The following is a 144,179-nucleotide window of genomic DNA, read 5'->3' on the forward strand; positions in this document are numbered from 1 at the left end:
AATATTGATTTCGACGAGTGCACTAGAACGAGCGCCGAGTAATGTCACTGTCGCCGCCGCCGCAAAAGTCAGATCCGACCCTCCCCGAGCCGCCCCACCGACTCGACCCCGAGCGGGCGGCATTTGTAGGGGGAGCGTGCTAGGGGGTTATATTATTATTATTATGATTTTTTTTTTCAATTTCCCAGGACGCCAGTGTGAGGTGGGCTCTGTTGCGGGTTGGCGTACGTGAACAACGTTATTATAATATATTATACTAGATATAAACCTAATTACGATTTTTCACTGTATCCTCCCCAGGGGTGTATTTAGGGCGGGTTGTAAACTAGGGGGGGGGGTGCTAAATCCCTATGAAAATTACAAACAAAATTCTTACTTATAGTTATAACCTATATTTGTTTTATATAAGTTATTATATTATAGATATATTTTTGGTTTTTTAATTACAATATTAACAAAAAATATATAAGATATCTTATCTATTTCAGTGCGGCCAGCTAAGATTTCTTTGCATGCCAAGCCGTGGAATAGTAGTACGTGCGCAGCTCGGAACGCAAATGTGTCTTGATAAGAACATACCTATATATTTAGCCATGGTTTTAGGTAAATGATAATTTTTATTCTATTTTATTGTTTTTAATTGAAATATTATCGTATTGGCTACAACTGGAGTTATTACGATAATAGTTAAAATTTGCAGCATATAAATACATTTTTTGGTATAACTAAAATTGGTTGGGGCGCTATTCTAGCAACTTGGGGGGCTTAGCCCCTATATCCCCCCCTTAAATACGCTCCATATCCTCTCTCTACACCATTCTCAATAATATAATATATAATATATATACCCTGCGCTTATTATCCATATTGCACGAGTGTAGTACCACAACAAGCGATATTTGTGTATTATATATTTATTGTTTTATATGTTATAGATGCGCCGCCGTGTATTGCTCCGACCGTCAGGGTTATTACGTAGGTATGTGGGTTAGGGTCACCGCGTTATATATTGTATTTCTGGTACGCGCCTATGAAACATAAGCTTGCGGAAGGCAGCGAAACAGCATCCGACCCGTTTGTTCTGTTTTAACTTTTAATATATCACACATGTGTATAATATATCATACACATCCTCAATCGATATTCTCACGCGAATTATATTTTTATAATTCAATATTGCGATGTATTTCATCAATCTTTTTGATTGTAGTGCTCGAATTTATATGGCCAGTTGTATAGTAATTGTTGACTTTTGTCTTTCCCAAAAATATTTTCTTTATCCGGTCAGTCGTGTTGCGTTTAAAATTTTAGAATTTTTATAAGCAACAAAATTTCAAGTGTACATGACTTGAGATTTAAAAACTAAAATATGCCGATTGTTCGAGATGCCCTTTTCTGTCGTTCACCATAATTTATTTACATTTTTATTTAAATTACTGTTTTTTTTTCCCCGCTGCCGTTACACGTCGTACTCACAACCCACAGGTGGCCAGTCCGTCTACAAAATGTGTGTCGCTCGGAGATAAGTCGATATAAGAACATATTATGAAACCATTCGTGATATAAATAACTGATAAACTATTTCTGATACTATTACTAGGTGTAAGAGTGAAATCGGTTATCAGTATAATATTGGGGATACTTTTCACTCGCGGTTGTTTGATTGCAGCCATTACACACGACGATATTGTTTTTTAATTTACCCTACACCGGCGACAGAGCCCGCAGACACACGACCTTGGACCAATTGTGTACACGAATCGTCTCGTACCACGAGAGTATAATATATGCATTACATAAAACAATATATATATGTATATATCGAACGATGAATCGTCCCTTAATCAGCTCCTCGTGAAATATTTCATAGCTCGACAACCTGTAAATATTTAAACGTATATATTTAATAACTTTGGTAGCCTGCAGCAGCAACACTGTCAGTGGTGTTAGCAGTAGTAGTAATCGTTGTAGTAGTAGTAGTAGTAGTAGTAGTGGTAGTAGTAGTAGTAATCGTAGTAGTAGTAATATTTGCGGTGGAGGTGGTGGAGGCGGTTGTAGTATTTTATAGTATAATAATGCGTGTAGTGGTTGGACACGCGCGCCAAAATCGATATACGCCCAAGCCTACATAACGTCGTCGTAATGATATATATAAAAACAAAATACATGCACAATAATATTACAGCAGCGTTGCGCCGTGATGATCGTCGGCACGCGCGCGCGCGCTCCCGGTCGGCCTTTCGCCACGATTTCACTTTCAGGACGACGATCGCGCATAGGCGCAGATAACGCGATTATTCGCCGCCAAAAACCCACTCCCTTACTACCACCACTGTCGCTCAACCCCCCACCCCTCCCCCCCACACACACACACGCACGCGAATCCTCGACGTAGCTCTCTGGGGTGGTGGTGGAGAGAGGAAGCCAGTTTGGACCAATCGATAAATATCTACCGATTGTAAAACAACTCGTTTGGACCAAATTATAATCGCCCCTACATTGGAGACGACTACAAATAGCGTTGAGCAAAGTAAATTTTGTGTGCACACATTTGCACACATAGCCCTCCACTGTTTTCAGCATAGGCGAATAATGTCGGTATGAACCTATAATATGAGCAGCCTCCCCCACACAAAAATAAATTACGATAAGCTAACGGTATAGTGCAGAACTCTTATAGAAAAATCAAGAAGTCCAGAGATCAGGAAAATTGTTAAACAGAAAACATAATATATGGGTACCATTTTTTTTTTTTTAAACCATTCTGACACCAGCTATAATAATATTATTATGTGTGTGGAAAATGAGGAGGAAAATTCTTCGCAATACGTTATCATTGCAGTCAACACCCACGTACAGAATACAGACGGTGTCACGACATTTTTTGAATTGCAGGTCATGTCTTTAGATGCAGTACAATATAGGGCCAAACTGGATCTCTCTTACTGTTGCTGCGCTGCCATCGAGGTACATTTTGTACCTACATAAAAATATCTTCGTTGTCCTGACGAGGGATAATCTCTGCGGGACCCCGTGAACGTGCGTCTACGAAGGTTCGATATCGGTAATATTATTATCACCAGTGATCGCCATCATCGACGCATAGTCTTAGAACAATCGAATCATTTCTTTTTTTTTTATACGTTTTCAAAAATTCTCCGAGTTCTAAGTAACTCGTATATTATAGTCAGTCGTAGTTGGGTATGCAATTATTATACAAATAATATTCCATCAGTGGCGTGCGGTAGTGATCGAGCGATATCAAGAAGAGAGATATACTCCATATTATATTTAATTTTAAGTTCGACTGGCTAGCAGTTGCGGTTGACATTACTTGATTGTCGCAGCTTTTACTTAGTGGCGTTAGTGCCTACGCATTTTTGTGTGATGACTTTAAATTACCTATAACGTTTTTTTTTTTACACTACCTCTGTATATATTTTCATCAACACTTTAAAAACAAATATTCAACAGTTTGAAACGCCTATAAAGCATAAGTATTGATACCCATAGTTTAAAATCAGACTGAATATTTTAAAAGTTCATTGTGAATTGAAAACAATAATTTTAATAAATATTTTGATATGTTTCAATCTTATACGATTATAGAAATAGTATATTTCGGTGAAAAATAATAAAATTAATTTGAGGATAAATCATTGTTTTCGCCTATATAGGTCATTGCGTTTTAGTATCCAATGATGTCAAAATTTGAACTTAAATGCTTATAAAAAAAAAACTGTTAAAACTGTTATGTCATGTTATTTAAATGTTTTGTTTGGACTATAGGAACTATCTACGAAGAATCTTATATTTAATTTCCAAAATTTTTTATATTATTTTAATTAAAAAACATGTCATAAATAGATTACACATAAAAAGTCAAACATTTTTTTGTGAATTGTATCGAGTAAAAAAATGATTGGTACAAATATTTAGTTAAATTATTCATAATAAACACTAAAATGGTAAAAAATAGCATTTAAAATCAATAAATTAGGTATTCTAAATGTTATTAATAGTAATTTTTTAATAAAATAGGTAGTATTTATAGTCAATGGCTATATCTATATTTTTTAATTTTTTTATATTTTTACCAAGAAGAAGCCAGTTGACATTTTCTCATTTTTCCCATTCAAAAAATAGAAAATAACACTACTGGCTTTCTCTGGGCTCCGACTCAATTAGTATTTGTAATTTTTGTAACAAAGAATAGTGATCAGTTATAGTTTATGCAATTCTTTAGTATTTTTATTTCTCGCCGGCTAGTCGTGTATTCAATGGCGTGCTCAACTTTTTGTAAATATGAATTTTTGATTATCCTTAGATAACGTTATATAATAGTAAATATACCCTCAATGCTTTATCATACATTATTTCACATAATAAAAATGCTGAATGGGGGGAGGGTATATTATGACACCCCCTCTGAGCACGCCTCCGTGTGTTCATACCGTGTGATGTATTATTATTATACATTTTAGTACACAGCTAAAGCGTGTGTGGGTGTGTGTAAGTCGTAATATATAAGTATATAAAATGTAAACATGCGGTGAAAATAATGCGGTCGAAATGGTTGTTTATTTTTACAAAGAATACTATAAATGCCTGCCGTTGTACCATAACCAATGTACAATATACATGACAGTATTATATAACATAATTTAAATATACTTTTTATATTATTCCATCTACTTTAAACGCAGCCCACATCGTGTGAGTTTTGGATTTTTTACCTTTTCTTTTACTATTATTATTCATATGTATACAAATACGTTATTTCTGATTCGTTTCTCTGACCGTGGTGTTCCACTACGTGATGTCCCCCCTCCTAACCTTAAATTATACTACAACAAATACAACTATTACATAACTCTACTGTCGATATTCTCGAAGTGTTGCAAAGTATTACTACCTATGATAAATCTAAAAAAAACTTTAGTTGATGGTAGCAGTGTACCGCCAATCGATTGAAATGGAATTACATAATAGAGTAATTCAACGACAAGACACAAATGGAAACCAGCGTGCCGTTTATTACCTTTATGGCTATATTTAAGTAATACATGGAAACTATTATATTACACTAGTGTGAAGTTTACTTATCAAAAGCCTGTTGTAGTGCAAACCGATATGAAAAACATAGAGCAACTAAGTACTGGAAACTGAACAGTGTTCGTTTATCAATAACTATTATACTCGTGGGTTGTAAGTAAATCGGTGAATTAAATAATATAATATTACTGTTAATATCGATTTTATTATTGAAAATTAACAATTAATAGTAATCATGAATACTAATGTGCACCATGTTTTCCTACGTCAAGATATTATTTTATACACCAACAATCTACATGTATGATGTATAAAAACCTAAGCCTGATTTTATAATTATACGTCCTACGTGAATTTCTTTCAAGCTTTTTATCGTTACGATCAACACAATTCACGTCAGAATATGATTGTGAAATCAAAACATCACTCGTTCCACTCAGGATCTAAAATGCTAAAATTATTTTATGCTTTAATAACATATTATATAAATATTGTGATTTGCATATGAAATTGTCATGCATATATGGTGTAAATGAATTTATCAAAAAACAACAAAAAACATAACAATAACCACAGCTCAGATGGTTTTTATTATGTGCATATTTTCCCCTTTATTATAGCTCTTCAAATATTTTTCCTCAGAAAATTAACTTTACTAAAAATAATATTCATAATGACGCGTAGTTCTACCGACAAGAAAAAAATGCTTTTTACTGAATTTTGAGTGCGAATTCAGTGCTATTAATAAACCTGTACAGTTCCATTGAAGAAATAATAATTTAATAAAGTTAAATGATTATTGATCAATATGATTAAAACTCGAATTAATTTTAATAACATTTCTGTAGGTACCTATAAGTTTTATTATTTTTCATTTACTTTAAAGTTTACAACTATTAAACTTTTATTTACCAATCTGTCGAACCGCATTTACTTATAATATTGAGAGACGTTTTAAATATTAAAAATTAAGTTAGTACATTTAAACACTAATAATTACTGAGTATAAAAATGAATTTCGTTGAACGATTTAAGGCAATTCGTATGGTTCGTATTATGTTGTAAATGTTTGTCTACAATATAATATAATAATGTGCTAATCTTAATAGGATTATTCACTGCACTATTATTCAACACTATACAATGCGATATGTGATGAATTTCGCATCGAATTGTTTTCTCCGTGCAGCGTAATAAGACTAATACGTCTATCAATCTCCATCTGAGAATATGAACATTAATATGTAAATACTTGCGCTTACTTCAGTTATACGACCTCTATTATTAATTCAACCGAAAATTAAAGACTCATTATATTGTTATGCCGGCATACACCACAATACTGTCTATATACTTTACGGTTGTGTACACAGATTCGTACTCAAAGAAGAGCAATCATGCTGTCAGTGATGACTGATGAGTGATGACATTATATGGATGGTTCTATATTCTCCAAAGATAAGCTTCGGTAGCGTTGGCGTAATTGTATTCATAGTAATATTGTCTATCCGTGGCAACCCACACCGTATTCTTTTGCGGGTAAATACCGAACATATTGAATTATAAGATATAATATTATTATTATTATTATAATATGTTATACATTGCCTTTTATCAGAGTATCAGCGTTGTCCTGCATAAACGTTCGCTGTTTATTGAACAACAACAATAACAATATTATTACAGTATGACGTATCGTTGTAATAATTAATATAACACAAATAATAATGTATAATAATTCACATTTTTGTCTCGGATTTCAAACGGCATCGCGTTTAAACTTTGCGAGACAGGGAAATATATAAACGTGTTGCAGTAACTAAGATTATCAGAAACAAGGTGAACAGCAGTGGATGTATATAAATAACGCCGAGCTATAGTTTGTTTGAAAATGTAACAGACACGCGGTGGTATACATTTCCGGGAAGATCGTAAGGTCACGTGTTAATAATTTATAAACACACAAACATTAATATATATAAGACGATTATAATTTAACAGTGAACATTCATTATTTCAATAATTAATAGGTAGGTACGTAGGTATTAACTTTTGGAAATTTTCCGTTGTTGGAAGACGTATTCGTTGTTATAAAATATCGTCCCGTAGATACTAGTATATAGCATGAAGTAGACCCGTTTAATCAAACATTTTGAAATTATTTAAAATATTTATACGTGGTAAATATGAAATTTCATACTATATTTTATGTTTTAAGATATCGACATTTGTTTCACAATAAATCTGTGTATACATTAGGCATAGTATAAACATAACTTCATAAAATCCAAAACATCAATACGATCTTTGAAGTAAATTAGTTTTATATGAAGTAAAATAATAATAACATAATATAGATTAATAAATTGCAAAAGTTTTAATGATAAAAATCCAATCCAATCGTTGTTTAATTAAAACTCCATACCCACATCGCGTTCACAAACAGAGTTAATTTCTTTGAAGTTGCAATGTAATGCAATGACGAGTTAATTAAACATTTTTAGTGAAATACAAAGTTCCTATTGCAAAACGTAAACGCATATTATCAGAATAAATTGACTTTTTAAGATAATTGTCGCTGTGTCGGTAATATTATTTTAGACTTTTTTTACGATATTTTAATTCAAGTAAGTTATGAGTATATTTAAAATATTACAGTCCAATCATTTTCAGAACTGGCATAAAAATTAAAATATTGTAATATCGTTTAAACCAAAAACTATTCTTTAACATTAACTTATAATTTGATCATAGGTCAATTTATATTTAGTTAAACAATATTTAACCATATTATATTAAAATAATTATTTATGTCTAAAAAAATTGTATTTAAAATAAATAATTATTACGTTATATGAATATTATATATTTTATTTCGGAAATAATAATTATAATAATAAAACAATGCTAATAGCTCGAAGTTTTATCGTATAAAAGATAGTAATTTTAAAAGGCAACATTTTGGACTACTGAAACGTGGTTTGGTGTCGAGTGATTATGTTTGGATTACTATTTAGCATTTAGTCAGACAACTTTAGCATTTGTATCGATTTAAACAGGTCGTTATGTACTTCAGAACTTATGTGTCAGTGTGTCTTTTGTCGGGTGCCATTAAAAGACAATATGATATTACACGATTTAATTATCAAACCGCTTCTGTTTTCAACTAGCAATAATCGCACCTCCGATGAACCTCATTGTTTACGATATTGCCACTGCGCAAAGCTAAACCACTCAGGTTACCAATATACCCACAACTCACCCAACCTTAAACATAAAAATACTCCAAAATTAAATAAATATAATTATTCCTATTATTATAGCACTTTTTGTATAGATGTATAGTTTCTATGATAACGACTGAATAGAAAAAATGCATCGTTATTCGTTAAACATTAAAGATGAAATAAAAAAAGCGGATAAGTAAGTGGATGTCGCTCTGTAGTACAGCAGGTTACAAGTGGGCTACTGTAATGTATAGTATTAAATTTGAATTCAATGATGTAATATCATTGTATACGAAAAACGATTTCTGGTTTATCAGTCTAGGATATGTTATACTGTATTAATTATATTGTTATAATTAAAAAAAAAAAAAGTCGTCCACAATTATTTAATATTATAAGATCGTGAAATCGTACGTTTTTTCTCCTTTAACCGCTTTTATTTCGAGTACCGTTTCGAAAATTGAAAAATGACATCTTTAAATTATCAGTTCAAGAACATTACCTTTCAGAAAAGATACTACACTTGATACTTTTGAGCAAGTTTAGACGGAGAAAAAGTGTTTACAGAATAAAAAAGAAAAAGAAATAAACATAATTTAAAACCAATACATTCCTCGCTCCACTCATAATCTAAAAGAAAAACAAAGTAGATAATGTAATAAAAAATGTTAGGTTTTAGAATAGAATATTAACCAAACTTTTGGCGTTAAAAATATGAGCTCATTGTTTATCATAATGTTATATTTAATTACTGCTGCTGAACGATGTCAGTTTAAACATTGGAAATATATTTTGACATATGATATGTAATATGTACATATAGTGCAGAATATTTGCACATATACCTACATACCTATATATTAGTTATGAATTTATGACATAAATAATTATAGCCACGTGATATAATATATTATATTAATACTATATCACTATATCTTATCTATAGGTTTAAATTGAGGTAGGAGCTTTGTTTTTTTTTGTAAAAACTTCTGAACTCCCCCCCCCCCTCAAAAAAACTATTTTCTAACTTAACCTCATAAGTATAATAAATTATGTTAATAAACGTTGATTGGTATTTTTAGCCAAACAAAATTTATAATTTTGTATTTTTATGTCTTCATCGATGATTACAATTTACAAGTGCATAATATTGTTTTACTATTAAATAGAGTAAAATACATTTAGTTCATTGGTATCAGACGTACGTATTGGCAAATATTATAATCTTGTGGTTTCTTGTTGTAAATCAAGAGATTTAAATGTATAGCGTGACACAGAGAGCGGTTGCTACTAAATATTACATAATAAAATAATATTAATACATAAATACTTACCATATACCTATATATAGGTTCACGCAGTTGAAAATTAGCTAATCCCACTCCAAGTGAATTGTCGACGGTCAAAGGTCGTTTCACAGTTTTGACGTCGTTACCCGATGATCACTGAATAAATTATATATTTTATATTTATAGCGGGGAGAGTGTTATATTTTCCTGCCAGTTAGGCTAATGATTGTGAGTAGCAATTGGTATAGAGCCCCATGGGAAATTGTCGAGCAGTTGTCAAATTAACTCCATATTATGAATATACGACTTAAAGTATCTGAAAACCACAAACCACGTAATTCTATATATGGCCATTTTCAGCGTTATAATAACAGATTTATAAAAAATATTATATTTTTAATTTTTCTGAACATTTGTACATACTTGGGACTGTCCTAGGTACTACAGATACTTGGGCATAAAATAAACATAAATGATTATTAATTTAAAATATCAGACTTTTTTGCATCTGCAACTAATTAATTACAATACATTGTTTATATAGTATTAAACGATTTGAGATTAATTTAAATCGGTACAATATTATTGTATTATATTAAATTCGTTATGGATATCATATTACAGGAGGTACTGACGATTTCCGTTAATGTTCCAATTTTAATATACATATACTTTCAATTTAAATCGAAAACGGAAATGTTGTCATTCGTCCGCAGATATAAATATATATTTTTAATAATGTATAACATAATATGAAGTTCACTGCAGCCTCAAAGTGCTAAAGTGGTCATGAATATTTTTATTCATTATTTTTTTCCCCCAAAATAAAACTTTAACTATAACTAATAAATTAAAGATTTTCATTGAAGCCATACAAAAAAACTAACCGTTATATTCTTATTTTTCCAGGAAGAAAACCGAAAACTGATAAGCAGTGAAATGTTCGAATTAGGTCGTCGGCGCAGTAGCCACGAACTGCAACTGCATTAATTACTATACATACAATATTATGTGATTTAAGTCTATATCGTAATGTCAAGTTTTGTCATGAAAGTTTGGCATGATGTGCTGTCGGTAAAATATAAAATGGTTAGAGTTAACATGTTCGTTTACGGTATACTTATTAGTTATAATTTCTGTACTTATAAGGTGTTTTGGACTCGGGCGACGTTGTTGTGTCATTATGCGTATAAAAGTTGAAAATAAAATATAATATAAAATCATAATCCTAAAAAAAACTAAAGATAGGTATGCATTTTATCCGTAAAAAATTTAACTGTCGATAAACTCGAGAGAGTGAATCCACACGAACATAAACAAATTTCGCGAACGAGTATCGTCTTCGCGTGATCGTGTCGTGGTAATATTTTATATAGGCTCCTACCTATATAGGTACCTATAGGTATATAAGTGTAGAGAAAAATAAAAAGTTTTTAATATATTATACGAACCTTTTAAATTTACTTTGGGTTTTATAAACCATTAAAATCCATACATAAAATATGAGTAGGATGGTTTTAGCGAATGTATTTGTTCACCTAGTTTTAAATAATTCATAATATCATTACTATATTTAGTAACGATAATATTATAAAGGTATAATACGTCGGTGATGGTATCTGCTGTATCAAATGCACAAATAATAGTAATGATAATAACTTTATATTAATAATTTTTCAACAACACAATTACAACTGCAGATTTGCAAATAATAATTCAAAGGCGATAATTGGGTGTGTCGGACACAATACAAATGACGCGTAAATTTCACGTAGAATCGCTACATGTTTGTCGGGGTTTTATTTTTAGGGTGATCATATTGTAATATGACATTACAGAAGGTACTTATTTACAGTACTACGAATTTGTCAAAAAATTGTATTGTATACGTACACACAATATACTATTGATAGTATAATATAACACTATAGTATATTAAAATAATACTGTTGGTGTACATAATATTTTATTTAAAAATCGTTTCATTATATTACAATAATAATATGTTATATTGTTCGGAGGACTCAAGAGTAATAGCAAGAGCCTTATCAATATTATTATCATCAATATGGGTACAAGTCTTATAACAAATACAAACGAGTATTTCGGTGACAATAATACCTCATCACTACCTACACAATATAATTGGCATAACATGTGATATTGTACCTACATGCGATTTACTGTAATATTACTGTTTACTACCTACCGCGATCTTCTATTTTTCTCTTTAAGTTATACATTATGCATCATTAGTTCCATTCGAAAGTTATTAAAAATTTAAAATACAACATCGTGTTTCGCTTAGGTTAGCTTTGGGTTATAGGTACTTGCTGTAGCGGGGTAGGTACGTCTCCTTATTATATACTTAAGCTCGTGCTATATATATATTACATACAATTTATATACATATACATATATATTTATACCTATAGAAGTATACAGCGAATCGATTTTTGCGGTAGCCGGGCCTGTAGGGTAGGTTATTAAATATTATTACACGCTGTAAAATATGATATAATATTAAATATTTCAGTTTCTCGAAATCGTATCGAATAAAAAAAAAAAGTGACTTACAGGATTCTCGCTTTTATATCGTTTATTATTAATGATAAACTTCCAGTCCAATATTGTCAATCACATTAGTACAAGTCAGTCGGAGGAGGTGAACATGTTTTCGGTCGAATGTGGGTGAGAGTGCGGATTGCGATGACTACAATAATCCACCGTGACCTGCTATAAAATGTATTAGTTTGTTATTTAATAATACATTTTTCTATGATTAAAAAACTCTATGTTATAATATGATACTCGGTGATTGGAAACTTTTTTGACGTCTAGGGATGCGTTAAAAAATTAAAAAAGGTTCACGGACCACGTCGGATAAAATGTAAATATTTCAGACTTATTTTTTTAAATGACAAAATTAAAATAATAACAATTAAGCCAAAATTTTAAAGACAAATAAGACCTAAACGATAAAATCAGTATTTATATTTTATAGAATTAACTTACGATTTATCTGTTATTATATTATTAGGAAGGTAGATACTAATACATGTACCGTGATGATTATCATTAAAAGTATCTGTAATTATACATTTCTTAACTACAACGTAGCATCAGATCGATATTTCGCTGCGGTCCAAATTACCGCGGGATTTAGTATTATCGTAAGTACTATAATATGAACAATTCATTTCTCATATACCTACAGAGTGATCCAACAAACCAGCTCACTACCATATTTCCGCTATAATGAATTCATTTAAATTTTGACCTTTTGGAATTTTTAAGTATCACATAGGTAGATTTCGTATATCGATTAAAAACAGTCCTGCGGTGATACAATTTTCTTTCCTTTTTTTTCAAAAGAGACCAAAAATTTCTACTTAAAATTCAAACTAGTATATTTTAAAGATAATAGTCCTTGAATAATGGGTTTTTTGAAGAATATAAAATATATGTATGATATTGGACGTAGAATTTATTAATTCATTATACTTAGTCACAAATTATAAAATGTAGTTAAAAGAATATATTACATTGATATATTTTTCAAATCATTATAGGTAACCAATAAATATTTAAAGCTCTTTATCACGAACCACGTAATTATATCCTTAGTTCTCCGAGATAAATAACTCAAATACAACTCGATCGAATTTCGATTTAGATACGTCAACATTTTCAAAAAAAACCTTTTCATTAATAACTTATAAATAAAATGGGCGATTGACATTTGAAAATAATAAAATAATGTTGACACTCTTTAAGTGATATAAGTTAAAAACTCTAAGTATTTGAAAATATAATTTAAAAATTTTAAAAATTAGAATTTTAATTAATTTTAATATCGGAAGAAAAAATGGGAGTGTAGGTACACACACGTTAACCGTTTATCCGTTTCCGTCGATTCCGGAATAGGTAGTTAAGATTAGCTCTGTACTATGCATTCGTGCGCATTATGGAGTGGAAATTTTACTGATTTTTTACCATTATTATAAATCAGTTTTAACTACGGTGGCGATTCACCAAAAAAAAAAAAAAAAATGATCGGAAGCTCAATATTACAGCCGTGTTTAGAGGTACCGGCTCATACTGTTTGTACCTACACCGCCAATCTAATATATTATGGAATCTATGTCTTAAATATGATTTACAAATGTATTATTTAAATTAATGAAGTCTGAATAGTTGTTAATTATTTGCAACGCAATTACGCCGTGGGCTAGAGATCGTCGTATACACACGCCCATAAATTGTCTTTGAAAACCGTTCGAACAAAATAGGACCATAAAGGCCACAGCTGGACTACGCGGTCATAGTTGAGAAACCAAAATGATATGGATACACGATACGGAATTCAACACAATACTTATCCTGTCGTAGCGTTTTTATTTATTTTATCATCAAGAAGTTTAAAATAAATTATCTTTTTCCGTTGGTCGTTTATGAACCCATAAAATACTGTACCTACCTACCGTAAATTATATTAATAGATTCTTTAATACCTGGGTGATGTTGTTCGGCTCGCATAAATTTAGCTTGAGCTTACAAAAATCGAATATTTTTTATTTATTCAAATAGTTGCCATTAGTTACACATTGTGTTACTTCCTATTATAATTTTAGTAGACTTACCTAACACTTACGGCAAATAGGTAGGTTATTATAACTACTAGGTATACGTGTATAAAACCGGTATTATCATTTATCACTATAATAAAATACTAAATAGGAAAGGTATATAATATAATAATTTTAATAATGTTATTTCATGTACTTAAATATTAAAATATTACTAAATTTCAATTCATTTTATGCTATAAGTCAATACTATAATATTTTAAATAGGTTTGTAATGTAAATAGCTTATTTTGTGCAGTAAATAATAATATACGTATAATAGCGAAATGTTTTAATTCCCGATAGTCTATATCGTATTTTGTAAATTACAACAAAATAACTAAATCCAGTATTTTTATTTAAATGGAGCAGCAGCTGCTCATACTTTTCTTTTTCGTTGTTGAAAAGATTAACCATAACCACACAGATACATTTTGAGCTTTTGTCTGCTGGTTTTTTATATCCAAATAACTCTAGAGTTCACTGTCGAGGCAGTTGTCAAGTGGTAAATGACAAAGAATTATTGTGAAATTCGTTATATTTATCAATGACAAAATAATATATCGGATAGAAAATATTCCAATAGCATAAAAGCACGAGTATCAAGTCTCGAGCCTGTCGCTTTTATATTTTCAATAACAGTTTATAATATATGATATTCATCTATCGAATATTATAATATGGATTTCTTCAAATTATTTTTCGTATGTAGTTTTATTTACGATAAATGAAATTATAGCATGGACTGGAAAAAATGCCTAAAAAAATGCGAATTCCAACGAAAACTTTAAGTGAAATTTCTTTTATTCAAAAGAATTCAAAATGAGATTATACGACTGACTTTCATCTTTAAATTAGATCTCATGTTGTAGAATTTTGAGCCGAAGAACTGAATGTTTTCTATGTTGCCAACGGGACAATTGCAAAGGGCCTTTAAAAATAGAATTAATTTAGGTTTTTTTTTACATCAAATACACATCATAATATTATCAGATTTATCTTTTATGTGTCTGAAAAAAATAGTAAAGTAGAATTTGATATAAAAATAAAAAATACTCAATAATCTCAAATACAATTTGACTACAGGTGTTATTAATATTATAATAAATTTACTAAAATCTTAAATCTGTATTATTTATAGATATATAGAAGTAAAAATCATGGGAGTTTTTAATAATTGTTTATTGTTTTGTAAAACACCATTTCTCGTGCATGAAGTTGGCTTCCCGACATTGTCTGACGAACTCCATACCAATGTCAATATTTTATCAGCATTTCTGGTAATTTATTTTTCTTATAATTTGCACGATTTTGGGATCAATGGTTAAAATCAATATTCATATGAATGATTAGATAAATAATAAATTAGTAGTTAACTTACTATGGTTAATAGGTAATTTTTAAAGTGATGAGATAATGTATATTAAACGTGCCCTTTTATACTGATGGTTGATTGAACTTTTATGGATTACGTATTATATTATGTGTTATATTGTTGTGACCATGAAATGAATACTCAACTCAAACCTCGTCAAACGTTGACATACAAATCTGAGATTAGTGTCCTCGTAAAACGTTGAAGTAGTGTCCTTTTTTTAACCACCTCATTTTAGCTATATTATAATTATAATAATTAATAACCCAACAGTGTATTGTTAAAATGTTATAAACTATTAATATTTAAATCGTTAATATTGTTTTAGGTGAATGTAATAAATTAGCATTAAAAAACAATTATTTACATAAAAGTAAAATATTAAAATCTATAACGATTATTATGATACTAAAATTATAAATCTATTAGGTACAGTTAAATATAAAAATAAACGATTAGTATTAACCATGCTGAAATCAATTTGTTTTCCCAATATAATAACTAACTAACCTTCATTAATATTTAACCTAAAACTTAACCTTTTGTTCTGCAAAATGTCTTACAAAGCGAGAATAGTAGAACATAATTAATCTAATAAGTGCATCGGAGTGATAATCAAGTAGGCGATTTCTTCAGCGACTTGAAATATTCACCAAACGTTTATATTAGAATTTAATATATATGGTAACATTTTCGAAATGATTTGTGTTTATCGTGCTACTTATAGTAATTAAAAAAAGTATGTTGATATACGTAGTTACTAGTTTTAGTTTCCTTGTTAAAATCTTGGAAGTTAAATATAAGTTAATTCATAAGTTGTTATAATCTATACACATATCAAAAATACTAGGCACAATTATTATGAATTATTTTGGTAACTTAAAACATCCCACCGACCACCAACTATTACTTATATATCATTTTATATATACGATAAAATTGTCAACCTATTTAGATCTATTTTATGCTATTTCATAGTCATTTATAATAATTTTTGTATATTTTATAATTATTGTTATTTTTATTTACACACATAAAAAAAGTTTTTGACGTCATTAGTAAGTTATTGAATAAAGAAAATAAATAATTTAAATAAGAAACATTATACAGAAAATAATAAAATGTATAATGAAGAATAATTAGATTATTTTGTTTTAAGTATTATTATAGATTTCTATAAATGGATTTCTAATCAATAGAACAATCATTCTCCACCTTTCTGTTATGTAATCAATCAATTTCACTTAGCGCAAGAGTTTATAAGTTTAGTATGTATGTCTATCAAATTATCAATGAACCTGTTATTTTTACATTATAACACTTTAATCAATATGAGACAATAACAAAAAACAAAAAATAAAATAGTTGAGGGGTTTTACGTTACTCGTTAAAGATATTGTGATGGATTTTTGTATTTTGTTTAATCCGGTATTAAAATGTGTCAACAATTTATCTTGAAATTAATACTTAGAATTCAATTTAAAAAAAAAATAAATCATTTAATTTGAAGAAAAAAAATGTTCCATTCAACTTAAAAATACCATAAGAAAATGTAACAAGAAAACTACAACTATCAAATTAGATGAATATTTTTCAGGTGATTTAATAATTATAGTTTGGATGACGCTAATATAAAATGTGGTTAACACAGTTCAGTTTTTAGTTTATAAAAAAATTAAAATTGTATAGGTACCTAACAACAAAACTGAATGAAAACATTATTGGTCAACACGAAATTGAGTAGAATACTGTTATTTTTTTAATAACGAAAAAAAAACACGAAATTATTAAATTAAAAATGTGAATACCATAAATATTAGTGTATACCGAAATAACAGTTAGAAATTGTTACTTAATACCTACCATGTTTGTGTTCTTGTGTGTATGGTAAAATATCTTTCAATTTAAACGTCGGGAATACTAACTAAATTCCATTTATTCAACCATATTACGATACGTTTCCATCTTTCTGACGTGACATAAGTCTTTTATACTGTATCAATTTAGCTATAGTGCTTTTAAAGCCACAATGCTAAAAGCGATTTCATGTGGAAATTTTTGGCATATATAAAATACGTGACTGTGTACAATAGTAAATATTACCTTAATATATTACAACTTGTACGTTTTTTCGATTTTATTCGAATATTACCAAACAAAACACAAAATAATCAATATGAATTGTGTTATTAATATTACAAATTATTTTCAACGTCATTAATTGTTTATTTAATTAATAATAAATGAGATTAAAATATACATTCTAATTGTGCTTGTAGAATATAATTATTCGTATTTTGAACATTATATTAATTTAATATTGAATATCATGAAATATTAAGCCATTAGATAATATTATTTTATAATGTTTATAGTAATTTTATCATCAAGCATAAAAATGTAAAATAAGGGTAGTGTAAATTGTTAAAACGGCGAATATAATATTTAAGTTTTCACAAAGCTAATACATTTTTAATAAATGTTCGCTTTTAAATAAATAATAATAAATTTAGGTATTTTGGTATGTTACTATTCCTATATCGAATGTAAGGTATAAGATAGCGTACGTCATAATATAATACATGCACCTCTATAATATAAATCTCACAGGTCGAAAGTGTTTGGTTTAACCCATAATGTGATTCAATTCAGTAAATTGGATTTATTTATAACAAATTATGTAATGAATGTCTATGGTGACTGTTGACATAGTTTCTGCAGTTTTCCAAAGTATTCCAGATGGCAGACTGTATAAGTACCTATAGTACGTTTGTGATTTTGTCGATTTCTTCTCGGTGTGTCATACTCAATTTAACACAATTTCCAGTTATTTATTTGTCATAAATAATACTATTATTACAAAAATTATCACAACTAGAAACCATCGAATCGTGTATACAATAAAAAGCACGTCATATTATATGGTGATCATTTTTATATCATTAAAAAGTAAAATTACATATTTTTACAAAAAACAAACTTCTAAATCACGTTGTTGTTGTTGTTGTTGTTGTTGTTGTTGTTGTTGTTGTTGTTGTTGTTGTTGTTACTATATCATTGTTACATTTCAAAATTAAAATACTTTGAAATAATAAACGATAATAATGCATCTGCAGCGTATAAGAAATTTATTTGTTTTTGTTACATATTTTGTTAAATTACATTTTTGTTTTTATAATTTAATGGTGAAACACTCTAGCACAGCTATCTGTCATGTTTTTATTTTTATTTTATAAATTAACTTGCGTGTATTTAAGTACAGCATACAATGGCTTTTAAAAATAAATCCGTCAAGTAGGTAACCGCTCTGATGTACAACAGATTTCGAGTATACCTTATAATTGAGTAGACATTGTAATGGATCTGCTAAATTTGAAATAAATGATAAATGTTTGATGTGAAAAATGAACGCAATGATGGCTTATAATAGTAGGTATGTTAATACTAAAATAATTAGCTTTTGGGTTATCAAAGTTACATAACAATTATTTCAATAATTATATTAAATTTTTAACAAATATTCTTATCTCTCCCGATTATTTTAAATAGTATCGAATTTTTGATATTGACCTAAAAATATCACCAACTCTTAGTTGACGACTAAGAACCCTCCTCGAAGTTAATGATCGCTGATCAGATACAATTTTGTCTCTACAAAGCGAGTGTCTTCTGATATAAAAACAACGAAATACACATCATTGTAAGTTCAATCAGTTATGTTTGGTAATATTTATATTTGAATAAGTTATAATATATTATGAAATTATTCAGTTTCTGAAATATACAAATTTTATTGTAAACAAGGAAAAAACAATTCATTGTTGCTTTATATATAATATTATTTAACGCACAAATTATTATTGTCTATCAATTTTCCAGTAACTATTGATAAGCCTTATACAAATTAAGTAGCTATTAGAATATAATCTACACATTATAATATTGTAAATAGGTAGGTATATTTAAATTCAAGTAAAGAAATAGAAGAATCAATTTGTAATAAATCAATGTAATATAATCATTAGGTAGGTACATACGTGATAAGTCATGACGCCAGATATATCGTAGAAAATTATCGTAAATCGGATATTTTTATTAGTCTTATTTGGTCGCTAAGCTATTATATTGATCGATATTTGCTGCGCTCTGACACATGAACTAATATTTCAAATTAGATATTTTCTTTAATTCTTTTTCAGTTAATCTCAGCTAATGTTTAAATCAATAGTAGGAATAATAGTTAGGTTAACTAAGTAGTTTAATATTGTTTTTTTCTTAGCATTGGAGTACATTTTCATGTTTAAATTTAATTGAAAGTTGGTATTCAGTTTCTCATAGGTACATATTATTAGTGATTAATTTTAGGTAGTTGTTGTAATAAAAAATAAAATAACTTACATAAGAATAAATATACAACACACATACGTTTAAATAATTCAATTTTAAATGTTGTACATTTTTATATTGATTGTAAGATATTTCTATTATACTATAGGTATACTATTGTTGGTAAGTTATGTTCGAAACTGTTAATAAAAGCATATTGCTTTAATCATAAAATTATTATATAATTATTTAATGTTTTCAATAAAATATTATTTTTAAATCAAACGTATTATATTTGTTAAAATATTTTCTTGTGAATTTCATATAAGGTGAAAAAAATAAAATATCACTTAAAAATGTAATAATTACAGAAAATGTATAATGCAGTAGCTCCTATCACTAATAGCAGCTGTGGCCCACTCATGAGCAAATTGTAAAGTATCACTTACTTTATAATACAATTATTTTTATTATTTGTCATGGCTGCAGGCGTCCAACACAATACCCAAAGCTTTTTTGGAAAACTTACACAGATTCGTTTTAAAGTAGGTATATGTATATAATACTTAAATGCGAGTGTTAACTTGTTAGTTAATTATTGTTTATGAAATACATAGATTTTTTGCTCCATTTAGAATTTAATTAACTCAAAATCTATACAATATTTAAATATGTTATAATTCTATCTTATTATTTAAATACACAAAATTAATTAATTTAATCATCACAAGTAAACATTTTAAGTGAAATAAATTAGTATATTTTATTCATTATGATGCTTTTATTTGACAATTTGTATTTTAATTTATTTACATTTTTAAACTCATGATTGATAATTATATAAATTTAATTAATACTAATTAGGTTCATATATACAATATTATTTTGCATAAAAATTGTATGTTACAATATAGGTATTTTGGATTTCGTTAGAAATGTTGTTGCTTATGGTCTATCATTAAATGGAAATTTTTTTTCAATAAAACACTTATATATATTTATACTTATTAGTTATTACTTACCCATAACTTTTTAAGTATGATAATATATTTTAATCGCCGATTTTTTTAGTTTATTTAAATAATAGTAATTAATGATATAAACCTATTTATGATGATATACATTTCATGTAGTTTCTCTTCATTTCTAATTTTTATAGTTAAAAAAAAAATAAATCATCACCTTCCAGTCTTTAGATTTAAAAAAAGAGAATGATGATAGGATCCACTAGTTAAAGTTTATTTTTACATTTACATACCTCGACAAAACTTTGAATAAGTGGGAATACAACATCTAAGCTCTTTGTTTGAATAAAATTCAAAATGAATTAAAAATAACAATATAATATTTTTATTTTTATTTGTAAGGAGAACCCGCGGCAACATAGGCCATTGGGTGTGAGGTGGTACGGTAGGGGTTATTTTTGTATGTTTGTTTGTAGGTTTTTAAGTGGGTAGGGTTGTAACACATGCTTGTGTATGTGCGGCAACTGGCAAGGATATGTTGCTAAAAATCCCGGATGGTCACCCATCCGGGAGCTAGCAACTGCGGCCGGTACGTACGCTCAGTGCGTTTCCGCAGATTGAGCGTACGACCGCCCCTCATCAAACTATACAACAATATAATATGTTAAGTGATAATGTTTAGAAACTAAGTGGTACATTTACGACATGTTTATATGCTAATGAACAATGTATTGAACGATTTTACTGTACACTGTTAGTTACTTAATTATATATATATATTATTAATAAGTAGGAAGCCTTGATATCGTGACTAATGCATTTTTAACTTATATGGTACTTAAATATTTTAAACTAGGTTGTATAATTTAATACTTTTCATAAATAATAATATATTTTGGTCTTTGGATGGCTTCTTCATCGGAGCCCAGTGTGTCGTGAAAGTGCTCAGGTATATTGTATTTTAGTCGGTCTCTTACATTCAGTGATGGTGTGTTTGAACAAGGTTGAATATCCACATGTAAGCCATGTTCTTGGTGGATCTTTTCTCATTAAATGACCATGTGTGTAGTGTGTATGAACTATTCTGAAGCGATTTAATGTAACTTCGTCTGTTATTTTATTTTATTAAATTTGTAATGGCGTAATATTGTTAATGTTTATTTTTTTATTACCATTTATTTAATATTTAGTTTATGTTTAATTCGTTATGCATTTTATTTATCAAATATTAGGTATTTGGTATTTATATTTTTTACTAGAAAATATTATATAATTATACATTTTAGATTTAGATAACTGAGAAAAGGTTCTATATCAGTTGCATAATATGTACTTATATGTGCATAGTACGTAGGTAGTAGGTACTAGCTGTTCATAATTTTTTTTCTCAAAACACTTTTTTGGACAGCAAAAAGCTAAAAAAAAAATACTTTTTATTGATAAAATATTAAAAACTACTAAATAAAGAAGTTATTTATAATTTCTATATATGAATATTATATTAATTATTGATGATATTAACTTTTATTATAATTGTGTCTGTCTATCTGTTCGTCTGTTTGTTAGGTAGAGAATTAAAAATTATTGGATAGTTTTCAATAAAATCTATTTTAAATCTCCTCGATACTATTGGAAGGTATTTTCAACTTATTTTGACGACCCCTATAGGTAGCTAAAGGATAAAATTATTTATTAGGTAATATAGTTTTTAGCTCATAAAAAAGGAGTTTTTTTTTTTTTAGAGTGCTACCATTGATTTCATACTACATAAATATTATAATAATTATTATTATTAATATGGAAATTATATTATTTTACATACATTTTTGTTTGTAGGTATACAAATATTATGTGGCTTAGGTATTACCGGTGGCATATATTTTAGAAAGATGATTAGCTCTGTAAGACTGTAAATAATAATTATTACTTCAAGTTGTTGTTGCACATAAAATAACTTAGATCGATTTAAATCAATCCTAGCTCTAGCTATATATATAGTTTTTTTTATAGCGATAATCGGCACGTACATTTAATATTGAATACAACACATATGCTACACTTTGAGTCACAAAAAAATTTCCATACCTACATTGTTCTTGTCGCTTTGGTTGAGTTGTTTATTATTCTTTGGTTGATTGATTTCGCTTTTGCAATCTCGATCTATTATGTCTGGCCGAGACAATATGTATATCATAATAATATAATATATCGTCATACTATATTATATTTCGAAAATTGTTGTAATATTCGATCATTTAATTGTACTCAAGCTTTGGCTAGGCGTTATACTGACGTGTCGGATTCGGCTGGTCTGTTAGTAGATAGATATAGGTACGGATAACCTATAACGCCATACACGCGAGGATGACGGAGAGAAACCCAAAAGTTATTGATCAATTTGCCGTGTAATAGTTGAATAATTCATTTGGTACACTATTGTTTTACGCAGCCAACGCAAACATTACAATTGCCGGATGTATATATAATATACGGAAAACAAAATTCCGTGACGCAAAAGCACCGGTAACCTATATGCTACATATATATAGGTACTGATGGCCAAGCGGGTGACACCGGACTGGAAAAGAGGGGTACACGCCTCACACGATATCGAACGATTTTGAACTTGACACGCGCATTATAATCCGCATGGTATACATGTCACACACACATGTATATGTTTATAGAAATTTATATATTTATATACCTACATATAATATTGTTTATTGTATACCTCCATATGCATACATATTTTATGTACAATATATTATAGCCTTATAGGTGTATCACATATAAACGTTTACTTTCCTATACACACACGACATGCGTGTATACATACTTTGAACTTAGTATTTAGAGTTTGATAAAAAATGACTTTAAGACCGTCTTTCGTCTCAAAATCGCAAATTTAGGTTGGTATGCAGAACTCGCATATCCCTACGACGTGCGTAATTTTATGATATACGTGAATGTTAGCGATGGTGTTTCAAGGTTTATAGCGGTTTTATGATAAATATATTCGCACGATTTCCTTGTGATTTTTCTTATTTTTTTATTTCTTACGATATTTAATAGGTACGAGTATATACCTAGATAGAAATATTATATTTTCGACGTTTTATCATTAGCAGTGTTGTCGTTATTTTTTAATTTTAATTTTTAGAAAATAATAATGGTTGCTCTATAGAATGAATATCGTCAAACTTAAAAAACAAAAAAACCATATTCCTTCAAATTTTCTGACTTCACGAGACACAACTGTCTGTAACGAAAAAATTCAATAAATACAGTTGAAGCAAGTACAAATATGTCTTTAGATTAAAGTATTTGACAAAATATTATATTTTATTTAAAATCAAACTCATCGGTTCAGTACGACTTAATTAACTACAGCAACTTACCTTTTCTCAAATTGTTAATGTTATATACTATATAGTATAAGAAAAGCACTGGTACAATAATAATGATGGTAATAATATATTTATTTTGATAAATGCGGGAAAAACAGCATTGAAAATTTAATATGAAGAAATATGTGATTAGGTTAATTTTAACAAAGAATATCGGACCAAATTATTTTGAGTGTAAAAATATAAAGTATAAACTCTAAATTAATAGACATATCTACGAATCTACCTACCATCCTTTTTAAAAATAGACCGTATTAGTTCAATAAAATAATAGTTTTCAGAACAAATTATATAAACTTAGGTAAAGAATATTACATATTTATATCCAATTACTCGTAGGTATACCTAATACATATCCATTCTCTGTTGTAGTTAAAGTGCACACAACAATTTATTATTTGATAAATTTCTTGTTTGATGTATAATACCAACATCTATATTATGTACATTTTCTCATATTCAGATTTAAGTGATGTTGCTAAATAATGAACATCGTAATATTACATTGAGATATATTATAATGAAAGAAATTCAGAAAATAGATGACGAGTTCAACATTATAATATTTATATAATACAAAAAAGATGATTTTTTTTTAACAGAAAAAAATAAAATGAGAACTAGAGTTTTTAAAATATTTTTTTCTTATATATTATAGTCACTATATAATTTTCAAGTACAAGATCAACATTTGGCTGCTGCCTGTGCTATGTCACTAAACTCATGGGAGGTTTAAATATATATGTTATAACCAATAAAATCTACTCAGTACTCGCTTGAATTTAAATTTTCATTTTTTGAAATGTGCATAAAAATATTTTGTTTTGGAATGTTGAACAAGAAATGTGCGCCATCATTGAACCAAGTAAAAATGTTACAAATAATAATGATTTTGAAAATCGTAGTCATATTGCCAATATTAACATGGGAATCATCTTCATATTTGATTGGAGCGTCATACCTAAATGCCGGCTGATCCACAGTTTATTTCTTAGTTAAATGTGGCTCTTAAAAATAACAAACTACCTTAAATTTTTTTTATTTAAAAAAATATATATACGATAATCATTAATAAATTAATAAAGTAATATTAAATAGGTAATACTAATTTATAAAATGTACCCAGATTCAAAAATGTTTCTATAAAAACAAATAGTTATACCTACATCGGTTAATATACACTTATATATAAGTATATTATGATGTACATTGTATACACAGCAATGGCGTCATTTCAATTTTTATTTCAGATCTAATAAAACATTTTAGAAAGAATGGAGTCCCAGGTTATTTTAATACATACAATCGAAATTCCGTAAAACTTAAAAAAAAACATCTTCCTTTCAATTTTTTAGATTTCATGACTGTCTGTAACGAAAAAATCCACAAACATAGTTGAACTAGGTACAAATAATATGTCTATTGAATAAAATATCATAATAATACATTTTATTTTAAGTCAAACTTATCAGTCTAGTATGACTTAATAGCCCTAACTATTTCTGATAGGGTACATGATCGTCATAGTGGCATCGGACGTACCAATCTTTTTTGAATGACTCAGAAACTCATGAGTACAAAAATTATAATTTCATACAAACTTTACCTTGCAATACACAAGTATAATTTAATCTAATATTTATTATCGTTAATTACAACTTACCTTTACTCAAATCATTAATGTTAAATGTATATATAGTATATATACCTTTATCAGTTATCAAACTAATTGTTAATTGTCAAACGTCAGCCAGTGGCCTTCGCTGCCGAGGCTTATTCTAATAAAAAATAATTATCAAACTTTATAATATATATATATTGACATATTGCAAATATACATAAATAAATATACATAAAAAAAGCTTTAAATAATAAATAAAGGTTTTTAACGAGGTGATCGAAATGAGATGAGTAGGTATCCCACTCAAAATTTATACGTTGTTTGTAATATTAAAAAAAAAATATATTTTACACAATACATTTTGAAATAGGTCACATTGAGTGAATAATATTTTACATTCATCAGCAAGTTTCAAAAAATTTAAATATCAAGTACTTCATTGACGTAATAAAAGCTCTTATAAAGTTATATTTGAGAGGACTCGACATATCGATTTTGTATTTCTGTCAGTCATACACACCATAATAAATGTACGTTATCTGTTGTAGTACCAGTACTACTGTAAAAGCTCTGTGATATCACCTAATATTCAATTTAATTTGCCTATAGTCAAAATACGTAGTGATATATTTGTCCTATTTATATTTATATTATATTAAATCTGAATGTAAACGATATATTTTGTAAGATAAACATCCAAAGTCAGTTTTTCGATTTTCTGTTTGTTAACTAAAAATATAATTTAAAAAAAAAAAAAAAAAAACATCACATAACTAATTATACTAATAATAATATGTCATTTAAACGTTTTAAGCAAGTCGATAAACTAATAATTTACTCCTGTAACACGTAATGTTTTTCTTAAAATATCACAATATGTAATATAGAAATCAATTGAATATAATATAATATGTATTGTTCTCTATTGGGCCGTTGGCCAAAATACGTTGCATAATAGCATGCGATTCGGAATACAGTCGGTCGGCACTCTGACTGGTCGATCGTCACGAATAAACGCTGCAACGGCGGGCACGTTGGACGTCGGGAGGCGTACATGAGCTACCATCATGACTGTACCGGCCGGATCTGTGTATTATGTAGAGCACGGGTCAGACTGGTCCACAGAGCACCGGTTGCAATAAGGTACACGATAGTACAAACTTGCTCAATCAAACTGTTGATGACCCGTGTATATTCTGCGATAAGGAATGCGCATCACATCATAATGGTCATTAGTCATTACACTAGTAATAACTACTGAGGCTCAAATGTGCCAGGGAGGCATTGTATGCGGATGACAAATGCCGGCACCACACGGCGTCGGTGCCGTGTTCTGTTCCCGACTAGGCTGGCGCCAGACCTAACCTTCCGTCGCAGAACACGAGACCGGCCGCTCTGTCACCCGGCCACCCGGCCACCCGGCCATACCTAACCTAACCGTACCATGTACGGGAACTTGTGCGTAGCGCGCCGGATCTGCACGCCGGACACTGCACCACGCGCAGCAGTTAATCGGACTGCTGTGGGCGTGGTTTCGAAGGTGGCAACAACCAATGCATCGGTCAGCGTCGTCACGTGACCGTACGCAATAACCAACCACAAACAATCATGGGTGGTTCATGTTAGTATACAGCGCCGCAGCAGGCCAGACCAAGATTATAAAAGGGAGTGCGGAGCACGAAATCATTCAGTATTCCTTCTTATCTTACCATAGCAAGACCCACCCAGGGCAGACTTGCGTGGTATAATTTCCCTCCTACCTCACCGTAGCAAGACCCACCCAGGGCAGACTTGCGTGGTATAATTTCCCTCCTACCTCACCGTAGCAAGACCCACCCAGGGCAGACTTGCGCGGTGTTGACTCTCCACTCAATATTCAAATTAAGAACGAAAAGAATACAGTCCACTCAACATCAAAATCAGAACAATGACCAACAGGCACTTTAGTAGGTAGTATATTATGTTATGGGAAAAAATATTATGCTTTTTAAAACGGATTTATATATACAGGGTGATTCTTTTAAGTGGGTACACTAATTATCTCGAAAAGTATTTACTTTTTTCAAAATATTTTTTTACATGGTTTCAAGTTGTTAAAAACCAACGTTTTAATTAAAAAATTATATTTTTAAATATTTTTTATCCTCATCATTTTTTAAGTTTCTTACTTTTTTGAATGACAACATGAGTTTTAATTTAATATTCCGAAGCTGTATATTTTTCTAAGTATTTTGATTAATAAAAATCGAATTAAGGACGAGTAGTTTATGAGTTGTATGTATTAAAGTTTAGACAAGCGTAGTAGTGGACAAACATTTTGCGGCGGGGTTACCCCGTACCACTCTACTCTGCCAATCTAAACTTTAAATACTTATTACTCACTACTAGCCCTAAATTCGATTTTTATGAATCAAAATACTTTAGAAAAATATTCTGCTTTGGAATATGAAATTAAAACTCTATTGTTGTCATTTGAAAGAGTAACAAACTTAAAAACTGATGTGGATAAAAAACATTTAAAAATATAATTTTTTAATAAAAACGTTGGTTTTTTAACAACTTGAAACCATGTGTAAAAATATTTTGAAAAAAGTAAATACTTTTCGAGATAATTAGTGTACCCACTTAAAAGAATCACGCTGTATATATATATATTATAAACATGTAGAAATAAAACAATAAAATCTATCAATAGCTACCTACCTACCTGTTAATACATTGGGTATAGCATTGGTAGTTAGTAATTTTTAGTCGACAAAAATTAACATATACACTTAGGAATCTTTTTGCCTAGTGGCATGAAAAATGTATTAATTTAATAGTGCGATAAAAATGAACGGACCCGTAATAGGCCTAATAAACTAATCATGTTTATAGGACCATTAGCTATAATTATCGATTCGTTAAATGTTTAGCGATTGTTCATGCACCGGATATTAGTATAAAAGTTAGCATCATACAAATTCTTACTGAATTGATCAACTTATATAATTTTTAATAAATCGTATAATTTTATTTTCATATCCATTCTGTGATAATAATATGGTACATATAGGATGCAATATTTATTTTATATTATTATTACCTATATAGAGTATAGACATCGAATTCAAAATCGATGCAACCAAAATTATAGGTATAAAACCACCAAAGACAGTTATGAGAAACTACTTCGTAGCCACCTTTAATATATGGTACTCTATTAATAAAATTACAGTCTTTGATTGAATTAATCATCTTCCAGTTGTTATTTCGTGTTGTACATTATATATGTAAGGTACATGGAAATATGACGTATAAAATTTAAAATGTATTAGTAATATTATAATATGTTACAGAATCAATGGTGTATTTGGGACGACCTATTTGTTAAGGTGAAGAGTATTTAATAATCTTTAAAGACTAAAGAGTAGGTAAAATGTGAAAAAATCAATTAAAAAGAGGCAGCTTCTAACTTATATATTCTTTTCTGTTTGTCTTTAAAAATGTATCAATGTTGACATCAAACTTAATTACTAATGTTAATATATAAAATAATATGTAAATATGATCTGAAATTAAAATAACTTCTACTAATAATATTAGTTTATTATTAGATGATACTAATTTGACCTCCTTGGCTTCTTTATAGGAATTTCGAGGTATGTTCTGAGTTTTTGACTTGTTTCAAACAAGAAAATATACGAGATATTTTTATTAGTACCTACCTTTATTCAGGCTCAGAATTTTGCGGTATTATATTGGTTGTATAAGATACATTTAATGTTTTTACCATATCCATCACACAAAATCCAAGGAATTTCAATAATATCAAAATTTTTTTATGAAATGTGAACTTTGATAATAGAAAATTATGTAAATGAAAGATAAAAAAAATAGGTAATAGATAGATATGATAGATCAATATACCTCTTAAATTTTCACACAAATACGTCACTGTATCGAACTATACATAGCTGTTAAAATATTAATATCAACGGTTTACTAAACTATCATTAGGTAACTAATTTTTAATTATTCATTAATTTATTCTAATTACGTTTTCAAAACATATTTGTGCATTGCTACATATACTATAGGTATTTTTGAGCCAAATAATATTTATATTTCTAATCAATTGTATACTCTTATTAATCTTAATTACAGTAGACAGGTATAAGTAATAATTACCAAATAAATAATAAATAATTAAATAGTAATTAACTTTTAAAGTACTCGTTTAGTTAAGGTTTAGTATAGCTTAAAATGTATGTTAAATTATTAAAGTAAATAAATCCAATCTATTCAATTTCAAGTAATTTTGTAGAATGGTTTCGTTTAATATACTATGTGTATAAAAAATATATTACACAGATGTTTTGACATTTTCAATTATAAGATGTATGATAAGTTAAAATGATGAATTCTAATGTAGTTTGTATCTTATCATATAACTTAACAGTAATAAATTAATTAATTAGACTGTGTTTTGTGGATTGTTAATAATTTTTAATACTTGCCTGATACAAAGCGAATATTGACGCAACTAGTTGGTATTAAAATTCAACTTTTACTAGTATTAGCAAAAATATTTCATAAATTACAATCCGAAATAACACTTTATAACTAAAAAGTTATAATACTACACATACTCCATATTATTATATTACATACACTATAAAATATTTTATACATTATAATTAAATTAATATGAACATTTTTGTTATCATCGTTGAATATACATAGGTACTTCTACGAGTGTTGAGCTTATGGGATTTTTATGGATTCCAAAACTTTAAATAATTTGCATTTATATAAATAACTAATGATAATGGCAATTATTAAAAATAAAATCTTAATACAATCGATGGGATTAGTGAAAAATAAATTTAGATATACGATTAAATAATTGTAAGTAGGTATATCATTATAAACTTAGGTAAAAAAAGGGCGTCTAAGAATTGGGAAACAATTAATGGTTAGGTAAAAAGAACAAAAGTAACTAGGCCACTAAAATTGTAGATACATTTATAAAAAAACCTCCGGTAACTGGTCCACTACTTAAGTATTTTTATGCACTCAATAATTAACACCTATTATAATTGTTGGGGAGCATATTATGAGTTTTATACGCGTATTACGAGGTATATTGCCAAGTGTTATAAAAGTGTGCTAATAAATTATCTGATATAAATCTATCTAATCAGAAAATTTCAGGTGTGGTGTTGTATGATGTGTAACTTATTATTAAAAAATAATGATTACTTTTGGCTTATTTTTTACTATATAACAATCAATATAATTTTCCGTGACTAATTAGATAGTATTTTAACTTAATTTAACTCTTTTGTGACTTTGATGAATGTTTAAATATTTGAAATATATTATTAAACTAAATTTAATTCATCCAAATTATTGTGTTATAAATATATTATTCAATCGCCAAGAACGTTCATATATTTCATATTTTTGTTATAGTCCGGTAATAAAAAAAAAATATAATATTCTGTGCATGAAACAGGTAAATAAAATGTGGCTTAATGGCCAACTGCCCAAATAAACATTTAGTATAACCTAACCTAGTATACATTTTTTCTTCAGCTTCATACAATTAATTGTTCTTAAAACAATTTAATTTTTTTTCTTTTTAACAGTGTTAAAGCATTACAGCTAGGTTATAGGTACTGACTACTGAAGAATGTTTAATATATAATATATATAATGCCCATTGTCCAATGAATATTGTTAAATATAATGTAATGTATTTATCTGTAATACCTATTGGGTATTTTGAATATATCTGATAATCATAAACAATATTATAATAGCTAGTAAACATATTGCAAATGCTTGTTTTATAATTATTATTTATTGTATTACCTGTTCAAATACATGCTTACATGTGTGAATAAAACAAGCCTATAGACCCAGTAATATACATGGTGAATAAAAGTTATACATTATAGATAATAATTATTTGACTTAACAATGGACACATTACTTTACAGATTTCGATTTTTGCGAAGTGTAATTTTTATAAAATTATGAAAAAAATGAAGTTTTTCGTCGCAGTAGAATAATGTGTAACAGGTTTATACGAGGTTAGCGATAATAGCTATCATTAATATGTGTGTAAAAAGTATTTAAAAATGATTTCAGTAAAGTTTAGTAGGCAAAATAAAGTTTCAAACAGAGTCACATACTCACATATAGAAATTAGTTGGCGACCCTTGCTATATCAGGATGCTGATCAGATGATGCATTATTATCGCAGCAACATGACCGAAATGTTGTATTATAGACAATGTCTGGAGTAGGCGCGGATCCAGCCCGAGATTACGGGGGAGGGGGCGAATATTTTACATACAAAATAAAATATCTAATAAAATATACCTAATATGTGGGCAAGCGCACATATTTGTGTTCAAAAATAACTTACTCGAAACAGTTATGGTTAATACAACTTTAATACTTTATAATCAATAATTATTATTTAGTATTTGAAATAAAACTATACTATGACTTTACAAGATTACAACTGTATATTATAAGAATAATATATAAATATAATATATTTATGTATACAATGATTGTCGTGGTCGCCGTCCAGACTCTGGGGTGGCTACACTGATGTAGCCCTAACCATAAAAGTTTAATATTCGCCATGTATGTAGGTACTAGCTAGTGTACTACTTACTTGTTGTTGTTGTAATGTAGCGCATGTGCTTTGAAAAATCAAGTTAATAATGTTTAAGTATTCATTAATTGTTAATGTCTTTAATTGTGAATTGTGTTCAACAAACAATCTATATGAAATGGTTGATTTTGTAACAATATTTTTCTATCCTAATATTTCCCACTGACAATCATATCCATAAGTACTATACCTACTTATCTCCTCTTCACTTTTAGGGAACATTACCAAAATATTATCAAATAAGCATTCCAGAAATGTCTTATATATTAAAAATAATAAAATGTTTTTCTGTTCAATCGTCATTTATTGTATTTGGCATAACCCTGACTAGGCTGATATATGGGCATAAATATAATATTATATATATTTTCGTAAAAAGTATTTCAAATTGAAATCGCGAAAGGATATTTATAAAAGAACACTGCAGTACACATATTACAGCGGAGAGTTGTACGTATTATTATAAAATAGAACGTGACTGAATAGAATCTTACTTTATACGCCGCTTTTAGGAAAAATCATGCATGCTGCACTATTTGGTGCACTTACGCGCTTAGCACTCTCTCATGCGTAGACAATATTATCATTTACCAGGCACGGGATGATGCAAGATTCGAATTAAACGAAATTCTAATCTTATAGGTAATAATATCTTTTATATTTGTTGTACCATATAAGTAGTAAAATTTGGTTTTTTAATTTTAAGCATATTTAAAAGTTTCAGTTATCAGGAGACGAATAAATATAATATCATTAAGAGGACGCTACACCCGCATATGTTGTCTCCGTCTTACAAGTGCGTAACATAGCAAATTTTATGCTCAGCAGATCACGTTTAGCTCTGTTAGTTTAAAATTTAGAGTAAATTATCGAGGGCATCTCGTAGACTTTTTATTATATTTTAATTTTAAAGCGAGTTATGTGTATTTTAAAATTGTAAATTGTTTGTATATCTTAAAATACTCATAACTCACTTTAAAATTAAAATATAATAAAAAGCCTACGAAATGCCCTTGATAATAATGTTGCCTTTAATTTTTGTAAGAGGTCAATTTACTCTAAATTTTAAACTAACTGAGCTTTACGTGATCTGCTGAGCATAAAATTTGCTATGTTACGCATTTGTAAGACGAAGACAACATAGCGGGTGTAGCGTCCTCTTAAAGCAAAAAATGGGGGTTTGCAGGTGTCAGGCATGGTGACCAACCTATACCGTATATACTTATTATGTTGATTTGAATTTATATTTATAATAAATATCCATTTGCAAATATGCCAATTGAAGGCGTAATGGAAAATATGTGCACGCAGATTAACAAGGAAAAATAATTATGAGGCTTCATAACCCGGGTTGCAGTCACCAACTGTCTCTCTCTCTCAAAAAAAAAAAAAATAAATAAATGAAAGTTCTCGTTGCAACCATGGTTTACCATGTTTACCTCGTTTACCTATGTGGATGAAATACACGCGCACAACAAAATACAACGATTATGACATTATTATTAATGTGATAATAATATGATATTGGTATAATATATACAACATAACGCGCGATGCGTTTGGCGGCGGCGGTGGACAAAGAATCAATCTTCGCGCGCGCAAAAGGTCACCGTCGCCGCCGCCAGCTCGATCGTCGCGGCATCGGCGAGAGGATCGTGCGCCGCCCGGCGAGCCGGATGCGACGCGAGTCGGGGCGTACGGAGGGTGAATCGAAGAGTGGGCCGACTACGGTTGTATAGACGAGGACGCCACCGCCGCCGAAAGAAGGGCACGAGGCTGCGTTTAGCAAAAGCACCTGTGGTGCCCCACGGCGCACGATCGAACCGGGCGGCGGCGGGCCTTTGCGGGAGGCGCTCCGAACGTATATAATATATTTTATTATATATAGTGTATAGTATATTACAACGTAACCGACGAGAGGGACAACAGTACGCACTACGGCGGCTCAGGGTCATGAGCTGACCCGGCCGCGCGCGCCACAGCCACCACCGCCGCCGTCGCCACACGCAACAGCGAATCGCGTCAGCCACCACCGTCGTCGCTGCTGCTGCTGCCGCCACCGCTGCCGCCGCCGGGTCGTCGTCACTTCGGCTGTCAACCCGACGACGATACCGCCGTGGTTGCCACCGTCGCCGCCGCCGCCGCCGCCGCCACCACCTAAGTCGACCACGTGTGCCAATTAGTCACACAGGTGAGTAGTGTAATAATAATATTTGTATTGTGTCATTATTAACTATGCTTAATAATTGCTATTGTCGTGAAGCGTGTTAATATATTATGATCATCATCACCTACGCGAGTGCTATGAGCATTTTTTGATTTTGTTGACATTTATTTCTAAATTCGCGCGGTCGGCGGTTAAGATAGTAATCGCAAGATTATGCACACGCTTACGTGACCGCGCACGACCTATTTATGACAATAATATTATGCTATGAATAAGTGAATCGTTTTCCGGTCGCGAAAATATTTCCGCCCGGAAGTATTATGACGCGCTTGCACATTTTAATATCAAATCATGTTATTGTTATACGGCGGTGGTCTGCTATTATATACGATTAAATTTACGATGTATTATTAAAACTTAATATTATTTTGCTGAGGACCAGTACGCATGTTTAACCTAGTATCGGGTTCCTGAAATATTGTAAACGATCATAGGCACAAATAGTGTTTGAGTTTTGGAGGAGGGAGGAGGAGGCTGAAGCTCTGGTTTATTTTGGACACTTTATTGACACCCCTAATGTGGAGTTGTATGACATAAGTTTTTTTTTTTTTTTTTTTTTGGAGGGAAGGGGGTCTACTAGTTCTCCCAGTCGCCCCTTATTTGCGCCTATGTAAACGATATTTATTTTGTAAACCGTTAAGTTATATCGTTATTATTGTTTAATATTATAATATCATGACGTATTAATAATATTATAATTATTACTGTAACATACGCGATTGTGGGTAGAATAATCATATACCATACTCAATTCGGTAGTACGAAATTCGTCGTTATTTTCGTCGGTGCTCGAGTACCTATACTTATTATAATATTGTTATTAATGTATTAAAAGAAGTGCACTACAGGTACCGGCTATGACATTATAACACCTGTATAATTATTATATTTTATTTTAAATTTTAATCTTTTGAAACCGTTGTCGACTGTGCAATTTATTTATTAGATTATTATAATACCTATACGATGAGCTTCTTCGGATATGTGTGCTGGGTCATATATACTATGTATAGTGCAGCGCGTGCTAATTTATTTTTCGTTCTTCCCACCCCGTCATTCTATAATCGCAAAACTGGTGACCGGGATGTATCTACCTATGTGCATACGTATAATATATAATACGAACAACGTGTATAGTATATACCAATATACCTATGCATTATTATATTCGTAAAAACACACACACACACACATCTGATGTATATTGTGTTAGCCACTCGTACGCGTATATAGGAATATTATGATATTATTGCATTTTTTGTATCGAAATGTCATTTTCTGATAATATGTATCAACGCGATTCGGGTCTCATCCGCCGCAGTCGAAACCAATAATAATAATAATAATAATAATATTCGCTCGTGCCACTTGTTTGCGATGTGCCGATGGCCCTGCATAAACGAGTCGGAATATTATGTACACGCGGGAAACGTATATTAGTTGTACATTGTGTACTGTATAATATAGCACCTGTATATAGGTATTGATTTTTTTTTTATTAAACTCCGCGTGTTGGCTTTCAAAAAATATCCTGCGCCCACACACATATATATATATAATCGACCCCTCTCTCTTTCGATTCAACCATGCCCCATCTCGGGACGTTCAAAGACTTAGATGTATATTTTTGTACGGGCGAGTGTTGAATAGAGATGACAGAAATTGTTTTCTGTTTCATTTTCTCAAAAAAAACAATATATTATGATATCAATATGCTAGAAAAATAGAATTTTTTCCTAAATTATTTTCATAACCATTAACATTTTGAATACAACAACCTACAAATCATCAAAGTGATTATTGCAATTGCAGTTTACAAAATAATATATATTTTTGATACTGATGTTAAGGGGAGGAGGGCAAATAAAATAAGTAATAGGTAAGTGGGTCAGATGCCAGAACAGAGGTCAAGGGTCCACTCTAATGGCTTTAAAAAAAAAAAAAATTATAAAGTTTAGAAGGTATACAGCGATAGTAGATATTTTATATTTATAATTTATAATTTTGTATTCATAATTTATAGACAATAGTATACTAATCGCCGATCTCATTTAACCGTTTACAAGCTAGGTCTACTCGTTGATAATAAAATTCAATATTCGGTTCACTGCTGAAGAATTAATAGATGAGTTGGAGAACATATATTAAGTTGCATATGCAATTATTTTAGCTTACAACTTTGAAATAAAATGTATTAAATATTTGAACGCTTATATATACGAGTAGGTATATATATATTATAACTAATTGCATTGGTAATTTATATAACTTTAAATTTAGGAGGCTCAAGATTTTTTTCCAATAACCTTTATTTATCCTCTCCACCAATACAAAAGCTACATATACGCCACTGTATTTATTACTGAAATAGGTAATTTATTAGATACGTAAGTAGGTAATAAAAAAAAATCAGTTTTTATTGTTTAAAACAATGAGAAACATATTAATATTTAAAGAGCTATAGTCTTATTGTCTTTTTATTGCAATATATTATTTTGAAATCATTGTAAAGGGGACCTAAATTTTTAAATTTTTTTCAAGATTCTCTCCAAAGCCAAAATGGTCACCGTCGTCTAATTATCTTTACATGCATCCAGCCAAATAAGATTGCCAAATAATTTTGGTGCCTAATGTAGAACGATCATACTTTACTTCAATATTAACAAAATTTTGTATAAAATTAACTATAATAATATGTATTTTATTTGTTATATTATAACATATATAATAGATACATATTATTATGATGTATCTCATTACTAATCTATCTATTGAATTACCTGCCACAGTAATAAAATAAATAAATTATTTATTATTATATCAAGATAACGAAAAAAAACATATACCGATAATTAGCTGCCCTAACGTATTGAGTATTTCTTAGTTTATATAACAGTATGCTGAAATTTTTTTTCAGCATATAATATCTAGTAGGTAAAAGTAAATACAATAATGATACTTTATCTGGTTATATATTGCATATACAATATACCTTTTTTTTTTCCTGTTCAAAAACCACGAACGGGTAGGAACTGTTCAGCACAATACTGCCACCCGTCCCTGTATCGTTTATTCACCAAATAAGACAATTAATCTATACAAAAATTTGGGGCCTCTAACCCCCCCCCCCTCCCCCCCAAAAAAAAGAACAAAATACAAAACAAAAAAATATATACGATATACCTATATAATATTATAATAAACAATCTACAAATGGTCAATCACATTGGTCTGATAAATCTAACTTCGTATATTAATATTCATTAACGATACAAATATCATAATGTTTTTCAGTAGTGATGTTGAGCCCGAAGATGCAAAGATGTGTCCGGGTGGTAGACAATCAGCTTCTAATGTTGTCGGACCGCGCCCGTACAGATAGCACACTCACCGGAAATCTTCACAAAAAAGCGTCAGACAGCGGGAGGTGGAAGAACCGATTTTTCGTTCTCTATCAGGTGTGTACAGTACTAATATTGCTTATATAGGCCAACATAATCTGGTTAAATAACATTAATTGTCTTTTTACAATTATATTTTTATAATATCCTAAATTCCTAACCAGCACAATGAATATGAATAAATGAATACCTCAATCATTAATGGTAGATATTTCAAATATTTATATTATTTCAATATTGCATACTAACGAATTTCACTCGTACCTATTGGCTATTTTAAAACTAAAAATTGACAAAAGTGGTATTTAAGCAAATGTCATTTTTAATTGTGAAAATCCCAAATAGGCACATTGTTCAAATTTAATTGAATAATATTGAATATAGAAATGTGATTCATGTATAGGTATAATGAATATTTTAATATAAAAAAACCTCAAACGCATTGAAACGAAATGCACGTGCGAATAGAAACAAGCTAGGTATATTGATTTTGATTTTAAACAGAAACGTTTTAGTATAGAAATTTTCAATAATATTAAAGTATAGTCGATTGAGCTTCAATAAACTCCCTTTTATAAAATGTATAAATTGCTCATAGCAAATCATTTTTATCACCGTCCATTGCAGATTGATCGTTCGAGTGGAACTTTTTTAAACTTATTCGCAAAATGTATTCAGTTATCTCTTTAAGTGTATACTAAATCATACCAATAGAACCAGGTCAGTTGAAGACCAAATAACTATGTTAATGTTAACGTTGGTTCTGTATAATCGATTAAAATTTACTCGAATACCTACACTGCAGTTTTGATATAAATATTTTTTTTTTCATTATATCCCAAGTGAAATAAGCGAGTTTATTCCATTACGTTCTCATTGCTCTGAAAGATAACGATCATAAATTAAACGAAAAAAAAAATTGATGTTAATTTACTCTGAATATCAGATTGAATCATTATATTATGATCTATGTACCTATTTTATGTATTGTTATATTTCTTTTTTGGCCCTAAGTCTTTTCAATGCTTATCGCAAGACGTGTATAGCAAAGAGATAATGTGATAATGTGCTTTAAAATTTAAACATTATGTATATACTACTACTTTCATAGTACTATAGTCGTCTTATTTTTCGAAAGAGAGAAAACAAAAGTTGACTATATTCCCAATAGAGTTTCAGCTGGAAATCAATCAACAAAAAAATAATCAGATGTAAACAGGGAAATGGTAGCCTGGTACCGAATATTTTAATATTTTGCGATGTGCGATGATTCGAATCAACGGGTGTATATTGTGATCATCTGCCCAAACAATGAATCACTTTGTCCCAAGTTTTCATATTTTAAATCGAAAAAAAAGACACTGATCATGACCAGACCTAACCAGATATTTTAACATCAGTGCCAAACAATTTTTATATTTAATTAGGTACCTAAAAAAATTACTAGGTAAGTCGTCTATAGCTTCATTCAAAAAATAACATTATTTTACTAGTTTTACTGCTATAAGTATAAAGGTTCAAATATTTGTAAATTTTATATTTAACAATAAATGATAAATGGAGTGTATACTGTAAAGTGTAAACTATAATAAATATGGTCAGTCAATAGTCATAAACATTTGGTATTACAAATTTGAAGCTACATATTTAATACATATTATATTACTGCATAATCGTGTTTATTTTCAAAGGTAATTTTAATCCGTGAGATTCAAGTTATTGTTAATAATTATTGTTTTATTTTTATTTTTATTTAATAATGTTTATAAATATAATATATTGATGATATATTGATATGGATTATTTTTTTATGCCAAAACTTATGATATATATTTATATATTATATTATGGTATATTTGGCCTAAGGAGTTATAGATTTCATGTATATTTTTCTAAGGTTCAATGTAGGTACTTTTAGAGTACCTATATTATATTTTCATCAGATAATGGGTTCATCCAAAAATTAAACCTTAGGGGTTGACCCATATACTATGTGAACATTATTCTGTATGGTATGCACGCTAGAACGTACAATAAGTTCACTTCCAGATTCTATTTGATTATTCTGTTGAATTCTATACCTATGGTTTAACCTATGATGGTTTAATTTTCTTGTTCAAGTTATAATTAATATTATTCGGAATAACTACTCAACTGTTAATTAACAGGTAATAGTATTCAGAACCTCACCTTAACCAAAAATGTAACAAATTATACCGAATCTAAGGAAATAAATAAATTGATTAAATTTAACAAGATGAAAAAAAAGTCACCATTTAGTTATAATTATAATAATCACTCATCATTCACTATTGGTGTTTCATATATAGTGTATAGAGAACTATATTTAACGACATTTTACATTTATTTTAAGTTAATTATATATTGTAAATTAAGTGCAATAGATTAAAATGCATAGCATATCAATAATATTAAATTCATATTATTAGTTAAAATTATTTCATTTTTATAGAATGAAATTTAATTATTAATGTCGTAATATTTTCATAGACATTATTTTTCAATGAATTTTAAAATTGAAATTACTCGTACCTATTTTGTAACTCTGCCAATACACTAAAAGGATCTCCTACATTGAAAGTCATACAGAAAAAGTAATTTAAACTTTAACTGTTGTCTGTAAACTGAAACATTTTTAGGCTGTCATTTTCCGGGTATTCTGAGAGAAAAAATACCCGTGGATATTATTATTTTTCATTTTCGTACAATTCCCCGAAGCAACTTTTTATGGTAGTTGAAAGTTACTAGTCTATCCTTTATAGGCAACAAAATGACACCGAATAATATCCATACTTAAAAAACATAGTGAATGCTTTTAACAGAGGAAAAATATTTTCATTGTAACACAAGTTATAAATATTTTATGTAACTTTATTAATTAATATATAACCACGAAATTTAGTTATACAAATTTATTCCTTATTGAAAAAATCGATAATTTTTTTTTTTTTAGCATACGATAAATAAAAAATTGTACAATTTCCTAACCCGTATCTAATGAAATCAATAAATCATTATGGAAGTGATGCTTGTGATAATTGTTCCAGTGATATTCATAATGAAAGCATTTTATTTTTAATATTCAGAAATCGATTTCAAAAAGAAACTTGATCATTATAATGTCATCAAAATCATTGTAATCCTTATATTTTGAAAATATTGTGTAGAATTATATTAAACATGACTTGGTATAATATAATATTTGTATAACCTACTTCTATTGGACATAACAACATAACTATAGCGTGATAATTTTATTTTAAAGTTTGTAATTGAGAATCTAAGTTTCATAGAAAATATTATGTAACTTAATATAATGTCATTAAATAATTAAAACTGTGAAATATTTTATTCAACAATTAAAATCTGTCGCTAACAAATTCCGAAGATAAGTTCAAACCCGTGACTGTCATATCTTTTGAAAAACACAAAGTAGAATAGAAGTTAACTGGAAAAAAATTGCACGGTGTTCTAATAAATCAACTAATAAACTAGAAGTCTGGATTTTTAAAGGAAAGGTTTAAAAGCTCTTTCTGAACCTCATATACCTTATCTTTTTTTATTATTTTTTCCCGGGCGTGCACAGTTTGATTTACGACACACATTTCACCCGTTGCGTGCCGAGCTTCTCGAAAACAACAAATTTAGTCAAGTTCATTTTGCTGGCCGGTTAAGCCGGATGAAAGCTAAATAGACCGGAAAGCGAAAAAAGATAAGTGAGTGAGAAACTAAAAAGGAACGACGCTTGTGATGTTACCCATACTAAGAATTAGCAACAGGTCAATGCTTAACTTTTTTATTTATCATCAAGCAACTCTGTCACAATATGTTCTTTATACTAATTACTTAATCTATTTTTTTGAATGTACTAAAGAGCTATTGATATTTACGATTTTGGGATACGAAAACGTTGATGTTAATATTATTATGTTAGTGTGTGCATGAGTGATACAAATAGATCATTCAATTTACAACTCACTAAAACATTTTGTAATTTTTATTTATCTGTCACTGTTAAATAAAAAAGAATGTATTACTGATAGTGCTTAACAGTTAATTCAAATTAATTTACTTTAGTTTTATACTTTATTAATACCAATACATACACACATTAAGTTTCCTATATTGATATAATCGATATTATGTACATTAATACTATCGTTATATGTTTTATGAAATGATAAACAACTTTCTTATTACATTATGTATTATTTATGAAATGTCTTATTGTAATCATTACCTATATCGGCTATACCACAATATTGTTACTGCTGCGGTTAATACAATGATTTTAATGATCTTAACTTTTTATGGAATATGTTTTCATAGAAACTTGTGACTATTAATGCCTAGTTAAATGAATATATTTTTTTTTAATCAATAGTTATAAGTCATGCGCGAGCTGAATAATATTATTTTTAGTATTATTATTTTTTTAACAGCATAATAATAATATGCTTAATTTTATTTATTCTGAAACTTTATAAATTACCTTAACTTAAACCTATTTATTTAAATAGTTATAAACACAATCTTCAATTTTCAGTAAAATAATAATAATGAAAGGTACTGAAACTGGAGGTATCACCGGTACTGGTGAACAATTTTTCTAATCGCCAAAATTTAGTGTGTCATAAATTTATCATTTACCAAGTTGTTAACAGTAAAAATATTTTAAAATTTAAAATTAACTTTATTTGAATTTCAACGAATTTCTTTAATTTTTAAGGTCAAGTCATTCATATGACTATATTATAATATGTATACCTATGTATAGTAGTATAGGTTGGTAGGTATATAGTTTTTAATTTTAAAGGTAGCGCAAAAATTGTTATCCAATTATCTTAGATTGAAATAGGCTTTACAGGAAAATCTTGGCAATACTTCAGGTGATATACATTTTTTAACGAGTTTAAAATGTTTATCACCAAATGTGATTTAATATTTTAATGTTAGGTTAAATAAGTGAAATCATGTTTTTTGATTATGGGATGTTCTTTAAAAAATTCATTAATTTAGTAATTCAAATTTGATATTAAACTTGATGTTTGTAATAATTAAGTCAAATTTAGTATTAGAGTCACGGATGATTGAAATAAATAATAATTTTGTACAAATTTGGTTACGAGAATATGTAAGTAAGTGTTATAGACAATTCATATAACTTTAAATACAATTAAAAGACTAAAAATAAATATCAAAATCGTCAAAATAGTTTAGTATTGATCAGCGCCTCTTGATAATCAGATTTAAATCCAGAGTCACTAGATAGAAATATATCATATTAAATTACCTTTAAATGGTAAAAAAACTGTATATTATGTCTGTATACCTAAAGTATATATATATAATAATTTATGCACCTACGCTACAATAGAATTTCATTAAAAGTAAATTAATATTTATTTATTTTTTTTCAAAATTGAATGATTGTTCAATGTAAATTGCTCAAATCTCTAAAACTCATAACTAGATCAATTATTATTAAATAGTGAATACACACGTGTTCATAAAATACATAGAGGTATTACAAGTATAAAATATGTTTCTAGAAAATTAAGATTTTAAATATAATTTAGATACCTTTTATAAAATGTATAAACAGTAGGTAGGATAATTAGTTTTATAAACCAGTTTAGGAAAGTTTCAAAAATTGCTTTACTTTTTAAAGTTGTTAATACACTTAATAACAAGCTTTTACTAGCGATTAAAGCAAGTTTTAATGGATGTCAAAATCTCTAAATAAACTATGGCTGTGCACCTACGCGATAGAAAAAAAAAATTTCAAATAAATAATAATGATTGTGAATATGATATCTAGTACTTAATTAAAATTTATAATTCCGAAAAGAAAAAAAATATGTATAAAAATATCTAAAATACATAGAAATCATTTTTAAATTTATTTTTTATGTGAGTTTGAAGTTTGAATGTTTTAGAAATTCATAAAAACCAAGGAACTTAGCAAAATTCATATTCAATTTATTCTTAAAAATTAAAAAAAAATGTAGCATAAAAATACATACATTATTAATGAGTGGTTAAAGTTTAAATTATAACGACTTTGGATATTCAAAATTTCAAAATTATAATAACGATTTATTTCCTAATAATTTTTATTATATTGCTAAATAAAAAAAAACTTTTTATCTTTGGAATATACAAATTATACAATTACTTGAACTACCATTTTACATTTTCTATTCATATTTAAATAGTTAAACTAATTTCAATATATTTAAGGAGCATTTGGAATTTTGAAAATATTTTTACAGTACAGATAAAAATATTTAGACTTGATAAAAAAAGGTGGAAAATTTAAAAAAAAATCCCACTCACGTCGTTGTTATTGCAATTTAAAAACACAAAACATACATACATACGTTCATAGGCTCGATTTTTTATAAGCGTTTGAAGTTCAAATTTTGAGAATATTGAATACCAAACGAAAATAACGATATTATTTGCTTTTTATACCGTACAGCGAATTCCTCGATTTTTTTTCTTTTGTATGCTTAATTCGTGTCTTGCTATGTGTATCCAATTTTTATTTTTTAAATTGCGAACAATATTATAGTTTGTTGTTTTAATATTTAAAAAAAGTCTTAATGCATACACTGCAGTAATAATGCAGTATATTCAGAATATCCGACATTTTATGATTTCTTCGTTAAAAAAAATATATGCATATATTTGTGTACACTGTACATTAAAAGGAAACTATAAGGGTGAACATTTTTAACATCGGGCCATGTAGTGTCGGGTTTCTATTGATCAACGAAAAAGTTTCAGAGTAATTTATTTATTTATTTAAATTGCTGCAATATTTCATTACTTTAATAATGAAGGAAATTCCCAAAAGTATTTTGCATAGTAATTTGACTCCAGTTGTCTTGTTAAGAAGATTAGACGAAAAAATATCTTTATATTTTACAGATCTACTTAATATTATATATTACTTAAAGTTATAATAAATAATTATGTTTTTTATTTTGTTTTTAACGTGACTTTTGAGTTAAGCGCTGAGCATCTAATTTGATTTAAGTATTCTCAACAACGCAATAAAATAAAATAGTAATAATATCGAACAATTTTTTTATATTTAAAATATTATGTTCCCAAGAATTAAGTTGTAGATACTATATGTATATTATTAGAGTAGAATAATAATATAGGTGTTCGTGTATTACCTCAAGTACTGCAGATTTTTTTGAGACATAATATTTTTATTTTTATTTTTTTTTGAAGTGTTACAGAACCAACATCATGGTTATTAGTTTACAATAAGATTAATGACATAATATTATATTGAATCGCATGTATACTGTATAGTATTATATAAGTTATGACGTGATTATTGTCAGTCTGCTGTTTAAATCCACTTTAATAAATTATTTTATTTTCGTAGGTCAAAACCAACAGCTAGTAAGTTTAAGAATAGTAGTTGGTATATACAGATATACTCTTTCAGATCGATATCGAATTCCGGGTTTTGTATTTTAAATGAAACCCAGTAAATAATTCAGTTTTTATATTTGACACTATTGAACATTTGAACAAGTAATTTCATAATAAATACAATTATTACTAAATGTTATTAACTAGAATGGTATAAATGTAGTTATATTAATTGCTACGGATAAATTATTTAGGTACCGAACGAAAAACCCAAATTCTTCGTATACATTTTAATTATAAAATATAAAATGTAAAAACAGTTATTAATATTTCTCTTAACATAATATTATGATGTGTGTATAGCTGCAATACTATTTTCAATACAATACATACACAGTTTAGATTTGGAATAAAGTTTTCATAAATATTTTGAATATAGAAAAGTTTTATAATTATTTTTAACAATTCTAAAGAAATAGAAAAATATATTTTTATATTAAATGAAACTAATTTCTTAGATAAATCTAATTTTTAACTTTCTTTAAGTTTGTATGTATATTCACAAATATTACTTGATTTCCATAAACTATTCATGTCATGTGTCAGTTTATTCATCCTTCAATTGACGTCAAACAATAACTATTATACAATGATTTTTACTTCGCAAAAAATACATTCTCTGTGTATCATTTACTTTTCATGCATTCCGCGGATGTAGTCAACATAATCTTCTAACCTATCACTTCCTTTCTTGTATATTTTTTTCTATATAGCATTTATGATTATACCTACTATGCAATAGGTACAACTATCGAGCTAATACTGAAAATGCATATATGTATATATAATATATATATATATATATATATATATATATATATATATATATATATATACACATATATATATACAGGGTGTCCCACAAGGATTTACCCATTGCGATATCTCATAAAATAGGTAATGGAGATATCGAAATTCTGATTTTGTTATAAGACTCACAAGGATAAGAACTACATTTATTTAATTTTTAAATTTATTTTAATGTTTTGGTAAAAACTTAAAAAAATATATATTTTATTTGATTATTTAAAAAAATTAAAGATAGATATTTTGTAGAGCTTATTTTTTTTTTGAAAATATTGACGTTTCAACATTTTATTTTCATTAATTTCCTGATTTTTAATATTTTTTCTAGTTTTGAAGAAATAAAATATGATTATTACTAGGCACACTAAAAGTGTTCGGCCGACGGTATGAGAAAGCGCGTGGCGGGGTGTATCACATGTTTTATAACACTATAATGTTTAATAATTCGCAATTTTTCTCGAAATTAAAAAAAAAAATTAAAAATCAGAAAATTAATGAAAATAAAATTTTGAAATTTCAATATTTTTAGAAAAATAAACTCTACGAAATAGCTATAGAGTAAATTTGTTTTAAAAAAATTAAACAAAAAAAAATATTTTTTAACTTTTTGACCAAAACATTGTAATTGTAGTTCTTATCCTTGTGAGTCTTATAACAAAACCAGAATTTTTGCGGAACACTCTACATATATATATATTTATGGCGTATTGGAATTTATTAAAATGATTAGTTCATATGACATCAAATGAAGATTTTCAGTTTCTAATGGCGCACAACTGCATACAAATATATTTTAATTTATAAAATTGTTATTTCTTTAAATTTGAAATAAGAATAGCCTAACTTAGGTTATATCTACATCTATGGATTTAGTATTTCGAAGTTGTACAGTTAATTTATTTTTTATACAATAAAATGTATAAAAAAGTAATAGCAATAAAACATGCATAATAACAATTATTTACTATTGTTTAGGTATAAGTGCCTAGTTAATAACAATAGTGATAATCAATTGCTGTAGATAACTATAGAAGTAAATTAATGGCCTATATTTTAAAGCTATGTTGACGACTGCTTCATAAGCGTCATTGGAGTAGTAGACGTATATAAAATGTGTTGATTGGGTTGAAGTGAATCTTTCATCGATTTTAGTAAAAAAATTTGAAAAACTAGTGTCCTTCATATATTATATGCTCTTGATATTTTTTGTTTAAGAATTATAAGTGTTTTTTAGTAATAATATTATTAGTAATGTACAATAATATGAACTACATAAGATATTTTGAAACTCTGGTGTATTATAAAACCATATCATACAATATTACTATTTTTTGGAGGTATATATGTATATAAGTATTTTTAAAGCATGAAATATATTTATTATTTTTTAAATTAAAAATTATTTTTATAAAACCCACTAATAACAATTTTTTGTATCGTTAGTTATTCTGGTTAGGATACTTAAATATTAATTTTAATGTAACTATGAGACTTAAAAAAAAAAACATTCACCGTATGTTCTAAAAGTTGTAGTACATTTCCATCGTCTCATCGTACTATATAATTTTTTAGTTCACTATTTTTAAAATTTATGATAGAAAAAATAATAGTGCCACTGACAACATAATCCCAAAAAGGTTTATATCAGTAGATTAAGTTCCATAAATTAATCGTATATAATGCATATAGAATACCAACTACAAAAATTCACAATACAATAATATAAAATAAGTTTTGATATGAGTATTTACTAGGAGATTATTTTAAAAGTAAACATTAATTTTATCAAAAAGTAAATAATCCATTTTTGGAAGTATTTTTCTTGAAAAACTTAAGTCATTAAAAAACAACACTGTTAAAGAAAAAAAAATTGTTTTACCTTTACAATTTTTAGAATTTTTAAATTCATTTTCCAAAGCAGAATAATTTTCTCAGAATTTTGTTGCACAAAAATTGAATATCAAACGAGTAGTTAATAAGTATAATTTATTCATATTTAAAGTTTTGAGTGACACAAAGCCACCTCCCAAAATGCGGGTTCGTCGTATTTCTAGGTTATTTAAACATAAAAAAAGAAAAAAATTAAGTGAAGATAAGAAATTTATATTCACTAAAATACATTTATAATGTATGAGTAATACATACTATAATTTTATTATAACAACAAATCAAACCAAAACAAAAATTAGGGAAAAATGAGAATTTTTCTGAATTCAAACATTTAATTTCAACAAAATCGATTTTCTTATTATATTTTTATTCAAAAAAAAAAATAGTTAAAGATACTTGAATAATTACCAAATGTTTATATTAGTTTTATATATATGCTTGGTATGATTTTCGAAAAATTTTAAATTTTTGCTGAGTGAAAAGCCTTGAAAATTTAATAAACGGTTTGAGGTTTCACATAAGTTTTTAAAAAAAGTTGTAAGTTAATCTACAATATTTTTTTATGAATGTTTGAAGTTAGAATTTTGACAAAATTCATCAAAATCACGTGCAAATTATTTTGTAGTTAAATATGATATTTTTAAATTGTTCAATATTTATAGCTGAATCTTAAAAACTTTATACAATTCTTCATAAATAGTTTATAGGTACTAAAGCTAAAATAATTTTATAATATACATAATATGAATACAATTTTTCTATAGAACTTTTATGTTTAAATTTCGATAATATTAGAAATTTGAACAAAAGATTTAGATTATTAAAGTTTTACTTATTTTGTTGTAATTCAAAAATATTTTTCGTGAAAATTTGAAACTTTTGCGTGTATTATCGTTATATATATTCTATATAAACAATACACAATACGAAAAAACTTTTTCAAAACATTTAAAATAATTTTATCCTATTTCCCTATTTATAACACGAACCTAATCTCGCTGTTCCATGGTAAGTTGGTATTGACTCAAAAGTTAATAATTGATGATATAAAATGTATAGGTGTTCTAAAACTGTTGTCGACAGCTTTTTTTTAATCATGAGTTATTATATATACCTTATATTGTACGTATCAATGTATCATACTCGATAATACTGTAGATGAGGAAATAAGATGATTAGTATAATAACTAAGTAATTACTAATTAGTTACATAACTATTAACTTATATTAACTTGAATGAGGTTTAGTGTATACTGTGTATATGATTATACTCCTGGCTGTCTCTTGATGTCCTGAACTACCCTAATCGGAAGTAAAGGTACTACCGGATACAGGATTGTTTATCATTTCCAGTTGATGTAAAATAAAATATGTTACAATATAATTTACGGATTTCAAATATTTTTCCATTGTTTTTCCGTTCATCAATCTTGATCAAAATATTAACTGTTAAATGTGCACTTATTATAAACTCCTAAATTGCATTAGAAATGAATTACCAATTACCAACAAATCAAAGAACAATATTATCATTGTAATGTCTTAACAATAAAATACTATTTAAACGGTCGTTACAGTCTTGCTATAGGTTTGACTTTTATAATACAAATATTTAATTTTCATTTTACATTTTCACTTAACACTGTGCTCACCTCTACGCGTAATCGAAATAATGGAAATCGATTAATCGTCCATTGGCTACTCAGTTATTATTGTATACTTCGACGCTAAATGTCGTTTTATACAGGCCAACGTTTTATTTTAATTCACTTAGTTGTTTATTTTAACTAACCTAAATTTTGATTTCGATGCGATAATTATATATTTTACAAAAATTAAAATAACTGTGATAAAAAATTAGTTTTTTATTTCATTAATAGAAAACTTATTTAATTGCTCTTCTTGGTTAAAATTTCTGAACAAAGGGTAATACCTAGAAATTTATCATATTCCGTTCATCTACAATAAAACTCTTATTTTACATTTGTCGTGTTTGTCCTTACAGCACTTAATAACGTAAACCCCGCTCTCTTCAAGTCCTATATAGATGCAGATTTTCTTAATATGATATTATCCTGTACTCTTTCAGCCTAAAATATTTAATTTATATCTAGCTATATAGTTATATATATATAAATGCTTGTCTTTCCGAGAAACTCATTACATTATAATATCATATAGCTACTGTCCATATTTACATGATATCATATTGATTCAAACTACGCTGCAGACAAATTTTCAAAATTATCATATACAACTCAAATAGATACGATATAGCTGGTAAACACAATGGTAACGGTATACCTAGCAGTGCTTTATATTGTTATAATATTGCAAATTATAATAAAATTAATGTATCGTACACACGCAAGCGAAGTGGACGTATTAAACGTACCTACCCTACAGTCGTATCGCTGTCGTAATCAGTGTTATAATTATTATCATCATTATTATTATATTTACCATTATTCACATAACATACCGCTGTGTATGAAGGGTATTTCAAGTGTAGGATTTACGTACGTGGTCGTTTGACATGATTAAAGGATGCGCTGACGTCTGCAAACCGGAGAATAGAGGAAACGGAGGATATACGACGTATTATAATACGTATGTATATGTAGGTACAAAATACAAAGAGAGTATTAATATATTATAATATGATGTGTCATTATTATTATGTGATTAGCCGCCCCGGCGGATAGTGAGGAAAAAGAAGCGACGGCAACCCTATATTTTCGGACGTTTAATTCACGAAAGTTTGCACGTCATCGTTTCCCGTCTTGCAGCAGTCGTATATAAAAAAACAACGTTGGGATGGATGACATAATATAGTTACTGTGAAATGATAAATGTACTATCATACGCCTTGATCTCCATAAGAGCCCTGTTAAGGAATATTTGATACGGGTGAGATGAGGCATAATATAAATTACCTTAACTAATCATAAAAAATTACTTAGAATTATGTAAGTTTTAAATTAAAAAATAAATAAAAATAGGTACATCATATTATCATTATTCTAGTTTTCTAGAAGTCACATCAAAATCGTTGATTTCTTTGCCTTCATTAAATTTATGTTCCGATGAATGAACAGTATAGTACTTATTCAAAATCATGATAGCCTTTTTTGACAGAACCTAACAAGTAACAATTATAATTTTTTTATTTTATTTATTAATTTTTTTGTGTCAATTCACCGAGTATTTTAACAATGTCATAAATTTACAATTTTGATTTTACATAGTATTTAAAAAATTATAATTTAAAATACAGTCATTCGGTCAAAGTATACAATATTAATTATCGGTGTATTTCAAACTAAAATGTATCTTCCCCGACAATTAACTTTTCGAATGAAATGAAAAGCCCAAATTCTTGAACATAATTTTACCATAAATACACGTTTTTTTTTTGAATTTGCATCACATAATATTCATAATAATTTAGATGTGAACGTTGTTATCGTCGAGTGGAAGGAATTAAGTCCTTTGAAATAGAAACCACATAAAGTTTTCCGTTTGACCTAAACAATTGTGTACTTTACGAATAGCACTGGTCGGTCCTTTAGTCAAGTATGCCAACCAATTCTGCTTACTCATGCTATACTAAAATATTATTTTCAGTATAGTAGTATAATATGGAAATAAAAATAAATGTTCTTATAATTTTGACATACGTATATTTTTGTTCGGACTTAAAAATGTCTAGTGGGGTGGTTATCACGGGGAGAGGGTGTTAAATCTGATTAACCCCATCACTCATCATAAATAAGCCACTACCCTTCCCTCCTGCCCCATATAATCCAATGTTTCATGTAATATCGAACGTTAATTTAACTATCATAATTCATATTTTAATAATATCATAATATATGTAATGGAAGCTATAAATGTTAACACAACATTTATTGCTAATGTATACATTTTAAATGCACTCGGCGACGGCACATGGTATTCAAAAACTACCACCCAATAATATTTTGACCCGGGTGATAAACACACAAATCTAATATGGGCCTCTGCCAATCCATTTTTGGCCGCAAATTAATATAACTCTATCAGACATTCAGGCCTAAGCCTAAGGCACTGTGTTGATCTGCTCGAGTCATGTCACTGAGCCACTGCATGTGGTCTTGACGTAGAAAATATTAGTATCATTATTCATTACTCGTGGTGGAGGGGTGTGTACCGTCATGAACATGTGAACATATTATAATAATATGTTAACATTATAAATTAAAATAAATAATAAGTACCTATGTATGTTATTTATTATAAAAATTACCACTGCACGATAAATTATTTGATATTATTATATTTAAAATGAAAAATTATAGGTAAGTATTTCTAAGTAATTATACGTTAACAGTGTAATGAATATCACGAAACAACGTTATAAACTTCATTACGCGACAATGGAGTGTTATTAAGTTTACATCATTTCGTAACCAACTATCGGATTACGGAAACGTTTTTAACTTTTGTTAAAATATAATCATTATATTCGTATAATAAATCCTATAAATTATACTCCGTACCTATTTTAAAGGTTTCTTTAGTGGTCCGATCAGCTGATCGAATGTAATTTCTGTATAAAATCTTCTGTGGCAGAATTATAATTACTATAGTTATACTACTCTTTAGCTGACACGCATACAACAATGATTAATTTAATAGTCCATTAAAATGTAATGAAAATTCTAAATCACGTTTTCGAGAATATGAGCTCGCACAATAATAATTTATAAATTGTTTAGCGTTTGTTTATGAACCTCTGACTCGACATATTGCTGCAGTCTTATTAATCTTATATTAGTATAATTCTGTTTGGCTAATCCCTGTAGTGATAAAAAATGCATGAAACCAATTTTGGTTTGTAATTATTATAAAATAATTTTTACAGTAACTATAAATTCATAACAATACAAAATATAAATTCTGATAATCTACACATAAGAACATTAACTCTGATATCGAAACAATGTTGATTTAGCGTGCGTTTCAACCTTTGTGGACATTTGAGCATTGTCAGAAGAGCAATAATTAATATTCATTGTGATCTATAACTCATACCTAACACTCGTTTTACGGGGTAGCGTCATTCAATATTCTTAACAACAATTTTTGTTCGTGCATTGATTTCAGCTTGTCGTTCGCATGACACATAATAAGTGCACTTTTAGCCATTCTCGAGTTTTCAACTAAACGTAGCGTCATGACGTCTTGTTCCGTGTATAGGTTTTCAATAAGTATATGTAACATATTATTATAATGTATTAATGTTGGTAAGTGCTAACGCGTTAACTGTTAGTTAGAATATATTTTTATTTTACTATACAACATGACGTTTATTGTATATATTATATATATATATATATTAAAATACACCACGACATGGTGAGCTGTGAGCACAGCTGTTTAGTTACATACGCCTAATTAAACGGTAGTTTCCGTGGTTTAATTGCAACGATATATTGTTTCATATATACCGTTTGAGCGTTACAGGTAGAACCGCTAAAAAGTATAATTAAATTAAATTAAACAACGCCCTGGATTATTTCTGTATCATTAACATAATATGTCGTGACGTAAATAACATAATAATTTATTTTAATTGCGAGCACCTCCGCACACCTATACATTTTGTTTTATAATAATATATAATGATATAAAATATTATTTAGTTACGTTTTGTAATTGTTATGGGACGTCATTCCGCGTGAGTCAATAATATTATATTACCTACGTATTCGTGGACACGCGTTGTCTGTAATCATAAACGTTTATTAGAAAAAAAAAACGAGATTTAATTACGAAGTTTATAACGCGGTGTCCGGTCATAATATTATTGGTAACAACTTACCCGGGTACGTAATGAATTGTCGAACTTTTCAATGACTAGAACGTTAGCGATGTGTGCCGACGGATCAAACTGTATACCTAATAACGTCGAAATCAAATCGGCTAGTGTGTCTAAAATCTAAAAGTTCAAAGCTCATTTATTTTTGAAAATCGACATCCAGCGACTACCAACTGATTAGAATCGTAGTTATAAATGTGTTATCACGAATTAATTGACACACGGAAGACATATTGTTTACCACGTCGATGCGAACGTAAATCTCTGCAGTAAACGACTAGTATAGTCATCTATTCTTAGTCCACCCGGACCCAAACACGACTAACGAAACACTTTCGTAACGTTTTCGATTTAGTAAGCTATTCTCATAGGAAAAAAAGTGCACTGCCTTTTAAATTCATATATATTATTTATATTTTAAACTCGACAGCAATACTATTATTTTCTACTTGATAATTTAAAATTCAAAACCACATACGTATAAGCGTACTTTTGATATAAATCTATACTATAATGGACCGGAAAATGACTTATTTGCAACAACTGTTATATTCACTTCCGAGATAATAATAAATATTAACAGGGCATAAAAAATATTAGATATTTAATCAAAATGCTTGTCTGTGAAAAAGTTCAGACGATTTATTATAAATGTTGCCTATGTTATATACAGTAATACACTATTATGGTATTGCGACTTATTGTGTCGGTTATAAATGAAGTTTATCTTATTTGTTTAATATAGGTAAAATTAGTGTCTACATAAAATAATTAATTACATTATTGCAAATTTTAATATTTTGGTACATAATAAACCAAGTTAAATTACAATCTTTCCACTAGTGTCGACACCTAGCAGCTTTGCTATATGAATTTAGATAAAGCTAATAGGTAATTATTATGATTTCATAATGCTTTCATAAAATAATATTGTTATTTCAAGACACGACCAGTAGCAAATTAAACTGCGGCCTACACAAGTCAATTTAGTATTCTATAACCAAATTTGTTTTTAATTTACGATGTCCATAATAGAAATATTTTGTTTTATATTTGCTGGTAATATGATAATAATTATTTTATGATTTATGAGCGGAAACTCGATTAAACCGATGGTTCATCGAGACTATGTTAATTTAATCGAACCGGAGATACTTTAGTGCATTTTAATAAGCGCCGAGTGGATGGGGTATCTGATTTTGATTAGCATAAAACTTTACGTAATTAAAATAGTTTTTTAATAGCTTAGACGTTGTACTCGTACATAATAAATAGATGTTCCGTGTACCTGTTTATTATTTATTATTATTATATATTATTTATTATTTACCTGTTTACAACAAAATCGATTTTTTTCACTAATTATTATTATTATTACTATAGTATTGAATAAAAATTGTTATTTTTATCATTGTTTTTTATTTCTGTCTGATTGTTGTATCAGAGTAATAGCTTAAAAACAGCTTTGTAAATCTAAAAAAAAATCAACAACTTACTATGCTGTCTTATGAACCAAAAACGAACTACCAATCAGACAATATAATATTTATATTACGAACGCTACTTGAAAAATTCGGTTATACGCTTGTATAAAAATTTTAATATTTATTTCAATTGGTACATAACATACCCATCTTTTTTATTACAAAAGTACCGGTGTTTTTAACCAGATGAGTCGTAATTATTCGCAAATTAATTACTGGCAATTAAAAAACGCATATTTTTAAATAATAAGGTAGGTAGATACCCATAACACATTATAGTAATTAGTATTATGTTAACACTTAATTAGAATATAATTGCTACTAAACAAATGAATTGATAAACGTATCGTTGGGTTTTCACTATACGTTTTGTTATTACGTTTAATTATTTGTTAAATATTTTTAGTAACGAATTTTTTTACAATTCGTTTCATGCTTGGAACTATAATTTAGATTTAAACATCTATACGCAAATATATTGATATTATTTTTATAGCTGAAAATGCAATAATTATGAAAATAAAAACTCATCTAAAGAACCTGTCATATACATCATACAAAGTTTTTTGGATGATGCATTATATTTTTCCATCAATGCGTTACAATATTTTTAAGCCATCAACTTTTTCTCTCTATATTTTTATTTGAACTTTTGTGTAAATATTTATGCATATGAAATTGAAGTAAAGAATACAAATTTAAAATTAACTTCTATCCTTTAATATTAAATTGAAACGTCTTTCGTTATTTATTAATATTATATTAATATACCTACCAAAAAATTTGAAAAAAAAATATTTTATGTATTTTTCTTTCTGAGAAAAACAATATTTCTATATTATATGAAAATGGAGTTAAAAAAAACATTTTTTGGAAGTTTAAATAACTAATAAATAATTTATATTCCAGAACCATTAAGTCGGAAGAGATAAATTTGTTATAAATAATATTATTATGTGTTCCTTGATTTTTCTTCTTAAGAGCTGTCTATAAAGAGTATTGAAAAAAACAAACTTATAATCCGCTCGATATAAATTATAACACGATTTATATCTTATATTCTTATGCAGTCGTTGAACGTATTGATTAGTAGGTAGTTTTATTTAAACTTTATAGGTATACAAAATAAATATTTTTAATTTTAGTTATTTCCATCGTGAATAAACAATTTACAAAAAAAAATCATTTTTAGCTACAAGCGTTAATTTTTCTTAAACTATAGGTAGACAAAACTTATACCTATTTTGATTCGTCACATTAATTATCACTCTTTTCTAAGTTTAGATGGTTAACTAATTAAATAATTTATAATCGCAATATAGCAGTACTGAATCCACTTTACTAAATTTTAATCAACACAATTCTAACATAACGTGGAACTTACTAACCTAGTACAAAATATATGAATAATGTGAACGGTTTCGAATTATTATTATCCAACACAGCACTGTAGCTATTTTGCCTATACGATTTGCCATGCAACACATCGAAATTGTAAAATGTAAAGGTACTTTTGTGGCTAATGTCAAGCATTAACACCATTTAACCATAAACTTGAAGCGGTCTGAAAAATGAAATGTTTATCATTGGTTTTCTTTATGAAAAATAAATATTATTTGTTTTTTTTTAACGCAACAACTAAAATTTAAAACAAACCGTTCATATAGTATGTGTTGCGATGTCCACAAGTAAGATAATAATAATATATTATGTCAAACGATTTGGACCTTTTTACGACATATTAAGGTCCTGTTAACTACCTTATATTGTTTTTACTATATCTTTGTCATAGTTATTACTTGTTTTATTTAATAATTGTTGAGCTATTATAGTTACATACTAGAAGCTATTAATAAAAAAAAAAAAAAAAAAAAAAGGTCCTGTTTGGTGCAAAAATTGAAACTATATTTTAACCCATCGTTTCGTCGATTGATTTACACCAACAAGTGCAGGCAAATATCGACAAGCCGAAGCTACAGGTTCGGCATGATGTGGCGGCTGCTGGTATTGCATATGACAGGTATTGGCCGGGCACGAATAATACAAAACAATGGTGTAGTGTTTATAAGTACCTACATGGTATTGAGTACAGTAATTGTGTGATTGGGCCATTTCACCAAATACACTTAGTATAATTACTTTAATGGTGACTCTCATAGAAACACCGCGCCGTATATATATATATATATATATATATATATTATAGCTGCAATACAATATAGCTGGTCTGACAAATTAACACTTATTATTTTATTTCATTTTATCGAAATATACATTCCTCGTTTCACAAAAAAAAATAAATATTTATGGGTACATAGATATTAATGACGTGTGCCTAGAGACTAATGGATAACGTAAACCATATAAGAGAACAATGGTTGGTTGTTAAGACATGATTATCAATAATAATTTATATCAACAATACATTTTATTAATTTTATAATTCGCGATTTTTTCTAAACCATCCCTTCTTTTCGATAACTTTATCATAAATAATAACAGCAAACGAACATTCTATAAGACTACAAGCAGAACGTGTTTCCTGCAGTATTATGTGTAGGAAGGGCCCACTCATAATTTTATTATCCATGGCATAAATGTTATTTGTTGGTGCAATGTAAGCATACTTGTTTTATTCTTTTATAGTTTTATATTATTTTTATTGAACTCCATATAGGTACTTGATTCAAATAATAAATAGATATAAGTATCTCTATAACTTACCCAATTTTGTTTTAGTCGTATACTGAACTCAATCTTTTTAAACTTAAAATAACTATTTTATTTTTGTATTTTCATTTTTTCCCCAATACTCCAGATTAGGTGATTAAGGGTATAACATTTTAGTATATAGTATTATAAAAAAGAAACACTTAAAACTTTTTGAGACAACAAATTACAAAACACAGTCTATCAATTCATGTTCTCTATTTTTATACTTTCATCGAACCTATAAATTTTTATAATGTGTAGATGATTATGCCATCGTCGTTATTATGTTGTCAATATCCAAATTTATGAGAATTGTTTTCTCGAAAAGACTTACGTCCAAGTAATTAAACATTTGCACATTCATTTGAGTCCAACTGTCTCATACGCATAATTAATTTTTTTTTAAATTATTCATCTTCGCTATATACTCGTACGTCGGTCTAACATAATGTTTTACGTTATTTATACAAATACTCGGATGGATACGAAAACCATTGTGCACTCTCATCAAGGATTAATCGTGATTACAGAAGCGTCGACCGTCGGCTGCAGTTATATTTTCTAATTAATTTAACTAATAATAGTGATAACCGACGATATTTCGTTCAAAAAAAAAAAAAGAAAAAGAAAAGAATCGATGTAAACTTTCACAACAAATATTGTTCTTCCGTTTTCGTGTCAATTATTTTTAAATTAATCTTATTTATATGAAAATCATCTATTTTAGGATGCGTAAAGAAATTGTAATATGAATATAGCTATAGATCACTATAGTTAATATCGTTAAGTGGTTATTTGCACGTTAATACCGTTATTGATTAACTACAAAATGTAAAAAAAATAACCATCAAACGGCGGTCACATGGGTAAATGTTTACTGTGCAATATAATTTAATCAACTATTTTTTTTCTACACTTTTGTATGTTACTGCAATATTACATTTTTGTGTCGAAAGAGTTCATTTCAAAAGTTCCATTTAGCCGCTACGATTATTATAACAAGTATTTCTTTTAGAATTTCCATGTTATTTCCATGCTTATTACGTTACGAAAAAATTCATAAAAATTATCAGGAAACGATTAAACGTCTGGATGAAGCAAGAAGAAGTGATAAAAAAAATTAAGCAATCACAGAATCGTTCGTCACGAGTTTAGGTTCGTTTATCAAATGTTGTGATGGTTTCTCATCATCATTGATTTTATATTAATTAATCGAACGCATTGCCATCACCTTAGATATGGCTATCTCAATAACATTACTCGTATCTATCTATCACCATTATTTTATGCTGTCTTGTAAAAATAATAGTTCTTAATGACAATAATATTTAATATTAAATAATTGTACAAACTAAGTATTACCCATTGCGATATCTCCCGAAATAATGGTGATATCGAAATTCTGGTTTTTTTAATAAGACTCACGACAAGGATAAGAACTACAATTATTTCATTTTTTAATTTATTTTAATGTGTTGGTAAAAACATTAGTAAATATTTTTATTTTTTTTTAATTATTTCAAAAAAAAATTAAAGATAGCTATTTTGTAGGGTTTATTTTTCTGAAAATATTGACGTTTCAAAATTTATTTTCATTAATTTCCTAATTTTTAAAATTTTTTCTAGTTTAAAAAAATAAATTATTATTTATTATAACTTACTAGGCACATTGAAATCGTTCAGCTGGCCGCGCGTATGAGCTAGCACGCGTGCGGCTCGGCGTTTTACATGTTTTGATAACACTACGAAGTGAAATAATTCACGATTTTTCTCGAAACCAAAAAATAAAACTAAAAATATATATTTTAACTTTTTTACCAAAACATTAAAATATGAGATAATTGTAGTAATCGTAGTCCCGTGAGTCTTATTACAGTCACAGAATTTTGATTTTTTCATAATTTCGGAAGGTATTGTAATGGGTAAATCCTCGCGGGACACTCTGTATAGGAAAGTACAATAGATACTTTAATAATATTATATTTCCTAATTCTTGATATTTGGATGATGTCTATAATATTATCACTATTTTTTTTCAGTTTAATTGTAAATCAGAAACTTATTTTAAAATCATATTAAATTGGTTATAATGCTGTTCACCAAATTTAATGAATATGTACAATTTTCATATTTTTTCTACATTTTAATAATTTCGAAAAACAATTTCAATCCAACATCCAACCATCTGTTAGTAATCCTCTGTTATTTTAAGTTTTTTTTTTATTATTTAAAAAATATAATTTAAGGGTCTTTTATATAAGAACAATAAGTTATGAAAAAATTATGCCACTCGATTCTATGATATTATATATCCTACATAATTAGCCATCCATTAGCATCGCAATAGGTTACAATTCCACAAACGTTTCCTAAGTGACAACCTAATACAATATACGTATATACATTTCGTTGTGAATAGAATGGACATTTTATGAGTATCGTTATTTTTAATATTCTATTGTTAGAGTTTTAACTTTTCGTGTTAGATCTATGATGTTCATAAATATTTTCATATTCAAACTCGAATATTGGTAATAAATAATAATATAATATTTACGGGGAAATTCCGTTAAATTCTTAAATTACAAAGTAACGTTTTTCAAACGACTCAATTTTGATTAATATTTTTTTGACATTCGAAACAACCTTATCATGCTTTCGTGGAAAACAAATTTCGTAGAATTTCAAACACCCTTACAGAAAACAAACTATTGTCTGAGCAAATTTAGTTATTATCATTTCATTATGCTCTTCATCCCTTATACCTATCGAGACCTGCTCTCTCTCTTTCCCCATCTATTTATCTTATTCGCTCTATTCGTTGTTCAAAGAAACCTTTGTCGATGTGTTGATTTTGGAAAACAATAATGGTTTTCAAACAACAAAATCTACATAGGTTATCTCGTCATCTGAAAACTTGCTTTGTTACGTCCGTTTCGCCGATATCGATTTTTGATGAAAATTACTGGTGACCTTTGGCTGTGTGTCTGCGTCTGTGGGAGGGGGGGGTGAGTTACTCATCCCCGTGCGCTGAATATCATCGTATATAAATGTAGGTGCTGCTCGTTGAGACCAAAATACCGTTATTTAATTATCCGTTTGACGTCGCGGAATACGCCAGCACAAAGGCTGTATAGTATATGAGGTATACATGTATATTTGTACAGCTATATAATATAATATAATAATATACATAAACCGGCATTTAAGATCGCTACTGCACCTGTTTAAGACAACCCCGACTGAACGATAAATGACAAAGGAATTAATCCGAGAAACTCGAATACTCGTTGTATATTTTCTCTTTGTCGTTGAATGTAATATATTATAATATATGACGTATATAATAATAGAGATGCCGGATGTATTAGATCATAATAATATAATTGTTGAGATCCATGGGTGACCTGGTATGGGTGGAAGGTCTGCGTGATGAGGTGGCGGTTGTCACACAGTCACACAACCACATCTATAGCAACATACAATATTAATTGTAAAACAATTACTTTGATACAATGATCAATGGTAATAGATTATACGTAGTATTTCAGTTTCTAATCAAGCTGCAGTTAAAACCAGGAGTAAGTCTATTGTAAACAACAATACGATATTTTAGACTGAATAAGTGTTTGTCTTTATATCGTCTAATGAGTGTGTACGAAAATAATTAATTGTTATTCTTGTATTAATACTGCATTGATATAGCCCACAAATTAACATCCACCAACTAAATATGGTTATTGATTTTATTATTACGCTTCAGTGAGAAATTACTAATAAACATAATATTACCAACGGTTGCGTGTTCCCCGCAGTTGGTTAAAATAGGCACTTTAAATTACATACCTACATGATTACACGTTTATAAGTTAGTGAAGTTATGTATTCTACAAACACAAAAATAAAGTGATGTGTAGGAAAGGGTAGTGAAGGAAAAGTAAAAACTATTAGTTATAACCAAGACCGACATTCATTTTTGGCTATATTATATGACTCTCTAGATATTAAAACAAAATATATTTTTGAGCTGCTCGACTCCTTCTCCTCCCAAGCCAATGTACACCCACTTCACCCCTGCAGGGTAGTTTGGTCAAATATTTTCTCAGTGGCCAGTTAAAATAATTATATAAATATATATATATATATATACGTGATACTATGGTGGCTATATATAGACACACCGCAATACATTTTTATATACAGCAAACGTATATTATATATGTACTGGAAAACAAACCTCTCCTTAATCTTTTTCTTTCTATATTAGAGTTTAAATCTCGTTTCCCAACGAAATGCAATCTATAAAGTCTAGAAAATTGAGAACAGATTACAAGTAGAAATGGTTGTTCCTAAACATATTTAAAACATGTTAGATACACCTGTGGTAAAAAATTTTAATGTCTTACATGCCTAGCTATCTATATTAAAATACATTTACTTACATATATTATAATATTTCCTTTTGTTTAGCTATATATATATATATATATATATTTTTTTTTTAAATTCACACAACCACAATGAAACTATTGTGAGCAAATTGTGATGAATCTAAATATTGTAACGGACACAACACTACCGCCAACAGCGCATAATCCACAGCACTACGATCATTTGACGCTAAAATTTAACGACATAGAGCGCGTACTAAAGCGTTTTGGAGGATAGTCGACTAACTAATTCATTGCCATAAATCATATGACCAAAACTATATATTATCCATTTTAATGTCGCTTTCCGTCCGGATTGAAATATGATATCGGTAAAAAAACAAGAGAAACTAAGTAGTGCGTTCTTACACATCTACCGCGGACGCAATCCATCATTGAACATTAGTAAAAGTCACACCGTATCGGTTCAGAAACCACCACTGGTTCAAATAAGCTAAATACCTTGGCATTACAATAGGGTGTAAACTCAACATCAGACAGCACATCCAAAACATTACCAAAAAGACCACCCGTACTCGTTGTATACTCTACCCCATACTTAACCGAACAATACATATCCCATCCCACTAACTGCCAAACTTAGCATACTTAAACTATACGTATCCTCCGTTCTTACATAATATGTGTTACCTCTTGGGCACCTTTCATCGGTCCTTCACATTGAAGACGTATCGAATCCGTCCAAAATATCGGTATACGTACAATAATGGGTATGCCCGATATCGACAAAAATTCGGTTCTCCTTAAATCTGCAAACTTCAAATCCATCCAAACCTCTAATCAGTACCAATCCAAATCAATATTCTACAAAAGCTTCTTCTCAGATCATGACCACATTCGACTTCTAGGTAAAATTCACACTCCTCCTACTACCAAAAAGCAACACAAACCCTACCCATTTACATGGATTAACCAATAAACCTAACCATATTCAAACTTCCATCCACTATAGTTGAGGCGCAAGCCTGGTATAGTTACGGCATAGCCATCCCCCCCCCCAAAGCAATTCTAAGTCAGAAACCACCTTCCCGACACGCTTTGACCGTGTTAGTACCTGGCTACTGCAGCTCTCGGTCTCCAATCGGCCTCTATACGACGGCTGTTGGACGGCTAGAAGCAGTTGGCCGACTAGACACGTGTCGAAATGCGTTTTTCCGCCACGCTACAGTTTGCCGCCGTAATTATATCCCGTATATTACCCGTGCCGCATATATATACGTAATTTTTGTCACCGTGACCGTATCCGTATCGTCATCTTAATAAAACTATATCTATATTATTCGCAGTCGTCTTTGCCGCCATCACACGATATATATTATATATATATATTTATCACCGTTTTCGTAATATCTCTCGTCGAATACGATATCCATTACGTATTTTTGTTTGCAACAACTTAAACCGTTTAACATCACCAGCGTATATCAATATTATAGAAACATATACCTACATAACTGTGAGTAATTAATATATATTATATTCATATACATATAATATATATATATTTGTGAGTATACCTTGTATCAAATATTAACTGTGATTTAATATTATCTAAATCCGCGAAGTAATTTAAAGAAATTATTTTATGTAATCATATCTTTCTTATTATATTCTTATATATATGTATATATATGTATGTAAAATTATTTAAATTATATTATAAATACTAATGTGAATGAATAAAAAATTTTGTTATAAAGAAAACGGAATTAAAAATTCTTTACAATATATAAATAAATAAATACAGTTCTATAGTTTTACATGGATATAAATAAAATAGATACACAAATAAAAGATTAAAATTTAAAAAATTAAGGTATCTTGTTGTTCAAAGTTATTTGATGTGTTGATTATTATGGGTGTTTGGATTAGATTACCTTTGACAGAATCTTGTTACTTTGATTGCATTTGACATTTTTTGCTAGTAGGTCTTCCTTCGAACAGGATTATTTGAACTTTTAGCAGTAGGTGTTCCATCATTTTTTCATTACCGCACTCTCATCTTGTGGAGATTCCTTTTATATTAATATATTTAGTAATTACCAATTTATTAATAAACTTGACCGTTTACACTTCATACTAAAAACAAACGAGAGGGACTAAAACTAACAGAAGGTAAATTTAGTATGAAGAAAAGTATTTTTCTTTTTTTAATATAGACCAGTCATCAACAAGGAAATGTTGATTCACTGAGAATTAATCTAGTGAGCTTATTAGGAACAATATTATTAAACGCCGATGGAAACCTTAAAATCTAATAGAAATGTGACTGAATTGTGGACCAATTAATTAATACACTGATGAAGAAGTAATAATAATACAACCGTCAACCACACTTATTTTTCAAATTCGATTCGATGAAACTATTTTCATTTCGTTTTGATTCGATATAAAATATATCCATTATAGATACCTTTACGTGATAATAATTAGATTTTTAATTAATTAATAAGACTGTTGACGAGGTCATCGCTGTATAATTGATTTTATCTGAAAATTCAGTATTATGGAAATAATATACGACACATCTCTAATAATTGATACTTACAGTTATCAGTTATCGGTTTATCATATACAATGTACCTTTACATTTTATTTATTGCTTTTTTTTTTTTGATTTTTAATTTCAGAATATACTGTTCTATTACGAGTACGAAAGCTGCAATAAACCGTCCGGAGTAATACTGCTGGAAGGCAGTTACTGCTCGAAATTAGATTTTTCAAGCGGTACGTCAAAAGTCACTGGGAAAATTCATCCAGAAAATGAGGTTAATAACATGCGATTTTTTTTCAAATTTAAACGACCACTGCTTACTCGCTATTTGTGATATTTCCAGCACTGTTTCGTCATTTCATACAACCATCCTCAAATGCGTCAGTACGAGTTCCGCGCGTCGTCAGATACGGCTTGCAAGACTTGGGTGAACGCTTTGAAACAAGCCAGGTACTATATACAACTGATGAGTTCGCTTATAGTTGCACAGCACTGCAGTGGCGTCATTTGGATATAGGGAAGCGTAGGTTGTAAACATTTTCCCATGTCAGATTTTAAAAGAAGACTGGTCGTGGGATGTTGCAGATAAGGCATGCCTGTTTTGATAATTTTGAGGAACTATAAACAGAAATTTTGTGTACATACATTGTGATAATGATTGCCATGATGTGATAGTAAATATTTAATAGTTAGAATGTATAGATCATGCGTGGATTTGCATATTATATGAAAGATGTGTGTATGTAAGTGCAGGTTTGTGTGTGAATTTTTTGTATGAATAAGAACATAATATTATCATATGATATTATGTATTTTTAGTGTTAGCTTTTTAAACTAAGTGTATATTCTTATCTGTCAAACGGAAAGACGCAGATTGTATTCCACATAATAATAATTGCAATTCGTTCATGTATGAGCTGTGTAAGATGAGTTTGGGTAAGTATTATTCGTAATGGGTTCGAAACTACCTCATTAATAGTGCTGGACATGCATAACTATTGAGTTTTTCAGTATAATATGATACCTATACAAATTGGTGCTGCATCCTGTATATACATATATATATATATATAACAAGGATGGTCACAATGACTAATGAGGCTTGCGAATCGCATGAGGCTCACAAGTGAGTCTCGTGTGGCTCTTGATACCAGAGTAAAATTAATTCATATGATATAAAAAGCATTTCTTAAAAGTAAAATCCCATTTCTTAATGTTTACCTACCTGAACGATAATGCTCTATGTAGTGTAAAAATAAATGCTCCTTTATTTGTTATAAAATTAAAAATGTGTTTTAATTTTATAAGCATTCATACCTATCTTAACAATGTGGGTCAGTCGAAATAGCTTCATAAATTTGCGGCTCAATTATGGAATAACTTACCAATGACAATAGTTCCAAAAGATTACATCAAGTTTATTAAAAAAAAAAACTATTACCTATAATACTCGTATAGATCGGATAGATCGTAATGATATACACCGAAAAATACAATTTATAGTTTTTTTTTTTTTTTTTTAAGTCGTGATGAACTGCTGCAGATGTGCAATTTTTACAAATAATTAAAATTATAAATATATGTATATATTAATCATATTTGTGATATTGACGGACGGTCTCCACATTTCTGTTGATATGAGAGAACAATATGCTTTGTATACCATTTCAAATAAACGGTATATTATTAAAAATGTTCATCCGCAACCGCATTATAAATTTCAAAAACTCATCCAAACGTGAACCGTTTTATACTCGAATTACATAATAATATTATATAACGATATATATGTACAATGAAACATATTTACAAATATCTGTGAAGGGATATAATATAGCAACAAAAATATAACAATCGGATCAATTATATTATATTATACACATAATTTTGTTTCTAAAACTACTTTTTTTTCATTCTTATGCTAATATTAATACAGTAAAAATTTTAAAAACAAAACAATCACGCTTAATTGTATCCGTAATTTCTATAGAACTTCTGTTATAATTTAATATTTGTGCATAATATTAAATTACAATATAGCAATCACCAACCATATTGAGCTCTGATATTTATTTATTTATCCTTTAAAAAATAACTAAGATTTCGGTACTTATAGGTACAAATAATATAATTGGTAGGTATTTAAATATTTTTAACTAGACTTCACCATCTTCAACGACTTATTCTCAAAATACTGTACATAAAAACTCATACATTTAATATACATTAACATTTTATAATTACTTATAATATTATGTAAGAAAGCAATTATATATTAGTATCAAAATTTAACTGGTTATTAAGTTTTAAACAAAGCAAGTGGTATTTTTTTCCAATTATTTGGGCAGTTCAAAACTTGTCCACCCCCTATCAAACACTGAAATGACGCCATTGTACTAATATCATGGCATACAGCCCGAAAAATATTGCATAATATCGGTTTTAATAACGTCGGTTCTCGTCGTTCCAGTTTCAATAAATTGCTGTTACAAAAAGAAGAGCTTGAACAACGGCACTTGCATTTGCTACAGGTCGTCGAGAGCGAGATGACTGCGAAATGGCAATATGCCCAACAGGTCGATGAGTCGGAATCAGAAATCAAAAAACTACGAGCAGAAGTAAACCATAATATTGTAAACGAATTATTATATCCCTGTAGCTTATATATTATTATAGTTATGTGCCCATCGCAACAATTGCGTCTCCGTTTTGTGAGTACCAAGTGGTAGTTATAAAATATTTAAATTATTATAATCAATTTTTGTGTTTAAAAACATGTCACAGTATTATATTGATTTTCTATAATTTTTCTAATCGAATTTATGATGAAGTTTCCAATCTTAGGAAAAACTTTTCTTAAACTAAAATTATGTAACGCAGGGCACATAACGTGTTATTATACTTCCCTGTTTGTATTATTCGAACGTCAGTAAATTATAAATTATAATAATGATGTGTTCATAAATAATTAAGATTAAGCATGCAGATTCTGCATAAGAAATATTGAATATCAATCACACAAACACTTTGAATCAGTTTTTTGTTGTGCCTACCTATAGGCAATATATCTGCTGACGAGAAAGAACGAAAAAAATCGTTCGATTAGGTTTAAAACATTTATTTTATTAGGTATGTTCTACACGTCAACGATGGCGAATATGTTCAAAAACACTCGAAAATATCCATCTGTAAACATTTCTAAAGTGCTATATAAAACCCAATTCGTTTATTTGATTAGATATAAGGCCCCATCACACATTACAACCGTCGTAAGTAGGTATATCATTTGTCGTTAAACGTAAAACATTTCGAATAATAAAAATTTAGGTAGGTATACTAGATATACTTACCATATTGCTTATACAAAAAAAAGTTCTGCTTTCGTCTTTGCTTAGTTGGCCTGTTCGAGAACATCGACCGTATCAATATTATACAATATCTATTTAGTTGTATTTAATCAACATCTCGCGATGTGATTTCCTCACATGCGCCACGTCCCGAATACCATCATATGTATACGAATCAGCAGCCAGATATTAAAATATCACTGGACAACGTACCTTTTTGGGTGCCGTTTTTATAATAGGTGTTAACATTAAAGAAGGAGCTGCGACCGTTGACATCGTACAGCGGATCCACCACCGGGTCGTTCGACGCTGGGACGACGGGCACGTACTCGCGAAGACAATCCAAGGACAGCTTCATATTCTCGGACCCGGCCACCTTCAATGTCCAGGACTCGATCGAGATGCGAAAGATCAAGAAAGTGCAGAGTTTCTTTAGGGGATGGCTGTGCAGGAGGCGATGGAAACAAATCGTCGAACAGTACATCAAAAGTCCTCACGCCGAGAGCATGCGCAAAAGAAACAGGTTAGTACAAATTACTATAAATTAATATAGGTAACTATAATACTAGGTATAATAACACTCGAGAAAAGCATACGAGTTTCCGGTGTAAATTTAATGATATGCATCGTGATTTATATTTTATATTGCGAAACGAAATCATTATCCTCCTCCCCGAAAATGCTAACTGAGTTTATTCAAACGTCACACTGATTAATATTGAAACACTGTTCAATATTTGATTTGATGCATTACGCTCGTCGTAACCCATATTATAACATAATATTATAAATAATGATTATCAACATATTAAATTAGCATTTATTCAATGGATTGCAATCAATAATGTATACCACTTTAAATTATTAACAATACCACCCGATATTTGTTTATAATAATATATTCTCCACATATATGGGTACATATTGGTATAGTATTATATTTTTCAAACCCTATTGCAACTAACTCTGCAAAATTTTTTTTTTCATAATATATTCATACATAGTGCTTCTTTTGTCATCAACTACTCATTTTATAAAAAGTATTGATGTTTTTGAAAAATGTTTGCTTACATCTTACATGATATAATTCTATTGATATCAGCTTTTTTCGATTAACAATGTGTAAGCCAATAAAAGTCCGAAATCTAAGCAAAAAGCTTAATTTTCGTGTGTTATATCTGTTCTTGAATCTGTCATTTTATAAAATTTTAATATAATCAACACTTCTTTATTTCAATTGTTCTACAAAAGTAATAATAACAATTAATATTTTTTATTAGCTACTATAATATATTATATTATCAGGTATAATATTATGATTGATGCGCTTTTGAATTATATTTTATTGCTTAAATCGTTTTTGTAAAATAATATGATTATTATATTAATTATTATTTAAAATTTGAAAAGTCCGTTACATAAGCATGAATATTTTAAAATGTTCAGAATAAATTCTAGGAAAATCTCTCTACTGATTGCCGTTGTTAAAAAAATAAAAAAATACAAATACAACTTTATCATGAAAATATGTATTGTCTGTTGTTTGTCTACTCAACTGTCAGATCACATTAAATATGCTCCGAAATGGCGAAATGTATGTAACGTTTCTATTATTGCGTCATATCGACCGAAAGCATAATAATATAATGTAGCTACCTACTATAATATTTATAATGAATTATTAAAATATATTATGTATATTGTATAATATACATCTACGGTTTATATCTGAATCGTTTGACAGTATTACTAGAAAATGTCTTTCACCGTTCCTGCACATCATACAAAACTTATTATTTATGTACAAGATGCAATAGCACATTGGTTTATATGACGGTAAACTTTATTTTTTACGTGTTTACAGTTTAAGCAAAATACATTTACGCGATAGCCATAATAATTTATGCAAACACGTGTTTACTCACGTAATCATCACAACTATTTCGAGTACAGTGATTTTTAACCTTACATTACCGTGTATACATACAGTTTCAAAACTAACACGACATTAGGTTATAACCCAACACACCACAACACATCCCAACCACAACAACAACAACAACAAAAACATAATATTATTTTAGTCGCTTATCGTTGTTGTGCACACCGCGACGAGGTTTCCCGTGGTTACGATGATGGTGATGATAATGATGACGACGATGATGATGATGATGTTAATAATAACGATTTAATCGCGTGCTTTTCCTATATAAATATATAATAATGATTATTATACGCGTATAAATGTATAATATTATAATAATTTGCATTTTTTTTTTTTTTTTTGTTCCGTTTTTAAATCGCAACCAGTCTGGTTTTTCGCATGGTCGAAGCCGAAGAAGAGTACGTGAGCCAGCTAGAGGTGTTGGTCACGTGTTTCTTACGCCCTTTGCGGATGGCGGCCAGCTCGAAAAAGCCGCCGTGCACTCACGAAGACATAAGTTCAATTTTCCTGAACAGTGAGACAGTGCTGTTTCTGCACCAGATATTCTACAAGGGACTAACGACTAGAATGGAAAATTGGCCCACTCTAATTCTAAGTGAGTATAATTATTATTATACATCGATTTGGGTTACGACCGAAAAATCTCGGATAGCCGGTCATGAGTGTTTGGCGATAATTTGGTTATAAGAATTTAGTACAAACAAATTGTAGAAAGCGAAATTGAGTTCTGAAACCGTACACAGTAACTATTAGTGTGGTCTGTATCACGTAGTACGTGACGACCATTACGGCTGACGATCACAACAACGTTTGCTCGACATGTAGGTAGCTAGTTTAATTATTTTTACCAGGGCACGTATGTTTTAAAACACACACAGCGCAGAGTCACAGAATGAAATTAAAACTGTCAGTTCAAATAGTTTGATTGACCCACCCATCACTTCAAATGACTGAAAATGGTCTCAACTAATTATCTGTTAAAAATAATTTAATGACATCCCAGTGTTTAATTATATTATGGCAAAAAGACTCAAAAGTACCTATTATATCCTATTATATTCGCATACACCCAGATCCCACCAACCAAATTTTAACCCAAGTTCGATTGAACTACTTGAAGTACGGTTTTGGGCGTTGCCGATACACTGAATACAATCGATACCGTTATATATTATAATTGTTACTATTAGTAATTTAACTATAGATTTTTCATAGTGAATATTTTATATTATTATATTATATACTAAGGAACCAGTGGCCTGTGGAAAATTTGAAGAGGCTATGGTTTAGTATTTAATATACCCTGCACTCTGCAGCACCGCCAATTGCACGATAAAGGCATTAACTGTGATATTATTACTGTAACTAACTTTCGTCATAGTTATTAGTAATACGATTGAAATGTAAAACGGATAGGTAACCTACTTAGTGTAATTAGAACTAAGTTCATTATAATCATACTAAATTATCAACTATTGGCCATTACACTCAACCGCTACCATTAAAAATCTCAGAGATGGCCGTCTCTTGATTATCCTTTTCGCTACGCCACAGTTTGCACCGTTTACGGTAATATTATCTATTACGAAGATGACTATGATGATGGCCTCGAAGGGAGTGGGTCACTAAGGATAATGATTTATTATGGGTTGTGTGTTATCGATAATGTCGCGTGTACATATACCGATTTCCTTGTACCCGAACACCATCAACTAATAAGTTACCATATATTATTAGTGGCCTACGCGCGTTTTTGTATCTATACTGAAGTGGTGTTCTCGGCATTCTTCAATTACTCTAACACGCCTCCAGTAACATCGGTCTCTCGTTTCACGAAAACAATAGCCATCTCGTAATGTTTTTTTTCCGTTCCATCTTGATATTAATTTTTTCCTCTTAGATTGAAAAAATATATATAGTAGGACTTTCGCACGGCATCAAGTGCCAGTCACCATAGAAACAAACGCCCTTACCGTATTCGCTTTGGTCTCCTGCAGTAATCACAAGGAACTTTTCCGCACAAAACTTTACTCGGCCAAAATAAATTTGGCAAACGTATTACTTCTATCTCTCTCCGGCCCACCATCTCTTCCTCTTGTTTTCATTTATTTTCACTACAGCTCTATTTTCACGTTCTCTAACGCAATAATAATGTTTTATACTCGCTTCTAATACTGCCAGAATCAACCGACATAATATTATATTATAAGGTCGCCTGTGCGTGTGAGTGGAATTCTACATTTAATTTATTGATTTGTTGGACATTCCCTAAACCCGTAATATTATAAAATTAAAGATAGTCCGTGGCATAGACGTTTCGAAACTTTGAGAACTAAATTATACGGTACGGTCGATTCTCGGTATAACTGTATATTATGATCTTATTTCGACTGCAGTTAAAATTCGTTTCGATTCCCGCGAGCTTTGAGTTCATATACATACTTAGGAACCGAAGGTTGAATGCGGTATTTTATTATGTCGGTCTTAATTCTTAACTACGAAAAACGAGTGATTTTTTTTTCATGTCGTTTTCAGGTGATCTCTTCGATATACTACTACCCATGCTGACAATCTACCAGGAATATGTGAGAAATCATCATTACAGTTTACAAGTGTTGACCGAATGCAAACAAAACCCTGCATTTGTTAACCTTTTGGAACGATTGGAAAACAAACCAGCATGTCATGCACGGTCATTGGAAAACTTCTTAATAGTGCCAATGCATCAGGTGAAACTTAAAATTGATGAAAAATAATAGTAATATTTTAATTTACTTTAAGTATGAACTTCACGATAAAATCTTGGTTTATAGAGTTTTGGAAAAGTCAACGGTAAAATCTATGACACCATAATATTAATTATTTTATAATTTATATACCTAGTCAAATATCTTATATACCTATTATTGATTTATAAAAGTTATATTATAGACAATTTATCTCAATTGGATTTTTTTTTTTTTATAGGCTTTCATTTTTACAATTGAATTGTTAATATTCTAAATTAAATTGATGTTTTAGATCAGAAAATTTAATATTCAAATTATATACATATAATGACCAGAAATAAATTTATATTTTACTATTGTATTACCTTAGCTATATCGTGTGCCCCAGACAACAGGGTACACTTTATCACACATTACACTGTTAATATCTTTCAATTCTGTTTGCGAGACATTAAACTAGACTAATCAATCGTAAATTCTTATGACTTAAAATTTTTTAACACATATTTTGTGCATGCGCAATAAAACTTCATTTTTTTGTTTTTTTTAAAGGCAACCTCTATTTTAAATATCATTTTCGGATTGATCGATTTTTTTCAAGACAGTTTGATGAATCAACTTTTGTTATAAACTCAGAATTAGCTAAATTAGAGCTATTATATAGGTATAATTTGGTAATTTAAAAATCTTATTAAATTTAAATATTCATTTAATTATTTACTTTTTTTATTTTTTATTGTTCGTATTGTGTACACACTATTGTGTAAAATTCTGTAAAACCTATTACATACAAAGTAAATAAAATTTGTAAAGTTACATTCGTATGGTAAACATTTCTTTAAACTTTTTTCGATCAATTAAATTTATATTAACTCTTAATTGAATATTTTTAGTATACAGTATTAATGCATTTTATAAATTGGCCAAACTTTTATAGTTGAACCGCATTGTATTTTATAAATTATAAATAAATTACTACTCATGAATGTAAATTACATATTTTATTTTTAATACACTAATACCTAAGTGGGTGTATGTACTTAAATTATATACATTTTTTTAAAGTCAACTTTTGGTAAATTGATATTTTTTGTTAATAGATTCCTAGATACATAATAACTCTTCATGAGATATTAGCACATACGCCTCACGACCATGTGGAAAGAAAAAGTTTACAAACAGCCTGTCAGAAGCTGGAAGATTTAAGCAGACAAATTCATGACGAAGTTAGTGAAACTGAAAATTTGCGAAAAAACCTTTCAATCGAACGAATGATTATCGAAGGCTGTGATATTCTACTGGATGTCAATCAAATATTTGTCAGACAGGGTACTCTGGTACAAATGCCAATAGCTAGAAAAAAAAGCAGAATACCCCATTTCAAAACTGAAAAAGAAGCAATAAGACAATGCTTTCTATTTACGAACCACATGATAATCACAACTAGGCAAGTATTTAGATATTACTATAGCATATAAATTATAAGTGTATGGAATTAGAATACATGCTATATTTGAATATTTACATTTATTTTAGGACTACTAGTGGAAAATTACATTTGGCACCTGAAGTCGGAAAAATATCTTTGGCAGACTGCCGTTTAATTGAAGACCCTAATGATAAAGAGGACGACAATAACAATCCAGGAGACCTGGAAATTCCAGATGGAAACAACGAAGGTATTTAAAGTTACGGTTAAATCAAAAACATTTATGACTGTTTCTTTTTTTCTAAAAGCTGACGATTCAGCGGGCACCAGTCATTCAAGTGATGTTGAGAATAGCGATTGTGAAGGTTTAAAATGTTCATCTAGTCCAAGTCCAAGTCCTAGTCCAAAACCACAAAATTATGATTTTCAACTTTGTGTTGATTGTAAATCGTCTTCGCCTATTGCAGTTCATTTGTATGCACCCTCTTTACAAGAAAAAACTGCGTGGGTCAGTGATATTAGTCAAGTAAGTACAATCAATCTTAATATATGCAACACACAAACAAATAGTAATAAAAATTTTAATTTCAATGTAATTTATTTTACGAAAATTAGTGTATTGAAAACTTAAGATTTGATGCAATGCTTCGGAATTCAATGTCAGATACATCTTCTGTGACAATGCCAAATTCGATGCGTGATCCAAAGCTTTTTAAAGATGACAAGGATATCAAATTTAGCAAATACTACAATTCCTGTAGGGTACGTCAAATGTTTATTTTAAACATAATAATTTTGTTTAATTTAAAATTACCTCTTAAATTTAGATTCCGCGTATTCACCATGCTACAAAAGAAAAACTGATATCTAGACTTGTGGATTTAAGATTTTTATCAATAGATTTTCTGAATACATTTCTTCTTACGTACAGAGTATTTACTGATGGAGTTACTATTTTGGAAGCGTTAAAAAAGGTGTTTTATAACAATGATGTAGATGCATATGAAAATAGCGGACAACCTATAAATAACACGTAAGTTAATAAATTACCATATTGCTTAGTGAAAATCGATTATGATTATTTTGTTTTATTATAACTTTTAGGTCATTAGATCGCAGTGAATTGCACAACAATCATCATCTCACCACAGGGGATAGAGACAGAAGACCCAGCGTCATTTCATCAACCCGAAAGAATAGTGGCGCCAGTTCTGTATCCGGTATCCATTCTATTAAAAACGCTCACTGGAGCGTTCTATGGTACTTACGTGTTTAACATATATTTTGATGTAATTTACAGGCTACGGATCAGAGATCAGTGACCGAGATAGAAGTTCCAGCGTGGATTATCAACATAGTCCGAAGGGAAGAAAATATAGTTTTCGAAAACGTAAGTTTTAATAAAAAGTAATAGTATTAGTGGTATTTCTAATACAAATATAAATATTTTTTTAATGGTACAATATAGTTGAAGAAGAGGAAAGAAAAAATAAAATTAAAGTGTCTGAAGAATACAATTCAACGACTAGTTTATACCAGCAATCCTCCCCGGGACGAAAAGTCAGCATACTAATCGAAGACACAGGTGACAATTGTCATTTAGCCCCTCCTACTATGGTTAAAGCAACTTCATCATCTAGTAATGAGACTCTGACTGGAGGTTAGCATTCAGTTAAGCATGTAGTAGTTTTTCTGTCTCTAAATGTTTGCTTTTTTTTAGATAACCAACCAACAGTAGTTGCAACATCTCCATGTAGCAATAATAGTAGTTCGACCTTAGTAGCTACGACTTCTAACTGTGAGAAAAGTGTTAATGAAAATAAAATCAGTAGTTTGCCAAAAGTATCTCCACCAGAACGTAAAATACAATCGCCTTCAAAAGGTTTCCCCATTCACCATGGACATGCGATTAAATTTGGGTCCATAATATCAGATGCAGCTAAAGAACTCGTAGAAAAGTAATATTATATTACTTGAAGTAAACAAAAGTATAATACATAGTTTTACAGATTTCATTCTGAAAAGCATTTTTCCACTCCACAACCACGTAGGAGGAGTTGGTTTAATCATGATTGTACTCCAACCATAAGGAAAAAGAGTTTTGGCGTTTGCGAGGACGATATGGGTGGCACTGATGAAAACGGGTGGCTCAGTAACTTGCATAGTGCATCATCATCAAGATCAGCTTCACTTGCAAACTCTAGCATTGCACAGGTATTATTCATTGCTGGTACATTCTTAAAACGAAACTGAACATAATAGTTGGATTTCTGTAGTATTTCTCTAGAAGAAAATCATTTGCATGCGCTGGTGATGCTGATGGCTGTTACAGTGGAAGCATATCACAGAGAGCTAGCATGCAACACGATAGCCCTCCACTGTCTAGTCGAGTCGGTGTTGTAATTACGTCATCGAGACAATCAAAAAGAAGGTAAAACTTAAGTTTATATTCAACTCATATCTTCGTTTATTTGTTATTGTGAAAAGCGTGGGACCAAATTATCACTTAGGAACTTTAGAAAATTGACTAAATAAAATAGGTCCTGCGCTAAAAACATGTATACAAACCCTCAGTAGTAAGACGGTTCTCATATTATGTTTACACGTGTTTTGTTTTATTTTTGTGTTCAGAACTGGAAGACCGGAGTTTGGGTAAGTGCTATGGATATGCACATTGTGAGAGGTCTGATATTTGAAAATCGGCATAGCTAAAGGGGTTTTTATTCAGTTTTATTTTTGATTTCATATTTCTGCATGAACCTATCACTTACAGACTACATATACTATATGGCTGCTCTTTGACAACTTTAAAAGCTAATATTGTTATAATACTTAGTACTCTCCAACAATGTACAGAACATTTGGTTTTAGCACAAAATGAACCAAATAGTATTTATAACAGGTCTTCCGGTATTTTAGAATGATTAAAAAAGGAAAATAACATATGCATGGACGCTGACTAGCAGTTAGATAAAATGTTTGATCCACACACCTTAGTAGTGATAATATATTTAAAGTTCTGGAGCTAATAATATTCTTAGTTATCCCAATTGGTCCCACAGCCACCAAAACCATTTAGTTTTAAAGAGTTTAACTATTAAAGAATGTAAAAATATTATTACCGTATAAATAGTTTGAATTTGTTGCTGACAAAATAGAAAACACCTGCGACTCCTGGGAATGTTTCCATGCACGTGTTACTCATTCAAGTATCATATTGAATCGATTCTATCCTTATGCCTCGCAATAGAGTCATATGCACATTTCAATCAGTAAACTCTTCTTTTTATTATTATTATTTTTTTTTTCTTAAAACAACATCCCGATCAAAATAATGTTCTTCAGCGTCTATAAACATTAACATTTCCAATTCAGTATTAATTAAAAGTTCAACACAAGTGTTTCTAGACGAACAAGTAAAGTTTTACTATATTAAAAATAACAATAACACACGTGTATTTTTTTTATTCAAAGGAGCAGCACATCCACTGCTGCTGCTGCATTTGCTATCGCAACGTCAGCTTCGAGTAACCCCCGAGAACTCTCTCCATTACACGATCAAAGATGTTGTTCAGTAGAACGAAAAAGAAAAGAATCTGTTATGTCCACGGCAGCTACGATGCGGGTGTTAAATGTTTTAAAACATTGGATATCAAAACACCCACAAGTACCCTATGACAAATTTAAGCACAATAAATACTTACTAATAAAATTAACATCATTTTTAGGATTTTGAAAATGAAACACGTCTTAAGAACATGACTATAGACTTTTTGGAAGACATACTCTTTAGTCCCAATCTTTTACCGGCTGAGCACAAAATAGCTGGACAATTACTTAGATTGCTTACAATGGACGAAACAAAAAAACCTTCTGTCGACCTTAACTTGCTATTGACTCCATCTCAGGTATGTTAATAATAATTTATACAATTGTTATTTTTTTGTTTTCAAAAATGACAGCAAAATATTTAGATTTTTCAAAAACTATTTATAATTCATATTAAACCTAACAAGTTTGTATAAAAAACTATAGTTGTTTGTGCAAAAAATTTTACTGTGAATAACTAATTAATTTTATACTCGTACATCTACACTATAAATTATGCTACTGTTATACACAGTACAAAGTATACCTACATTTATATACTTAATTTTACGTCATAAAATCAATATAAGTACTAACTATTGTCAATGATATTTTTTCTAAAATATTTAATTGCAAATTTAAAGACTTATTTATATACCTATATATAAAAGCGAATGTACGTAAGTTTACTTCTTCTTCGTGTATTTCTAAACTATTCATACAATCACCATAAAACTTTTGTGGCAGACTTTAGACAACCCTAGTGCAGATATTTTTAAGCTATGATGAACAAAAGTCGAATAAAAAATAATTTATACATTACATATAACGTGTATGAAAATATTTCATCATTTCACTAAATATTATATAACGAATTAAACCAAGATTGATTAATATATTTAACGGGCAACGAAGTGCATAGGGTTAGCTATAGTTTTATATAATATTTACTAAAAATACTGTTTCAAAGTCCAGACTATAAACCAATTTGAAAACGTTTAAATTATAGATTTATATATAATAATTAATTATTATGCATCTATAAACTATAATTATTGTTATTTTCAGATGTCTAGTTCTGAAAATATAGACACATTATCTGCATTAGAAATTGCTGAACAAATGACTTATATTGATCATCAAATATTTATAAGAATACAAAGCCAGTGAGTACAATCTTTTTAACACAATATTAACGTAACATTTATTGTTTCTATATTTTATATAGGTAGGTAAGAATACCTACTCATAAGTCGTTTCTTATAGCAAAACCACTTCACGAATTACATTTTTTGTAGCCAAACTTTACTGTTTAAATTACACACAATACACACGGATAAGATGTTACAAAATATATTATATATGTATGCTTCTAGAGCTTTACGTAACATGATATTTCAATATTTTTATTTTTAAATATGTTGTTTTAACCTTATTACCACTTAAATTGTATAATATTGTCAACAGTAGTTTTTTAATGTTTTAATTAGTTTGGCTGTTAAAAAACCACAATATAATTTAGCCGCATAGCACCACGATTAAAATCTTAATACATAATTTGAAAGGTAATTATTTATCGACTCTATTTTTGAAAAATTCAACTGCAAACTGATATGATAACATATGAATGTCTGATTTGCTAATTTCTGAAAGAAATAAGTTATTTATTTATTTACAAAATTTACACCTGAGACACTACTATATAAAATAACAATAAACCGGGTTTAAGTGTTTATATATAAAAATATCAAAATAAATATTAAAAGGATTAGTGTCATTTGGAATAATCGGAACATGAGGACTGTTATGGCCACATAATACAGTAGAACAAGTGTTATAAAAAGGATATTTGATAGTATTTTGGTTGCGTCTAATAATCTATTAAGTAAATCTTTGATAAAAATCTGGTCAACAATGAAACGGCAAAAATGTAGTTATTGAATGTTTAAAGCCTTACATAAATAGGTATAACCATTATTGAAGATCAGGTAGTTAAAGAACAAAAGTAGCATAGACTAGGAAATTATTTGCACACGCTATAGTAAAAGTTGGTATTTTGCCAGATGTGGGTGTCTGATAACAACACCGTACCTAATTGAACAGTGAACGAATTAAAAAGATGTTTAAGAATCGCAGACATCAAGCAAAGGAGAATATTGTTGGGTATTACGCTTTATTAATCCGATGGCATATAGATCTCTTCCTACCTTTGTCTTTAAGATGACTAAAACGGGGTGTGGAGAAATAATGAATCCAAAGATATTTAATACTATAATTTTTAAATAGCTATTGTCGTATGTTTTACATTTCGCAACTTTATTTTAACTGTCATAGTGTCATTATTATTTTGGGAGAGTCTTAAGTATTATAATTGTAATTTCACAAATTAATATATTTTGAATTGTGGTTAACAGATTAAAAAAAGAGTCTGTTTACAAATTTTGTGATTTAAAATAATTTGAACGAAAGTTATTAAACATAATAAGAATTTTTAGATGTTGTCAAAAAACAAGAACATCAAAATTCGTTTGTTTATAGCATTGTAGATGCATAATTGATGCATAATGATCAATTACGTAGCTAAGATTATGAAATTGGTGAGGCCGTGGGTATTACTTAAGTCTAAATTAAACCAAGTTTTTTACAGTTATCGTGTATATATAATAGATTTATTAGGGTAAAAAATGTAAAGGAGGGGTGGGGGGTTAAACATTAAAACTTCCTCTAGTTGAGACACTGTGCATGATTATAATTAAATATAGTTATTTTTTGGCCTAACATTCAAAAGTGTATTTATTAATCATTATATAATTACGTTACACAGGTAGATACGGTAGTCAGAAAAAAAATCCAGGGAAAAAAAGCCACGGGAAAAATAATCCAGGGAAAAAATCCACGGGAAAAATAAGCCACGGAAAAAAAAAGCCAAATTACAATAATTAAATATATAACAATTAAAATTAAAGTATTAAATTAGGTATTATTTAAAAATTGTTTACACATTATTGGTCATGCATATATATGCATTTAATTATTAATACACAGGTTATATATTATTATTTATTATTCCATAGTAATGAATATATTTTAGATTCTAAACAGCAATGAATGTATTGATTTTATTAAGCAAAAATTGTAAATTAAAAATATACATAAATTAATTTATTTCAAGGTAGCATATAGTTCATATTGCATACTTATACTACTTATCTATATGAAAAAAACCAAAACTTATTAAAAATCTTTGTTTGGAAATCAAAGAAGGAAATAAAAGCTTACCAGAATTTTTAACTGCAATAGCACACACAATACGTTTTTATTGACCTATATATTATACTTTTATACTTATATACTTTTATTACCTACTCGAAAATTGACATTACAATATTAGTGAAAAATGTTTTGACTTTGTAGTTTGTACTTAAACGTGATGTTGTGTTACTTGTATAATAAATAATGACCTAATCTTATAATTTATTAATATTATAATATTAACAATTTTATTTTTATATAATATGAATACGGACAATACAGTAGACCAACTGTGTTAAAAATTTTAAACTAATTAACATATACCCTGTGTATTAATAATTTTATATATATATATATATATATATATATATATATGTATTATGTATGCAATATGATCAATGTTTAAAAATTTTGAATAATACTTTAAATTTTATTATTTATATATTTGACCAATTATGTATAAATAATTTTTAAATAATACCTACCTAATTTAATACTTTAATTTTAATTTTATATGTTTAATTATTGTAATTTGGCTTTTTTCCCGTGGCTTTTTTTCCTACATTCGGTAGATACACTACTTATTTACAAATAAATTTTGATATTAGTGAATAAAAAATTTACAAAAATATTATAATTATATTCAGAATAATAATTTTTATAGGTTTTAAATGATACATTCAACTTTAAATAATTTGTGGGTACACTTGAAAAATTAAAATACAAATATCAATAATCAATAATTTGTCACATTTGTCATTTTTGAGCTGTCTTAGACATTATAGATACCTTATAAGTTATAAGGTTACAACCTATGTACACAACGATATCCGTTTGTAAATATTGAGAAGAAAATACGATATTATTATTTTTCAAATTGTATTTACAAACAAATATCTATTTCTGACACGTGGTGTATCTATTGATTTTTAACATTGGTTTAACAAACACTTGTGTACTCGTATAATCTATACCACTGGTGTTAATAAATTGATATAAAATAATAATATTATAAAAATGAACTACACACAATTTTGTATTGCACTATTTTAATCAGAGCGAACAAATTTCCATTTGTATTATGAATAATGAAGAGTCTGAAGTCATAAAATATTACATGTACAGTTATAATAGTTGTAAATCATCTGTCTATCGCACATTATAAAAAAACAATAGGTAATTAATAATGATACTACTTATAATGTTTTAAATTCAATATCCTTAATCTTCGCAGTGAAATTAAGGTTGATAACAACATTTGTTTTACAAAACTCTTAACTCGTAGATTTTATAGTAGGTACACACATCACAAATATGCATAATATAATAAATTTGATGTATAAAAAATTATTTTTCATACTTGTCATAATTTAAAAATATATCACGTTTGTTTTAGACGATAACGATAATCATAATTAGCCTCTGGGTATTTTTTTTAGCTTTTGTTGATTTCAATAGGTATCTAATAGATTGACAATTTTTTATATGTAAGAAGAAAAATGTTTAATTGTTGGTGCCAGGGTTCTTTTAATAAAAAGGTATTACAATTATAAACATATAGGTATAATAATTATGCTACTTATGAATTTTTTTGCGAAAAATACTTAAGATTATCTATGATAATTAAATCAAGGATTCTCAACCTTGTATGATTCATACTCAATGTTCCCTTTCATATTGCTGTCTATTTTATGAGACGAATATAAGATTGATGTATGTTTAATATAGGATACCTTTATGCATATCACGTTAAAACATTTTCATGCCTCTCTAAGAAATATGCCCCCCTTAGGTTGATAAACACTGATAAATAATAAGAATTAAAACAATCATAATCATTTTTTTTTTTATAAATTTTTTTTCAGTTTGATTGAATAAAAATAATTTTGAACTTCTAGAATTTTGCATTAAACAGCCCAGGTTCATAATTTAAATGTTAACAAAAATTCTCAATGTCTGGCACAAAAAAAAAAAAAATAATAATAATAATGATAAAATATTATGCAACAATCTATGCGTATTTTTCAGGGAATTTTTTGGCCGAGCTTGGATGAAAGATGACAAAAACATAAAAGCACCCCACATTATTTTGATGACCAAGAGATTTAACGAGTTATCACAGCTTGTCGCTTCGGAAATAATGCGTAAGAACAACGTGGCTTCAAGGGTGATAGCAATAGAAAAGTGGGCTGCAGTGGCCGACATATCTAGGTGTCTGCATAATTTTAACGGAGTCCTACAAATATGTTCGGCTTTTACCAATAGTTCGGTGTTCAGATTGAAGAAAACATGGGAGAAAGTTTCAAAAGCTGTGAGTTGCTATGTTTATGCCATTGATAAAATATTATGAAGACGATACAAGCGTTTTATTTTATGAATAACATTTATAAAATATGTTAAAACTATTAGTTCATATTTTGACTTTAACAAATATATTCATATCATTTAATTGCACAAAAAAAAGTAATCCAATAAGATTGATATTTGATATTTAATATTATACTTTATCAATTTAATTTAATTTAATTACAAATTTTAAATGATTTTTTTTTTGAATTATGTGGTCTATACAGCTTATTTTGTTTTTAGACAAAACTGTCAGTACAAAAACTTCAGATAATCGTCTCGTCTGACGGAAGATTCAGAAACCTTCGTGAAGCTCTGCATAGATGCGATCCACCGTGTATTCCGTACTTAGGGATGTACCTAAGTGATTTATCGTTTTTAGAAGAAGGAACTCCCAGTTTGGCAGACGACGGTTTACTTAACTTTTCAAAATTACGCATGGCGAGTACAGTTCATCAAATAATAATAATTTATTCGATTGTGTCAATTATTAGGAAAAAAATTCTATGCACAATTTCAAAGCCTACACATGTATTAGCTTTGATAAATACAATTAATTTATCAGGTGATAAAACCCAAGAACACTGGGAAATTTACTGTCGTTGTATTGTAGGTTTTACTTTATACAACTCAGCTAAAATGTAGTGTCTCTAACAAGGGAAGAAAGTCGCATAATTCGATAAAAAATAATACGAAGAGCAGAATAAGGAATAATACCTTGCTATTATAGTATTAGTAAAAATATTAAGATACGAACCACACGTGTCTATGACGTAGGTGACTAAATAATATCTGTCCGCGCTGTTTCTCGATTACTCTTTTTTCATACACATACATTATCATAATATTATATTAATTGTTTCGATTTTGTCGTTCAGATCGCGCACGTGGTACAGGAAATCCGCCGGTTTCAGCAGACTCCGTACAAGATCGACTTCCACCCTCGGGTGGCCAACTACCTGTTGGATACGTCGCTGCTCTTGAACGAGGACGAGCTGTACACCAGGTCCTTGGAGATCGAACCCCGACCGTCCCGGCTCAGCATCACGACGCTGTCTAACTCACCGCACCACGGCGGAAGCAGCCAATGACGGCGGTTCAGCGCCAAGAGGAATCAGACTACGTGCTTCAAGTGAACAACCGATGCGACCGACCCCCGCCCGCAGGCGACGGCGGCGAGCGAGTGCGACAGTTTAGCATGATAATAATAAATCGCAATAATTAATAATCGTCTTCAATATTATCTTTACCCGGTGATATTACCTCTAATGTAATCATTATTATCGTACGGTGACGAACGCCTAAACAATTATTAGCAACGAGTCACTGCGGGTGGTGCAGACGGAGAGGGAGGATCAGCTGTCTTCTCGTCTCTGACGACAATCACATCACCCTACCGCGGTCGCAACTGTTTTCTCGCAACCGCCGCCGCCCCTGTCTCCTCGGAAGGAATCTTATTATATTCACAGTGACGAGCAAGTCTTTTGCACGCGATCGCCGAATACAATACATCATCATCATCATTTTTATTATTATTATTATTATTATTATTATTATATAATGTCCTTCCGGCGGGCCGTCCCGCTCAGTTTACTTATGCACATCGAGTAGATAGGTAGGTAGTACCTAGGTACCTAATACCTACATACATTTCCGCTTGGCCCATTTGACTCTATACTGCGCCATCGCTATCAGCTGCTTCAAATTTTTATGCGTTATTTAAATCGAATGTGTTCACGGTATTCATTTCGTGCTATTTAGTTAGTCATCACTTGGTGTACATGTTCAACGACTAACGACATGATGACTTCATCGCCGTGTCATACTTATACAATTTTTGTCGCCTTAATTTTTTTTCTTCGAATTTTTTCGTAATTTTGTCTTCCAGACGTTGGGAAAAAACCACCGGCACTGCAATAGCGACGATATAGATTTATTAAAATGCGTCGTACCTACGCTAACAATATTAATTTTGCCACATTGGCATTGTTACCCTATTCGTAGAATTTTTTTCTGTTCGTTTATTTTTCTTTTTTTACAGACACGGTTATTATGATATCTGTTTTTGTAAAAACATCGTAAGTACGTTTGGTGATTCGGAAGCAAACAAATAGAAACAACACGTACGAGCGAATATAATATAGACACGAATTTGTGTGATTTTTATAATTTGTACCTAGGTATAGGTATAGGTAGTACTGTTATTATAATCAGTTTTTCGTGATAAATTTTCAAAGCGTTAGATTATACTTAACCGCCCACGACGTCAAAAACCGGATGATTAGACAAATATAGGTATACGAAAATAAAAAATTATGGAACTGAACAATCAAAATATATTTTAGACTTTAGAACAATTTATCATATTTAGAACACAATAGAATACTATAATATGCGCCCCCTGACTTCGATTATATTTCATTCGTCGTCAATCCGTTATAGTAACATTTTTGCTGTTTTTGCTCAGACAATTAATATCAAAAATATGTTTATTTCCAACTCGAATCGCATGTGCCTACACTGTTCGATTGGTTTTGATAAAATTTCCGAATCTGTGTGAGTGTGTGCGCGCACATGCGTGAATGTGTGTGTGTTTTTTTTTCCAATTTCTATAATATTTAGTTACCTATAAAACCTATACGTACGTTGTGTTGAATCGTTAAAGATATAATATATATATATATATATTTTATTTTGAAAATTACCACTTATATAATAATATTACTTTAAATGAGGATGTCAGCGCAATATTTATTTTCCCTCTCGTGAAATATAGATAAAACGTTTTTACCGAAAACCCCTTTTTTACGATTTTTGAATAACCTTTGAATAAAATAACCTATTGCAAATATATTATAAACGATAATATTTTTGAGAGTATGACATATTGGATTTACATTTTATTTTTATTTGACTAAGTATTCGACTTTTAAACACGAATAATTTTTTGTAAAATTAAATTATGTTTAAATTGTTTTGAGACATGCAATACTTAAACAAATCGATATGTAATCCCGTCAAAAATATTATTCTCTATCGATTTTGAAATGGGTAATTTTACTCTTAAGGTTTTTCGAAAACATAAAAATCAAAATTTTTCGATGTAAATGCATTTTGTATATATTGTGCGTGTGCCTGAAATGGAAAACAAACAGTGTGCTAACATCCACTTATATTTAAGGAGATGCGTTTGATTATTATTTATGTTTATTCGTTCTCAGTCATTCGTTGGTGGGTTGCCCAAAAGTTTAGTGGGTTTCGTTTTTCTTGATAAACACGAAATAAATGATTATAAACAACACCCAAATCCAAATAATCGAGCGTTGTCGAGAAGGAGAAACATTTATTTTTCTAAACTTTAAGTAGTACCATTAAATGACGTACCTATGCCCTGTTTTTTTCCCAATTGCCAAATTTTTCTCATTAACTATAGGTACGTAACTAATAAAATGATTATATGACAATTTATTTGTGTGATACGAGTTTCTTTCATATTTACTCTTCTTTTTCTATATACTATGTCTCGCCATCGTATTATATATATATATATATATATATATATATATATATATATATATATATATATATATAATAATGTATTTTATATATTACAATATGTATGTAATGTACAAATACCAGGTTTTTAATATATTATATTATTGTATTTTAACTATATATGTACTTGATTCGAGGATTTTAATGTATATTCGTTAGTTTGTTGTTGTAATTTTTTTCTTATTTTGTTATTTAAATATTTATTTTCTGTACTATAGGTGTAACAATAATAATAAGTTTAAACTATGTAACACGTTCAATTGCCATAAAAAATGTATAATATTACATTATATAAATATTTATTTTTCTCATAAATGACAATCACCTATAGACGCGGTACGACATACCTACAAACATAAATATGTGTACTGATTGATTAGAACACATGGTTTTAAAGGATAAATATAATATATAAATCATTGTTACCTATATTTATTATTATAATAACATGTTTCAAGAAAAAATAAAATATGTTTAACGAATTTTCTTACACTAACATATCGTCGGTGGAGTTTGATCTCTGTTTTAAAGGCTTAAATTGTATTATATTATAATATTTCATTATTATTATTATTATCATTATTATTATTATTATTATTATTATTATTATTATTATTATTATTATTATTATTATTGTTGTTGTTCTTATTATAATATCGTATAAATAGACTTAAATGAAACAAAATGGACGCTTAAAAACATAATATTATTATGTGAATGCATCGCGTATGCGTATATATGATGTGTTCCGATCACTGAAATGCAATCGATTATGTTTTCATGCAATCGTGCCGTCTAAAATCGAACGATATGATAATATTTATGCGAACGGAGTTTTTTTTTTCACTCAGTCGCTGTCAAAACTTTTATTTATTATTGATACTGTGATTTCAAAATTTGTTCTCATGCTCTAACTCGAAGAGTTTGTGATGTGTGTGTGTGAGAGTGCATGTGTGCGTGACCGCCATTTTATAACCATCTGCAGTTAAATTAAACTTTCAAATATGTGCCAAATTGTTATAATATTTCATGTTGTGATTTTTCAAGAAACTTCTAATTCCATAACCATATAAAATAGTATAAATACTTAAAGTTACAAGTGGTGGTTTTCATGTGAGAAAATCAACGCGTTACTTAATGTTCAAGTGATGTAATTATTATGCGTAATGCGAGTAATATATATATAATATATTATATTGTAACGTAATAATGATAATAATAATAACGATATCGATTCATTGTAAGTCTCTATCGTGTTTTTCCTTTTTTGTGTTCCATTTAAATATGATTAAATGCACCCGTTTAATTTATTTTTGTTCTACAAATCTTAGTACATAATATTATTATCTGTTGTTAATTATATATATATTATATTATAATAATTATTGTTGTATCGATTTCTTCGTAAATATTACGACAAAGAGTTTATGTCATTGTTCAATAAGGTATTTCGGTTGTTATTAAATTTAATGATCTATATATATTATTTTTCGTGTTTTTCATCAATTTATTACACACTTTCAATAGGTACATTAGTGCATTAGTCCTTACTCCCTTAGTAATATAACTATACATTTTTTCTCCAGTTATACACAACTTTATGGTTTCTTGTGCTAACTGGTAAAAGTTATATTCTTGACAATGCACTTATTGTGAAATAGCTACCTATTTTCCATTATTATACATCCTTTAATATGAAAATATATTGATATGTTCACAATATAAGGTATCCAAATATATAAGATTGGGTGTTAAATAATTGTTATGATGAGCTTATTCTAAACACTATGAAATTATTTTTTTCGAATTACGCACTAATGATTGAACCTTGAGGGTTATTATCGATAGTGCTAATATCAACATCATAATAATTATTTAAATTATCCGCGATCCGTCAGAAATAACCTTGTGGTTTTCTTTTGACAGGAAAATGGGAATAATACCGTGAATTGGTACATCAACAACTTTCAAAATAACGCGATAATATATAAATTATAAGACAGCAAAACAATATTATTTAATGTCGATTTCTGATACGATTTAGTTGTCATATTCTGACAGTCTTTATTTTAGAAATGCGCTTTAGTATTATGTATTAGGTATGTTTGTTTATTGTTTTTGTTAGTATTTTAAACCATTTTAAGAAGTTTTTAGATGATGAGAGGAATGAGAAAATGAAAAAAAATGAAAAATACAAGTCACATGCATGTTTATTATTCATTGTTATCGTTCCATAATAGAATAACGACAGCAAAATTCACATTGTATAATAATATAGGTTCCTAGTTTATAGCTCCTCACTTATTTTCTCTACTTATTGGTTAAAAGGTTTAACACGGGTAAGGGACTACGTATACTTGAGTGAACAAAATCCGACCGAAAAAGATCAGCATTAATTTATAATCATTACATTTTAAATTTCATCATAATTATAATCATTTGATAATTTATATTATTGCACCTTTCCGTGATATCTTAGTTCATCTATCAACTATATTAAATATTTAAAATATCAAAGAAATAAAACATGGCTGATTAACTTTATAAATAATAGTTAATTATATTAATAATAATATATATATATATATATATAATATCTTTTTAATTAAATCAAATTATCATCAAAAAAATGTTGGCATTAAATTGTTATTATTTAATACCTAAATATTTAAATATCGTTTTGATTGGTCTTCTCTCGTCGACGTCTAACGGTATCGTGCAGCTGCTCTTGAATCTCCTGTAACGTCTTGCCCTTCGTCTCGATGGCGTACTTGTACGTGTAAAACGTGCCGGTGAAATTTACGATGGTGAACAGTATAAACATGGCGTAGAACCCGTAGTGGTTAGACACGAACAGGAATATCTTGTTGGTGAAAAACGAACATAATGCGAGGGTGATGGAAGCGATCGCCGAGCAGTGTGACCTGATGTTCACCGGGAACATCTCACCGAGGAACACGACAGGCACGAACCCCACGCCAACCGCGAACATGACGGCGAACAACCAGTGGCAGAGGTACGGAAGCCAAGCGAACTCGCGGATGACCCATTCTCCGCCGTCGCCCCGAGAACAGTAAAAGAACACGGCGAACGTCATCGTCACTATAGCCATGCCCGCCTCGGAGAGGAGTAGTAATGGTTTCCGGCCCACTCTGTCCACCAGCGCGACGGCCACCAAGTTGACTACGGCCAGCGTGATGGCGAACAGCATGACCGATTCGTGTTTGTCCAACAGCGACCCCGTATCCGGCAGTATGAGCGCCGAGTAGGCCATTATGCAGCTGATGCCACCCGCTCGCTGCGTGGCACACGCGGCCACCACGATGGCCAGCGCGTGCATGTCCTTCCGGCTGGCAAACAGCTCCCGAAACGTGGACCGGTTCTCCATCTCCTTGCGCACGTTTACCTCCATCCGATCTAGTTCGGGGGTCACGTCACCACCGCCCCGAAACCACTGCAGGCTCACGGCGGCCTGGGGCCGTCGACCCTGCTTCAGCAGATAGTACGGTGATTCGGGCAGCCAAACAGCAGTGACGAAAAACAAGACAGGCACGACGGCGGAAACGGCGTTTAGCACGTGGTACGACAACAGCGGCCCGATTACTGCCTCTAGCAGAAAGCCGAAGTGCAACTGAAGGCAGAACACGCTTCCCAATGCACCGCGTATGGCAGGCGACGCTATCTCGCCCAAGTACACGGGCACTACCGTGTACGATATGCCCTTGCCCATGCCAGCCAGCAGACGGGCCGTGTACAGCGCCCAGGCAGTGGGCACAAACAGCGTTAGCGTCCACGAGACGATGAACAGCGGCCCCAGCATCACGGTGCTGGGTTTCCGGCCCATCCAGTCCATCAGGTGGCCGGCCACCAGCGGGCTGATCACGTTGCCCAGGTCCATCGTGGCCACGATCCACGACAGCTCTTCCATGGTCGCGTTGAAGTCCGTCTCGTGCTTGACGAACTTTTCCACCACCGAACTTGGCCATCCCAACCACATACCGCTGATGAATATCGAAATGGTCGCTGCGGGAATGATCACATTATCATCGTTATCAAAATATAATCTATTTCAATAAAAAGCAGTTTGTGTGTGTTCAAACGTGCGTATGCGTTATCCACAACAAAGTCTATCGGACTCATGGTTCTGAAATTATTTAGTACCTAATCCTAAGTCTCTAACCAGTATTTCAACCGGTGATATTGAATTGAGTCTAGCTTATTATCTTAATATCTTTAAATTTAGCCCGTGTAGTTAAAATATCATACCTCCTGTGTTTTTCTGTTGTCCACGAAAGAGTCGAACATTAGTGTTAAAGCATTTCAACATATTATTATTATATCACATTTAATTATTATTATTAAAAACAATGTAAGTAATCACTCACATTTTTGGGAGACTATACTCATTAACTCAGCCAACAACTAGGTGGTGTCTCCTGGATAACGCTAATAGCCATTAGCCTATCGCCCTGATCGGACTCAACTCAAACAACCTAACAATATTGGTTGAATTGAACTCTGATAACCCAAAAGTATTTGTGAGACTCAATTCAATGTCGGCCATTTTAACTTGAGCACAGACTTTATCTTAAACTAGAGATTGCAAAATTTTATTTATGGATGTTCAACAAAATGTATTTACAATTTTATCTATTATTAATGCAATAATATTACAATGAAACATCAAAAAGTCTCGATAAACTAGCATAGTACCATTTACTTTTTAGTTCCTCGAAAACGAAATTTTAATCAATCTATAGTGTTGGAAGATTCCTTTGAACATTGCATATAGTAAATACGGCAGTAAATGGATATCAATTAAAAAAAAATTAAACGCACCATTGCGTATGCATTGATGGTTATCTCTTATCACCAATAATAGTATACAATTTAAATTCAATTTTCATAACCATAATAGATTACTAAAAAACAAAAACCTTAGGTAAGAGTGGTAAGACATCAAAATTAATAACGGGTCACGGGGTAGGATGGTTAATATGCAATATAGCCAATATAGGTAATAAATACAGAAAGCGACCTTCATACTGTGTTTGAATTTAATCTGTAACTTCACTATGGGCCTCCCACTTAAATATACTACAATAATTAACACGTGATGTTGTGCTTAAACCTCTAAATCGTATTTGAATTTAATTTGTAACTTCACTATTTGACTTCCACTTAGATAATATGCAAAAATAAATAACACGTGATGATGTGCTTGAACCTCTAAATCAGTCTCACAATTTTTTTACGAATGAAATTAATTATTTTGCATTTTTTGTTATTATTATTACTGAAAAGGTTAACGTAATAGTAATCATAAAATGTAATAAAACTATTGATAACAAAATATTATTATGAGGATTACTATTCAATATGATACAATATTATTTGGGATAACATTAAGGTTAAATTTAAAATTTTAATAATCTAATATGATTAACAATTGAAACTTACCGACTATGGTGACATATATTTGCCTGTATACACCCTTGTTAAACATTTTGTTTGATTTTTTGTTAATCTGCACTGAAATATGATTTTATCTATAAAAAAACAAGCGTAAAATAATGTACTAATGTACAAATAGATATTTTATTGCTCATTATATGATATGATTTATTGCACATAGCAATTAAATAACTTTGTATAGAAAATCGTTATTCAATAATAATATATCGTGCATTATATTGCGTTTTTAATCGTCTTCAAATTCGTCATAGTTATTGCTATATTTTCTTCAGCCACCTATCATACACAATATAATTCAATATCATTATCATATTATAAAATATAAATTGTATACCGATTTGATGGTCAAAAACTACAGCTGCGCATCTCTAGGTGCAGAAATCGTGAATTTTTTGATTATAGGTACTTAAAATCTTCAAAGAAACTCGTTTACAAATACCATTGAGTCAATTCGTATAATATAGGTGCAAAATCGGATATAAATAAGTTACATTTGTCAGAATTTCAATAACTGCAGCTAGAATTATCAAATAATATTATTATAGTTACGCTGTATTAATTTATCATTAAATGCAAGTTTAATACCATAGGTACATTGTACATTAACATTACAATGATACTATCTACTTGGCATCTTTGGATATTCGTAAAATACCCTTCATACATTTTTGTCATCCATTAGAATATTAGATTGATTTAGATATTTGTGTGTATTAAATTGTTACATTTGTAAAAACTTGTAAATTTACGTGTAATGAGACAAATGTTAAAGGATTTTTGGCGTATATAACTTATAAATACTTAGACAAAGCAAATTCGGCTCCCGTTTTACAAAATAGTAAATTTCTAAATGATTCCGGATATGTATTTTTTGAAACACAAATTCTTTCTCACTTCATACAGATTTTTTGGGATGCTCCAAAATACATTTATACCTTAATATGTAATGTTTATTTAGTTAAAACAAAAAATATCTACGTATTTTAATATTATTTAATATTTTAAAATAATTTGTACCTAAATATTTTTTTGTAGCCATATTTTATAGCTTTTTTTTTAAGTAATAGGTTTCTACAATGGCAATAGCATCCATACCTAAGAATGGTAATAGGTACTTCGTATGTAGCTACAGCAGTATGTGATACTTAGTAGCAGCTACATCAGCTGCATGACACTTATCGAATACTTTTATCTACCAATAATTAGTTCATAATGATTTTCCCCTTAAAAACACTTTTATATTTTGAAAAACAATCGATGATTAATACGACAATTTTATTATTTGCTTAATCATTAAATAAATAAGTATTTGTTATTTCAATAAAATTAAAATATTAAATATAGGTATTACTTTCACTTACTATAATATCATTTTATTATACATAGTTTTACAAAGATTTCAATAGTGTGTGTAATGTATGAAATTTCGTTTTAAGGTAAATATTTAATGACTGTAAACGTTGTTTTTAATTTAAAATAATTTGAATAAAATAGAAAATTTAGTTAAAAAAGATTTTTTATATAATATAATATGAGCCTTTTAAATATATTTGAAATGGCGACTTCTATATTTTCCTAACATATTCACTATATAGGCATTTATAGAATTATTTTTATTTCAACGTATATAGATGCCAACAAGGATGTCCCGCGAGGATTTACCCATTGCGATATCTCCCGAAATAATGGAGATATCGAAATTCTGGTTTTATAATAAGACTCTCAGGAATAAGAACTACAATTATTTCTTTCAATGTTATGGTAAAAAAGTTAAAAAATATATACCTATGTTTATTTAATTGTTTCCAAAAAATTCACCATAGCCATTTTGTAGAGTTTATTTTTTTGAAAATATTGACGTTTTAAAATTTTATTTTCCTGATTTTTAATATTTTTTTTTTAGTTTTGAGAAAAATTGTGAATTATTCAAGATTTAACACCGTATATAGTATTATCAAACATGCGACACACCACGCCGTGCACATTCTCGTACGGCCGGCCGAACACTTTCAGTGTGTCTAGTTATTTATAATCATATTTTATTTCTTCATAACACTAAGCAATAAGAGTTGTAAGAACTAGTTGTAAGCTGTTGTGATTGATGAAATTTCAAACATTTTCATTTTATCTTCTCCGAATATTGAAGTAGGTATGATAATTTTATGTTTTCTACTTTTTTCATCATATTCTACTTTTTTAAGATTAATTAGAATAAAATCGAAAATTCGATTACATCAATCTCAAGTAGAGTTGTCAATAATTTCGAATATTTTTAAAAATTTCTATCGCTTTACTTTATCAATTGACAATCGTGTTTAAATATGTTCAAATTCTTATATTGTGAAACGTATCTATATTTAGTCACAGCCTCACACGGAAAATCACCGTAAAAATGATAAAATTGGTTTATATAGGGTTTTACGCGTAATTTTCATCTTTGTAATTATTAATATATAAAGTAATTATATAGTGTTTATAGGTACTTACATCTTATTTCTTTAAATAATATCCAAACTGGCTTTTCTTTATGGATGTTTGGAATTATTTTATAACTCTAATAATTATTATTTACTTGAACCTGTCGATTAAATTTACCTATAAAGCTTAAAAAAACTTGTCGGTTGAACACTGCGCATTTACATGAACGGACGTTTTATTTAAAAGGAAATATTAGGAAAAATCAAATACATAATATACTGTTACAACATAATAAAATTCTATTAGTATGAACGCCATACATCTATGTACAAGAAGTAAAATGAAAACATATTAATATTTAGTTTTATTATAGGAACACGTAACCTGCACGTCTGCACATTTCTGCATATTTTATTTATATTCCTACATATTGTGAATTGAAGCTTAATAATATTTTGTATAACCGATTTCAAATTTTCGGTTATGTTTACATTAAATTATTTCCGTTTTTAAAAACACCCAAAAATGAATTTAACAGTACAATAATGTAAACATAGATATGAACGTGGTATTCGGATAAAATAATACTTGTATGATACTATGACCGCCGAGCTGTAGAATATTAAGAGTATATTAGGTCCTACCTTTATTACGAGAAATATACGAGTAGGAGGTACACGTAGATAGATAGCGTGCCAGCTGCTAAGTCAACAACAATAATTATTAAGCTAATAATCCATTAACGATGTAGATGCCTTTTTCCCACACTTAATATATTATAATGTTACAATTATTATTATTATTTTATCAGTTACAAAACATTTTATTATACTCGTACCAATTCATATTATGTATTAATAGGTGGCACCTTACCTAATCACTGAATACTATTATTTCAGATAATTACGATGTACCTGTGTTTGGCATACGATTGATTTCGCCGTGTGAGGCATTAACAAAATATAACAATCATAATTGTTGTTATCACACGTCATATATCAATATCATTATTGACTATTAATAATACCTAGTCAATCATTACAGTTTAAGTATTCGTACTTAAGATTGTAAAAATGTGTCGTGGATCGTGTGTGATACGATGAGGACGTCGCAACTACTTATTATTTAAAACTTATCCAATTTCGAAAAAATTGTTGTTATAATACATAATAGTCATAATATTATATCATATATATATATATATATATATATATAGTTGAAATATTTAAAAGTTAACATACATTTATTTACTCATTAACTTAAGATTTTAAATTCGTAAAGCTCAGATTCACTGGTGCTTATAATTATAATATTGTGTTGACACGTGTTGTATATATATGATGATAACATGATATAGCTATTATAATATAAGTAATATTATAATGTATATTTATTTTACCTTTTTCTGTTTACTCAAGTCTCCGGCTAGTTACGCCAGCTATTATGTATTTTTGTGGACGTCACATCCCGCATGTACCTACACATTAATTGTTGTCTCTGTCTTGTAGCCATTAATATACTAATATACTTGTGATGGCCATAACTAGAAAATTCTTACTTCCGAGTACTTAGGTAGGTACTTTAAAAAAATAAATTCTTAGGTAATTGAGTTTGTTTATACCAAGTTCAAACTTTGCGTTTAGAAGATAATTATGTTTTACAATATACTAAAATGAAAAGTAATGAATTTTCCAACAAACTCACAGCCCTATATACAATACTAATTTTCTTTTCTTTAATTTATTTTATTAATAGAAATATCGGATATAGGTACGAAGGATTATCAATAATTAAGAAGTATGAAGCCCACCAAGCTCTGCTTTCTCTTAAGTTTCTTAAATACTCAAACGCCCCTAATATTTTTGAGTGATTGTGGTTTCAAGTCTTAGTGTATTCATAATATAGATATAAATTACGGACTAGGTATAATATTATTTGTTTACTATGTATTGCGTGTAGGTATTGTGCATATTTCTGCTTAAATGTTTCTTTTTTTTATTACCTATAGGTACTTAAGCGTAAACTACAATTTGAGATATTTTTGGAAAGTATAAATTTTTCTTCCCAATTATCAGACTGGCAATATAGTTGTATTAATTTTGATATTGTTAAAAAATATTGGTTTGAATTTGTTAAATAACTAGTAAAAATTTGAATGGTATAATTCCTGCTGAAAGTAAAAAAATCACATGAAAGTTCTTTGTTTGTAATTCCTTAATAATTGTATTTCTTGTGCCTATATACAGGATGTCCCACAGATATCTGACATTCTGACAAATGAAATAACTTTTGTTCTAATCAATATTTTTAAACAATTTCTTTTAAATATAATTCATAGACATTTGCGCTACATTTTTAGAATATATTTTTTATATTTTTTAATACTGAAAATAAAAAAACTTAAAAATTGATAAATTTTTTTTTCGAAATATTCAATATAGCCAATTTGTAAATATGATTTTTAGAAAAATGTATATGGTAAAAAACACTTATTTAAGTCAAATGGCTGATTTTTTACAATTTTTTTAAAAATCAATATTTTCGTTAAGTAAATTACGATCTAGTTTATGTTAGAAACCTTGTAATTTGAAATAATAATAAAGTTTTTTAAAAATATTTTATAAGAACATTTTTAAATAAGTGCATGTTAAAATCTAATTATTTTTTTTATTGTATTTATTTTAATAATATGTGATGTATAAACTATAAATTACTATAATTTACCTAACGAAAATATTGATATTTAAAAAAATTGTAAAAAATCAGCCTTTTGACTTAAATTTTTGTTTTTACCATATATATTTTTCTAAAAATCAAATTTACAAATTGGCTATATTGAATATTTAAAAAAAAAAATTTATCAATTTTTAAGTTTTTTATTTTCAGCATTATAAATAATGTATTCTAAAAATGTAGCGCAAGTATTTATGGATTATATTTAAAAGAAATTTTTAAAAAATATTGATTAGCACAAAAGTTATTTAATTTGTCAGAATGTCAGATCTCTGTAGGACACCCTGGATACAGAGTTATTATGCAGGGTTTCCCGTGAGATATACCCACCCATTAGCCGTGGAGGGGCGCGCCGCCCGGATAAAAACCAGTTTTTGCCTTTTTATCTATAAACTAAAAGAAATATTAAAAACCATGAGATTAATGTAAATAAATGTTGAAAGGTCAACATATTCAGCATAATAAACTCTATATAATAGAAATCTATTTTTTTTTTTTTTAATTAAAAAATAACTTTTTTTAAACTTTTTTACAAAAAAAATGTTATTAAATTAATAATAAAGTACATGAAGCTGTTGTCTATGTGAGTCTAATAAAAAAACATCGGTAAATCCCCGTGAAACATCCTATATATGTATGTACGTTTTCATTGTCCATAATGCATATAATTTAGTAAAAAATATACACTTTGTACTATCTACTATTTGAGTTGCATACCGCAGACAACGATCAGTGTTATTCACTTTTTTTTTTTATCATAATTAGTTTTTAGAGCAGCAAAAATGCTTTAAAAGAAATGTTTAAAAGTACAAATACACTACAGTTATTCTCTAAATAAATTAAGAAAATAAAAATTGTTATAGGCATTTGAAATTCAACTACAGTTAATTAAATTTAACAGTTTAACGATTTATAATAATTTTAGATTTTTTTTTTGGTTTCAATTTAGCATAATTAAGTTAATCGACATTTTTTACTTTAAAGTAGTGTATTATTTTTAATAAATAATAAAGTTTTCAAAATATTTAGGTTAAGGTTAATTGTATAGGTACTATTTATACCATAACTTGTTCATAAGACAGCAACGTGTTATTGCAGACTTATAAGTTATGGTTTTATATTAAGTAATAATTTTAATATACTTACACATTACTGTAATATTATATTTTATATATAATATTATTTGCAAAAATGTATTTTAACTGTATTGCTATTGTAGAAATGTAAGTATAAGAATAGAAATATTAAAATATAATAAAATATCCTTGGACATTTAGCTTGACAGGCAATCTCCGTTTAGAATCGCTTATCGTACGCAATAAAACATTATTGAATTCGAATATTAACACGTCTATTCAACTAATCTACTTAAGACGAGGTACCTAGGTAATACATGTCTTGTAAACTTGTGTACTTAAAGTCTATATACCTACTTATTTCCAAGGCTGGGCATTAACAAGTTAATAAGTTAAAAGTTAAGTTAATTTTAACTTAATAGCAATACTTACTACTATACCTACTTATTAGTTTAGGTAACTTATTTTAATAATAATTTAACTTATTTTTATCTACGTTAACTTAGACGTAGAAATCAACTTCTACTTTTTTTAATATTACTAATTAAGTTAATTTTGAATTTTTGTTTTATCTAGAATATATTTTAGTCTATATAAATCACGTTTAATAATACCAGGCGTGTATAAGGTACTCATTAATTATTATTATTATTATTATTATTATTATTATTAAATATTTATTGATATCTTATTTTATAATTTTTATGATTGTCGATTATCATGAATTGTGAATGTGATCATTTTATTACAAAAATACCTACCTACCTATAAATAGTGGCATATTATACATTTGTGATTTTCACTTATTTTAAAACTTTTTCAATGAATTTTTTTTTAACAATCTAAGTAGCTTAATACACTTAGGATTAGAGTTTGGCGCTAGTTGTGTCGGCGTCATTTTACATCATCATATTACTTATATTCATACCTACTTAGTTAATATTAAAGTAAAGGATAATATTATGAAAATTTATAATATTTTAATTTCCTTCTTAGTATTCAGAATACTTGTCAAAGTACTGCCAGGATTATTAGTGATATAAAAAAATAACACTGAATTTTAAAATTATGATTTAGTAAAAGTTGATTTTTAAAACGATTTTTAATTACAGTAGACTATAACTCACCGAATTGACTGAAATTAAAACAAAAAATTAGAAAATATTTGTGTATGATATAATCATTTCATTAGTGGTCTGTAAATAATATTTACAATGTTTTGATAATACACCTAATTTTTTGATGAAATCGGAAATGTTAATTTTCAGTCTATAATATTATTAACACACGCAAACATGGAATTTAACTCATGTTTCAATTCCAACGCACTAATTGATCTCGTGAAACTGTAATATAATTCTGAAATTAAATTTAAATTTTTATCAAAACTACTTAAAATCAACCATATTTTTGTTTAAATTTCTCTAAAAATAAATACATGAAAATTAAAAAGTCGTTTCACTTCAATTTTTTGAAAAAAATAAAAAAAAATGTTGCATTACTAAACTCTGTCCAGTGAGAGAACATAATATTATGTACGTAGCGAACACGCTAAGACCTGAAGAAAATCCGTTTATCTACAGATCCCCACGTGACATCCTTCTATATTAGAACTGATTTGAACCTATCAAAATGATAGGGTGATGTTTGTTGGGTGGAGGTCACATAATCGCCATGCTCTGTAGTAGTACAGACTACAGAGTATAGAGTATTATAGATCAATCGCTAAATTTAAATTCTATGACACCTAGTTGTATGTTTGGAGAGACGAAAATATTGATAAACAAGACCTGTTGTGTGTTAATAATTATATTATAATATAATCCATCCTTAAATTACAGAATGTTTTTATATTTTATTTTTATAATCGAATATAATTATATAAGTATAAATAGTATGATTATGATTTAATGTAATCTAAAAATATTTTTGTAAAATATGTGTAGTAATATTTGTTATTCTTATTATTATGTATATTATTATTTTTCTATTTTTAAGAGAAATTTTACAAATTTTTTATAGTTGATTTTTTTAAATTAATAAACAATTTTTTTCTGTCTTTTCAATATATAGAATATTATTAATAGAAATCTCTCACTGTGTGTTTACATCAAAATTAAGGTAGATACCATAAATTATTGTTATAAATCAAAATATTAATAGTGTACGCTGTTTAGTGGATTTTTTTCATAATTGCATTTTTTTTTTTTTGGATTTTGAGCGGAGGGATTTTGAATGATGTTTATTTATTTTTATTTTTTATTCTGTAAACAATTTTTCTCCCTCTAAACTTGCTCAAAAGTATAAAGTGTAGCATATTTTCTGAAAGGTTATGTCTTGAGCTGCTACTTTAAATAGGTCATTTTTCGGTCTGAGGAGAAAAAACGTACGATTTTATAATATTAAATAATTACGGACTTTTTTTTTGAAATAATTATAACAATATAATTAATATAATATATAACATATCCATGAATGATAAACCGTCTCCACTCAGAATCGTTTTTCGTATATACAATGATATTATTGCATCATTGAATTCAAATTTAATACCATCCATTACAGTAACCCACTTGTAACCTACCGTACTATAGAGCGACATCCACTTACTTACCCGCTCTTTTAAATATTATTTTTAATTGTTTAGTTACCTTTTTATAATATTATTAATGACAATAATAACTTTCTAAAAATAAAAATTCCAAAAAATTTTTTTACATAACACAACGTTAACGTAACCTATATGCATTATAATTTGTTTACTTAATAGGAAGTTACACCTTCATAACAACAGTGTAATAGCAATAATTGAAAAATGAAGAGAGGTTTTTAACATTGTTACACGTAGTTATAAGACGGAGAAAAAATGATAGATGTAAGGGGGAACTTAGGACCACGTCATCAGACATTAATAATAATAATAACCCATGATAACCTAGCTATAACCTTTATGGTTTTAAGAATAACATAATAATTATTTATCGTTACAACAACTTACAATAGTCTAACTATCGAATCCATCACACTTTCGGCCTCAGTTCCAGTGTTACGGAACCGTCGTCCATTTCTGTAGACTCTTTCCTGATCCAAACCGGAAACATAATATTGTTCTATCAAAGAAAAATGTGAAAACTCTAAGAGCTGTACATATTATAATATAGATAGGTATATAAAACGTTAAGGAACAATCGCTACCTATATTACGTACAATATTGAGTCGCGCCATAAATAAGACTACAAAATATAATATTTCGTCACTCGTATCTGTATAATCGTCGTGAACAGAATTTTTATATTTTAACGTTGCGGTTGATTATAAATGTAAATAATAATAATAATTACAATGTTACACCGCTTGCAATAATTACTGGTGATTTCCGTCGCACAACATCGTTTTTACCAGTTATGATTATTGTTTTTGTTTATGAGCACATATTCTTAATGGACCGGGACAATAGACGGCAATCAGCGATGATGGCAGTGGCGGTGACCCAGAAATGTCAAAAACTCACAAAAAATTAATAAATATTATCTATTTGCAGTTCAAAGTTGCAAACCTAATATGCTGAAACTTTTTGTAGTACAAGTACCTAAATAATATAATATGTGTACCGGATGATCTATTTAACTTGCATTACAACTATTTTACACATAAATACTATAAGCGTTAAAAAAAAAAAATTTTTACACTTTAAATGGATCACTCTATGTGTATATAAGTGTATAGAGATACCTATCACTTATGTATTATATTTAGCTCACAATTCACACCGGAACAAAATATTTAAATACGCATAATTATTATTACTTATACTAAAACTGAAAAAATAAACCACATCTGTATAAAATTATTTTATATAAATACCGATGTTTAAGCAAAAATAAAATAAAATGTGTAGGTTAGATAATAACAGTGAAGAGTTAAAATCATATAGGCGTGCGCACGGGTGCAGCAGAAGGTTCATCTGCCACATTTTTTGGGCCGATTGATTAGTCTATGGGCCGGTCGGGGCAATTCATTATTTAATAATTTAATTTAAACTATAATAATTAATAAGTAAATAAAATTGATGTGAACCATAAATAATATAATTATTTTATATTATAACTAATAAAGTCTGATAGTAATTGTAACTTTGGTGTTTTCAAAAGCAGTGAACAAATGTTTCCTTAAATTTTGTATGTGAACATTTGTTAATTGTTAAAAAAAAAATCATATTATTATAACCACTTAGGTAACAATAACACTGCCTGTGTATAATATGATCAATAATTATAATTTTGACTATTCAACATTTATTTGGCCGATTGTTAAAAAATGGGCTGCTTAATTTTATATGCTGCATCTGCAATGAAAGTCTGCGCACGCCTATGGTTAAAATATGATCATCAAACTAAGGAGTGACTATACTTTACATATTATTATATATATATGTATAGGCATTTGCAGACTCTGAAAGACGTCAGTGCCCATATATTATCATCGATTAATCAACAATTTATTTCATAAAATACAACCCATCTAAAAATTATTTTTTGATAATTTTTACATTTTAACGTTTTAAATAAATAAATAACGTTTAGAAGCCCTGTTAAGAATTCACCACATAACAGTACATAGTGCAGATGGTAAATTATTCGATGTCTTTAAACTTTAAAGGTACCTTTTTAGTAATTAAGGTATATTTCTGACAAATACATGGTGTGACTGGGCTATTAGATGCTTAACTGAGGGAGGGAGTGAAAGTGTCATTTTGCCCGTTTGTTATAACTTATAAATTAAAATTAAATTCATTACTGTTTTATGTAGGTACACTTTTTTTTGTACGTTTTACAATATATAATACCTATAAGTTTTTGATCTTTGTATATTATTTTGATTTTTTGTTTAAAAATAATCTCCGCAACTACTACCCGCATATTCGTTAACGGTACGAAATTCCGAGAAATAACTAGCGGTTAGGACGTACCAAATACAAGTAATTGCATTTGACGAACTAAAATATTTTTTTCCAATGAGGAAACTATTATTTTAATCAATCTAGACCTAAAATCCTGACAAAAATACGTCAACTCAGAAAGATCGAATTTCAATCCTATAAAAATATTTTACTTATTATTGTCGTTTTTAGGTTATTGTGGAAGTCGATTTTAGAATAACTTTTAAACTTTCTTAAAAAAGACATTAAAGTAAATCTAAGAATTGCAAAAAAATAAGAAACTCCACTAAGGTTTAAGACAATTATTAAAGAAATATAAAAAATCGATTTCCATAATAACCTAGTAAAAAGTCGATCAACTCAAATAATTTTATACAATTAAAATCCTATTATTTTAACTATGCGTAATCTTATCAGGCTTTTAGGTCCAAAACGTAAAATAAATACGCTGATGCTTTCAACCTCCTTAATACTTATTTATTTGTGTATTTTTAAATTAAAAAGTAACAGATTTAAACTTCTTTCTTGTATTCATCTCAATTCTTGATATTATTCATCATTAAATATATTACAGACATTTAGACACAGAACGACAGAACAAAAAGTGGTATGGAAGTGTGCAGTCAATAGTCAATACTCTGTGACCACTAACCGCTGTACAATGCACACAGTATACTCTTTAGTGTCTAATGTCTATATAGCAGGTGCGATGTATAATATTGATAACAGGTAGTACTGTAAATTACTCAGTAGGTAATTAGTAGGTCTTGGGTGTTTGCCTTCAATAAAATTTAAATAATTGTATTTTTTTTAAGACTATTATGACACTCGTACAAACCAATATTAACCCAAATAATAACGGTTATCAAAACCAAAACGTTTGTCTATATTTTTTACTTAGGTATTTGAAGACACGATTACACGAATACATATCCAGCACCCGAAACCCCAATACCCCATAATAACCTGAATGAATGATTCGAGTCCGAAGCCCTGTTTGAACTTTAATGTATAAAATAATTATGTATACAAATAATAATATAAAAATATAATTATAATAATAATATAAATATGTGTAAGTTTTAGGACCGTTGTTACAATTTTCAGTTTAGTGTTTGTTAACTTTAGCCGGACACTGTAAGAACGGCCCTTAGTGCTTGCTGTTTTCTAGTATAGATTCCATGTTATATGTAGAATATACTGTACACCACTGTGAAACAATATTAAAGTAAAACATACCAGTACTAGGTAAATTTTATTTATTATTTCGGTATACTAAAATGTACCAAATCGTTTCGGTTTTTTCGGCCTAACCGTTGTACGTTATACACCATATCACACCTGTATAAAAATCAATACCGTAATACCTGCTATAACGAAAATTATATTCAATACTGTCAGTCCTATACTTCAAACGCTCGTAGCCAAGACTGGCCGACCTACTGGTACCATTTTACCTGCCAAACAATACAATTAGCGGTCCATACGTTGCCGCGCAACCGTTCAATAGGGTGGCCAACCACCACGGGGTCGCCGATCGCATCCCGTCGTCAACACAATATGTGTTGATGGCCACCTATTTCATGTCGTTCAATTGTTTGGCGTGTCACGAAAAAAATCTTTTTTCCACGAACTCCATCCAATCATTGTCCAATGGGAGTTCGTAATCCAACACTGCAATAACTTGTATTTAGTAGTAGAATTGCATACCGGTCATGTTCTGGAACATCGTTCGGTACGAATAGAATTTGCTGTTCAATATCTCGTCGCACCAACGTCCGGAACGCACCCTTATTATAGTCAGTGACGTATTTTGGGGGAAGGGGCCGGGGTACTTGGGCCCTGGGCGGCAAATTTTAGAGAACATTTTGATATAATACGGTACCCAAATCATTTGGCGATATAATGGCTTACATGCAGATACTAATAATTAATAAACTATCATGATTTTTTTTACAAATAACCTATTATGTTAAAGAAATTTAGGTTGGAAGGTGGCGTTTTTATGTTATTACCTGGGGCGCACGATTCTTAAATACGTCTCTGATTGTAGTCATCGCCAAGGGTCTGAGGGTGAATAACATTTTCGAATTGTTCGAGTCTGCATGTAGTTTCAATTTTCTGAACCGAACTGTTTAATAATATGTTACCTACTATAAATATTTTCTCATTCCTTTTGGTTATTAAATTACATATTACGTATACTATCTTTTAACTAAGATAGACACTATTATAGATCTATACCAAATATGTAGTTAAAAAAAAAACAAAATCATTTAACGGAAGCTGCAGTCAATATTATCTCAACGGGATACTAGTTATTTTGATTGTATTTTTTCAAACCTAGGTTAACATTACAAAGAATATTTTTTTTAACATGAGATAAATCCACATTTGTCATTAAGCTCTACAATGTAGAGTCTACATTGATACCTACATAATTTCAAAGTCATAATATTGTAAGTTATAACATCATACCATTGATGTTAAATGAAATTAAAAATAACGTATCCTGACCTATCTAATATCAACGCTTAGTAGGTACAACAAAATTTGGCTAAGGCCAAAACCAATAAAAAGTATCAACTCAACATATTCAAAATCCTAAAAAAGCTAGTTAAAGTATATTATATAAAAAAACAATTCAAGAAAACAATTTATAAAGGGGTATAATAGGTTTTTAATATTTAAGAAATAATACATTTTTACTCTAAAATAAATTCTTTTATATTATACATCTTTAATCTTAACTTGATCTTATAAGTTTTAATTGTTTTATTAATAAGTGTTATATTAAGTATAACATAATCATGTTTAGACATTAAAGTTAAAAATAATAACCCCCAAGCCCTATATTAATAAGAAATATTTATCATATAAACAGTTAAATTAATACTTAGGTAGTAGATAGTAGATACAAACTTAAAATTATATATAAAATTAGTGTCTAATCAATTAAAATTTAACAAAAGTAAAAGTATTCTATCTTGGTTTTATTCAACCTGTTCATTATTATGAAATTTTGTTTTGTGCCCCATCAATAAATGCTGAATAAAAATTTGTATCACATTCCAGTCCAACATATAAGTGTTTTATACAAAATTATTTTCTTACAATTATATGTTTTGTACGTGTGGAATATATTTTGAGTGCCTAGTTAACGGTACTAGTTTAATAAAAAGATATTCAAAGGATTAAAAATTAAGCTATTTAAAAAAACCAATAAGTTTTAAACTATAAATGTTTATATGTGCTTATTTTATTTTGAAGTTGATCTAACATTTAAAATATATTATAAAAATAAAGTAAAATATTTTTATTTTTCATTATACCATTGATTAAATATACAAAATATTTAATCAATTATCATATTAATATACTTTTTGAAAATTTTTATTTAATTATTTATGTAACAATTTTAAATCTGAAATACATTTGTAGTAAAACATAAATCATGTAGACTACCCAGTACCCCGAATTAGAATCTATTATTTTTTTTTTAAATTTATAATAACAATAATATGTTTGTTAACAAACAATAATACCTATAGTAAGTACATATAGTAGCTTTCATAAATATAACATTATAAAATTGTTTGCCTCTTTTAAGCAGAAATTTGTGTTGAAGAACAGAGGTTCTTAAATTGGAAAAATTTATATATTTTTTTATATACTAATTATATTAATAATAATTAAGTATTCTAGATGATTAAACCTTTAATTTATAAAATTAATAATAATGACAACAATAACAAAATTTAATGATAATAAATTATCAGTAATAATTTTTGCTATTTAGTGTTATGAAATATAAATTCTAACATGTTTACAATAGCGAATATAATAAATAGATGCCTATACTAATAGATAATGAATTAATTATACTGAATATATTACATTTATATAGAATATAATATATTAAAGTTAAACATTGTTATTATTTATTTGAAAATTTCTACAGAACATTATTGCATAATTCAGGCAATGCTTGGTACCAAACAGGGGAGGACTAAGCACTCGGGTTGTGATAAGTTCTACGCAAGCGACTCATGTTACATTTTTTTTATATTCAATAAATAAAAATGGTTCAATTAAATTCCTTTTAGCTTCGTTATATCTGTAAATAGGAAAATACAATCACAGAAAATAGTAAATACCAACATCAATTATCAATGAAAAAAGTAGATAGTAAGTATAGTAAGTACTAAGAATAAACAGTTATAATATGATTTGGGGACTATGATATCGACTGATAGAAATAAAAGCATATTCAGTGAAAAGCTGAGCAAGTTAGTCATTTTTTTCAACTAATTCAAGTTAACATACTTTAATATAATATAAACTATGTAACTAAGTTAGAATATAAGTAAGTTTTTAAAATTTTCAAAATTTCTAACTTAGTAGAAGCTAATTTTTTGAAAATAGTAACTTAAGTTAGAGAAGAAATAAGAAGTTACTATTATTTTTATTAATTTAAATTAAAAACTGGTTTGTTCAAATGTAAACAATAAGTTATCTACCTTAAATTATTGATGACGATTGAAAAATTAAATTAAACACATTCTTTGTTTGATAACTAATATAAATTATTAATTTATTAGAACTCAAATAATTTAGCTATATCCATTTTTTTGTACTATATAAGTATAAAAATATATTAGCTTCAGTAGTAATATTTTATTCAAAATATTTATTAAATATTAATAAAAGTGCTAATTCAAAATTGTCATTAGATCCACGCCTTTCATCAAATAATTGGGCTCCTGCACTAAAAAGTCTCTCGATATGAGCAATAGAGGGGATACTTGTGTTAAACTTAAGGTATAATTTTTGTATTTCTTTTGAAAACTATTTAATGGTAAATACAGGTGAAATAAGAATTGTTTAGAAATAAAAAGTCAAGAAATGATAAAAAAATTTAAAAAAGTACTAAATACCCAATATTAATTATTAATGTTTTAAAAAGTTAGATTGAAAGTAGTTTATACATTTGATTTAACTCATTAAGTTTGAAAGTAATTATTTATAAAAACTAACTAGTTGAGTCGCTTAACTTAAGTTATTAAAAGGTAACTTTCTAACTCAACTTTAAAATTCTAACTATTAAGTGCCCAGCTTAGTGGGCAAAAAGGTATATAATAACTACGGTTTGTAGTCTGAACTAGTACAGCTAGGTAGTTCTAATAGAGGTGGGCGAGACAAGGTGCAATTTTTTTCGTAACTCGTAAGTATATACTTATTTGGTCAAATATATGGGATAAAGATCGTATAGTTATAAATAGGAATCTAAAATAATATGAAAATAGATATTATAAAATATATAATAACATATTTATAATTTATATGACTTTGTACTCTGTACTATTAAGTATTAATCTTTAGCAGCCCTTTAATAAAATTGGCGGCTACCCCTACAAGTTTCAAATCTCTCCATTACTGATAAGAGCAGTTGGCTATCATTGTTCTGTGCTATCAACAATTTTGTATACTATCAATATATTCTGTGCGCAACGGTAATAAACACTGGTGCGGTTCGACCAAGGTTAATAGATAATATTATCTATAAACCTTGTGGTTCGACTGCATCGGTCAACCAGACAGTAAATAAAAACGGTTTATATCACTAGAAAAAAAAACGGTTTATATCAGTATCATGGAAGAAATGTGTCATATCTATTCGGCTTGGAATAAACAACAAATTATAATATCTCTGGCCGCCAAGTTCAAATATTTATTATATTTTTATAACTCAAACAATATTCGTTGATTCATTAATTTATTCAAATAGATAATTTTTAAGTACGCTTAGTTAATATAAATAATTAAAACTAGTAAGATATTGCATATTTGCATCCTAGAATTTATATTATATTATTCTATAGTTGCATGATAAAGTTTTCAGAGGATAGTTTAATCTAATTAATTGTTTTGTGATTTAATGTTTCTCACACCTTGCAGCTCCAATAACTGTAATATTTGTTATTAACTGTTTAAGTTAATACTAAATTATATCCTATGAGTTATGGGCTATTACCTACCAGGGTACAGTGGTTACACCAAGTCATAAAAAACTCAGAGGCAGCCTCTTGATTACTCCCCTTGATACACACACAACTACAAATACACAACTGAATAAAATATACATATAGGTTCTTAATTTCAATGATATTGGATACTTAACCATTTAGCAATTAGTTTTATTTATAACATATCAAGTGATAAATGACTGTGATATTTAGATTACCCACGATTTTCTTGCATTTAATTAATAGCTCTGTAATCTTTACCTGATCTTGAGTAGTTTAAGACTTAATTTATCTATTCAATAGATTCTATTGTATACTTTTACCTTAACTATTAGGCCTTCTTAAAGTTATTTTTTATTAATTACGTTAATGCCTTAAAGGGCAATCAGTATATTAATAATGTACATTATACCATGCTATATAAAATATATTGTTAAACAGAATACAAAACTAAAAATTGAGGTAATGATTATACAATAATATCATGTAGTATTACTAGTATTATATATAATGCCTTGTTCTTTAAAATGATTTAACTGTCATAATAAATATCAAATATAAGTAAACAGTTACATGAAAGTAGGTAGAAGGCGGTTACATCAGTAGAATAGTTATGTTTATTTAACTTAAAAGAAATTAAAATGTAAAAGGTTTCATATGGATTCTTTTTATCAGCTTATTCTCTATGAATTGGATGACAACCAACAAATAATTTAATAATGTTATTATATATTGTTATTTGTTATAATAATGTTATTGTTTATGTTCACAATAAACACTTCAGTATTAGACCAAATTAATGTGTACCACAAATTAATTTGTATTTAATAGTCATCTATGCAATCAAGCCCGTAACTGGTGGAACTCCGGACCCTTAGAAATATACATTTATGCTCTTATTATGTGGAAATAATATATCTTATAAAATAGTAAATATGCAAAAATAAAATTTATTTTATCTTAATTATTTTCAACATTACTTATAAAGTATACAATGTATACTGTATACTATACATGATTGCTATTGAATTACAGTTTTTATCCTAAAAATCAATATTATATACAATTTTTTAAGAAATAAAATTTGTGTTAATACGATAATAAATACATAACAATTTAATGCGATTAGATAATTCACGACTATAAATAAGACTAAAAATACTATTTTATTATAAAATTTAACTAAAAAATAACATAGTATGCATTTAAAAAACACTTATATATGCAATAAAAAATCACAAATACAAAATTAACATAAGGTTATCAAAATTAACATTAGAAAATTAGTATTTTTCAGTTATATTAGCATAATAGCATACATACCTACACATACTGTATACTGTATACATACATATACATACATACATACATTCTGTCTTTTTACATTTAACTAAGTACCTATTTTAATGGCTAAGAATATACAATTATGTTTTTGTTTCATATTTCCCCCTATTTTATTATTAATTCTTGTTGGCTAATCTCCACCAAACTTTTTATTTTTCTTACTACTTTTTGTTCTGTATCATTGTCCATTTTGATGCTTAAACAAGGCTGTATCTAAAAAAAAATATATATTAATATCTAATTTTACAGCAAAACAATTTGTTATTTAAATATTTTTATATGTAATTATTATTATGATAATAATAGTTACCAATAATAATGTCATGAATTGTTTGATCCATAAAAGCAAATTTGTTTGAATTTTTCCCCTCATAATTATATAATGAGCCACATTGGACAGTAAACAATAATCTAAGCATTTAAGCAGTAGTATCTTCAATTGTGAAACAACCTCATTGCTTGAGCTGTTCAATCAAATAAAAAAAAATCAACAATTATAATTATATTGTTAGTTCATCAAATGTTAAACTCATATAAAAAATTATTTAAACATTGCATACAATTAAATATCTTGATGCAGCTTATTTTAAAGATTCATCTAAATGTTGAATGTCATTTAAAGTGACAGCAGTATTAGTAAATTGTTCTCGGTTGAAATTGTGAGATACCGTAGCATCATTTTCTGATCTGGTCAACAACAATTTATTGAGCAAATCATTGGTTTTCCAATGTTCTTGTAACTGTAATATCATCAGTTGTTTTATTACCAATCTATATTTTATGAATAAATTTATTATTTATAAAGCAATACTTAAAAATAATTAATAAATATTTTTGTTAATTACCTCATAAATTTTTTGATTCATCGCGGTTATTTTACAGAATTTGATATGATGGGAAATTTGATAGTGAGGCAAATAATGGAGGTGAAAACTGATCATCTATAAAAAAAATGACTTAAAAAAAATTTGAATTGATAATTATTAAATATGGAATTAAAATATACCTGCAGATGGTATTGATTTTGAAGTGTGAGCTTTTGGAACATCAAAACTAGGCAACTCTGAATCCCTTAAATAGTGGCTAGTAAATCCTACCTGTGCCACTTCCATGGTTTCCTGAAGGTGAATATTGCATAGATAGATTATTGATATTTTCTCGCTTTTCAATTTGCATGCTCTTGCTCTCATGAATATCTTTATAACAATGACACCATAAATAGTTAAAAATACCAATAACAATAATTAATTAGGTATACATAAATTATTATGTTAAAGATATTTACTCATGTATAAGGATTTTGCACCAGATGGAGAATTTGGCATATTATCAAATAAAGGAAACTCTGAATCCTTAAATCATAAAGCTTCTTTCAATGTCTGAATATTAATGAATCCAATTGCCATTACTACTCTAAATGTCTGAACTAGATATTTGTTTCCACTTCCCAATTCATATCACATGTCCTGGTCCTGTGTACTATAAACATTGGCTATTAATTCAGCAGTTATAACCTATAAAATGAAAAAAAAAACGCAATAACCATAGATAATTTTACAATTAAAAACCAATTTAAAAGAACAATACATGAATATCAAACATATTAAACCCAAAGAAGCATCATTGATTTTAAATACTTGAAAATTACAAAAAAAATATATCTTTAAAGCGCCCTTCCTCCTTTTACATACGGACTGAGGACCGTCAATGGTGGAGTTAACGCTGAGATATGCAAAGGTAGGCATGTTCAAGATAAGTTAGGTAAACATAAAATTGTTATAAGCAAAAGTTAATAGTTTATAAATTTAATTAGTTGTTAATGCCCACTCTTAAAGATATGACTTAGTTACTTACATAATTGTATGTTAAAAAATAGATCCCATTTTACTAAACAATAATTTATAATTAATAATTTATACAACCATTCATAACTACTTACAATGTATTAGTTTGTTTATGTGTATTTCTTATTAGTTTTTATTATCTATTCAAAATAGATAATTTATTAATATATTTATTGCATAAGACACAAGTGAAGTTTTCATTTTTCAATTCTTTAGACATCAATTTGTAACGTACACTCCCTACACATACATTATGAATTTTTCGCTGACATTTATTACATTTTTCATCCAAGTAAAATTTACTTACCTATTTTCTGCACACATAATGCATCTTTCACTGATGTTTTCAGAGTATAGGTATCAAACATCGATACCGCAATGTATTTCTTAAATTTCTCACATTAACATCCTTTGAAAAGCTCTGCGTAAACATTGGACTATACATACTACAATAAAACAACACAAACACTCCGCAGTTGTTACTTGTTACTATCATTCTGTAAAGGATACTCTATTGTCTTAAGAATAATTTTATGTAGCAAATATTTCGCTTTTGCATTATCACACATTGAAAACAACATTTTTAGATTCTGAGCGGAGCTATGAATGTATTGATTTTACCACAGAATATATGAAATATAAAATATTAATATTAATCAATATTAATATAATATAATATTATTAAATTAATTAATATTAATATTAATATAAATATAAAATATTTCATATATTCTGTGATTTTACAATGATGTGTGTTTTTTTTTTGTGTGTCTGTCATCACATTTTGAGGCAGTAAAAGTGCTTCAACTTCAGTACCTCGTTCGATCAGAAAGTGAATCTAGTTGGTACTTTGGGGGAAAATTGAAGTCAAAAATTCTTAATACTTTTCTAAATAATCGAGAAAAACAAACTAAAAATTAAGGTGAAAACGGGAAATTTTATGCACACTCATTTTTCGACAAAATCGATTTTGGTTTTTGATGTAACTTTAAAACAAATGACCATAGATACATGAAATTTTCACCGAATGTTTATATAAGTATACCTATTCTATTCTATCCACGGTGGAATTATCAAAAATTTTCGACTTAAGTTGAACTATTCATAGGCATTTGAAATTTTCGATCATTATTAGTTTTTTAAATTCTGAACGAAGTGATGAATGTATTGATTTTACAATGATGTGTGTTTTTTTTTTGTGTGTGTCTGTGTACAGCATAACTAGTCGAAATAATGCTTCGATTTCAAACTTTGGGGGTGGTTTCCGATGTAAAATTGAAGATCCTTGGTGCATTATAGAGGTCAAAAGTAAACATTTTCCAACAGTTTTAAAAAAAATCGATATTTTTATACGGTTGTTATTCAAAAACTAATCACTGTAAATACTTGAAATTTTCACCAAATGTTAATGGTAGTGATATCTATATACAGTTTAATTTTCAAACATTTTCGACTTTTTTTGAGTTATTTATAGACCACTGAAATTTTCGATTTTTTTGAGAATTTTTTTTTGAAGTGTCGGTAAAAAAAATGTTGGACGACCAAAAAAACTTGAAAATTTAATACAAGGTTCCTCATAAGTTATTATTATAGTGATTAAAAAATTATAAGAATACATAGGCACAATTTTTTTTTATTAGTATTTGAAGTTCAAATATTGACTTAATACGTAAAAATTACGGCAATTTGATTTGAGAATTTAATACAAGGCTCATAATATAGTTTTGCCATAGCAGTTGAAAAATAAAAGAAATCTATAGCTACATTTTTTTTTTACGTGCATTCAAATTTTAATTTTGACAACATACGTAAAAATCACGAAAATTCGTAAATTATTTTATTCTAGAAATTCATGAAAATTTTTCTTTTGAAATCTAAGATTTGAAAATTTTTAATAATCTATAATATATCCTAGACAGATAAACCGTCTTCGCTCAGAATCCTTTTTCGTATACAATGATATAATATCATTGGATTCAAATCTAATTCGATCCATTACAGTAACACACTTGTAACCTACTGTACAGCAGAGCGAAATCCACGACTTACCAGCCTATTTTTAATTGAGGTAAGTATAAGTAACCTGATTCTGGACGCATAGGATCTAAGTAAAACACACAGCCCAAAATGAAGTCCATAATAAATAAAGTCCAATGATTACCTTCAGGATTGATCGGTAAAAATAACACACAGTATTTAGTCCAATCAAATTTAGGTATTTCAACTTTGGTAGGTACTACACCAAATTGTATATTGCTTACTTTTAACTTAAATTTCAATTCTTTTTAAAACGCACAATTTCAATATAATTGATATTAATATGTGGGGATGGCCACATTATATTATAACATTTTTAAAAAACTTTTTACGTTCTACATTAATAAACTAAAAAAAAATAAGTGCCTATATAAAAATATAACAGGTACATAACAGGTTTAAAAAAAGCGATTTGTATTTGGTGATTAAAAATACCTGGGACTATAAACGTTTCATGGGTAGCTAAATAAATACTCGAATGATATACTAAGGTATATTATTATTTATTAGTATATGATATTATCCGTGAAATAAGTATACTATTATACATAATTATTCATGAGGGCCAAATGTCCTATTCTAATAATAGACGGGGACGAAATGTCCGTGGACCATAGACATATTAAGAAATAATATATTCTTAATATGTCTATGCCGTGGACTCGTTTTTTTGACGGGGATGAAACGGTGTGTGCGAAATGTCCTTTTACCATGCTATACATCTAAATATCCAACCACTGCCAATATATTATTTTCTAATATGTTTAGAACTTATACAGGCAATCCGATGTACACATTCTTATCAAAGACTGACTAGGTCATTAATATTATTGTTTATGTTGATTAATGAACAATGACTATAGACTATAGTGTTAGTAGTCGTAGTCTTTATAGACGTTAGACTTGAGCTGTTCACGATAGTGATACTCACGGTACACATAAGTAAGTTAATATCTGAGGTCTCTAAAATTTTAAATGTTTGTTAAACGCCACTTAATAGTTAACTGCATGTTGTCTGTTACTGTTTTTAGTTCACACAATGTATTAAATCATGGTTCTCAAAACTGAAATACATGATGTACCATCTACTAGGAATTAGGAAGTCCAGCCAATGAATTGACAATTTTTCAGATGATGATTTTCTTAAAGGCAATTCTACAGACTAAGTATACATTTTAAGAATTCTAATTCAAGTTATAAAAACATTAATATTAGAGTGAATTCTAAAATTAAAAGCTAAAAATGTTATTGTGGGAACCTTAGATAATTGTATCGATATTTTAATTTAAAAATGAGTTATTTGTATGGTGATATTATTATATTGTCTGATATTATGTGATACAGTTTTATTATGGTATATCTAAATGTGTGCGTTGATTGATATTTGTGTCCAAAGTGCTCAGCCCGTTTAGTCATGATAAATATATAAATAAATAACAATGTAAAATATATGTTACAAATTTTAAATACCCATAACTTCATTTAAAAATAAAATATAAATAAATATTTACTTGTAAAACATTTTTTCTTTCAATTTTGATTCTATGTTAATTCTAATATTAAAGCTAACATTACAAAATTGGATCTGCTGTGCGCAAATTTGGTTGTTATGTTTATCTTAGGTCTGAGAGAAAATATATGGTGCATTGAAATATTTTTAACAAACTTTTAATTTGTAGGTGTTAAAATTTTGTTGAACCAGTATCCAGTTTTAATAGTACAGACAGCTTGAACATATTAATTAAATCGTAAAGAAACACTTAACAAGTATTAAAAATTCAATATTCCGACAATAGAACATTCGGAGTTTGTACTCTCGTTAGCGGTTGTTAACTACTAGCCAATCACAGCAGTCCTATCATCAGAGGCTGCACAGTTTTTCCAAACTTATTTGGAATATAGTAAGTATAGTAATATAATTACTTATGACCAAAATAGCCTATGAAATAGAAAAATAATACAAGTTCACACTGTACCTAATATATTATGCATACAACTACACATATATTAACTATAGTTAAATATGTCAGTATGTCATATTGGCAATATACTGTTTGTCCTCCAAGGTGTTATCAAAATAAATCAATAACACATAATTTGTGGTAGTTGAGTTACACAATATGATCTATATGGTTACACTTAAAATATATTTACAAGAATTACAATTAAATACATTTGTTTCTTTGTTGTAAATAGCAAAGGAGGGGTTCCAAGTTCCAGATAGACCAAGATATCAATGTATAACATGGACACTCAATTAAGTTTTCTTCAGTTCATTTGTATATTTCATCTTTGTCAATTTCAGATGGATGATATACTGAGTGATATTACTGGATAACCATTTGATCATTTTTGAAATTAATTATGATTGTGAGAAATGAAGTATAGACATTAAATTATTTTTAAGATTGTATGAAACAAATTTGTTTATTAACATGTTATAAATTAAAATTAAATTAAGTTGTGCATTTGTTTAATATTGTAATAAATTAGTAACAATTATAAAATATATTGGTTTAAATTTATAAAAAATAAAAAATAATTTATTTTTATTTAGAATTAAGCTCACCAGAAACTTAGGTCTTAAGTATTGAAAGTATTATAAGATATTTCAAATATTCATGATATTTTAAATGTCTAACTACATAAATCCGACTCTTTAGTATAATGTGCAAACATTTCTATTTGCTGTCTAATAATTTGTCTTAAATATAACTAATGAGATTTTATATTTAATTTATAATTAATACAACTAATAACTTATCTACCGATAGGTACTACCTTGAATATTCAAATTAAAAATGTTCTTGAGAACTTTACATGTCAATAGAGATTTGGTTACCAGCTTATTTGTTTTACATTATTAAACATACCATAAATTATTATATTTGTATAAAGGTGTATAAATTATATTTATATGTTTATATAATAGTTTAATGGAATTAATTATGAATGTTATGATGTTAGAAATGTAAATTTTTTTAGTTGTATGCATGAGACTTATACAGTATTAAAATTCACACAACAAACATCTTAATATGTTATTGTAATACACAGTACTTTAAAAAAATAAAAAAATCACTTGTGTTTAAAAATTATTTATAAATATATTTATAACACAGAAAGATATATTATAGGTACTTAGGTACATATTACAGTATCTTTATAGGTATGTATAATGATTTATTTACATTATTTCTTCAAGAAATGTATTTTTGTATGGTCCTTTATTTAAGTTTGATAATTTAACCTGTGCATAGGCGTGCACAGACATAGCTTGCAGGTGGTCCATTCCTATTTTACAATTAATCACTATATTCGCTACTATTTTTGCCACCATCCAAAATGTTTTTCTATCCACAATAATAGAAATGCTTGGCATGGTCTATAAATGCAGATGTACCTAGCAAGCCTATAGATACCTTTTATTATAATATGTTCATGCCTATTGCCTATGATAATTGATAACTATTAAGAAAACAAATTTTAGATATAATTTTTGATTGATTTATTACAAAAGATATACTAAGAGTAACATACTTGAATAAAAAAATAGTTTTCAAGATTCAGCAGGTGGTGTATTTGCATACCCTGCACCACCCATGCGCACGCATATAGAGCATAAGAGATTAATAATGAATAATAAATTAACAATCTTATATTATGCTTACCTGTTTAAAGCCATTTAATATATAAATCCAATACAAAATACATAAATATAAAGTTTAATTATATTACTTTTTTTCTTGCTATGTTAATAAACATAATCTAAATACCATTGTAATGTATGATTAAGAAGTTATAAATAAAACTATTTGATGCCATTATATTAAACTCTTATGAAACTACTATGTGGACATTAATAAATCATTGTCGATTTATAATTAACCAATTTATGAATAATATAATATTAAACAAAATAAAAATTTAAATAATATTCTATTTGGCGGCCAGAAATACTATAATTTGTTATTTATTCCAAGCCGAACAGATATGACACATTTCTTCCATGATACTGATATAAACCGTTTTTTTTTCTAGTGATATAAACCGTTTTTATTTACTGTCTGGTCATCGGTCATGGTGATACCCCAGTTCTCCCGGAGTGATAAGAGTTGTTATGCGGCGGTTACCCTATGGTTGCCATGTGACCAACTTGAGGTGGTGTTGCACAGCAAGTCGAGGGATATTTTCGATCAACGGAGCGGAGCGACAAGTGCCGCTGGCATGGCATCACTGATGTAACTTATTTCGTATTGATGTCACTGTTAGATACCTGGTATCCCCCTTGGTATATGCTTTATCACATTTCTTATCACACTCCGGGAGAACTAGTAGGTACCCGTCGGTACCTTATGAAATATTTGAATCGAACCGTATAACCGGATATTATTTATTCATATTACCTAGGTAATTTTTAAAAATTTTTTTTTATAATAATTTTACAATCTATACTTCTTAGCATAATGAGTAAAGTGATAAGAGACAGAAAAAAAAACATAGTATTCGTGATTAAGAAGTCACCCACTGGCCACTAGAGACTCTTTACGTAATGGGAGATTTGGGAAGAAAGGTAATAACTTTTTTTTTTTTTTTTATTATTTCATTTTTTTTTCCGGTGAGGAAGAGTTGGAGTGGTTATTGTAAAAGATCTCTGCACCATCTCCTTTTCAGTCGACGGCGCGGATTATCAGGAAGTGTTAATTTTTAACCTAGGTTATTAACTTAATAATTATTCTAGACAACGGACTACGTGGAAAATGTCTCATTAATTTACAATATTATTGTATTTAATATGTGTAATATTAATTAGGTAAACAATATTAGTAACATTTTACAGTTCTGAGTGCACGGAAATATCATGATTTATATCCAACAGTACACATTTAATTTTGAAAAGTATACGCTTGTACAAGACTACAATATAAGTAAATAATAGACCTTTTTAGCTGATCATTGATCAACGATCATTAATATTATTATTCTATGCTTTTGGTGGACACTGGACAGCGCGCTTTACCGTGAACGGCGTGAACATAATTTCCAACAATATTATAATAATTATACAACTCAACTCAATTTTCGACGATGAGTGCGCCACTTGGCCACGTCTTGGCCTAATCGGCATCGCCTGTGTAGTGTGCGGTGCATACGGTATACCGTACCACGGACAAAATGACGTAATAACCGTACTATAGATCAATATTGTTCCCTTCAGAAGAGTGCACAACATTCACGCCATCTATGAATGAATAACCATAATAATTTTATTAGGTAATTTCGATTTTATAATTGTTTATTATGACAAGTTCACATTTTAAAATTAAATGCAACTAAGTGTTCTCTATATAAAATCTATAAACAAATTTAACACAGTTTACTTTTCTATCGTAAATTATTATTGTTAGGGCTCGAAACTACGTACTTTTGATTGGCTGAAGGTAGGCGGAGTAGCAACAATCAAGGAATAAACATTTTGGGAGCCACTGATTAGCGACTACCATCCCGTATTCAGAATATTGTCTATACTATCCATACGACGTCACAACTACTAAAAAAATAATAAGATAAACTGTATGGTTTTAGGTTAAGGTTTACCGGTAACCACAACATGGTAATATTATAACTATAACGTATCTAACTCTATAACGCTCTATAGTCATTAGTCTGTAAGCACTAATACGAAAGCTTGATAGTTGATAGTAAACAGTTTATACTCGCGTAGTCGCGTGTCGCCGTGTCGCGTCTTGACATCGCATCGTTTGAAAATAGTACAACAACGACATTGAAGCTGCTATGGTTCGTAAAAGAAGTCTTCGAAATTGGAAACAGGCAGCTACACATGAGAACTCGGATGATGAAACTAGTGAAACAACGAATGATGGTTTGGAAACTGAACCGCGAAAAAAACAATATTTAACTAATAAAACGACACGTATTGATGGTTTTCGAAGGCGTACACGGGCATCTACACAACAGAGCACGGATGATGAAACTAGTGAAACAACGAATGATGGTTTGGACACTGAACCACGAAAAAATCAACGCGGAACAAGTAAAACGACAAATAGTGGTCTTCGAAAGCGGACACGGGCAGCTACACAACAGAGCACGGATGATGAAACTAGTGAAACGATAAATGATTGTTTGGAAACTGAACCACGAAAAAAACAATATTTAACTAATAAAACGACACGTATTGATGGTTTTCGAAGGCGTACACGGGCATCTACACAACAGAGCACGGATGATGAAACTAGTGAAACGATAAATGATTGTTTGGAAACTGAACCACGAAAAAAACAATATTTAACTAATAAAACGACACGTATTGATGGTTTTCGAAGGCGTACACGGACATCTACACAACAGAGCACGGATGATGAAACTAGTGAAACGATAAATGATTGTTTGGAAACTGAACCACGAAAAAAACAATATTTAACTAATAAAACGACACGTATTGATGGTTTTCGAAGGCGTACACGGGCATCTACACAACAGAGCACGGATGATGAAACTAGTGAAACGATAAATGATTGTTTGGAAACTGAACCACGAAAAAAACAATATTTAACTAATAAAACGACACGTATTGATGGTTTTCGAAGGCGTACACGGGCATCTACACAACAGAGCACGGATGATGAAACTAGTGAAACGATAAATGATTGTTTGGAAACTGAACCACGAAAAAAACAATATTTAACTAATAAAACGGCACGTCTTGATGGTTTTCGAAGGCGTACACGGGCATCTACACAACAGAGGACGGATGATGAAACTAGTGAAACGAAAAATGATTGTATGGAAACTGAACCACGAAAAAATCTGCATGAATCTAGTAAAGCAACAAATGGTGGTCCTCAAAGGCGTTCACAGGCAGCAACACAACAGAGCACGGATAATGAAACTAGTGAAATAAAAAATGATAGTATTCGAAAACGGACAAGATCAGCTACACAACAGGACACAATTGATGGAACTAGTGATACAAAAAATGATAGTACTCGAAAGCGTACAAGATCAGCTACACAACAGGACACAAATTATGGAACTAGTGAAACAAAAAATGATAGTATTCGAAAGCGGGCAAGGTCAGCTTTACAACAGGACACAAATGGAACTAGTGAAACGAACAATAATGGTTTGGAAATTGAACCACAGAAAAATCAACATGTTACTACTAATAGTAAAACGGCAAATGATGGTCTTCAAAATTTGAAACAGTCGGTTACAAAACAAAACACAGACGATAAAACGAAAAATTATGGTTTAGAAACTGATCCACAGAAAAATCAACCTGGAACTATTGGAATGACAGGTGATGGCTTAGAAACTGAACCATATAAAAATCAATCTTTAACTACTGAAACGACAAATAATGGTCTTCCAAATTTGAAACAGGTAGCTGCACGACAGAACTCAGATGATGAAACAACCTTGGAAACAACAGATGATAGATTTGAAACTGAACCACATAACAATCAACCTTTAACTACTGAAACGACAAATAATGGTCTTCGAAATCTAAAACAGGCAGCTTCACTACAGAACTCCGATGATGAAACAAATGAAACAACAGATGATGAATTTGAAAATGAACCACATAACAATCAACCTGTAACTACTGAAACGACAAATGATGGTTCTCCTAATCTGAAACAGGCAGCTACACTACAGAACTCAGATGATGAAACAAGTGAAACAACAGATGATGAATTAGAAACCGAATCACATTATAATCAAGTTTTAACTACTGAAACGACAAATGATGGTCCTCCTAATCTGAAACAGGCAGCTACACTACAGAACTCAGATGATGAAACAAATGAAACAACAAATGATGAATTAGAAAATGAACCACAGAAAAATCTACTCAGAACTAGTGGAACTACAGGTGATGGCTTAGAAACCAAATCACATTATAATCAACTTTTAACTACTGAAACGACAAATGATGGTCCTCCTAATCTGAAACAGGCAGCTAAACTACAGAACTCAGATGATGAAACAAATGAAACAACAAATGATGAATTAGAAAATGAACCACAGAAAAATCTACTCAGAACTAGTGGAACTACAGGTGATGGCTTAGAAACCAAATCACATTATAATCAACTTTTAACTACTGAAACGACAAATGATGGTCCTCCTAATCTGAAACAGGCAGCTACACTACAGAACTCAGATGATGAAACAAGTGAAACAACAAATGATGAATTAGAAAATAAACCACAGAAAAATCTACTCAGAACTAGTGGAACTACAGGTGATGGCTTAGAAACCGAATCACATTATAATCAACTTTTAACTACTGAAACGACAAATGATGGTGGTCCTCCTAATCTGAAACAGGCAGCTACACTACAGAACTCAGATGATGAAACAAGTGAAACAACAGATGATGAATTAGAAACCGAATCATATAACAATCAACTTTTAACTACTGAAACGACAAATGATGGTCCTCCTAATTTGAAACAGGCAGCTACACTACAGAACTCAGATGATGAAACAAGTGAAACAACAAATGATGAATTAGAAAATAAACTACAGAAAAATCTACTCAGAACTAGTGGAACTACAAATGATGGCTTAGAAACCAAACCACATTACAATCAACCTTTAACTACTGAAACGACAAATGATGGTCCTCATAATCTGAAACAGGCAGCTACACTACAGAACTCAGATGATGAAACAAGTGAAACAACAGATGATGAATTAGAAACCGAATCACATTATAATCAACTTTTAACTACTGAAACGACAAATGATGGTCCTCCTAATCTGAAACAGGCAGCTACACTACAGAACTCAGATGATGAAACAAGTGAAACAACAGATGATGAATTAGAAACCGAATCATATAACAATCAACTTTTAACTACTGAAACGACAAATGATAGTCCTCCTAATTTGAAACAGGCAGCTACACTACAGAACTCAGATGATGAAACAAGTGAAACAACAGATGATGAATTAGAAAATGAACTACAGAAAAATCTACCTGGAACTAGTGGAACGACAGAAGATAGCTTAGAAACTAAACGAAAAAACTTTCGACTTAGAACTGATGTAACAACAACTTATAATTTAGAAAATGAACCAAAGTACGATCAACCTATACTTCCTTTTAAGTGGACCATGAATAATGTGATAGCACTATTAAATATTATGATGAATCGTAAACCTGCAGGTTAGTTTGTACAAATGATTATATTGTATTTGACTCGTAGACATTTTTATCAAATATCTATTTATTTACAGAGAATATTAACAATAATGAGTTAGGAAACAAAAAAAAAAATATATAATTTTAAAGATGATTCTTAGTCATAATTAATCTTAAAAGTATTACCTAATTATATTAGTAGTGATGAAATAATAAAATTTATAAATTATAACAAATTTTTTTTTTTTTGGATTTGGTTCTTAAAAACAGCTATTCGCGTATTACTTATTTGGAAAATAGGTTTAACACTTGATTAAATAATAATAATGATTTACTTACATTTAAGGATTGAATAAGCATTTGAGTATGTTATTGATTAAAATGCATCTCAGTCATCAACTGAAGTTGGATGTACCTATTCCAGATATTTGGAATTTTCTTCATAGTCATTGGAATATGCGTAAAGCTGTAAGTATTTGATAAAGATAAAAATTGTAAATTTATTTATTTTCACTACTATTGTTTCATCATAGGACCAAATAGAAACCAATTTAAAAGAGATTAAAAGAAAAAACTTTGAAATACCTCAAACGGAGGATTGGATAAAGATTATTGAAGAACAAGGAGCCTTAATAGACAAATACAATGATACAAATACAGGTATTCTAAATTATCTTTATTTTCATTAAAAAATATATACCAAAATTATTTTTAACTTAACGGTTTAAACTATCAAAATAACAATGAGTTTATTGTTATTTTAAAAGTTTTTAATAAAATGTCATTCATTTTGTTTGACAGCCGTCAACACATTAATATTGCGTTGGTTATATATGTTGGTTTATTATATATTGACTTAACATAATACCAAATCATAAAGTGCAGACATACCATTTAAATATAATTAACCATGTTATATTATATTAATTAATGAATTATAATTTTTAATTGTCTTACATAATAGAACAAATTCAATATTGATCAAGATGATGCTATATCCCCATGTGTTGTCTTTGTCTTACAAGTGCATAACATACCAAATTTTACACTCAGCAGATCATGTTAAGTTCAGTTAGTTAAAAATTTAGAGTGAATTGATCTCTTTTAAAAGTTAAAGGTAAGATTATTTTTTAGGGCTTCTCATAGGCTTTTTATTACATTTTAATTTTAGTTATGTGTATTTTTAAAAATTGTAAATTGTTTGTGTATCTTAAAATACTCATAACTCGCTTTAAAATTAAAATACAGTGGAACCTCTATTACTCAAATCGGTGGAGGGAAGAAAAAAAATTTCGACTTATGAAAGTATATCATGTATTGTAAGGCAAGGGCCAAGGACTCATTCCTTTGAGTTTTCGAAAATTTGACTTATATAGGTTTAAGTTATCGAGGTTCCACTGTTTACTAAAAATCCTATGGAGAAGCTCTCGATAATAATGTTACCTTCAATTTTTATAAGAGGTTAATTCACTCTAAATTTTAAACTAACGGACCTTAACATGATCTGCTGAGCGTAAAATTTGCTATGTTACTCACTTGTAAAAAGGATACAACACGTGCGGGTGTAGTGTCCTCTTAATAATACTCAATTTATATTCTGCAGACAATTAAGTTGAGACAAAGTACATATATAAAAAAAAATGTAGACCAATTAGTAAAAAAAGATAATGCATTTATATGTATTTAAATTTTCAATATAGAATGTTATTTCATTAATACTTAATTAAAATGTAGTTATTTTAAATGTTGAATTTCAAATAACTGTATAACAAAAGCCTAAATATATATGTTTTGCTCAGTGAGAGAATAATATATTATGCAGCTGCCTGACAAAAATGTGTCTTGGTGTAAGGGTTTCATGAGGATGTTCAAAATCATTGAATTCTCTTTTTGGAAAGGGTATATACAACATTTTAACTTTGTTTAGTCTACTTAAACTATTAATATAGAACGGTTTAAAATAATTAAAATTATAGAATTTAAAATATATAATTATGTTATTATTACTTAATTAATTATTTAACATTTAATAATTAAGTTATTTATAGCAGCAATTTATTTTTTACATTTCTATATTTTACAATAAATAATTATATATAAGTATGCAATCGCTATAAAATCTAAATCCTGGTAATTATTAACATTTTGTTTTTATATCATTTAATCTTTGTTAGGCAAGTAATTTAATCACTCTTTCATATTTTTAAAATGTATTATTATTTATAGTTTTATTTTTTATGAAATGTATATGACCTAATTTACTGTTTATAGCAATAAAATTGTCTATATTATGTTATATTGATTCAATTTAGATGAAGATTCGATGGAACCTGGACCGTCTGGGTTGTGAAGTTTTTACTGGAAGCAACATTTGCAACACAAACTCTTAAGAAAATACTTTAAACTAAAATTAATTCATATATAAATTATAGTTTTTGTCATTATTTATTTAAGATAAATCCCGTGTAAGCGCCAAAATATATTAGTTTCGGTTAGATTTAAAAAGATTTCAACATATCTGTTTGTCTTCTATTTCAAACCCACATGCCAAATTTGTGTTCAGTAGAATCAACTTGTATTTTAAATTACCCTTGTACTTAGAGTGAATTTGCCTATTATCAAGTTTTAAATATAGTACATTATCTTTCTTACTATATTAGACTTTTGTGATATTGTAATTTTCTTTTTATGCAATTTCTAAATTTAGATATAATAAAATATCTAATTCAGTTATACAGCTAATGATATATAATTTTTAACATCAGATAATTGGTGATAAAAGGTTGTCATATACTGCAGTGGTTGCGGTAAAATTCTATTGTCTTGGTAGTAGCAATAAATTGTGTTTAGTTATATTTTACTCCTACTGATGCAGCATATTTGAACCTTAATATTAAATGTAACAACATAGAGTTTGTTCTGCTGAATATAAATTTGTTATGTTATGTGTGGGTCAAAAAAAAAAAAAAACTAATTATGCTAAAATTCTCTTGAAGAAGCACAAAATAACAAAAAATTAAGTTTTTAATTTGAAAAAATTGTCAATTTCAATCATGTTGGTGTAGGTTTAATACTAAATACCCTGACATTGGGCTGAGTTTGCTGTCATTATATATTCCATTATGTTTAAGTGTTACTCTCTTCACATAAAATTTCTTCTTTTAAAGTATATTTTTTAATTTATGTTTTTATGTTGAACTAGAATTTTTCTTAGGTCTTTAGTGTTTTTGAAATATTTAAAATGTTTATCAAAATAAATTGACTCATGAAATATCTTCTTAAATACCTATGTTTTTTATTGGATTTGATCAAAATATTTTTTGGTTCTGATTTCTATGAACATTTAATGATAATTCGAAAACATTTTTTGTGTGTTGTGTGCTTCTTTTTGGATTTGTTATAAATGTTATAATATATATTAATAAGGCCCAGTTTTTTCGAGAAAAATATTGTAGAATACTTGAATATTCATATATTCATGTACACAATAATTCAAATTGGCTTAATTAAGTATTGTGAATAGCAGACATTTTTTATGAAAATTAGTGAATTGTAGATGAATGCATTTCCATAAAAATCCGAGTCTAATATATTATATATGAAAATTGCATTGTTTACAATAAAGTAGTATTATAATAGATGTATATTATCAGGGCAGTAAAGTTGTTGTATTTGCATATTTTTTGTAGATGCTATTATTTATTGCTAAATAAGCATAGGTATAATATGTTTTGGTTAATTATGAGTTAAAAAAAAATATACTTATACATATTTCCATATTATGACTCACATTTAAGATAATTTGTTTTCTAATAAAAATATTATCGACCATAATCAATTATTAATGTTTAAAAGTATTGATATTGACATATTGTTGTAACTTATATTTGATTTAGCGGTTTTTTATATGCTGACACATTTATTCATCTGTTAAAATGCTGAAAATCAAACCGAGTAAATCAGTGTTAAAGTAAAACATAATATTATGCATGACTAAATAAAGAGGTATGATCAAAACTTTGTGATAAGTATACCACCCTTTGCCTCGTCTAACCCAAAGTTCTCTGCTTCTATTATATTCTATTAACATTGCCAACCAGTGAAATGCGGAGAACTATAAACAATGGATTTGTGTATAGAATAGTGAGGATATGCGCAATCTGGACGAAATCAGTTTATTTTGTAATCATATACCTATTTATTTAATCATGATATTATGTTAGTGATTACTATGATGATGTTATGAAAATTATCAGAAATTATGTAATTTTAAACATGATTTTTTCTATGTAATTTTTAATTTATTTTAATGCAATAACTTCACTGCTCTAGATATTATGTAACTGCATAGAAATAATTTAATTTATTGATGATAATAGTATATTTCAGAAAAGTAGTTAATAGCCATAATTTCAATAATTAGAATTAAATATTATAAAACATAATTGTATAATAATATTAAATGTTATTAAGTATTTTGGTTTATTTTTTTAGTATCATAAAAAAATAAAAATAAATGCAATTGTACATTCAAAATTATTATAATGTAGGTTCCTTATATTATGTAAGAATAGCTGTAGTAACTAGTTAATTGCTTATTTATAATGTGTGTATGTATTATTTTGTAATATTAAAATTAAGTAAATTGTAAAACTTTTTTCATTATAATTTCTCATTTACTTAAGTTATTAACTTATTTAATTATACTAGCCTATTTAATTATTAATTGTAAACATAAGCTTAATTTAAAAAATGTATACAAGTTACAAGTACATGTTAAAAGAACAAAATAATGTTTGTATGACATTTGTTAGAGCGTAAAATATGATTTAAGATTCTAGCACTATACTTAATATTATGTTTTAATTGTAAAAATGATTGATAATTTTATGTTTTTCATTCAATTATATCATATATGTTTTCCTAGCAATATATATTTTTAATTGTACCCTTTTGGTCAGTCTTTAGTGATTTCTAAAAGTAACAATTTTATGGAATAATTCCTTATATTTTTATTTTTATTAAAAATCTAGTTCTGCTATTTTATTTAAATTAAGTTAAGTTTAAATTGTTAGTATATTCAATGGTATGTCTGTAACCAAACACAGGAGATAAACTTATAAAATTAAAAATAAATTGGAACCTCAATATGTTGAAATTAAAGAGAAATGTAATTTTTTTTTTAATATATCAAGGTTTTTATTTAAGTTTTCAAGTTCTCAACAATTTTGGAATATATGGTGACAATAAATCAAATGAAAAATATTATAATCAGTACTATAAGACACATTTAGGTTCAATAATCGGAACTCATAAATCAACAAGACAAATTATTATAAAAATTATCCGTATATTTGTAACATAATATAATGTTTGAGTTACCTATATTGGTTCTTTTGAATTATCAAGGTTTTTGCATAGGACAAGTATTTATTTTGATTTTCAAGGTTTTCGACTTATCGAGGTTCCACTGTAGTATCTCATTTTTTCAGATATACATAAGTATTATTACGTTACATAATTTTATTTGTTTAGGATAAGACCTGATTATTTTTAATTTCATATTTTATACTATAAATTTAAAATCAATTCTTATCTTCATTATGTGTTACATCCTCTACTTATGTACAATATTTTAGAATTGTTTATTTATTTGGTTTAATAATGTATGTATTATTTAGATGCTATTAATCAAGCAAGTCAACCTGTGATCAGTAAGCTGGATTTAAAACATTAAAATCTGTTAAGATAATGGTTGAAAAATTAGACAATCATACTATATTAATGAATCGCCTAAAACCAAATAAATAAATTCAACTGTAAGGAGAATTAGGAGATTTGCCTTAATAGTTTTTATAGAAAATACTTCAGATGTTAACAAAATAAAATATTCTCATACAATATTATTAAAATGCAAATAATAATTTATATGAAAAAAGATATTGAAGATAATTCCTCTGACCTCTATTGTGGTTCAATGAAAAAACTAAATCTAGATTGTATAGTTCAAAAAGATATTTAAGAATTTTAATAAAAATTTATTGGTCTAGCAAATGTAAACAAACCCGAGGTATATATCTGCTAGATTAAATATATCACTCCATATGCATAAAAATATAACTTGGACATTGAAAAATAAATAACATCAGTAAAACTTAAAATATTTCCGTTTATTAAAAAATTCTCAATCATTAAATTTGTTTTTATAATATAAATAAAAACCAAAAAAGATATTGGAAATTTTGCTATTTAAAATACACCAGACTTAGAATAATTAAATGTTTGTTTTACTCTAGTATCTAATATAAAAGATCATTGATTAATCTTTGGAAAAATTTCAAGAATGCCAATAAGTTATATTTTAATAAAAGAAGAGAAGATAGAAAATATAAAAAAAATAAAAAAAATATGAATTTGTTAAAGTAACAATTTTCTTCCAAAAAATGTTACTTACTATTTTACTACTAAAACAAAATTAATTTTTAGGTATTTATCAACCATTAATCTTAATCATTTGTCTTAATATTTTTTGAGTAAGCTGATATCTAAAATATAATTTTTGATTATGTAAAAATTATTTTTTATTAATCTATCTATTTATCTACAAAGGAATTCAATTCATTCAACAAAGGCTTTATTTCCATTCAATTAAATTTGTTTGATATTTTTATGGCAATAACTGTAGTATATATAATATATAGTATATAATATAATATACTATATTTCTTCATTTTTAAACTGTTAATTAGATAATTTTATTTCAAAAATATTGTTAAATTGTGTTATAATATAGATGTATTGGTGTTTCTAATTATTTATCATGTATTCATGTACAATTATAATATAACATCCATAATATGATAGACTGTTATTGTATTTTTTACTGTTTTTCATTTGTTATTCTTTTCCAATTTCTATTTTGAACAATTATTTTTTGTTTTATTAATATAGGTATTGTAATTTGGTACAAATCGGGTATATGGTTCAAATCGACATATTTGCTTTGAAATAATGACAAATAATAAGTTAGTTACCTATACAACTAGTTTATTAATTTATAAAAATGAAAACTTTTATTTATGTGAATTACCTATTAATATAATTTAAACTTAGATTTAGGTTACTATACTTGTCACAGGTGTTATTAATTAGTCAAAATTATTTTGTTATATCTGTGATCAAATCAATTATTGTTTTTGTATTAAAAATTAGCCATGATGTCAAGTTATTATCTGCGTGTAGCATTGGATGAGTTGAGCGTTTTTTATTTCAAAATATTAAATTAAATTTAATAATGTATTTTATCTTATTCATACAATAACACAATTTTACTTATAAATAATTAGCTACAAAAAACTAAAATAATAAAGTAAAATTTGTAATGTGTTGTAATGAAAGATAGCGAATAACATCAATCAAGATACCTAACTAATTGAGATATTATACCTAATCAGTTGTTACTAAATATATATATATATATAAATATATTTATAATTTAATTGATTTTTCATAATATATTATTTTATTAGCACAAATAAGAAATAAGAATAATTTGCGATGAAAATATATTCAATAAGGTAATATGGTTGGTAGTAGTGGGGAATTTTTTTCTTTAATGTTGAAGAAGTCCTTGGGACAGTTTTATTTAAGAAGACATGATGGGTTATCAAGAAGAATAAGATTTGAGAGGTTTGAAATTGGTGAATTAGAATGGTTGATTGTATTTTCATGAATTGTGTAAAATAGTGGGAGACAAGTTATTAATGAATGTTTGGGATTTTGAGGTGAGAGTAAAGGGAATTTTCTCATATACCAAGAGGCATTTGCAGCGAAAGCAAATTGGCTGGAACGATTGGAATATTTTACTATTGGATGTTTTTGTCGTACACCTCGACCTTCAACTCATATCTGAATTTCGGAGGTCATCGAGATAGGCCTATACATTGTTTGTAGATTAAGAATTTTATATTGAGTGTGAAATTCTATTTGAGTCAATTTTGAGGGATTTTCTTTTAGTTTTTATAAAAGTCTCTTTTAAGTTCGTTGTCAAGGTTTACCCATATTTTTTTTTAGGGAATCATGTAATTATTGAAAGTTATGGGGGGATATGCAATTGCATTTTAATTGTATTGTATTCATCGTAAATTATCTTAGTTGTAACTCGAATAGTAGTAGCATGGAAGGATCTCGCACTAGTCAGATAACGAATATTATGATTGCCGATTGCTAAAAAATGTTAATTTTTCACATACACTTATAACTATAATTCCAACAATACGCCATAACAATTACGTCGATTTTAATTTTAACAAAATATTCTAATTGTTCATAACATCTAGTAGATGTCATCTACGAAGAATTTATCGAGGCATATATTTTGTATAACTTAATTTAATTTATAGATGTTTAAGTTTGATATACAGGGTGATTTTTTAAGCATGCTTGTCTCCATTTTTTTTTTTTTGTAGTACATTTATTCAAATACTGATTTTTACAATTTTTAAGTAAACTTAAAGACCATATTTACAAATTTCTGATTTTTTTACTACTTAAGGAGTATCCTGTGGCAATGCTAACTTCTATTTTTCAAATGAGAACCTCTCTTTTTTACTGAAAATTATTTAGAGGATACAAAAAAAAGGCTCATATTAAGGATAATAATCCTCAAAAATGGTTTTATAAAAATAAGAACTATATATGATATGTAATTAGATAAAGCATTTATTTTTGATCATTTTTACAAATTATTTATATCGATACATCAATAGTGATTGCAGCTAATTTTGTCAAATCGTCTAAGCCCCCTTCCCCCTATCTACTTAACACATTACCATAGATATTCTTATCCTTAAAACACAATGTTACCTAACTCAACAACTATACTAGCTCTAATTTTGAGATTCATACAAATTTTCAAAAAAAAAAAAAATCTGCTTATTAATAAAGAATAAAAAGGGGAGGTTTCTATTTGAAAAACTGTAGATTGTATTTTCACAGGATCATTCTTAAGTGGTACATTAAATGTCAATGATTCGAAAAATGGTCTTAAATAGTGTGTGTACTTGAAAAATCCAAAAAATGCGAATTTTAATTTATTACACATAATATTTAATCATAAAAAGATGAGCATGCTTATAAAATTACCCTAATACCTACTATGAAGAACTCGAATATTTATTCAGAACTCGAATCGTAATAATTGTCCATACGTTTCGTTTGAATTATAAACAGTACCTACCTAGTTTTTGATAAAGAAAAAAACGCGCATTTAGGTTTTATAAGTGGGTCCTGCACGTAACCTATTTTTTTTACTCAATAACATAATTTACAGGAAGATCTTTTACATCTCGTATAATGATCCAATGTGGATTTTTTTTTTAAAGTAATAGAAACACTTCTTAGGCGTATTGGATTCGGATTTCAAATTCTATTTCTAAACCATTTAATGCGATTTTGAATTTGGTCAATATTTACAAGCTTTCATTATTTTATTATGTTTGTTTTCAGTAGGTAGCTGACTAAATTAAAAGTCCAATGAGCTCTATGGAAAATTATCCTCTTTCTAATAAAAATTAATAATCAAATCAAATTTTTCCAAGAAGTGTGCACACTTACTCATGAGTATTATGGAAAAAAATCACTTCATTTTTGATCTGTGTCGTTGATATATTTTATTCGCATGCAGCGCATGCGAAAAATAGCCCGGTACCCACATTCAATCACACTTACACTAATCATCATTGATGACTAACACAATTGCCATAGTAGGCAGCAGCAATGAAAATGCATATTGCCCCTAAAAAGACACACGGACCCTGCAGTTCCTTATGGAAAATATATTTAAAATTCTGCTCCAGGGCCAAAAATATGATGGGGGTCTTGGACACGAACAAAGAGACGGTGTCACTAACGAGGCATTTAAACAATAAGATAATTCTAATGATTTAAGTATATTTTTATGTGTATACCATTTAAACACCATTTAATTCACCTAGAATAGTTGGATTTTATTTTTTATTTTCGCCAATCTTAATTAAAATTAAACAAAAAATTGTTTATAATTTTTTTTTGTTTATAACCGTCAAAATGAAAAATATTTCAGTTCTGTGAAGTGGTAAACTACACAATTTCCTCACTTCTAATATTTGACACCCGGATCATTTGCAATTCCATTTGAATTGCGTCCTGGTTATTTTTGGAGTTATATACTAGTTGCGTTTGGTTTTTTGTTCTTGTATACACACGATTTTCATCCCGTAAAAGGTAAATTATAAAAATTAATATTTTCTATTCTATTTTTACACAGACTTATTGATAGGGTAGTCTCTAGCAATAATATTACTATACAACGGAGCCACGGAGGTATGCATTATATATAGGTTAAAATATTATTGTGTGTTATATTATGCTAGCGTTTTGTAATTTAAAAACAATTGTTAGAAATTATAAAAAAATAAAATATTAAATTGAAAGTATTGTGCTGTTGGACAGACTTTAAAAGATAAATATTTTGTGAGTTCATGTCTGTTATCTTATTATTTGTATTGAAATCTGTCATTGCTTGTTTTAAAAATAAATGGATATTCTATTGCATGAATTGTTACTTGTTGCATGGTTGTTTGAAATAAATGTAATAGTTTGTAACCAGCTGGTGTTCAGGACGCATTTGAACGTGCTTGGGGAAAATATGGGACGCAATAACCTGTTACAATACCTTTTTGTGCTTTTTATTTGGGTCGCAATATTAGTACCTATCCACGCAGCGCAATACAATAGGCAGTAGGCACCTACCTATTGTCAAAACCTGTAGCGGTGGTAGTATTGTTTAGGAGTAGTCGTGGCCGTGGATAATATTAGAATAGGTACGATTAAAAGATTAAAATTGACTATGATCATGTATTGATTAAGATTGGGTCCTAACTCTCAAGTACTAAGCACTAATCACAGGTACCTACTACACTAGTTGGGTGTGGTTTTATTTTAGATAATACTCTCAAGTATTGAATCCGTTATTAATTTTAAAATTTTAATATTTTCTTGGTAATGTATCGACATTTGTTTTATATCATAATTATAATTTATTTGTAATTTTTTTAAATTCATATTTTAACGGCAAATAAACCACAAACAAAAAATAAGAAACTGAAAAAAAAATTTTAAGCATCATACCTTTTGTCTTTAATCTAAAAAAATCAAACCTAAGTCTTTTGAAATGGGGAGAAAAATGTATAATCTAGTAGGTACTTAGAAAAAAAAAATAGGAACCAACTGATATAAAACCAACAAAATAATGGGGGTGTATTAGCTAGGTACTACTACCTAAAATAAGCCAGTATTTGACTAGTGAGGCAATTTGGAATTTGGAATCTAACTCGGATGCAGCCAAATATACAGTTTTCTCGGCTAGCACTCCCTCCCTAGTTATGACATTTATTAATATTTTCAATAATTACAATATTATGAAAAAATAATAATACAATTTTCAATACACCTTTTATTATATAAAATGTTCATCAAAATAGTTATAGTAATATTTTCTAGCCATAATGAAATTTTCAAAATATTTAAAATATATATAGGTAGTTATTTATTATAGAAGAATTATTATATAAACACTTAGAATTGTTGATTTTTTTTTTGATATTTTTTCATAGAATTTTTTTTTCTGGGTAATGAAATTTGAAAACTTAATATTTAGTTCATTCATAACTCAAATTTAAAATTTATGATTGGAGATGGCTGAGCCCCCCTCCCCCTTTAGTTTGTCTTATATAATTTTTACATCTTTAAATCAGACAAATCTTTAATTTTACTGCTTTTTTATTTGATCTTAATTATTTTAAAATTATTTTCATTTACACCATCTAAACTCTAGAGCAACATATTTTCCAATAATCATAATATATTATAAGAAATTCTAAAAGCAAGTATGCGTGCAGTGAATAAAATAGTTCAATAGCCATTTGTCGATTTTCATCCATAGTGGACTGTAATTTTCTCCTGTATGCGTGCCTTATGTGGTATACTTTACCCTCTTAACGTGTTTTATTAGAAGCTTATATGTATATTTTATCCTTAGTGTGGCAACCCACCGAATTCTGTACGCTATACTTTATATATAAACTGTAAATACATAATTTTAAAAGTAGTATCCTTTAAGAGTCATGGATTTCAAACGTGTTTAATATCTTCTGTATTTTGGTTTATACCCAATAAAATTTAATGATTCATATATTAGGTGAATTTATAGTGTTAAAGTGTTTCAACGTGTATGAAGTACAAATTTATAATAATATTATAAATATAACACAGTTCAAATTGTTCAATGTAGATAGAAGTACGTAAAGTAACACGAAAAGTATTGATGTAACCATGACAACTAAACTGAATGTTGTCCAGGGATCTTTAAATGTGTATATTTAGATACCTACAAGTAATGTTGTGCAAATAACAGAAAATCGATTGAGCTGATATTTCGGGTACGCGCGCACGCGTACCCAACTGTTACGCATCGGAGAGAGCTTTATCTTCCTCGCATTTTTGAGAGCCACAATACTGTAAAAATAATATGTAGGTTATATATTTTTTTTTATTCAGTATTCTTGGTTTGAAAGTGTATTTGTAAAAATGAATAATAATCACGCCCACTCATGAATAGAAAATTATTACAATAGGCATAGAATGTATTATTTATTATTACCTATACAATTTCACTGTCCAGATGATATGTAAGCTCAGCTAGTTTAACGACGCTTACTTGAATTGTATTGACATGAAGTTTACTGTTATTTGAGATGAGTTAACCCTTGATTAAAATATTTTTACTAGCATCAATTTACTTTTATTTTGACACTACAGTCAGCTCTTCCTGTAGGTACTTAATTTAAAGCTATTCAAAAATGAAATTACATATAACACTATATAATATACCCTAGAAATTTTTTTTCATACTTATCTAAATTAATAATTAAGACTCTATAATTATACTGTGGATGATTGTTTTGTTGTTTTTAAAAAATTATAACCGTACAGATTTAACATTAAACCCTTTATTGACGGTAATATAGTTTATCTAAATATAAGTATAGGTACGTTGAATTTACCGAAAACCAAACATTTATTTTATGATTAATTGTTATCCCATCGATTTTTAACTACGGGACCTGTTAAGTTGTATCATTGTTAACAAAATACGTAACAGATAAACTAAGTTATTACATAAAGCATAACATACATAAGTTGTAATGTTCATGGGCATCCTGATTTAATTTAGTAAAACTATACATACGATATCAACATACTATATTATAGCAAACATCTGTAGGTACTGCTCTTGATGTCTACGATCACAATATTATAATGATATATTATGAGTAGTAATGGCCTTTTCGAATACCTAATTCAATGGCACATATTAAATCTATTACTATATTAATAATTATAAAGGCAGCGATTCAAATTTTGGCTGTTTATCATATCAGCTGTCATCGTTTATACACACATATGACATATGATATAGGTATAAGTACTTGGCCATTTAAGTTGTGGCAGTACTACACTAACACTTAACTTTGTTCTCTAGTTTTTCCAATGCTTAATACCTACCTATTCATAATTTATTACTTTATGTCCCGCTCACGATCACATATTATCTATGTCAATTCATGCCATGAAATAATAATAATAACCAATTATCAAATATTATAGATTATAGATCCTTATAGTATATATTATAATATGAATAGACCACGACTATGGGGCACATTTATAGTAGGTATGTCTATGGGCTCGAGGTCATAATAATACCTAATTAATTATTGGTTTGTGGTTTGATAATCTTGTTTCACAATATGATTTAATTTATACCTACCTATAATCGATCTATAACTATAATCGTGTTCACATTAAAAATGTAACACACTAGAATTTCTTATCTTAAGTCCTTGCTTATAATATTACTGTTAAAAATTAATGAATATAAATTACAAATAATTTATCATATATTTACCTTGAATTATGCAAATATATAAATTATATAACTTACTAGAAATTTCTGTACTCTACACTACGGCCAGCAAACGAAAAGAAAGATATCGGGTAAGAAGCACACGCCCCATAACCCCCTTATTTGTCTACGTTGCTGGGTTGTATATATCTGACTATAACGTCCCGTTAAAAGGTATGGTTCTTGTAGCGCGATAAGCCTAATGGGACCTAAAAAGGAAACGATCCCCTAGCCTCTGTTTGATTTTTCTATTAAACGGTAGTGTGCGATTTATAGTACAGATATTTTACCCATTTACTCATAATGTCTCTTCATAAAAGTGACGAAATCTTAAATGATATATTCAGTGTTGATATAGATTCACGTATAATTTTGATTCGTTAAATTACAATCATATGTAATACATTACTGTAATTTACACCCATTGAAAGATTTTTACCGGCATGTTGCATTGGTAATTTTTAGCCGCCAAATTAATGAGGGTCGTTTTTATTGTTAACAATTTAACAATTGTCTTGGGCTGGAGGGTCATTCAAAGTAAACCTTTATTGAAATTTAATGGAGTTTGTATTTAACAATGTCCTATATACAAATAAGTGTTATTTGTAAAATGTCCGACAACTCTAGACAAACACCTTCGTGTATCGTGTAGTCTTTCGTATATGCGCGATCGATTCTCCGTCTAAAGGATAATATATAAAAAATGCCGTTTAACTTCATATACATATTATAATGCAAACAGATTATTGGAATTTAAAAAATCACGAACGACATATTATTGTGAAAAAATTTCGATTTATCATCCGTATTACACGACTTTATATCAAAGTTATATAAAAGAAAAAATTAGAGATATCGATCAAAAAATTTTTTTAGGATATTCAAAGCTACTATAGTAATCCGTTTGAATTAAAATAATTATTTATTTAGTAGATTGTTTCATGATTTTGAACATTTAAATAACTAAATTTAATTTAATGTTTATACTTTTATGGACTGTATATGCTATACATATATTTGTATGGACAATTTGTATAGAAAACCAGAGACAGAACAAAAAATCTTCCAAACACAATTGGGAATTATTATAAAATTGAATAATAAGTTATTAACATGAGCCAATAACCAGCTGAAATGCGCAATGTGCCCTTAGTGACTGCTGAAATTCTGGGAAAAATATAGTTTACTATTGATTACTATGGTGAAACCTCCATAGTCTGATATCCGTACGAACATTTAAGGATTATTTATGGACTGCTCAGGATTTTTGATAGATTTGAATCGATAAGGAAACATCTACCTGTATATCATAGAACACGTTTTTCTAATTTTCTAATAAGGAGGCTAATTTATTGTTTTCTTCGTTTCACTATTACACTCCGAGGTCCACGCGCGACAACGGTGGTTGATTGTAGAGGTGTTGAGGAGGTAGGGGTTGGAACCTGCGCTAGCGCAACTGGCTCTCTTTCTGCAGCATCAGTTTGAAATCGATTTTTGAATCGCCGAAAAACAGCCACCACCATCGCCTACGTCGCTATCATCACAATCAATTCCTCGTCTGCCTGCGACTGCAGCAGAAGTCTAATACGTCATCGACTAACCAGACGAATCAGCGCTGCAGTCGGCCAGCTTCGATCTAGTATCAACACCGAAGAAAAACACTCAACGATAAACACTAACATAACATCCTGTTCTTCATCAACTCGTGCACGTACATACTGTCGACGAGTTTCGTTGTACTTATATTTTTATTCACAAATCATATAACAGTACCATAATCATCTGTCTGCTACATCTCAAAGGTTGTAATAATATATTATATTATACCAGCATCGCAGCAATGCTGAAGGTTTCGGAAAAACATTTTGACATAAAGTTTCTGAGGAACTACAATCTTATGGAAGAGGGCATGATTCAGTGTGTACACAATCTTTTATCTTTACGTCCATTACACGACCAAATTATAATCTTTATTGTTATAAATGGCGTTTTTATTTTTTATTTTTTAGTAGTCTTATCAATAAACGAAAATCGTTTGACCAGATATCCAGCATTGGAGAGATTACCAAAGAAGAGTGTCTAAAAATGATAAAACTGGAATCGAACATCTTGGAAGTATTAGGCTTAGAAATTCGCGTACGTACAAGCGAATAATAAATTATCAAATGGGAACTGTGAGATGTTAATATTTATTGTTATCGTTTTTCTATCTACAGAAAAATTATGTTCCCCAAGAATCGTATATTTCCGAAACCAACAAAACTATGATTTTGATGTCCAATCGAATTGATCACTTGTACTACAGCATGTTTGAAACATTTCCTATCGGATGTGTGTTATTAATCGAGTACATGGAATTTAAATGGAGAAACGTAAGTAAATCATGATACTTGTGACGAACATACTCATCAAAATAATTCGTAAAATGAGTGAGATTAACCGGGGGAAGATTTCCTCCTGGTGATCTCTAATTACTATGGTTATAGTTTATCATTTAACCTATCACAAACAAAACTACTTAAAAAGTAATAAAAAATCTCGGTGTCCAATTCAATGTTTTATTTAAAATCATTGTATTATTAAATACTGATATTTTTTATTAGTAATTCCATTTCCTAATAATTTTTATATATTGATACTCAATTAAGTATCTATCCTAAAAGTTTTACCTCTCCCAAATAATTATAATCTTTATTTTTACACATCATTGAGCGTAAAATATTATCTAGCATTCTAGCTATATACAGGATTCTTTTATCAAACAACACTCATATGGTGTTTGTGTGTAAATACCACTTAACATACACCTATAACATACAAACACTACACAAAACCACTCAACTTTGGGAGGCTATAATATCTTTTAAACGGATAAACGAAAAATGAAAATTTAAACGTGAAAATTCATTGAAAAAATAGCCTTTTTAGCTTATGAAATTTAAAGTATAGGTTGTCATTTGAAAATCAAAAGTTGATAATGGTTTACCTGATAAATATAAGGGCGAAAATATTAAAGAAATATATAGTTCTAGAACAAGGGGGATCTAAAATTTTGAAAAAATTCAATAGTTTTTGAAAGAATGAGTGTTGTTTGATAAAAGAATCACCCTGTATACCATAAATACAAGCTTTTCGTTATTAATCAGATATTGATTGATAAATCATCATGCACAGGAAAAATAAAAGTCGAGGGCATAGTAAAAGTAAAAATAATGAAAATAAAAAGCATAGAAGTGTCTTAAAGCAGTGCTACCATCTGAGAGTATATGATAAAAACGGTAAAAGGCCTACATGGCCTATAAGCATAGACCTTATACACATATAAGGTCTATGCCTATAAGCAAAAAAAAAATTATTGGGAAAACAAGATAACGATACGCACTCTGGTGGTTAAAGTTATAATTATCCGGAGTAGGATAAATAATATTATGGTTTATTATTATAATAGTTTCATTATTACACATTACTACATTAGTACATTAATAAACTTAATTAATAATTTTTTTTTCTTAATAATATATCATATTCTTAATATTAATCATATAGTAAAATATATTATATTTTATTTATATTTTTTATATGTTTATTCTACTATAATGTCTGACAAAAATAAAAAAAGCCATGTGAATTGTTCCGTTTATGGCTGTAATTCTTTATATTCCACATCATAAAATATTAGCTTTCATCATTTCCCTAAAGAAAATGAACGTAAAGTTTTATGGACAAATAAATTTGGTAATAATGATCTAGTTAATAGAAGACAGATGTGGGCTATTAAATTAAGAATGGGAAAAGAAACTTTGAAAAAAAAGAACATATAAGATATTGTTTATTAATTAATGATTTATTGTTTACAAGTATTACATACTATGATTTGTTTATATATAATAATATATAAGTAATATACCTTAACAATTTTTCCACACAATACCTATTATTTGTTTACTTTTTAAAACTTGCTCTCCTTCTACAACATTACGTGAGTTAATAGAACAATTGGCAAACGTACTTATTTCTCCAATAGTAAACGCCATTTTAATTAAAAACTTGGAAACTTTTTATGACACCAAATACCTACTAAAACGCAAAAGCCAAAAAGTGAACAGACACAAATAATAGTAAAATAAATTATTCACATTTTATAATGTAATTTATTATAAAATAAAATAATATAATTATAATAGAATGAACAATGTTTATCCTACTCCGGCCTGGTGGGGTAACCGCCACCCATGACAACAGTAAGCGCTCCTCGTGTTAATTTGTTTTCCCAATAATGAAAAAAATTATCATTGGTTGAAAAACAGTGTTACCATTAATATGACATCTGGTTATTCTGACTTATGTTATCGTCCACTAATAAATAAATTACATTCTACAGATCGTTTTATCGCTAATGTATTACAAGTTGCAATGGTTCGGAGTAATACGGTCAAAATCTTGAATGGTTTTAAATCGTAAGGAAAATTCCATAGAAGAATATTTACATGCAGAGAAATCCGTACCACTTGATACCCAGAGGGCGTTGCCCTTATTTGGCTATTTATCTTATTTCCCCTCTTTTTGCCTACCAATAAGGCTCTTTAGGCCCTGTATCATTATAGCTTTTAATAAATACAACATAATTATTATCATGAAAATTTAATTAAGGAGGACCAAACTCCACTGGCTCTACTAACTAGTGATGTGGCAACGATATTGATATCGTGACAAATTATCGACATCGATATTGTTTTGTATTGTATGATATATCGTGATATCGAAAATAATATTTTTCTAGAAAAATACTTGGCATTTACTATTTACTTTTTGAAGGTTTTAAGCTATAATAACTTTTTTTTTTTTATTATTCTTTAAAAATGTTTCAGCACACCAGGTGCTATTACAAATATATACTAATTAATAAATAATAATAGCTGTCAGCTGATAACGTTTGCTGCATGTGTTTCGGTGAAATGTCAATTAATAATTATTGTACACTACTACAATATTAATAATCCATTATAATGTTATCTAAAAAGGAAACAGGTTTTTCTTATATTGCCAATAATGTTATAACTTGTATTTAATATTATATTTAAGTGACTTTTAATTAGTGTTGGGCAAAGATATAATTTTGTGTATCGATATCGTCCCTACTTTTAATAGAAATACGGTATAGTACCACTGGATATTTCATAATCCACAGTGTAATTTGTGTCGTCGGTGTGACGTATTTGACGATAATTTTTCAAATTATTTAGGTAAACATAAAATTATATTTACGATACGATATCAATATCGTAAAAATAACGATATCGCGATACAATATCGGAAAAATCTGAAAGATATCGGTACACAAAATTATATCGTTGCCCAACACTAGCTATAACCATATACCTAAATGCGGCTATAACCGCATATTATTTGCGGGATCGTGTAGATTTTAATAGCCATTGATATAGGTACTACACGATTCCGCAAATTTCATATATATTTTCACGATTCCGCATAATTATAGTATATTAGGTTTACTATTCGCCTCATTTATAC

General features: G+C 28.5%; 4 protein-coding genes, 1 long non-coding RNA gene and 1 other non-coding gene across 17 annotated transcripts in view; 4 read left to right on the top strand and 2 right to left on the bottom strand.

Annotated features, from left to right (window-relative positions):
- Nucleotides 1-8,207: 8,207 nt before the first annotated feature.
- LOC149055696 (U4 spliceosomal RNA) lies at nucleotides 8,208-8,282 on the bottom strand. Its single transcript, XR_016191828.1, has one exon. It is a non-coding gene; the product is annotated as a U4 spliceosomal RNA (small nuclear RNA).
- Nucleotides 8,283-34,296: 26,014 nt separating this feature from the next.
- On the top strand, nucleotides 34,297-89,057 carry LOC107165669 (ras-specific guanine nucleotide-releasing factor 2-like). Of its 7 annotated transcripts, none has more exons than XM_089226145.1 (26): nucleotides 34,297-34,763; nucleotides 38,094-38,257; nucleotides 65,517-65,654; nucleotides 65,724-65,830; nucleotides 67,851-68,013; nucleotides 68,967-69,250; nucleotides 71,038-71,267; nucleotides 73,208-73,401; nucleotides 74,502-74,848; nucleotides 74,938-75,080; nucleotides 75,139-75,356; nucleotides 75,446-75,592; nucleotides 75,658-75,863; nucleotides 75,935-76,038; nucleotides 76,131-76,220; nucleotides 76,299-76,490; nucleotides 76,551-76,788; nucleotides 76,840-77,044; nucleotides 77,107-77,261; nucleotides 77,462-77,482; nucleotides 78,305-78,497; nucleotides 78,559-78,738; nucleotides 79,487-79,584; nucleotides 83,699-83,981; nucleotides 84,260-84,457; nucleotides 84,895-89,057. In XM_089226145.1, the coding sequence occupies exons 2-26, from the start codon at nucleotides 38,099-38,101 to the stop codon at nucleotides 85,105-85,107; spliced, it is 4,506 nt and encodes a 1,501-aa protein (XP_089082271.1). In that variant the 5' UTR covers nucleotides 34,297-34,763; nucleotides 38,094-38,098; the 3' UTR covers nucleotides 85,108-89,057. The 7 variants fall into 7 exon arrangements, with proteins under 7 accessions (XP_089082271.1, XP_089082269.1, XP_089082273.1 ...); XM_089226143.1 differs by having other exon boundaries at nucleotides 34,298-34,763; nucleotides 75,935-76,050; XM_089226147.1 differs by having other exon boundaries at nucleotides 34,298-34,763; nucleotides 68,982-69,250; nucleotides 75,935-76,050.
- A 706-nt stretch (nucleotides 89,058-89,763) lies between these two features.
- On the bottom strand, nucleotides 89,764-102,504 carry LOC107165786 (facilitated trehalose transporter Tret1-like). Of its 4 annotated transcripts, none has more exons than XM_089226871.1 (4): nucleotides 102,272-102,504; nucleotides 93,381-93,563; nucleotides 93,032-93,120; nucleotides 89,764-91,594 (listed from the first exon to the last, which is right to left on the bottom strand). In XM_089226871.1, exons 3-4 carry the CDS (start codon nucleotides 93,075-93,077, stop codon nucleotides 90,240-90,242), a joined length of 1,401 nt encoding a protein of 466 aa, XP_089082997.1. In that variant the 5' UTR covers nucleotides 93,078-93,120; nucleotides 93,381-93,563; nucleotides 102,272-102,504; the 3' UTR covers nucleotides 89,764-90,239. The 4 variants fall into 4 exon arrangements, with proteins under 4 accessions (XP_089082997.1, XP_089082996.1, XP_015369675.2 ...); XM_089226870.1 differs by lacking the exon at nucleotides 93,381-93,563 and having other exon boundaries at nucleotides 102,272-102,383; nucleotides 102,469-102,486; XM_015514189.2 differs by lacking the exon at nucleotides 102,272-102,504 and adding an exon at nucleotides 95,534-96,101.
- Nucleotides 102,505-116,493: 13,989 nt separating this feature from the next.
- LOC149055697 (uncharacterized) lies at nucleotides 116,494-118,410 on the top strand. Of its 3 annotated transcripts, none has more exons than XR_016191762.1 (3): nucleotides 116,494-116,630; nucleotides 117,144-117,365; nucleotides 117,661-118,408. It is a non-coding gene; the product is annotated as an uncharacterized LOC149055697 (long non-coding RNA). The 3 variants fall into 3 exon arrangements; XR_016191763.1 differs by having other exon boundaries at nucleotides 116,498-116,613; nucleotides 117,661-118,410; XR_016191764.1 differs by lacking the exon at nucleotides 116,494-116,630 and adding an exon at nucleotides 116,782-117,086 and having other exon boundaries at nucleotides 117,661-118,410.
- Nucleotides 118,411-120,832: 2,422 nt separating this feature from the next.
- LOC107165660 (uncharacterized) lies at nucleotides 120,833-128,831 on the top strand. The gene is made up of 4 exons (XM_089226736.1): nucleotides 120,833-124,666; nucleotides 124,989-125,110; nucleotides 125,176-125,302; nucleotides 126,955-128,831. The coding sequence occupies exons 1-4, from the start codon at nucleotides 121,261-121,263 to the stop codon at nucleotides 126,990-126,992; spliced, it is 3,693 nt and encodes a 1,230-aa protein (XP_089082862.1). The 5' UTR covers nucleotides 120,833-121,260; the 3' UTR covers nucleotides 126,993-128,831.
- An 11,656-nt stretch (nucleotides 128,832-140,487) lies between these two features.
- The window catches only part of LOC107165653 (uncharacterized), a 16,173-nt gene continuing 12,481 nt past the window's right edge, over nucleotides 140,488-144,179 (top strand). Inside the window, exons 1-3 of the mRNA XM_015513999.2 lie at nucleotides 140,488-140,564; nucleotides 140,657-140,783; nucleotides 140,864-141,019. Coding sequence (XP_015369485.2) covers nucleotides 140,488-140,564; nucleotides 140,657-140,783; nucleotides 140,864-141,019 — 360 coding nt within the window. The remainder of the gene's footprint in view (nucleotides 140,565-140,656; nucleotides 140,784-140,863; nucleotides 141,020-144,179) is intronic.

This window comes from Diuraphis noxia, unplaced genomic scaffold (genome assembly GCF_037042655.1).
Source record: "Diuraphis noxia isolate RWA-SAM2 unplaced genomic scaffold, SU_Dnox_SAM2 contig0004, whole genome shotgun sequence".
Lineage (NCBI taxonomy): Eukaryota > Metazoa > Arthropoda > Insecta > Hemiptera > Aphididae > Diuraphis > Diuraphis noxia.

Excerpts from the sequence above, each read along its gene's own strand:
- LOC107165669 (XM_089226143.1), top strand. The coding sequence starts at position 38,099 with ATGTTGAGCCCGAAGATGCAAAGATGTGTCCGGGTGGTAGACAATCAG. Across the intron at positions 65,655-65,723 it reads AAATTCATCCAGAAAATGAG|CACTGTTTCGTCATTTCATA; the intron begins GTTAATAACATG and ends TGATATTTCCAG. Across the intron at positions 76,789-76,839 it reads GCTAAAGAACTCGTAGAAAA|ATTTCATTCTGAAAAGCATT; the intron begins GTAATATTATAT and ends ATAGTTTTACAG.
- LOC107165786 (XM_089226871.1), bottom strand. The coding sequence starts at position 93,077 with ATGTTTAACAAGGGTGTATACAGGCAAATATATGTCACCATAGTCG. Across the intron at positions 91,595-93,031 it reads AATATATGTCACCATAGTCG|CGACCATTTCGATATTCATC; the intron begins GTAAGTTTCAAT and ends TCATTCCCGCAG.
- LOC107165660 (XM_089226736.1), top strand. The coding sequence starts at position 121,261 with ATGGTTCGTAAAAGAAGTCTTCGAAATTGGAAACAGGCAGCTACACAT. Across the intron at positions 124,667-124,988 it reads GATGAATCGTAAACCTGCAG|GATTGAATAAGCATTTGAGT; the intron begins GTTAGTTTGTAC and ends CTTACATTTAAG. Across the intron at positions 125,303-126,954 it reads ATACAATGATACAAATACAG|ATGAAGATTCGATGGAACCT; the intron begins GTATTCTAAATT and ends GATTCAATTTAG.